This window comes from Ranitomeya variabilis, chromosome 4 (genome assembly GCF_051348905.1).
Source record: "Ranitomeya variabilis isolate aRanVar5 chromosome 4, aRanVar5.hap1, whole genome shotgun sequence".
Classification (NCBI taxonomy): Eukaryota; Metazoa; Chordata; class Amphibia; order Anura; family Dendrobatidae; genus Ranitomeya; species Ranitomeya variabilis.
In genome coordinates, this window is record NC_135235.1 from 671,237,228 (window position 1) to 671,381,406 (window position 144,179).

Genomic DNA, 144,179 nt, shown 5'->3' on the forward strand with positions numbered 1-144,179 from the left:
CAATTTTCTATAACATTAGTACCGATAGTCATCATATGATTACATTCTCGGCGGTCAATGTCAACAATTACAATCCCTTGGGCTTTCAATTCCACCCGCCCCACCTTGATGGTGGCCTCTTTATACCCCACCTGTGGCAACGGTTGACCATTACTGGCTATTATGGTGAAATCGTCATCAGGGCCACGAGTAATATCGGCGTCCTCCCAATACCGTTTATAGAGCACGTAAGGCATAGTTGTCACCTGAGAACCGGTGTCCAGCAAAGCATTCAGGGGGATACCGTCAACCACTACAGGGAGAACTGGTCGCCCTCCAATGTATTTGGCTCTCCAATGCTGCGGGCCTGATCGTCCTACTCCTGGGGGTTGGCCCTTTGCCCCAGGGGTTGCTCGTTTAAAGGACAGTACCTTGCAAGGTGGCCCACCTGGTGACAGCAGCGGCAGATGGGTCGTCCGTCCTGATGGAAGCGATCGTGGTCCCGGCCTCTGGTCGGTGGGGTCCTCCTCTGTCGCATCCACGGGACGTCCTCTGGTCTGGAGGCCAGCTGGATCTTCTCCTTGGGGGCCTCCTGTAGGGACTGCACCGTCCGGGTCAGGGCAGCAATGCTCTTGGTCAGCTCCTGCATCTGGAGGCGGAGTCCTGCAGGGGAGTCGTCCTCTAGGCTCTGGGCATCGGCTTCGGCGGCGACTGGGGTATCCGACGTCACCTCTTGGAGGTATGTGAGAGCGGGGCGCCTGGGGGGCGCTGCACGGATGGGCTGTCGCTCCTGCAACGCCTGGATAGCTTTATCCTTGAATTGCGCAAAAGTCAAGTCTGGATTTTGCATGGCCAGGAAATGCAATTGGCCCCGTTGGTGACTACACAGGAGCCCCTCGATGAACCGCTCTTTCAGGAGTTTATCCTCATCCTGCATGCTGTCAGGGTCACTCTGCTTAATGGCCCGCATCGCCTCCTGGAGATTAAGGGCATAGTCCCGTAAGCTATCCTGCGGTCTCTGTTTGCATCCATAGAAAGTCAATTTAATTTCTGTAGCTGTACGGGTATCGAAGGTGGCTTTAAGCTTTGCAAAAACCTGCTGTGCCGTTCCCTTATCCGCGGCGGGCCAGGACTTCATTTCTCTCAGAGCCGCCCCAAAGAGTTGGCCGGTTATCATATGAACCTTCTGAGGTTCTGTCAGGGGATAGAACTTGAGCAGGCTGCAGAGCCCTTCTTTAAAGTCAGTGAAGGTATGCGACTCCCCGGAATATCGCGGGAGCCAGGCCGCTCCGGGCAGGTATGGCATAGAGAAGGGCATTATGGCCTTTGCAGTAGCGGCAGTGTCCGACTGGCCGATGGGGGCAGCGGGCTCCGGGGCCGCCAGTGGTGGTATTAGGGCCGCGGCTTCGCCCGCTGCGGGGACCGGAGGTGTCCCTGCGTCCACGGCTGCGACCGCCACCTCCTCTCCTCCCGACTCGGACATGGCCGTCCCTTTCTCCCACTAACCTGCTGGAGGTCGGAGTTCCTCTTCCGGGATTGGCACTTTATCGCGCTTTCTCGTTCCGCCCACGAAGCTAAGGCTCCTCCCTCCGTGCGCGGCAATGGCGAATCGTGGCGGGAACTCTTGGCGGCAATTGGCAACACATAGTCTTTGCGATAAGTCACAGTCCAATCACAATAAATCACAATTCCAAGGCACACATGACCTGATTCTTCAGGCTTAAGTAGATCCTGTTCGTGACGCCAAGTTTGTAGCGCCCCCACTGCCGCAGGGCTGAGGGGTACCCGGTACCGGGCCTCTGAGTCTCTGTTCTGAGGTTGTCACGGTGGCTAGACCCGGTCCGTGACCCTGCTGAGGGGCGTACAATGAAAGGTGGTGGTATGGTGCGGTGAAGTGCCGGTCGCAGTAAATAATAAGGACACCAGGTTGCAGTCTCTTTACCTCTTTACTGAAGGTTTCAAGGGGTCCAATCCAGGGCACTGTTAACCGGGCGGTCCGAGACCGGCCGGTCCGAAAGCACATCCGGAATTCCCTTTCCAGGTGGGGATCAGTGTCTACCTTCCAGCGCCTGTGTGTTGTAGGCCTTCCCTGCTGAGCAACCCGGGATAGTCCTCACAACTGCTGTGTCTGTCTCTGATGTTCGTTCTCTCCGTCCCCCAGATAATATGACGAGGACGCACCCGTATGACGGGGTAGGCCTGGAGTTCTTCCGGGACCCTAGATTTGCCCCTCTCCCACAGCTGCCTCCGTTGTCTGCTTAGGTGTTTTAGTGAGACAGCCAACCTATAATTGGCTGTCCGGCCGTGGTTTGAAGTAATGCTTGTAGTCTCTTACTTGCTCGGCGTTCCGGCCACCGACTGTTTGCTCCTCAGAAGGATGTTGCCTCGATCTTACAGCACGACTCCTTCTGGTTCTATCACCCCTTTGCTGTATCCCCGTTGCTCACTGGTTTGTGCTATTCTTAGGAGTCTGCCAGGATCCCATCCCTGACAGGTCCTCTCACTAGCTCTTCCCAGTTACTTCTCACTGTCTTCCTGTCCAACCCCCAGTTTTACCAGAGTGTGAGGAGTGGCCTAGTAGATAGAACCACCCCCCCTGGTGGCCGGAGTGTGAAGTGTAGTGTCAGTGTTACCTGGTCAGGCGAACTCCTTTAATGCAGTCAGACGTAACATCACTCCCCTTAGTGGCAGAGCGACATTACTGCAACTACCAGGACTCTGGGGCGCTGCATATATATCCCACAGACCACGTATCCTCTCTATATGGTGTTAACTTATACTCTGAGCTATATACACTGTGTTCCAAATTATTATGCAAATTACATTTTTATCAGATTTTCCCAAATGGTCGGTGCAAATGACAGTCAGTCTAATAAAAGTCATCATCCGTTAGATTATACATCGAATTTTATTGAAGAAAGCTTCCAATGATAACAGTATAATCTCCAAAATGAATAAAAACTCAAAATGCACTGTTCCAAATTATTATGCACAGTAGAATTTCTAAACATTTGATATGTTTTAAAGAACTGAAAATGCTCATTTGTGGAATTTGCAGCATTAGGAGGTCACATTCACTGAACAAAAAAGCTATTTAACGCCAAAACATCCCAACAGGCCAAGTTACATGTTAACATAGGACCCTTCTTTGATGTCACCTTCACAATTCTTGCATCCATTGAACTTGTGAGTTTTTGGAGAGTTTCTGCTTGTATTTCTTTGCATGAAGTTGGAATAGCCTCCCAGAGCTGCTGTTTGGATGTGAACTGCCTCCCACCCTCATAGATCTTTTGCTTGATGATCCTCCTAAAGGTTCTCTATAGGTTTGAGGTCAGGGGAAGATGGTGGCCACACCATGAGTTTATCTCCTTTTATGCCCATAGCAGCCAATGACTCAGAGGTATTCTTTGCAGCATGAGATGGGGCATTGCCAGCATGAAGATGATTTTGCTCCTGAAGGCACGTTTCTGCTTTTTAGACCATAGAAGAAAGTTGTCAGTCAGAAACTCTATATACTTTGCAGAGGTCATTTTCACACCTTCAGGAACCTTAAAGGGCCTTACCAGCTGTTTCCCATGATTCTGGCCCAAAACATGACTCCTCCACCTCCTCGCTGACGTTGCAGCCTTGTTGGAACATGGTGGCCATCCACCAACCATCCACTACTCCATCCATCTGGACCATCCAGGGTTGCTCAACACTTATCAGTAAACAAGACTGTTTGGAAATTAGTCTTCATGTATGTGTGGGCCCAATACAACCATTTCTGCTTGTGAACACTTTTTAAGGGTGGCCGAATAGTAGGTTTATGCACCACAGCAAGCCTTTGAAGGAGCCAACACCTTGAGGTTCGAGGGACTCCAGAGGCACCAGCAGCTTCAAATATCTGTTTGCTGCTTTGTAATGGCTTTTTAGCAGCTGCTCTCTTAATCCGATGAACTTGCCTGGCAGAAATCTTCCTCATTATGCCTTTATCAGCATAAACACATTTGTGCTCAGATACAGCCACAAATCTCTTAACAGTACGATGATCACGCTTATGTTTTTGGAAAATTTCTAATGTTTTCATCCCTTCACCAAGGCATTGCACTATTTGATGCTTTTCAGCAGCAGAGAGATCCCTTTTCTTTCCCATATTACTTGAAAACTGTGACCTGCTTAATAATGTGGAAAATCATTTTTAAGTAGTTTTCCTTTAATTAGAATCACCTGGAAAACCAATTATCACATGTGTTTAAGATTGATTTCAGTGATCCATTGAGCCCTGAGACACAATACCATCCACGAGTTTATTTGAAAAACAAAACAATTAAATCTTTATGACACTTAAATCCAATTTGCATAATAATTTGGAACACAGTGTATACATAAATAGCTTTTGTAATGTCAGTGAGAGGCAATGTGTTCAGTACAGAATTGAGAATAAGAATAATTCAATTAATAATTAATATTTAACACCTGCTCAGGAGCCATGACAAGAAGCAAGGAAGATGAAGACATGCATGAAGATGGGAGGCGCCGGACCGGGACCTGCGATTCCCATCGGACCGGACCGCCCCCGGGTGAGTACAATATAACTTGTTTTTCTTCTCTTTCAGGCTCGAACGGGGCTTATCTACAGCACTCTAGAATGCTGTAGATAAGCCCCGAAAGGCAATGGCCGCAGCTCATAGCTCAAAAATGAGGTGACAGATTCCCTTTAATGGACAATTTACTAGTGCTTTAAAGGACTTTACCTTAATTGTGTTTCTAACTTGATGGTGAGCAACGTGTTACCTTTGCTATTTTGTCTAGCTACCACCCTCCAAGATTCGCCGAGGATGGCTTATCTTAAGAGGGAGAGTTTGTAGTGTCCCAGTCCTATCTGTTGCAAAATATATGTCTTGATCCATTTTTGGATTTGTGGCAGCTTCTTTAACTTAAAACTTTTTTCCTTTCAGGCCATCTGGGGTTAATGTCAGTTTTTCCCGCAGGCCTGCAGGGTTAGTTGTTGTGGGTAGTGACCACTCCCACCTTCCTTCAAGAGGTCACCTGTTGCATCAGCTGACTGTCAGTGTTAGGGCAATCTACAGTGACCTAGCTGAAGAAAGGAGCTTTCTGGGTGCAGTGGTGCTTCAGCTGAATATGTTGATCTGGTGTCTTCATCCTGCTGTGTGGTGCTTTGCAGCAGAAAGCTAAGTGTTGCATTTTTGTTACCTCGTCCATTCGGTGTCTGTCCCTTCCCTGTGTTTCTTACCTGCAGTGGTGCGGCTAGTGCCGTCACAGGCCAATGCACTAGCTAGGGCAGTTATAAGTGACATTTAGGGATGAGGTATCCTTATGTCGACAGGGGGGAGGACCTGCAAAGGGTGTTAGGTGAGATCAGGGACAGGCTCAGGTCTGAGCTCAGGAGGTGACAGTCTCTGATTCCCTATTGTCAGGGCCTCTCTCTCCCCTATTCCATCAGCGTTGTGTTGTTGTGCCATTTGTTGACCGACCAACCATTGGGTTGTGTAAGTGCAGCGCCCCAGAGTCCTGGTCGTTGCAGTACTGTGGCTGTTGTGGATTCTGTTTGTGGGCTCCCTCTGGTGGTTACTGCTGGTACTGGGTGACTTTGGTGGGTTGCGGCCTTTGGTTTCCACCTGTCCATCAGAGGCTGGGTGTTTCCTATTTTACCTGGCCTTTCTGTCATTCCCTTGCCGGCTATCAATGTATTCAGATGTGCTCTGTTTGGTTCCTGCCTACTTGCTCCCAGATCTTTCAGGATAAGCTAAGTGCTGATTTTCAGTTGTTGGTTTTTTTTGTCCAGCTTGCTTATTATGTCTCTATGCTAGCTGGTAGCTCTAGTGGACTGAGGTTCTCCCCATGTGCCATGAGTTGGCACATGGGTTCTTGTAATCTCAGGATGGTTTTTTGATTAGGGTTTTTTGCTGACCGCTCAGACCCCTTTTGTATCGTTCTGCTTTCTAGTTTACAGCGGGCCTCAATTTGCTGAACCTATATATATCATCTCTATGTGTGTGCCTTCCTCTCATTTCACCGTCAATACATGTGGGGGGCAACTATACCTTTTGGGGTTCATTCCTCTGGAGGCAAGTGAGGTCTTTATTTTCTCTGCATTACTAGTTAGCTCTTAGGCTGGTGCGTGGCGTCTAGAACCAACGTAGGCACGCTCCCTGGCTATCTCTAGTTGCGTTTGTCAGGCGTAGGGCAGCGGTCAGCCCAGGTTCCATCACCCTAGAGCTCGTCCGATATTTTGTATTACTTTGCTTGTCCCTTGCTATCCCTAGCCATTGGGATTCATGACAGTATAGCCGGCCCACAAAGTGTTAATTGTTTGGGCTGAAGCAGGAGAAAAAGAAGTGTTTAAGGGAAATTTATTTTATTTTTATTTTTTTTTCCTTCAGAGTTTTGCTGCCTAGCCCTTAATTGCTGTCTAGCTGCTTCTTACCTCCTCTTAACCCTTGAATGGCTCTGATATTAGCTGTTTAACATGGATGTCCAGAGTTTGGCTTCCAGCCTGAGTAATCTCGCGGCAAAAGTTCAAAACATACAGGATTTTGTTGTTCACACTCCCATGTCTGAACCTAGAATTCCTATTCCAAAGTTCTTTTCTGGAGATAGATCTACCTTCCTGAATTTCAGGAACAATTGTAAATTGTTTCTTTCTTTAAAATCTCGCTCCTCTGGAGACCCTGCTCAACAGGTCAAGATTGTAATATCTTTCCTGCGAGGCGACCCTCAGAATTGGGCATTTGCATTGGCACCAGGGGATCCTGCATTGCTCAATGTGGATGCGTTTTTTCTGGCATTGGGATTGCTCTATGAGGAACCCAACCTGGAGATTCAGGCTGAAAAGGCTTTATTAGCCCTCTCTCAGGGGTATGATGAAGCGGAAATATATTGTCAAAAATTTCGGAAATGGTCGGTGCTTACTCAGTGGAATGAGTGCGCCCTGGCTGCAAACTTCAGAAATGGTCTTTCCGAGGCCATTAAGGATATTATGGTGGGGTTCCCTACGCCTACAGGTCTGAATGAGTCGATGGCTATGGCCATTCAGATTGATCGGCGTTTACGGGAGCGCAAACCCGTGCACCAGTTGGCGGTGTCTTTTGAACAGGCACCTGAGAATATGCAATGTGATAGAATTCAGTCCAGAAGTGAACGGCAAAATTATAGGCGGAAAAATGGATTGTGTTTTTATTGTGGTGACTCAGCTCATGTTATATCAGCATGCTCTAAACGCACAAAAAGGGTTGATAAATCTTTTGCCATTGGTACTCTGCAGCCTAAGTTCCTTTTGTCTGTGACTCTGATTTTTTCACTGTCTTCCATTTCCGTCGATGCCTATGTGGATTCGGGCGCTGCCCTGAGTCTTATGGATTGGTCATTTGCTAAACGCTGCGGTTTTAGTCTGGAACCTCTGGAAGTTCCTATTCCTCTGAAGGGAATTGACTCTACACCATTGGCTATGAATAAACCGCAGTATTGGACACAAGTGACCATGCGCATGACTCCCGTTCATCAGGAGGTGATTCGCTTCCTTGTACTGTATAATTTACATGATGTACTAGTGCTTGGTCTGCCATGGTTACAAACTCATAATCCTGTCCTGGACTGGAAAACAATGTCTGTGTTAAGCTGGGGATGTCAGGGGGTTCATGATTATGCACCTCCGATTTAAATCGCTTCATCTACTCCTTCTGAGATCCCTGCGTTTTTGTCTGACTATAGGGATGTTTTTGAGGAGCCTAAGCTCAATTCGCTCCCTCCGCATAGAGATTGTGACTGTGCTATAGAATTGATTCCTGGCAGTAAGTTCCCTAAGGGTCGTTTATTTAATCTGTCACTGCCAGAGCATACTGCTATGCGGAATTATATTAAGGAGTCCTTGGAAAAGGGACATATTCGTCCATCTTCGTCCCCTCTGGGAGCAGGTTTTTTTTTTCGTGGCAAAAAAAGATGGTTCCCTGAGGCCTTGTATAGATTATCGCCTTCTGAATAAGATTACAGTCAAGTATCAGTATCCATTGCCATTATTGACTGATTTGTTTGCTCGCATTAAGGGGGCTAGGTGGTTCACTAAGATAGATCTTCGCGGTGCGTATAATCTGGTGCGGATAAAACAGGGTGATGAGTGGAAAACCGCATTTAATACGCCTGAGGGCCATTTTGAGTATTTGGTAATGCCTTTTGGACTCTCCAATGCTCCGTCAGTCTTTCAGTCCTTTATGCACAATATTTTCCGTGAATATCTGGATAAGTTTATGATTGTGTATTTGGATGATATTTTGGTGTTTTCTGATGACTGGGAGTCTCATGTTCTACAGGTCAGGAAGGTGTTTCAGGTTCTGCGGGCCAATTCTCTGTTTGTGAAGGGCTCAAAGTGTCTCTTCGGAGTCCAGAAGATTTCTTTTTTGGGGTACATTTTTTCTCCTTCTACTATTGAGATGGATCCCGTCAAGGTTCAGGCGATTTGTGACTGGACACAACCTACATCTGTTAAGAGCCTTCAGAAGTTCTTGGGGTTTGCTGATTTTTATCGTCGGTTCATTGCTAATTTTTCCAGTATTGTTAAACCTTTGACTGATTTGACTAAAAAGGGTGCTGATGTTGCTGATTGGTCTCCTGCGGCCGTGGAGGCCTTTCAGGAACTTAAGCGCCGGTTTTCTTCTGCTCCTGTGTTGTGTCAACCAGATGTTTCACTTCCTTTTCAGGTTGAGGTTGATGCTTCCGAGATTGGAGCGGGGGCGGTTTTGTCACAGAGAAGTTCTAATGGCTCGGTGATGAAGCCATGTGCATTCTTCTCTAGAAAATTCTCGCCCGCCGAGCGCAATTATGATGTGGGTAATCGGGAGCTTTTGGCCATGAAGTGGGCATTTGAGGAGTGGCGTCATTGGCTTGAGGGTGCTAAACATCGTGTGGTGGTCTTGACTGATCACAAGAATCTCATTTACCTTGAGTCTGCCAGGCGTTTGAATCCTAGACAGGCTCGTTGGTCGTTGTTTTTTTCTCGTTTCAATTTCGTGGTTTCATACCTGCCAGGTTCAAAGAATGTGAAGGCAGATGCTCTTTCCAGGAGTTTTGTGCCTGACTCTCCTGGAGACTCTGGGCCTACTGGTATCCTTAGGGATGGGGTAATATTGTCCGCCGTATCCCCAGACTTGCGACGTGCATTGCAGGAGTTTCAGGTGGATAAACCGGATCGTTGTCCACCAGAAAGACTGTTTGTTCCGGATGATTGGACCAGTAGAGTCATCTCCGAGGTCCATTCTTCTGTGTTGGCTGGTCATCCTGGAATATTTGGTACTAGAGACTTGGTGGCCAGGTCTTTTTGGTGGCCTTCCTTGTCTAGGGATGTGCGTACCTTTGTGCAGTCTTGTGAAGTGTGTGCTCGAGCTAAGCCTTGCTGTTCTCGGGCCAGTGGGTTGTTGTTATCCTTGCCCATCCCGAAGAGGCCTTGGACGCACATTTCCATGGATTTTATTTCTGATCTCCCGGTTTCACAGAAAATGTCCGTTATCTGGGTTGTGTGTGACCGCTTTTCTAAGATGGTTCATTTGGTGCCCTTGCCTAAGTTGCCTTCCTCCTCTGAGTTGGTCCCTTTATTTTTTCAGAACGTGGTTCGTTTGCATGGGATTCCGGAGAATATCGTTTCTGACAGGGGATCCCAGTTTGTGTCTAGATTTTGGCGGACGTTTTGTGCCAAGATGGGCATTGATTTGTCTTTCTCGTCTGCATTCCATCCTCAGACGAATGGCCAGACAGGGCGAACTAATCAGACCTTGGAAACTTATTTGAGGTGTTTTGTTTCTGCTGATCAAGATGACTGGGTTGCTTTTTTGCCACTGGCCGAATTTGCTCTTAATAATCGGGCTAGTTCTGCCACGTTGGTCTCTCCTTTTTTTTGTAATTCGGGGTTTCATCCTCGGTTTTCCTCTGGTCAGGTGGAGTCTTCGGATTGTCCTGGAGTGGACGTGGTGGTGGACATGCTGCATCAGATTTGGAACCAGGTGGTGGACAATTTGAAGTTATCTCAGGAGAAGACTCAGCAGTTTGCTAATCGCCGTCGCCGCGTGGGTCCCCGACTTCTTGTTGGGGATTTGGTGTGGTTGTCTTCTCGTTTTGTCCCTATGAAGGTCTCTTCTCCTAAGTTCAAGCCTCGGTTCATCGGTCCTTATAGGATCTCGGAGATTCTTAACCCTGTATCTTTTCGTTTGGATCTCCCAGCATCGTTTGCTATTCATAATGTGTTCCATCGGTCGTTGTTGCGGAGGTATGAGGTGCCCGTTGTTCCTTCGGTTGAGCCTCTTGCTCCGGTGCTGGTGGAGGGAGAATTGGAGTATGTTGTTGAGAAGATCTTGGATTCTCGTGTTTCCAGACGCAAACTCCAGTATTTGGTTAAGTGGAAGGGTTATGGTCAGGAGGATAATTCCTGGGTGGTCGCCTCCGATGTTCATGCGACTGATTTGGTCCGCGCCTTCCATAGAGCTCACCCTGATCGCCCTGGGGGTTCTCGTGAGGGTTCGGTGACCCCTCCTCAAGGGGGGGGTACTGTTGTGGATTCTGTTTGTGGGCTCCCTCTGGTGGTTACTGCTGGTACTGGGTGACTTTGGTGGGTTGCGGCCTTTGGTTTCCACCTGTCCATCAGAGGCTGGGTGTTTCCTATTTTACCTGGCCTTTCTGTCATTCCCTTGCCGGCTATCAATGTATTCAGATGTGCTCTGTTTGGTTCCTGCCTACCTGCTCCCAGATCTTTCAGGATAAGCTAAGTGCTGATTTTCAGTTGTTGTTTTTTTTTGTCCAGCTTGCTTATTATGTCTCTATGCTAGCTGGTAGCTCTAGTGGACTGAGGTTCTCCCCATGTGCCATGAGTTGGCACATGGGTTCTTGTAATCTCAGGATGGTTTTTTGATTAGGGTTTTTTGCTGACCGCTCAGACCCCTTTTGTATCGTTCTGCTTTCTAGTTTACAGCGGGCCTCAATTTGCTGAACCTATATATATCATCTCTATGTGTGTGCCTTCCTCTCATTTCACCGTCAATACATGTGGGGGGCAACTATACCTTTTGGGGTTCATTCCTCTGGAGGCAAGTGAGGTCTTTATTTTCTCTGCAGTACTAGTTAGCTCTTAGGCTGGTGCGTGGCGTCTAGAACCAACGTAGGCACGCTCCCTGGCTATCTCTAGTTGCGTTTGTCAGGCGTAGGGCAGCGGTCAGCCCAGGTTCCATCACCCTAGAGCTCGTCCGATATTTTGTATTACTTTGCTTGTCCCTTGCTATCCCTAGCCATTGGGATTCATGACATGTGGCTCCGCCACTAAGGGGGGCTATGGTACGTCTGATGGCACTGAAGGAGTTCATCTGACCAGGTATCACAGACACCAATACATTTCACAGTCTGGCCTCCAGGGGGAGCTAAGGGTTCTATTTATTAGGCCACTCCTCACAGTCTGGTAAAACTGGGGGTTAGGCAGGAAGTTAGAGAGACAGCTGACTGGGTTGGAACCAGGCAACACCTTGTGGCAGAGGGTGTTGCAGGGGAAGATTCAGAGGGGTCCCTGTCAGGGGTGGGATCCTGACAGAGGCCTAGCAACTAGAGAGAACGTTACGGGACCGCGCCTGCACTCTATAGCGGCGGTACCCCAAGAAAGGACAAGAAGCGAGATTTATTGTGCTGAGTGAGAAATGAGATCAAAGCAGAAGGAGAATACCAGTAGGAGTCGTGCTGTAAGACGAAGCAACATCCTACTGAGGCGCATAACCGGTGGCCGGAACGCCGAGGAAGTATAGAACTCCAGGCCAAACTTCAAACCTACGGCAGGACAGTCAGTTAGAGGCGGGCTGTCCCAGAGAAAGAGCCCAGGTCGACACAGGGGGGGTAACAACAGGAGTGGGGCGACGCTTGAGTCCCAGGAAGAACCTCCGAGCCTCCCCCGTCTTACGGGCGCGTCCTTACCATAGCATCTGGGGGGACGTGGAAGAACATCAGAACCGAGTTGTGAGGGAACACGAGAAACAGACACAACAGTTGTGGGGTACTATCCCGTGGTGCTCAGCAGGGAAGGACCACAACACACAAGCGCAGGAAGGTAGGCACAGATTTCCACCTGCAAAGGGAACTCTGGAGGTGCCATCGGACCGGCCGGACTTGCGCAGCCCTGTTAACCGTATTCCGGACTGAGGACCCTGAAGCCTACAGTAAAGAGGTAAAGAGACTGCAACCTGGTGTCCTCATTATTTACTGAGACCGTCACTTCACTGCACCATACCACCACATTTCATTGTACGCCCCTCAGCAGGGTCACGGACCGGGTCTAGCCACCGTGACAACTCCAGAACAGAGACTCAGAGGCCCGGTACCGGGTACCCCTCGACCCTGCGGCAGTGGGGGCACTACATAACACTGGGTCAGTCACTCCGTGACATTAACACCGGCCGCACATTCTTTCTGGTGAGCCATGGCTCAAATGCAGGCCTTTGCCCAACTGCTCCAGACCCTCACCAATATGCTTAAGGAGCTGCGTGGTGAGGTGATGCAGCAGCTGCAGCAGTTGTTGGGGTTCTGGGCCTCGGCTCAGATGCAGTCTCAACCAGAACCCAAAGTATCTCTCTCTGACAGGTTTTCTGGAGGGATAGATACATTTTTGGTGTTTCAGGAAGCCTGCAAGTTATACTTCAGGATCTACCCTCGTTCATCAGGAAGTGAGGAACAACGGTTGGGAATCACAATATCCCTTCTTAAGGGTGATCCCAAATCCTGGGCATTCTCCCTGCCGACCGAATCACCATCTCTACGGTCAGTGGAAGAGTTTTTGGCAGATGTGGCGCTTGTGTATGGAGATCCTGATGGCGTCTCCCTTTCAGAATCCCGTCTCTGTAAAATCAAGCAGGGGGGCCACCCGGCTAAGGAGTACTGCTCAGAGTTCAGGAGGTGGGCCACTGACACACAGTGGAATAACCCTGCCCTTGGGAGCCATTTTAATCAGGGTCTGTCCCCAAGGTTGCAGAATACTCTTGTGCAGTACGCCACCCCCAGATCATTGGAGGCTGCCGTGTCCCTTGCCATTTGAGTGGATAGATGCTTGAGGGAGAGGCATAAATCAAATGTGCCCCTTGTTGTTCTTGTTAGTGAGAGAGGCACACCTGAGCAGGTGGACGAACCCATGCAGGTGGGAGGAGTTGGTTCCCAAACGGGGTTGCCTGTGGTTCGCCATGGTGTGGTGGGATGTTTTTTCTGTGGGCAGACTGGTCATTTTATCAGGGTCTGCCCACCTCAAGCCAAAGTAGCTACACCATCTAAAAAGCCGTGTCCCCTGGTCGCATGGAGGGAGGCCAACAAGGTGTGCATATTTCCTCCATATTGTCTTCTCAGTGTACCTTACGTGCAGAAGTGGTGGTTGGCGGGGTGACTGAGAATATTCTGATGCTTGTGGACAGTGCAGCGGGAGTCAATCTGGTGGATGCTCACTTTGTCCAGACCCATAGCCTTAGGAGTAGGATGCTAGCCAGACCCCTGAGCGTTCAGGCCATTGACTCAGTCCCACTCAGCCATGGGAGGGTGACCCAAGTGGTAGATGATATACACCTGTGTATACAGACTCATCAGGAAGAATCCCTGTCGTGCTACATCTTGGAGGGTATGCCAAATCCCATCGTTTTAGGCCTCCCTTGGTTGAAAAAACACAACCCGGTCATTGATTGGCAGTCCAGGGAAGTAGTCAGCTGAGATCAGTCGTGTGAGGGCCGCTGCCCAAAAGCTACTGTCTCTGCCATCTTCCTACAACCTACTCCTTGTTCTCCGGTGGGGGCAGCAGAGATGCTGCCAGGGAGTAGGGGCAAGACTCAACTCTTGCCACATGCTAACCCTGAGTGTCAGAGTCCTCTTAGGAGGAGGGGTCAGGGGAGGGTGGTGGTTCCTTCTGTGCATAGTGGGGGTGTGAGTGTTCTGATACAAGGGGACACCTCTGTTGTTGGTTCCTCAAAGAGTACACCATCTAGTGGCAAACGTATGCGTGGCAATAAACATTTAGGTCCGGACCTGTGTGTGGATGAGTATGTGTGGGTGTCCACCAAAAACATCAGGTGGAAGGGTGCTACTGAGGCCTGGAGTTCTAGGGTGATCGGGCCATATTGGGTGTCGGCCATTCTTGGCCTGGGGACTTTCCAGCTGGAGTTACCCCCAGTAATGCACGTACACAACTCATTCCCCAGGTCAGCGCTCTGGAGATTTGTTGTGCCTCCGGAGCTTAGGTTGTTGTCACTTCCATCTGGCTGCATTTGCCATAAACCTGAGGTGACTGACGAGGTGAACTCTGGTGGATCGAGGCATCCTCACCGTATGTCTTTTTCTGGTGAGGTCCAGTGTTGAGGGTCCATAGGCTCCTAATTTAAAGAGGGTACTGTCATGATCCATTTTTGGATTTGTGGCAGATCTGGTTCCTTTAATTTAAAACTTTTCGTTTCAGGCCATCGGGGGTTAATGTCAGTTTTCCCCCGTTGGCCTGCTGGTATAATTGCATTGCTGCTGGGTCAGTTGTTGTGGGTGGTGACCATTCCCACCTTCCTTCAAGAGGTCACCTGATGCATCAGCTGACTGTCGGTGTTAGAGCAATCTGCAGTGACCTAGCTGGAGAAAGGTGCAGTGGTGCTTCAGCTGAATACGTTGATCTGATGTCTTTATCCTGCTGTGTGGTGCTTTGCAGCAGAAAGCTACGTGTTATATTTTTGTTACTTCATCCCTTCGGTGTCTGTCCCTTCCCTGTGTTTCTTACCTGCAGTGGTGCGGCTAGTGCCGTCACCGGCCAGTGCACTAGCTAGGGCAGTTATAGGTGACATTTAGGGATGAGGTATCCTGATGTCGGCAGGGGGAAGGACCTCCAAAGGGTGTTAGGTGAGATCAGGGACAGGCTCAGGTCTGAGCTCAGGAGGTGACTGTCCCTGATTCCCTATTGTCAGGGCCTCCCTCTGCCCTATTCCGTCGGCGTTGTGCATGATCCAACCAAATCATGTTTTTCCTATGGCAGGCCAAGGTTGCCAAGCGAGTGCTTGATGACTAATTAAGAAGAAGTCAATTCAGCTATAAGATTTGTGGCGATTAAAATAAAAAGTATAATCTCTACCTTACGGATTCATGATACGCCAAATGTCTGTTAATTGCATGTGGTGTAACCTTTCTTTCAAAGCTGATCTTTGTCTGGAGGGAACGGCACTCCGTTCTGTCGTGGTATCCAAGGCAGGGTCTAGGGACATATTGAAATCACCACCAATTATCACTACACCCTCTGCTACATCGGAGAGTACCCCATGAAAAGAACAACAAGCATTAGTTTGATCTTGGTTGGGTGCGTACTATCCCGCAATAGTATACATAGTGGCAAATATTCTGAGCTTGAGTATGGCAAGTGTCTACCACTGAATATATCAAATATTTAACTGCGACTCTGTGTTGACGCTATGGAACCATTTTGTGTAATACCAATCTCTTATATTAGGAACGTGTCCCTCTTTAAAATGGGTTTCCTGTAAAAGTAGTAATTGTACTTTTTGCTTATGCATTACGTATGATATCTGAGATCTTTTTTGAGGAACATGGAACTCCTTGGTATTTAACGATCAAAATTTTATAGGAGGCATATTTGAATCAGATTACTAGGGCGATGCTGACCACATGTTGGGTAGCCCCTATTAATAGGAAGTGAGAGAAGGGAGGAGGAGTAGGGGGTAACAAAAAAAAGGGGAGGTCCATAAAGAAGTGGGTAGAGAGTGAGGGGAGAAGGGAGATACAACACAAGGTTAGATAAGAAAAACAGAAAAGTGTAGACAGATATAGGAATGTGAGAGAATAGAATGCAGATGTTAGAGTGAAATTAAGAACAGGGTATAATATCGGAACTCATTAGAGAACGGTGAGCCCAACCCAATGTTTGATGTGGTGGGGTGAAAGGAAAAATACTATACCACATCCTGCGAAGTATATAGCCCCCTTATGGGTAGCGGGCTTTCCACACATAGAGCCTCCCCCTAAACCAAGTTAACACCATCCAATAAGCCATTATATAAAAACAAGTATATATGATACAAAACAACAAGTTTAACCCCTTAACGACCGCCGATACGCCTTTTAATGGCGGTAGTTAAGGGTACTTAAACCACAGCGCCGTTAATTAACAGCACTGTGGAAAAAGTGTATAGCGCTCCCCCCACTGAGTCAGATTTTCTCTGGGGTCTCGGAAGCTGGGGGTAACTGAGACCCCAGACAACATGATTCGGTCGTTTTTTACCAACCCCCGGTTGCGATCACCTTTATTAACCGTGTAATTGCGACCGCAAAAAAAAAAATTGCGGTTTGCCATTTAATTTCTCTGTCCTCCGATGTGATCGCACATCAAAGGTCAGAGAAATAGGGTCTCCGATCGCCCCCCGATACCAGCGTTTCCCGGTGTCCTTGGGTCCTCCTGCTTCCCCCCATGGCCGGTTGGCATCTTCCGGTAAGAAAATGGCGGGCGCATGCGCAGTGCGCCCGCCGAGATCTGTTGGCCGGCGCCTGGCAACAATAGGAAGATTTTTCCTATTGGTTCATTTTGGTCACTGTGATAGGGTCTATCACAGTGATCAAAATAAAAAAATAGTAAATGAACCCCTCCTTTATCACCCCCTTAGTTAAGGAAAAATAATAAAATAAAGAAAATATATTTATTTCCATTTTCCCATTTAGGGTTAGAGTTGGGCTAAAGTGGGTTAGAGTTGAGATTAGAGTTAGTATTAAGGTTAGGGTTGGGATTAGGGTTTGGATTAGGGTTAGGGATTGGATTAGTGTTAAGGGTGTGTTGGAATTAGGGTGGGGGTTAGGGCGAGGGTTGGGATTAGGATTAGGGTTGGGATTAGGGTTTGGATTAGGGTTAGGGTTGGGATTAGGGTTAGGGGTGTGTTGGGATTAGGGTTTGGATTAGGGTTAGGGGTGTGTTGGGATTAGGGTTAGGATTAGTGTTAGGGGTGTGTTGGGGTTAGGGTTGTGATTAGGATTATGGTTAGTGTTGGGATTAGGGCTAGGGGTGTGTTGGGGTTAGGTGTAGGAGTTAGAATTGTGGGGTTTCCACTGTTTAGGTACAACAGGGGGTCTCCAATCACGACATGGCGCCACCATTGATTCCACCCAATTTTGCGTTCAAGTAGTCAAATGGTGCTCCCTCCTTCTGAGCTCTGCCGTGCACCCAAAGAGTGGTTTACCCCCAGATATGGTCATCAGTATACTCAGGACAAATTGGACAACAACTTTTGGGGTCCAATTTCTACTGTTACCCTTGGGAAAATAAAAAATTGCAGGCTGAAATATAATTTTTGTGGAAAAAAAAGATTTATTTTTTTTCAGGGCTTAGCGTTATAAACTTTAGTGAAGCACTTGGGTGTTCAAACTTCACACAGCACATCTAGATAAGTTTCATTGGGGGTCTTTTTTTCCAAAATGGGGTCAGTTGTGGGGGGTTTCTACTGTTTAGGCACATCAGGGGCTCTGCAAGCGCAACATGATGCCCGCTGACCATTCTATCAAAGTCTGCATTCCAAAACGACGCTCCTTCCTTTCCGAGCTCTGCCATGCGCCCAAACAGTGGTCCTTCCCCCACATAAGGGATATCAGAGTACTCAAAACAAATTGCACAACAACTTTTATGGTCTAATTTCTCCTGTTACCCTTTTGAAAGTAAAAATTTGGGGGTGAAAAGATAATTTTTGAGGAAAAAATGATTTTTTTAATTTTCACGGCTCTACCTTAAAAACTTCTGTGAAGCACTTGGAGGTTCATAGTGCTCACCACACATCTAGATAAGCTCCTTGGGGGTCTAGTTTCCAAAATGGGGTCACTTGTGGGGGGTTTCTACTATTTAGGTACATCAGGGGCTCTGCAAACACAAAATGACCCCCCGCACACCATTCCATCAAAGTCTGCATTTTAAAATGTCACTAGTTTCCTTCCGAGCCCCGATGTGTGCCCAAACAGTGGTTCCCCCACATATGGGGTATCAGCGTACTCAGGACAAACTGGAAAACTTTTGTGGTCCAATTTCTCTTGTTACCCTTGTGGAAATAAAAAATTGCGGGCTAAAAAAATAATTTTTGAGGAAAAAAAAGATTTTTTATTTTCACGGCTATGCGCTATAAACTTCTGTGAAGCACTTGGGGGTTCAAAGTGCTCATCACACAGCTAGATACATGACTTAAGGGGTCTAGTTTACAAAATGGTGTCATTTGTGGGGGTTTACACTGTTTAGGCACATCAGGGGCTCTCCAGATGCGACATGGCGTCCGATCTCAATTCCAGCCAATTCTGCATTGAAAAAGTCAAACGGCGCTCCATCCCTTCCGAGCTCTGCCATGCGCTCTAATAGTGGTTTACCCCCCACATATGGGTTAGTGGCATACTCAGGACAAATTGCACAACAACTTTGGGGGTCTAATTTCTCCTGTTACCCTTGTGAAAATAAAAATTTGAGGGAGAAAAGATCATTTTTGTGGAAAAACTAAAATGTTATATTTTTATGACTCTAAGTTATAAACTTCTGTGATGCACTTGGGGGTTCAAAGTGCTCACTACACATCTAGATAAGTTCCTTAAGGGGTCTAGTTTCCAAAATGGTGTCACTTGTGGGGGGTTTACACTATTTAGGCACATCAGGGGCACTCCAAACACGACATGGTGTTGATCTCAATTCCAGCCAATTTTGCATTCACACCTTCTCTTCCTAGCTCTGCCGTGCGCCCAAACAGTAGTTTATCCGCACATATAGGGTATCAGCGTATTCAGGACAAATAGCACAATAAATTATGTGGTTCAGTTTCTCTTTTTACTCTTGTGAAAATAAAAAAAATTGGTTCTTAAGTAAAATGTATGCAAAACAGTTAAATATTAATTTTTTCCTTCCACATTGCTTCAGTTCCTGTGAAGCACGTACATCTAATGGTCCATATCCTCATCTTGCGCGATGTCGGGATCAACTTGCTTTATGGCCCGCAGCACCTCCTGAAGATTAAGGACATAGTCCCATATACTGTCCTGCACCCTTTGTTTACACCCAAAGAATCTCAGTGCTTCTCTTCGCGCTCTTTCTTGAGCTCCACCCACGACAACGCACCCATTCAGCTTCTCGCACGCCACGCGATGTAATAATGGCAGCTACCATACAGTTCATTAAAGTCTATGGCACACAGGACCCAGTGGCACCGGGTTACGAAATCTTGTTCCTGACGCCAAAATAGAGCGCCCGCTAGGACCATGGGATACTCGGGCCGGGTCCGACAGTTCTTCAGGGGGTTGTCATGACAACAGTGACCCGGTCCATATTCCTGGGCGTTATTGCACATAGAATCCCCTTAAAACTTAGCTTTTAATAATATCAGAATAAAACCCTGACCCAAAACAAACCTTGGTTCAATAACCAACAATAAAATACCACCAATAGGTAACCTGTTGAGGTGCTACAATAAAACCTACTGCTCACCACTGCCTAGCTGTGGAGGTTGGCACCCTAAGAATCGATTGTTTGGCGCCCCCACTCAGACGTAGGCTCTCCCTAACTTCCCTATCGAATCCCTAGCAATATAGGTGGGAAAACAAAATAGTGGAGGGCAGTGGTGAAAAAAAAGTGGAACAAACGACCCCAACATAAATTAGCAAACACCCCCACTAAGGATATTGATAATCAGTAAATAATACAGCACCTCGCTCAATAGCGACCCATGTCACCGCAAACAACTAGGTCCAACCATCACCATCTCAGTCCCCTGTCTGTCCTGGATAAAAATTGATAGCATATACAGACACAATAGGGACCGGAATAGCAGACCAAGATATGATGCTAAATAATGAGAGGAGATCACTTAGCGTGTGCTGACGTCACCCCGACGCGTTTCCCCGTTTGCACGGTTCATCAGGAGGAGATAGTGTGGTGACCGATGTTGCCTCATGCCATGGAGATGAATAGCATAAGCCGGCGGTGGTAATCAGCGGGTATAAATAGATAACATCAAATCCGCGCGCCTTCAAAGGTCCCACCCCCAAGAAGATACAGCGGGATAACATCCGGGTCATGATGGCGTTCAAAATCCCAATTTAACATCAAAAATAGATGCCACAAACATTATTTGCATTCTAAGGTTATACCAAATTAAAGAAAAAGATACAAATAAAGATTCTCCAAGCCATAAGCTGTTAGTTACCTGCCCGATGTCATCACTTCCGGGTCCTAGAGACGCTGCGGTGCGTACACCTCTCCCTATCTGGATAATGCGCACCAATCAGTCCACCCTGGCCTGGAACGCAAGCAGAAGAATATCTGCGCCCCAAAGGGAGCTTGCGTAGTAATGAAGGGGAGGAGTAACAGGAGGAGGGAGAGAAAAGGGGCGTGCCCCATTGTCGGTGGAGCGATAACCTCATCGGTATATGTCATCCAGCGTACAAAGAGCCATATTAAATTCAAGGACATTATGAAATAGTAGCTAACAGCTAATAATCGAATATGAAGATAGACTTAGAGTATTAATAAACAATGTGATATAAATAAATCTGGCACAGACCAATGAACACGCCGGCAAAAGAAATGTATTGACTATAGTTCTGAACATACAGAACATTGGGATAATTAAACGCCCAAAGGTAAATTGGGTAGCAATAAATGTTAGTATGAATAATAATATTAGATAAATAATTAATTCCCTACAATCGGAAGCATGCTAAAGCATATCAGGATAGGGGATTATTACGGTACATGTCACAATCTTCCATTGTAGTTTCATGCGTGACAGGCAGTCAAATCAAAGGTATCCACCATGATATTTAGATAAAACAGGTATAGGACAAACACTCATTCAGCCCCTTCGGGGACATTGATTGCATCCTATATATCCACTCAGTCTCTCTCCTTAATAGAAGTTTGTCAAGATCGCCTCCCCTAATTTGAGGTCTCACCAGTTCGATCATACTGAAAGAGATTTGCCGAATATTACCACCATGGGAGTCATTCATATGACGAGCAACTGGGGTATCCCGTTTGTGCCTGATATCCCCCAGGTGCTCGCCAACCCTGACTCTCAATTCCCTCAGAGTCTTCCCTATATAATCCAAGGGACATGTACAGGTAGCTTTGTAAATCACACCGGTGGATTTGCAATTTCCGAAGTCCCTCAAGGAAAATATTCTATCATTAGATGCACTCCGGAAAACCTTCCCTTGAGACATGACTTCACATTTAGTACAGTTTCCACACCTAAAGAAACCCAAAGGTTTTCTGTCCAGCCATGTCCCTGGTTTTGGTGGTCTCTGGTATAAACTGTGCACCAGGCGATCCCCTATTGATCTGCCCTTCCTATATGTCACACTCGGTTTCAGTGGTAGGTATTTCCTTAGAGCTGGATCCGCCAGTAGGATCCCCCAGTGTTTTTTGAGAACCTGGTAAACCCTCTCTGACTGCCCGTCAAAGGTTCCAATGAGCCTAACCGTCTCCTCCTTCACTCGACTGGCGTTATCTTTAGGCCTCAACAGGGACTGCCTATCCATCCTCAAAGTCTCGTTGAAGGGGCCATCCAAAACCTCACGGGGATAATCTCTTGCCCTAAAACGTTGGTATAGATCTTTGGCCTGTCTCTTGTATGTTATCTCATCCGTGCAGTTTCTTCTAATTCTCATGAATTGCCCCTTTGGTATCCCCCTCTTAAGGGGAACCGGATGGTGGCTAGTCCATCTCAACAAACTGTTCGTAGAAGTCGGTTTACGGTAGGTGCAAGTGCTGATGCTACCATCTAGTTCCTTCAAAATGGTCAAATCAAGGAAGTTAATACTCCTGTCGTGGTGTTCGTAGGTAAAATGGAGACCAATATTGTTCACATTAATTGTCTCCACAAATCTCTGGAGCTCAACCTCTGGGCCAGACCACAGCACAAGAATATCATCTATGTATCTGGCCCAGAGGCTAATGTATGGGCTCCACCACACTTCCCCTTCTCCAAAAATGACGGTTTCCTCCCACCAGCCCAGGAAGATATTAGCATACGAGGGGGCACAAGGGCTCCCCATCGCAGTACCCCTGAGCTGGTGGAAGTACTTACCGTCAAAGAGGAAGTAATTACGGGTAAGACAAAATTGCAAGAGTTCCTCTATGAACAAATTATGTTCACGACATTCAATCGCTCTTGTTTGTAGATAGTAGGTTATGGCCTCCATCCCACAGGCGTGGGGGATGCTGCTATAGAGAGCCTCCACATCTATTGATACAAGCCGAGTACCAGATTCAACCGTGATACCTTCCAGCTGGCTCAATAGATGCGACGTGTCGCGGACATAGGAAGGTAAGGATATAACGAAGGGTCTTAGGATCTTATCTAAATAGATCCCACTGTTCTGTGTAGCTGAGTCAATACCGGATACAATTGGGCACCCTTTTAAAGGGGACAGACCCTTGTGCACCTTCGGTAGGGCGTAGAAAGTAGGCCTCACTGGGTTGTTCGGTGTCAAAAATTTCCATTCATTAAGGGATAACAAATTCTCCTCTTTAGCCCTGTCCAAAATATCCATTAGTTCATGGCTATAGCTCATGGTAGGGTCATGATCCAGAACCTCGTAGGTATCTGCATCATCTAGCAGCTGATGACACATATTCAAATAAATATATTGGTCCATAAGCACCAGGTTACCACCCTTGTCAGACGCCTTGATAACAACATCTCTGTTCTTTTCCAAATTTTCTAGAGCTCTGCTCTCTTCCTCAGAGAGATTTGCACATCCATGCTGATTAATGCGTGGTATTTTACATAAATCATTTTCAACAAGTTGAATAAAGATGTCTACACTCGTGGTGTCATTTAAGGGTGGCATCCTGGTGCTTTTATTTTTTAGATCTGTAAAAGGACCCTTCCCTCTTTCCTGTTCATTCTCTCTTAAGAGGTCAGTCAATGTTCGTATACCCTCCATATCTTCCTCTGATAGTCCCAATTTCTTACACTGTTCAGAGTCATATTTCTGGAAGAACAATTTCCATTTCAGGTTTCTACCAAATAAATTAACATCTTTAACCCATTGGAAACAATTGAACGCCCCAGTCGGTACAAAGTTTAGGCCCTTCTGTAGGACAGAATACTCATCACCAGATAGAGCATATGATGATAAATTTATAATCTGTCCCTGACTCACAGGTGCCTTTTCCGTAGGTCGTATCCTGTTGTCAGCAGGCCTCGTTCCAAAAAAGATTGTGAGGATGAGGATGATTGTGGCCCAGTCATACTTAATTCTGAATGGCTCCCTCTTCCAGTGCCCCTCTGTCTGTGATAGTTTTTTGATGTCCGCCATTTACCTTTCGTATACTTCCCTCTCCCACGATAGCCTGAAAAACCCTCTGTACGTTCCGTATCCGAGGTGTCAATATCTGATGACGACCCCTCAGAATTCACCCTTGGCTGATAGTCGTATGCCCGGTTCTCTTTAAACTCAGTAAGATCCCGTAAGAACTGATTATGCTTACGCTCCTTTAGATTTGTTTGAAATTTCTCTACAGATGTTTGTAGTGTATTTTCTCGTTTTACAAATTCCGGGTCAGATTTGAATTTTTGTACCTTCTCAATAAGATTATTGAGTTTCTTTGTGGAGTCCTCGAAAAGCCTCTGTTCCTCTTTTAATAAGAGTTGCATGAAGCGAATAGAGGACTCCACGGATTCTTTTGTCCACGCTGTCAGCAGTAGGGGATTAGCTGTACGTGGTGAGGGCTGAATGTTAATGCGTAGTCCCTTAGGGACAATTTGGTTTTTTATGTAGTTTTCCAAACCTTTTACCTCCCACCACGATTTAATATTCTCCTTGTATCCCCAATATAGTTCTTTAAAGAGTGTTTTTAATGAGGGGTTCTCTGGGCTTTCAGAGGGTAAAGTATTGGTGGAAAAAACCTGATTGGCGTCCTGTACCCACAAATCAGTGTTGATTGGTACCGAAAGAAAACTCGCCATATCCTTGGAAATAATTCAGAAAAGTCAAAACAATTGTGACGGGGATTATTGAAGACCAGTATTGCACATAGAATCCCCTTAAAACTTAGCTTTTAATAATATCAGAATAAAACCCTGACCCAAAACAAACCTTGGTTCAATAACCAACAATAAAATACCACCAATAGGTAACCTGTTGAGGTGCTACAATAAAACCTACTGCTCACCACTGCCTAGCTGTGGAGGTTGGCACCCTAAGAATCGATTGTTTGGCGCCCCCACTCAGACGTAGGCTATCCCTAACTTCCCTATCGAATCCCTAGCAATATAGGTGGGAAAACAAAATAGTGGAGAGCAGTGGTGAAAAAAAAGTGGAACAAACGACCCCAACATAAATTAGCAAACACCCCCACTAAGGATATTGATAATCAGTAAATAATACAGCACCTCGCTCAATAGCGACCCATGTCACCGCAAACAACTAGGTCCAACCATCACCATCTCAGTCCCCTGTCTGTCCTGGATAAAAATTGATAGCATATACAGACACAATAGGGACCGGAATAGCAGACCAAGATATGATGCTAAATAATGAGAGGAGATCACTTAGCGTGTGCTGACGTCACCCCGACGCGTTTCCCCGTTTGCACGGTTCATCAGGAGGAGATAGTGTGGTGACCGATGTTGCCTCATGCCATGGAGATGAATAGCATAAGCCGGCGGTGGTAATCAGCGGGTATAAATAGATAACATCAAATCCGCGCGCCTTCAAAGGCCCCGCCCCCAAGAAGATACAGCGGGATAACATCCGGGTCATGATGGCGTTCAAAATCCCAATTTAACATCAAAAATAGATGCCACAAACATTATTTGCATTCTAAGGTTATACCAAATTAAAGAAAAAGATACAAATAAAGATTCTCCAAGCCATAAGCTGTTAGTTACCTGCCCGATGTCATCACTTCCGGGTCCTAGAGACGCTGCGGCGCGTACACCTCTCCCTATCTGGATAATGCGCACCAATCAGTCCACCCTGGCCTGGAACGCAAGCAGAAGAATATCTGCGCCCCAAAGGGAGCTTGCGTAGTAATGAAGGGGAGGAGTAACAGGAGGAAGGAGAGAAAAGGGGCGTGCCCCATTGTCAGTGGAGCGATAACCTCATCGGTATATGTCATCCAGCGTACAAAGAGCCATATTAAATTCAAGGACATTATGAAATAGTAGCTAACAGCTAATAATCGAATATGAAGATAGACTTAGAGTATTAATAAACAATGTGATATAAATAAATCTGGCACAGACCAATGAACACGCCGGCAAAAGAAATGTATTGACTATAGTTCTGAACATACAGAACATTGGGATAATTAAACGCCCAAAGGTAAATTGGGTAGCAATAAATGTTAGTATGAATAATAATATTAGATAAATAATTAATTCCCTACAATCGGAAGCATGCTAAAGCATATCAGGATAGGGGATTATTACGGTACATGTCACAATCTTCCATTGTAGTTTCATGCGTGACAGGCAGTCAAATCAAAGGTATCCACCATGATATTTAGATAAAACAGGTATAGGACAAACACTCATTCAGCCCCTTCGGGGACATTGATTGCATCCTATATATCCACTCAGTCTCTCTCCTTAATAGAAGTTTGTCAAGATCGCCTCCCCTAATTTGAGGTCTCCCCAGTTCGATCATACTGAAAGAGATTTGCCGAATATTACCACCATGGGAGTCATTCATATGACGAGCAACTGGGGTATCCCGTTTGTGCCTGATATCCCCCAGGTGCTCGCCAACCCTGACTCTCAATTCCCTCAGAGTCTTCCCTATATAATCCAAGGGACATGTACAGGTAGCTTTGTAAATCACACCGGTGGATTTGCAATTTCCGAAGTCCCTCAAGGAAAATATTCTATCATTAGATGCACTCCGGAAAACCTTCCCTTGAGACATGACTTCACATTTAGTACAGTTTCCACACCTAAAGAAACCCAAAGGTTTTCTGTCCAGCCATGTCCCTGGTTTTGGTGGTCTCTGGTATAAACTGTGCACCAGGCGATCCCCTATTGATCTGCCCTTCCTATATGTCACACTCGGTTTCAGTGGTAGGTATTTCCTTAGAGCTGGATCCGCCAGTAGGATCCCCCAGTGTTTTTTGAGAACCTGGTAAACCCTCTCTGACTGCCCGTCAAAGGTTCCAATGAGCCTAACCGTCTCCTCCTTCACTCGACTGGCGTTATCTTTAGGCCTCAACAGGGACTGCCTATCCATCCTCAAAGTCTCGTTGAAGGGGCCATCCAAAACCTCACGGGGATAATCTCTTGCCCTAAAACGTTGGTATAGATCTTTGGCCTGTCTCTTGTATGTTATCTCATCCGTGCAGTTTCTTCTAATTCTCATGAATTGCCCCTTTGGTATCCCCCTCTTAAGGGGAACCGGATGGTGGCTAGTCCATCTCAACAAACTGTTCGTAGAAGTCGGTTTACGGTAGGTGCAAGTGCTGATGCTACCATCTAGTTCCTTCGAAATGGTCAAATCAAGGAAGTTAATACTCCTGTCGTGGTGTTCGTAGGTAAAATGGAGACCAATATTGTTCACATTAATTGTCTCCACAAATCTCTGGAGCTCAACCTCTGGGCCAGACCACAGCACAAGAATATCATCTATGTATCTGGCCCAGAGGCTAATGTACGGGCTCCACCACACTTCCCCTTCTCCAAAAATGACGGTTTCCTCCCACCAGCCCAGGAAGATATTAGCATACGAGGGGGCACAAGGGCTCCCCATCGCAGTACCCCTGAGCTGGTGGAAGTACTTACCGTCAAAGAGGAAGTAATTACGGGTAAGACAAAATTGCAAGAGTTCCTCTATGAACAAATTATGTTCACGACATTCAATCGCTCTTGTTTGTAGATAGTAGGTTATGGCCTCCATCCCACAGGCGTGGGGGATGCTGCTATAGAGAGCCTCCACATCTATTGATACAAGCCGAGTACCAGATTCAACCGTGATACCTTCCAGCTGGCTCAATAGATGCGACGTGTCGCGGACATAGGAAGGTAAGGATATAACGAAGGGTCTTAGGATCTTATCTAAATAGATCCCACTGTTCTGTGTAGCTGAGTCAATACCGGATACAATTGGGCGCCCTTTTAAAGGGGACAGACCCTTGTGCACCTTCGGTAGGGCGTAGAAAGTAGGCCTCACTGGGTTGTTCGGTGTCAAAAATTTCCATTCATTAAGGGATAACAAATTCTCCTCTTTAGCCCTGTCCAAAATATCCATTAGTTCATGGCTATAGCTCATGGTAGGGTCATGATCCAGAACCTCATAGGTATCTGCATCATCTAGCAGCTGATGACACATATAATTTATGTTGGGGTCGTTTGTTCCACTTTTTTTTCACCACTGCTCTCCACTATTTTGTTTTCCCACCTATATTGCTAGGGATTCGATAGGGAATTTAGGGAGAGCCTACGTCTGAGTGGGGGCGCCAAACAATCGATTCTTAGGGTGCCAACCTCCACAGCTAGGCAGTGGTGAGCAGTAGGTTTTATTGTAGCACCTCAACAGGTTACCTATTGGTGGTATTTTATTGTTGGTTATTGAACCAAGGTTTGTTTTGGGTCAGGGTTTTATTCTGATATTATTAAAAGCTAAGTTTTAAGGGGATTCTATGTGCAATACTGGTCTTCAATAATCCCCGTCACAATTGTTTTGACTTTCCATATTCCTGGGCGTCCAATAAAATTCATGAAATGTAGGGGAAATAAAGTCTATTGGGAGTTAGTTCGTGACGCCACCTGTGGTGTTCAGCAATGGATGGCCGACGCTGCTTAAGGGTACCGCTGGGGCCGATTGTGATGCAGCTGGGATGGTTCTGCTCCCCACAGGTGGAGCGGGGCTCCAGGGCAACCGGTACAGTTGGTAAGGGATTGAAGACGATGGGGTGCAGGACTGAGAGTGCGGGAAATGACTGGAGGACATAAGGATTGCAGTTTGCTTTACTTGTTAATTGCAGGTGCAGTCCAGGGCACAGGTAACAGGTGATGATGGGGTCTGGGCAGCCTGGAAGCAACTTTGGATCCACCAAGCCAGGTGGGTTCAGAGGCCTTCCTTCTGCGCTATTCGCTTAGGTCCTTGCTGCCTGAAGCTCTGCGCAAGTTCTTCTCACTGTCTGTCAGTTTGTGTAAAAGGTTACCCACATGGCAGGCCACTTGAGCCAATTCCAGGTGTCTCTCCTTGGTGGCAGCTCCTGGCTCAGATATGCTGCTGTGCCGCTGGGTGTTAGCTGGGCCAGGAGACCTGGAGTCTCCTTCCCTCTGGATTTAGCTGCCGGGACTTCCGTACCCGAGCAACTATGGACTCCGGTGTCTGGTTTCTAGGCGCTCAGCTCTGGGGTGAGCTTAGCCACAGCTCAACTCCCCAGGCTCTCCTCGACTTCTCTCCTCTCTCCTTCTCAGACTAACTAAACCCACCTCCAGGCCAGAACTTATAGGGAAGCTCCCCTGAAACCGGGTGTTAAGAGCTCCCCCTTCTGGTCTGGAGTAGGAAAAGTGTTGGATGCTGGTATTACCTGATTAGGGGACCCCTCCTTGCTTCCAGGCATGACATCACCCCCCTGTAAGGGAGGACTCCTGGGGTGCCACAAATATACAATACATTTTATGTAGCTTAACCCCTTAAGGATCAAGCCACTTTGTATGTTAACGACTAAGTTTGTTTTCCAAATCTGACCAGTGTCGCTTTATGAGCTAAGAACTCTGGAACGCTTTTATATGCCAGTGATTCTGAGATCGTTTTTTCTTGACATCTTACTTTATGTTGGTGGTATACGTTGATCAATATGATATGCATTTTATTTATGAAAATATCGAAAATTTGACAAAAAATGTAAAAAGTTAGCAATTTTAATTTTTATGCCCTTAAATCAGATAGCTATACCACGAAAAAATTGTTAATATATAACATTTCCCATATGTCTACTTAACATCTGCATCATTTTTTTAAAAAAACATTTTCTTTTGTTAAAAGTGTATCAGCAATTTCTAATATTTCTAACAAAATTTACAAAACCATTTTGTAGGGACAAGATCAAATTTGGCTTATATGATTGAAAATTCCCAAAAGCGACACCATTATAAAAACTGCACCCCTCAAAACCACATTCAAGAAGTTCATTAACCCTTCAGGTTCTTCACAGGAGCTTAAACAATGTGAAAGGAACTACATTTTAGTTTTTCTTTTCCCCACAAAAAAATATTACTTTAGCCCTAATTTTTTTTATTTTCCCCGGGGTAAAACAAGAAAGTACACTGATCCCCCATATGTTGTGGAAAATTTTGGGTACACGACAGGGCTCAGAAGGGAAGCAGCACTGACTTTTTGAGCACAAAAATGGCTGGAACCGAGTGTGAACGCAAAGTCGCTTTTAGAGAGCCCCAAATGTGACTAAACATATTTATTTTAGTCACTTATATAGCTCCATTAATTCCACAGCACTTTACAGACATTATCTGCACTGTCACCATTCGGACTCACAATCTAAACTCCCTATCAGTATGTCTTTGGAATGTGGGAGGAAACCGGAGTGCCCAGAGGAAACCCACGCAAACATGAGGAGAACATACAAACTCCTTGCAGATGTTGTCCTTGGTGGGATTTGAACCAAGGACCCCACTGCTGCAATGATGCAGTGCTAACCACTGAGCCACCGTGCTGCCCTAAACAATGTAAACCCTCCCACAAGTGACCACATTTTGGAAACTAGACCCCTCAAAGAACCTATCTAGATTTGTAGTGAGCACCCTGAACCCACAGGTGCTTCATAGAAGTTTTATAACATTGAGCTGTGAAAATGAAAAAAAAAAAAAAAAAAAAACGGTAATTAGACCTACCGGTAATTGTATTTCCAGGAATCCATCTTGACAGCACCATTGGAGGACGTCCTTCTTACCTTCAGTGGGACAGGAACAACAAGCGGTTAAAAGGACCCTCCCCTTACCACCCACAAGTGATTTTCCAAAGTACCACATCTGGATGGATGCAAAAAAAAGAGCGTTTATTAACAATTCTTACACGAATGTTACATCACATCAGTCTACAGCAAATCTTGCAGTGGGGAGGGAACTAGTAGTGCTGTCAGCATGGCTTCCTGGAAATACAATTTCCGGTAGGTCTAATTACCGTTTTCCAGTTCACCACCTGACAGCACCTTTGGAGAAGTACCAAAGAATGGTAATCTTAGGGTGGGACTACTGCACGTAATACTTTTCTGCCAAAGGCTAATATTTCTGAAACAACGTCTAGCAAAAGTACTAAGACTGGTCCAGGTTGCGGCCCTACAGATTTGTTCTGTTGAGGCCTCTCCCCTTTCTGCCTATGACGTAGCCATAGCTCGGGTTGAATGGGCTCAAAGAATGTTTGGGGGATCCTTCCCTTGGGCTCTATACGCTAAGTCTATTGTAGATTTTATCCACCTTGCGATAGTTGCTTTTGCTGATTTACAGCCCCTGTTTGGCCTCCATATTGTATAAATAGATTTTTGTCTCGTCTCCAACTCTCAGTTGCCTTTAGATATTTTATAACTGTCTCCCTAACGTCTAAATTATAATAGACCCCTTCTTTACCTGGTTGATCCTGCTCATCCTCGACCTCGCCCCGCACGGCGTGACTGTGCTTTGAAAAGTCTCTCCATGAGGTCGGCGCCGCCGCTGAGAACTGACAACCAGGCAGACTGGGACCCAGAGACAACACGGCCTGAAGTGACACGGACGGAAATGACGCGGTCGTTCCATCGCGCTCAGCAGCATGGCGCCATAAGATGCTCCATAGAAAATGTGCCCCATATAATGCTGCATAAAGGTTGATTATGGCCCCATAAGATGCTCCATAGAATACTCACCTCTTGTCCTGAGCAGGCGGGGACACCGGCACTTGCGATACTGACCTGTCCTCCTTCCTCCGCTACGCGCCGCTGTGCCTTCTGGGTCTCTGCAGTTACTGTTCAGACAGAGGGCAGCGCGCACACTAAAGCTTTTTGATCGTGTTCTGCGTTGTCGATTCACATAGGCGACCGCCGTGGTGTTGTCTGACAGAACTCTTACAAGTGAACCTAGAAGCTGTGGAAGAAAATGATGCAGCACATGACTGACTGCGTTCCGCTCTTTCAAGTTTGATGAGTCATGCATCTCCTCTATGTTCCACTGTCCCTGAGCCAGGCTGTCCCCCATATGGGCGTCCCATCTTTCAGGACTAGCATCAGTGATGATTATACTGGGTGGTCTTATTACCCATGGGACACTGTTGTGAATTCCGTTCTCGGGCTCCCTCCTGTGGTCGTGAATGGTACTTTGGTGAGTTCGGTCCTTGGACACCCTCTGGTGGCTTTGAGTGGAACTGCTGATCTTTGAGGTTGGCTTTCTCAGCTGCCCTCGCTTATTGCTTCTGCTGGCTTTCCTATTTAACTCTGCTTAGATCGTTAGTTCATGCCAGCTGTCAATGTCTCAGTATTGGTTCAGATCTCTCTTGGATTTCTCTGATGACCTGTCTACTCCAGCAGAAGCTAAGTCCCTGCTAGTTCATTTGTTGTTCATTGGTTTTTGAATATATTTCTCAGTACATGCTATGTTTCTAGTCCAGCTTGCTATTATGATATTTCCTTGCTAGCTGGAAGCTCTGGGGGTGTAGAGTTGCACCTCCACACCGTGAGTCAGTGTGAAGGTCTTTTTGCACACTCTGCGTGGTTTTTGTAGTTTTTAATACTGACCGCATAGTTCCCTTTCCTATCCTCTGTCTTTCTAGTGAAGATTCGGCCTCCTTTGCTAAAATCTGTTTCATTCCTGTGTTTGTCACTTCCCTCTTAACTCACAGTCAATATTTGTGGGGGGCTACCTTTACTTTGGGGAATTTCTCTAAGGCAAGGTAGGCTCCTATTTCTATCTTTAGGGGTAGTTAGCTCTTCGGCTGTGAAGAGGCGTCTAGGGAGAGTTAGGTACGCTCCACGGCTATTTCTAGTGTGTGTGATAGGATTAGGGATTGCGGTCAGTAGAGTTACCACCTCCTCAGAGCTTGTCCCAGGTTTCTCGTTTTAACCATCAGGTCATTCCGGGTGCTCCTAACCACCAGGTCCACAACAGTACAGCTGGCCCACAAAGTGTTAATGCATCTCAAAAGAGGGATAAGAGAAGTTCTGAGTCAATTTTTTTTTCTTTGCAGCTTGTTTTGTCTTTCTTTTCCCCTTAACCTCTGGGTGGTTCAGGACTCAGGTGTAGATATGGATATTCAAGGTTTGTCCTCTTGTGTGGATCAACTCACTGCAAGGGTACAAAGTATTCAAAATTATGTAGTTCAGAATCCGATGTTAGAGCCTAGAATTCCAATTCCTGATTTGTTTTATGGGGATAGATCTAAATTTCTGAATTTCAAAAATAATTGCAGACTGTTTCTTGCTCTGAAACCCCGCTCCGCTGGTGACCCCATTCAGCAAGTAAAGATTATTATTTCTTTGTTGCGTGGCGACCCGCAAGACTGGGCATTCTCCTTGGAGCCAGGAAATCCTGCATTGCTTAATGTAGATGCATTTTTCCTAGTGCTTGGATTGCTTTATGACGAACCAAATTCTGTGGATCAGGCGGAAAAGATCTTGCTGGCTCTATGTCAGGGTCAGGATGAAGCAGAAGTATATTGCCAGAAGTTTAGAAAGTGGTCTGTGCTTACACAATGGAATGAGTGTGCCCTGGCAGCAATTTTCAGAAAGGGTCTTTCTGAAGCCCTTAAAGATGTTATGGTGGGGTTCCTCACGCCTGCTGGTCTGAATGAATCAATGTCTTTGGCCATTCAGATTGATCGGCGTTTGCGCGAGCGCAAAGTTGTGCACCATTTGGCGGTGTCCTCTGAGCAGAGGCCTGAGCCTATGCAATGTGATAGGACTTTGACCAGAGCTGAACGGCAAGAACACAGACGTCAGAATGGGCTGTGCTTTTACTGTGGTGACTCCACTCATTATTTCTGATTGTCCTAAGTGCACTGGGAGGTTCGCTGGGTCTGTCACCGTTAGTACTGTACAGCCTAAATTTCTCTTGTCTGTTACTCTGATTTGCTCATTGTCGTCCTACTCTGTTATGGCATTTGTGGATTCGGGCGCTGCCTTGAACTTGATGGACTTGGAGTTTGCCAGGCGCTGTGGTTTTTCCTTGGAGCCTTTGCAGAGTCCTATTCCCTTAAGGGGGATTGATGTTACGCCATTGGCCAAGAATAAACCTCAGTACTGGACTCAGCTGACCATGTGCATGGCTCCCGCACATCAGGAAAATATTTGCTTTTTGGTGTTGCATAATTTGCATGATGTTGTCGTGTTGGGTTTGCTGTTATGATCCTTAGTGGCTGAGGATCACAAATAGACCAGCAAGTGATTAAACTAAGGACAAGCTCTAGGGGGATGGTAACTGGACTGATCGCAAATCTGAACCTATCCAACACAACTAGAGGTAGCCGGTGAACGTGCCTAAAAAATTCCTAGACGTCTCGAGCCAGCCTGAGGAACTAGCTACCCCTAAAGAGAAAAGAAAGACCTCGCTTGCCTCCAGAGAAGTAATCCCCAAAGATATAGAAGCCCCCAACAAATATTAACGGTGAAGTAAGAGGAAGGCACATACATAGGGATGAAATCAGATTCAGCAAACAGAGGCCCACTAGTACTAGAAAGCAGAAAATAGAGCAGGGGTCTATGCGATCAATAAAAAACCCTTACAAAATATCCATCCTGAGATTTCAAGAACCCACGCACCAACTAACGGTGTGTGGGGAGAAACTCAGTCCCCTAGAGCAACCAGCAAGCGAGGGAATCACATTTTAGCAAGCTGGACAAGAAAACATGATAAACACTGCTGATCAAAAAATGAACAAACAAAACTTAGCTTGTCTTGGATGGACTGGGAACAAGGTAGTCAGAAGGAATCTGAGTAGCACTGATTACATTGACAGCCGGCAACAAGTAGAAGTGAAACAGAGTTATATAGGCACCTCCCAGAGGATAACGAACCAGCTGATGGCCAGAGACCAGCAGGATAACAAACAAAGCCACCAGGGGGAGCCCAAAGCAAAAGTCATACTATACCACCAGTGACTACAAGAGTCAGCCTGAAAACAGAGTTCACAACAGTTTGCCATGGTTACAGGTTCATAATCCAGTACTGGATTGAAAATCAATGTCTGTGTCTAGTTGGGGTTGTCAAGGGATACATAGTGATGTTCCTTTGTGTTATGGTTACCCCAATGACCATGGGAAAAAAATACAAAAACGGACTAGCTCTCGGGTGATGGAAACTAAGGTCGACCGTGACCTGAACCTGACCCAACACTTACAGTAGCCGGGGGATGTACCTACGATGCCCTAGACACCACGCGCCAGCCGGAGATCTAACTACCCCTATAAGAGGAATATACAGGCCTGCCTTACCTCCAGTGAGGAACCCCAAAAGATGATAGTAGGCCCCCACAGATATTGACGGTGAGTTCAGAGGAAATGACATACGTAGGATGAACAGCAGATTTAGCACAGTGAGGTCCGCTTACTAGATAGCAGAAGGACAGGAAAGAGTTACTTCACGGTCGACCTAAAAATCACTATTCAAAAACACCATCCAGAAATTACTTTAAACTCCAGTGACAACTCATGCCACTGGAGTAGTAATTTTCTGTCCACAAGAGCTTCCAGCACTGAAGAGTCACATTGCAGATAGCTGGACAAAAATAGCAAAACAAGAAACAAAATTCAACTTAGCTGAACTGGAACTTGAGGCAGGTGAATACAACAGAATGCTACTAGCACATTGTTGGCCGGCATGTGACTAACAGCCAAGCAGCCTTAAATAGGAAACTCCCCAAGAGGGTGGCGACAGGTAATCAGAGATGGAGGAAGGCACATAAGAGACACTACCATAACAGACCACCGGGGGAGCCCACAAACCGAATTCACAACAGTACCCCCCCCTTAAGGAGGGGGCACCGAACCCTCACCAGAACCACCAGGGCGACCTGGATGAGCACTATGAAATGCACGAACCAAATCGGGAGCATGAACATCGGATGCTGTCACCCAAGAATTATCCTCCTGGCCATAACCTTTCCACTTAACCAGATACTGAAGTTTCCGTCTGGAAACACGGGAGTCCAAGATCTTTTCCACCACATACTCCAATTCACCCTCAACCAACACAGGAGCAGGTGGATCAGCAGAAGGAACAACCGGTACCTCATACCTCCGCAATAATGACCGATGGAAAACATTATGGATATTAAAAGATGCTGGGAGGTCCAAACGAAAGGACACAGGATTAAGAACCTCCAGAATCCTATAAGGGCCGATAAACCGAGGCTTAAACTTAGGAGACGAGACCTTCATAGGAACAAATCGAGAAGACAGCCACACCAGGTCCCCAACACAAAGACGAGGACCAATACGCCGATGACGATTAGTGAACTGTTGAGTCTTCTCCTGGGACAACTTCAGATTGTCCACAACCTGTCCCCAAATCTGATGCATCCTATCAACCACAGCATCCACTCCAGGACAGTCCGAAGACTCCAATTGACCGGACGAAAACCGAGGGTGAAACCCTGAATTACAAAAAAATGGAGAAACCAAAGTGGCAGAACTAGCCCGATTGTTAAGGGCAAACTCTGCCAATGGCAAAAAGTCAAGCCAATCATCCTGATCAGCGGACACAAAACACCTCAAGTAAGTCTCCAAGGTCTGATTAGTACGCTCAGTCTGGCCATTAGTCTGAGGATGGAATGCAGACGAAAAAGACAAATCGATACCCATCCTGGCACAGAACGTCCGCCAAAATCTAGACACAAACTGAGTACCCCTGTCAGACACTATATTCTCAGGAATACCATGCAAACGCACCACATTCTGAAAAAATAGAGGAACCAACTCAGAGGAGGAGGGCAATTTGGGTAAAGGTACCAAATGAACCATCTTGGAAAAACGGTCACAAATCACCCAGATGACAGACATCCTACGAGAAACCGGAAGGTCAGAAATAAAGTCCATAGAGATGTGCGTCCAAGGCCTCTTAGGAATAGGCAAGGGCAACAACAACCCACTGGCCCTAGAACAGCAGGGCTTGGCCCGAGCACAAACATCACAAGACTGCACAAACATGCGCACATCTCGAGACAAAGAAGGCCACCAGAAGGACCTAGACACCAAATCCCTGGTGCCAAAAATTCCAGGATGACCTGTCAACGCGGAAGAATGAACCTCCGAGATAACTCTACTGGTCCAATCATCAGGGACAAACAGTCTACCAGGCGGACAGCGATCAGGCCTATCCACCTGAAACTCCTGCAAAGAACGCCGCAGGTCTGGGGAGACAGCTGACAATATCACCCCATCCTTCAGGATGCCGGTAGGTTCGGAATCACCAGGCGAGTCAGGCTCAAAACTCCTAGAGAGGGCATCCGCCTTCACATTCTTGGACCCAGGCAGATATGACACCACAAAGTTAAATCGGGAGAAAAACAACGACCAGCGCGCCTGTCTAGGATTCAGACGCCTGGCCGACTCAAGATAAATTAGATTCTTGTGGTCAGTGAGGACCACCACCTGGTGTCTAGCACCCTCAAGCCAATGACGCCACTCCTCAAACGCCCACTTCATGGCCAGAAGTTCCCGATTTCCCACATCATAATTTCGCTCAGCGGGCGAAAACTTTCGGGAGAAAAACGCACATGGTCTCATTACTGAGCAGTCAGGATCTTTCTGCGACAAAACTGCACCTGCTCCGATCTCCGAAGCATCCACCTCAACCTGGAACGGAAGTAACACATCAGGTTGGCGCAACACAGGAGCGGAAAAAAAGCGGCGCTTAAGCTCTTGAAAGGCCTCCACAGCCGCAGAGGACCAATTAGCAACATCAGCACCCTTTTTGGTCAAATCAGTCAAAGGTTTAGCAATGGCAGAAAAACCCGCTATAAATCGGCGATAGAAATTAGCAAAACCCAAGAACTTTTGCAGACTCTTCAAAGAAGTAGGTTGCATCCAATCACAAATAGCCTGGACCTTGACAGGGTCCATCTCCATAGATGAAGGGGAAAAAATATATCCCAAAAAGGAAATTCTCTGAACTCCAAAACTACACTTTGAGCCCTTTACAAAAAGAGAATTAGCTCGCAAAACCTGAAAAACTCTCCTGACCTGTTGAACGTGAGATTCCCAGTCCTCCGAAAAAACAAGAATATCATCCAAATACACAATCATAAACTTATCCAGATATTCACGGAAAATATCGTGCATAAAGGACTGAAAAACGGAAGGGGCATTTGCGAGACCGAAAGGCATTACCAAATACTCAAAATGGCCTTCAGGCGTATTAAATGCGGTCTTCCACTCATCCCCCTGCTTAATCCGCACCAAATTATACGCACCACGTAGATCGATCTTAGTGAACCACTTAGCCCCCTTTATACGAGCAAACAGATCAGTCAGTAAAGGTAACGGGTACTGGTATTTAACTGTAATCTTATTCAAAAGTCGATAGTCGATACAAGGTCTCAATGAACCATCCTTTTTACCTACAAAGAAAAATCCTGCCCCTAGTGGAGACAACGAGGGGCGAATATGACCCTTTTCCAAGGATTCTCTGATATACTCCCGCATAGCAGTATGTTCAGGTACAGACAAATTAAACAAGCGACCCTTAGGAAACTTACTACCGGGGATCAATTCAATAGCGCAGTCACACTCTCTGTGGGGAGGGAGAGAATCAACTTTAGGCTCTTGAAAGACATCATAAAAATCTGACAGAAATGCTGGGATCTCAGAGGGAGTAGATGAAGAAATAGGAACCAAAGGTGCATCCCCATGAATACCCCGACATCCCCAGCTCAACACAGACATAGATTTCCAGTCCAAGACGGGATTATGAATCTGTAACCATGGTAATCCAAGCACTAAGACATCATGTAGGTTATATAATACAAGGAAACGAATAATCTCCTGATGGTCTGGGGTAAGACGCATAGTCACTTGTGTCCAATATTGTGGTTTATTGCTAGCCAAAGGTGTAGAATCAATACCCTTCAGGGGAATAGAAACTTCCAACGGCTCCAAATCAAACCCACAACGCTTGGCAAAGGACCAATCCATGAGACTCAGAGCGGCGCCAGAATCCACATAAGCATTCACAGTCACAGATGATAAGGTACAAATCAATGTCACGGACAAAAGAAATTTTGACTGCAAGGTACCTGTAGAAAAAGATTTATCAACCTTTTTATCAACCTTATTTATACGTTTAGAGCATGCTGATATAACATGAGCTGGATCTCCACAGTAGAAGCACAATCCATTTTTGCGCCTGTAATTTTGACGTTCGCCTCTAGACAAAACACGATCGCATTGCATATGCTCTAATGCCTTTTCAGAGGTCACCGCCAAATGGTGCACAGGTCTTTGCTCAGAAGACACCGCCATATGGTGCACAGGTTTTTGCTCAGAAGATACCGCCATATGGTGCACAGATTCTTCCTCAGAAGACCCCGCCATATGGTGCACAGATTTGCGCTCCCGCAAACGCCGATCAATCTGGATAGCCAATTTCATGGCATCATTCAGACCTGTAGGCACAGGGAACCCCACCATGACATCCTTCACGGCATCAGAGAGACCTTCTCTGAAATTAGCTGCTAAAGCGCACTCATTCCATTTAGTAAGCACCGACCATTTACGGAATTTCTGGCAGTATATCTCAGCTTCATCTTGCCCTTGGGAAAGAGCTATCAAGGCTTTCTCAGCCAAAATCTCCAAATTAGGTTCTTCATAAAGCAACCCCAAAGCCTGAAAAAACGCATCTACATTTAACAACGCAGGATCCCCTGGCGATAATGCAAATGCCCAACTTTGTGGGTCGCCGCGCAGTAGAGAGATAACAATTTTAACTTGTTGAGTCTGATCACCAGCAGAGTGAGATCTCAGAGACAAAAACAATTTGCAATTTTCTCTGAAACTCAAAAACCGGGATCTGTCTCCGGTAAAGTATTCAGGCAGAGGAATCTTAGGTTCAGACATTGGAGCACGTATAACAAAATCTTGTAGGTTCTGTACTTTTGTCGCAAGGTTATTCAAACCCGCAACTAAACTCTGTGGATCCATGTTTCAAATGGGTGTAACCCAAGCATTCAGAGGTTAAGAGGAGAGGAGAAAAAAAAAGGCTGAAGACTGCAGTTTAAGCAAGGAATACAAATGATCAAACTAAGGTGCACTTTCAAACACAGAAAAAAAAAACCTTTTCTTCTCCTTCCTACTTTAGTGCATATTTTAACACATAGATTTTTTATGGCCGGCCAAACTGTTATGGTTACCCCAATGACCATGGGAAAAAAATACAAAAACGGACTAGCTCTCGGGTGATGGAAACTAAGGTCGACCGTGACCTGAACCTGACCCAACACTTACAGTAGCCGGGGGATGTACCTACGATGCCCTAGACACCACGCGCCAGCCGGAGATCTAACTACCCCTATAAGAGGAATATACAGGCCTGCCTTACCTCCAGTGAGGAACCCCAAAAGATGATAGTAGGCCCCCACAGATATTGACGGTGAGTTCAGAGGAAATGACATACGTAGGATGAACAGCAGATTTAGCACAGTGAGGTCCGCTTACTAGATAGCAGAAGGACAGGAAAGAGTTACTTCACGGTCGACCTAAAAATCACTATTCAAAAACACCATCCAGAAATTACTTTAAACTCCAGTGACAACTCATGCCACTGGAGTAGTAATTTTCTGTCCACAAGAGCTTCCAGCACTGAAGAGTCACATTGCAGATAGCTGGACAAAAATAGCAAAACAAGAAACAAAATTCAACTTAGCTGAACTGGAACTTGAGGCAGGTGAATACAACAGAATGCTACTAGCACATTGTTGGCCGGCATGTGACTAACAGCCAAGCAGCCTTAAATAGGAAACTCCCCAAGAGGGTGGCGACAGGTAATCAGAGATGGAGGAAGGCACATAAGAGACACTACCATAACAGACCACCGGGGGAGCTGTCATGATCTCTGCAGGCAGAGATCATAGCAAGCCTATAGAGGGACAAGCTCTCGGAAGATGGAACTATACTGACCATGAACTAAGCCTGCCGCGCAACTAGAAATAGCCAGGTAGCATTTCCTATTTATCGCTAGATGCCCAGCTCTGGCCTAAGACCTAAATAGCTAGCAGAGGGAAATATAAGACCTGGCTCACCTCTAGAGAAATATTCCAAAGAAGACAGTAGCCCCCCACATATAATGACGGTGAGTTCAGATGAAACAACAAACGCAGCAGGAAAATAGTCTTAGCAAATTTGAGGTCCGCTTACTAGATAGCAGAAGACAGATAGTATACTTTCATGGTCAGCAGAAAAACACTAACAAAACACCATCCAGAGATTACCTTAAACTCTGGCATTAACTCATAACGCCAGAGTAGCAATCCCTGATCAACGAGAGCTTTCCAGACACAGTAACAAAACTTCAGCTGTGAACTGGAACAAATAGGCAAAACGAAACATGGACAAAAGTCCAACTTATCTAGTAGTAGTCTAGAAGCAGGAACAAGCACTGAGAGGCATCAGATAACATTGTTGACCGGCAAGAAACCACCAGAGAAATGAGCTTAAATAGCGACACCCACTACTGATGGAACCAGGTGAAACAGGAAAGAGGATGACAAGTCCAATTCCACAAGCGGCCACCGGGGGAGCCCAGAATCCAAATTCACAACAGTACCCCCCCCTCAAGGAGGGGGCACCGAACCCTCACCAGATCCACCAGGGCGACCAGGATGAGCCCTATGGAAGGCACGAACAAGATCAGAAGCATGAACATCAGATGCATTGACCCAAGAATTATCCTCCTGGCCGTAACCCTTCCAGTTGACCAGATACTGGAGTCTCCGTCTGGAAACACGAGAGTCCAAAATTTTCTCCACAACGTACTCCAACTCACCCTCAACCAACACCGGAGCAGGAGGCTCAACTGAAGGTACAACAGGTACCTCATACCTGCGCAATAACGACCGATGAAAAACGTTATGAATGGAAAAGGACGCAGGGAGGTCCAAACGGAAAGAAACAGGATTAAGAATCTCCAATATTCTATAAGGGCCGATGAACCGAGGTTTAAACTTAGGAGAAGAGACCCTCATAGGGACAAAACGAGAAGACAACCACACCAAATCTCCAACACAAAGCCGAGAACCAACACGACGATGACGGTTGGCAAAACGCTGAGTCTTCTCCTGGGACAACTTCAAATTGTCCATAACCTGCCCCCAGATGTGATGTAATCTCTCCACCACCGCATCCACTCCAGGACAATCCGAGGATTCCACCTGACCGGAGGAAAATCGAGGGTGAAACCCCGAATTACAGAAAAACGGGGACACCAAGGTGGAAGAGCTGGCCCGATTATTGAGGGCGAACTCTGCCAATGGCAAAAAAGCAACCCAATCATCCTGGTCAGCAGAGACAAAACACCTCAGATATGTCTCCAGGGTCTGATTAGTCCGCTCGGTCTGGCCATTAGTCTGAGGGTGAAAAGCAGATGAAAAAGACAAATCTATGCCCATCCTAGCACAGAATGCCCGCCAAAATCTAGACACAAATTGGGTACCTCTGTCAGAAACAATATTCTCAGGAATACCGTGCAATCGGACAACATTCTGAAAAAACAGAGGAACCAACTCAGAAGAAGAAGGCAACTTGGGCAGAGGAACCAAATGGACCATTTTAGAGAAACGGTCACAGACCACCCAGATGACAGACATCTTCTGGGAAACAGGCAGATCTGAAATAAAATCCATCGAGATGTGTGTCCAAGGCCTCTTAGGAATAGGCAAGGGCAACAGCAGTCCGCTAGCCCGAGAACTACAAGACTTGGCCCGAGCACAAACGTCACATGACTGCACAAAGACTCGCACATCTCGTGACAGGGAAGGCCACCAGAAGGATCTTGCCACCAAATTCCTGGTACCAAAAATTCCGGGATGACCTGCCAATGCAGAAGAATGTACCTCAGAGATGACTCTGCTGGTCCAATCATCCGGAACAAACAGTCTATCAGGCGGACAACGATCCGGTCTATCCGCCTGAAACTCTTGCAAGGACCGCCGCAGATCAGGAGAAACGGCCGACAAAATTACTCCCTCCCTAAGGATACCTGTGGGTTCAGAATTACCAGGAGAGTCCGGGTCAAAACTCCTAGAAAGGGCATCTGCCTTAACATTCTTAGAACCCGGTAGGTATGACACCACAAAATTAAAGCGAGAAAAAAATAAAGACCAGCGCGCCTGTCTAGGATTCAGGCGTCTGGCAGTCTCAAGATAAATCAAATTTTTGTGGTCAGTCAATACCACCACCTGATGCCTAGCCCCCTCGAGCCAATGGCGCCACTCCTCAAACGCCCACTTCATGGCCAAAAGCTCCCGATTCCCAACATCATAATTCCGCTCTGCGGGCGAAAATTTGCGAGAAAAGAAGGCACAAGGCCTAATGACGGAGCAGTCGGAACCTTTCTGCGACAACACTGCCCCAGCTCCGATCTCCGAAGCGTCAACCTCAACCTGAAAAGGCAGATTCACATCAGGCTGACGCAACACAGGGGCAGAGGCAAAACGGCGCTTAAGCTCCTGAAAGGCCTCTACAGCATGAGGGGACCAATTAGCAACATCAGCGCCTTGTCTGGTCAAATCAGTCAGTGGTTTAACGACATCCGAAAAACCAGCAATAAATCGGCGGTAAAAGTTGGCAAAGCCCAAAAATCTCTGAAGACCCTTAAGAGAGGAGGGCTGAGTCCAGTCACAAATAGCTTGCACCTTGACGGGATCCATCTCAATGGAAGAGGGAGAAAAAATATACCCCAAAAAGGAAATTTTCTGGACCCCAAAAACGCACTTAGACCCCTTCACACATAAAGAATTAGACCGCAGAACCTGAAAAACTCTCCTGACCTGCTGGACATGAGAGTCCCAGTCATCAGAAAAAATCAGAATATCATCCAGATATATTATCATAAATTTATCCAGAAAATCGCGGAAAATATCATGCATAAAAGACTGGAAAACTGAAGGGGCATTAGAAAGACCAAAAGGCATGACCAAATACTCAAAGTGGCCCTCGGGCGTATTAAATGCGGTCTTCCACTCATCCCCCTGCCTGATCCGCACCAAATTATACGCCCCACGAAGATCAATTTTAGAGAACCACTTAGCACCCTCTATACGAGCAAACAAATCAGTAAGCAATGGCAATGGGTATTGATACTTAACAGTGATCTTATTCAGAAGCCGATAATCAATACATGGTCTCAAAGAGCCGTCTTTTTTTGAGACAAAGAAAAACCCAGCTCCCAAGGGAGAAGAAGATGGACGAATATGTCCCTTTTCCAAAGACTCCTTTATATATTCCCGCATAGCAGCATGTTCCGGCACAGACAGATTAAACAAACGACCCTTTGGATATTTACAACCCGGTATCAAATCTATGGCACAATCGCACTCACGGTGCGGAGGTAACGACCCAAGCTTGGGTTCGTCAAAGACGTCTTGATAATCAGAGAGGAACTCAGGGACTTCAGAGGGAATGGACGACGAAATAGAAACCAAAGGTAAGTCCCCATGAATACCCTTACATCCCCAGCTCAACACAGACATTGCTCTCCAGTCCAAGACTGGGTTGTGAGACTGCAACCATGGCAATCCCAGTACCAAATCGTCATGTAAATTATACAGCACCAGGAAACGAATAATCTCCTGGTGATCCGGATTGATACGCATGGTTACTTGTGTCCAGTATTGTGGTTTATTATTAGCCAATGGGGTGGAGTCAATCCCCTTCAGAGGAATAAGAGTCTCCAAAGGCTCTAAATCAAAACCACAACGATTGGCAAAGGACCAATCCATAAGACTCAGAGCGGCGCCAGAGTCAACATAGGCGTCCGTGGCAATGGATGACAAAGAGCAAATCAGGGTTACAGACAAAATAAACTTAGACTGAATGGTGCCAATGGAAACAGACTTATCAAGCTTCTTTGTACGCCTAGAGCATGCTGATATAACATGAGTAGAATCCCCACAATAGAAACACAATCCATTCTTCCGTCTAAAATTCTGTCGCTCGCTCCTGGACAGAATTCTATCACACTGCATACTTTCTGGCGTCTTTTCCATAGACACCGCCAGATGGTGCACCGGTTTGCGCTCCCGCAGACGCCTATCAATCTGAATAGCCATTGTCATGGACTCATTCAGACCTGCAGGCACAGGGAACCCCACCATAACATCCTTAACGGCATCAGAGAGACCTTCTCTGAAAGTTGCCGCCAAGGCGCACTCATTCCACTGAGTAAGCACAGACCATTTACGGAATTTTTGGCAGAAAACTTCAGCTTCGTCTTGCCCCTGAGATAGTGCCATCAAAGTTTTTTCTGCCTGAAGTTCCAAATGAGGTTCCTCATAAAGCAAGCCCAAGGCCAGAAAAAACGCATCCACATCGCGTAACGCAGGATCCCCTGCTGGCAATGAGAAGGCCCAATCTTGAGGGTCACCCCTGAGCAAGGAAATCACAATCCTAACCTGCTGAGCAGGGTCTCCAGCTGAACGAGACTTCAGGGACAAATAAAGCTTACAATTATTTCGGAAATTCTGGAAGCTAGCTCTATTCCCTGTGAAGAACTCCGGCAAAGGAATTCTCGGGTCAGATACCGGAGCATGTACCACAAAATCTTGTAAATTTTGTACTTTCGTGATGAGATTATTCAAACCCGCAGTTACACTCTGGAGATCCATTATTGTCAGGTGCACACAGAGCCATACAGAGATTAGGAGGAGAGAGAGAAAAAAGACTGCAGCAAGGCAGACTGGAAGGAAAAAAAAAAAAAAAAAAAAAAAAATTTCCAGCAGACTTCTTATAACTCTCCTTTCTCAACCTGGGTCTTTAACACTTTATTGGCCGGTCAAACTGTCATGATCTCTGCAGGCAGAGATCATAGCAAGCCTATAGAGGGACAAGCTCTCGGAAGATGGAACTATACTGACCATGAACTAAGCCTGCCGCGCAACTAGAAATAGCCAGGTAGCATTTCCTATTTATCGCTAGATGCCCAGCTCTGGCCTAAGACCTAAATAGCTAGCAGAGGGAAATATAAGACCTGGCTCACCTCTAGAGAAATATTCCAAAGAAGACAGTAGCCCCCCACATATAATGACGGTGAGTTCAGATGAAACAACAAACGCAGCAGGAAAATAGTCTTAGCAAATTTGAGGTCCGCTTACTAGATAGCAGAAGACAGATAGTATACTTTCATGGTCAGCAGAAAAACACTAACAAAACACCATCCAGAGATTACCTTAAACTCTGGCATTAACTCATAACGCCAGAGTAGCAATCCCTGATCAACGAGAGCTTTCCAGACACAGTAACAAAACTTCAGCTGTGAACTGGAACAAATAGGCAAAACGAAACATGGACAAAAGTCCAACTTATCTAGTAGTAGTCTAGAAGCAGGAACAAGCACTGAGAGGCATCAGATAACATTGTTGACCGGCAAGAAACCACCAGAGAAATGAGCTTAAATAGCGACACCCACTACTGATGGAACCAGGTGAAACAGGAAAGAGGATGACAAGTCCAATTCCACAAGCGGCCACCGGGGGAGCCCAGAATCCAAATTCACAACAGGGAGCCCACAAACCGAATTCACAACACCTTTGATGTCAATTTCTTCTTCCACTCCTTCTGAAGTCCCTGAGTTTTTGTCGGATTACCAGGATGTATTTGATGAGCCCAAGTCCAGTGCCCTACCTCCTCATAGGGACTGTGATTGCGCTATTAATTTGATTCCTGGTAGTAAGTTCCCTAAGGGCCGACTTTTCAATTTATCTGTGCCAGAACATGCCGCTATGCGGAGTTATGTAAAGGAGTCCTTGGAGAAAGGGCATATTCGCCCGTCTTCGTCACCGTTGGGAGCAGGGTTCTTTTTTGTGGCCAAGAAGGATGGCTCTCTGAGACCCTGTATAGATTACCGCCTTCTCAATAAAATCACGGTCAAATTTCAGTACCCTTTGCCTCTGCTGTCTGATTTGTTTGCTCGGATTAAGGGGGCTAGTTGGTTTACCAAGATTGACCTTCGAGGGGCGTATAATCTTGTGCGTATTAAACAGGGCGATGAATGGAAAACAGCATTTAATACGCCCGAGGGCCATTTTGAGTACCTGGTGATGCCATTCGCGCTTTCTAATGCTCCATCTGTGTTTCAGTCCTTTATGCACGACATCTTCCGGAAGTATCTGGATAGATTCATGATTGTATATTTGGATGATATTTTGGTCTTTTCGTATGATTGGGAGTCTCATGTGAGGCAGGTCAGGGTGGTATTTCAGGTCCTTCATGCTAATGCGTTGTTTGTGAAGGGGTCTAAATGCCTCTTTGGAGTTCAGAAGGTTTCCTTTTTGGGCTTCATTTTTTCCCCTTCTACTATCGAGATGGACCCTGTTAAAGTTCAGGCCATTTATGACTGGACTCAACCTACATCTGTGAAGAGTCTTCAGAAGTTTCTGGGCTTTGCTAATTTTTACCGTCGCTTCATCGCTAATTTTTCTAGTGTGGTTAAGCCTTTGACTGATTTGACGAAGAAAGGCGCTGATGTGGTGAATTGCCCCCCCCCCCCCGGCCGTTGAGGCTTTTCAGGAGCTTAAACGTCGCTTTACTTCGGCCCCTGTGTTGCGTCAGCCAGATGTTTCGCTCCCGTTTCAGGTCGAGGTTGATGCTTCTGAGATTGGGGCAGGGGCTGTTTTGTCTCAGAGAAGTTCTGATGGCTCTTTGATGAAGCCATGTGCTTTCTTTTCTAGAAAGCTTTCGCCTGCTGAGCGTAATTATGATGTCGGCAATTGGGAGTTGTTGGCTATGAAGTGGGCATTCGAGGAGTGGCGACATTGGCTTGAGGGAGCCAAACATCGCGTGGTGGTCTTGACTGATCACAAGAATCTGACTTACCTCGAGTCTGCTAAGCGGTTGAATCCTAGACAGGCTCGATGGTCGCTGTTTTTCTCCCGTTTCGATTTTGTGGTCTCATACCTTCCGGGATCTAAGAATGTGAAGGCTGATGCCCTTTCTAGGAGTTTTTTGCCTGATTCTCCGGGAGTCCCTGAGCCGGCTGGTATTCTCAAAGAGGGGGTGATTCTGTCTGCCATCTCCCCTGATTTGCGGCGGGTGCTGCAGGAGTTTCAGGCTGATAGACCTGACCGCTGTCCAGTGGAGAAACTGTTTGTCCCTGATAGATGGACTAGTAAAGTTATTTCTGAGGTTCATTGTTCAGTGTTGGCTGGTCATCCTGGGATTTTTGGTACAAGAGATTTGGTTGCTAGGTCCTTTTGGTGGCCTTCCTTGTCACTGGATGTGCGTTTTTTTGTGCAGTCCTGTGGGACTTGTGCTCGGGCCAAGCCTTGCTGTTCTCGTGCCAGTGGGTTGCTTTTGCCTTTGCCTGTCCCAAAGAGGCCCTGGACGCATATTTCCATGGATTTTATTTCTGATCTTCCTGTCTCCCAAAGGATGTCCGTCATCTGGGTGGTTTGTGATCGGTTTTCTAAGATGGTCCATTTGGTACCCTTGCCTAAATTGCCTTCCTCCTCTGATTTGGTTCCATTATTTTTTCAGCATGTGGTTCGTTTGCATGGCATTCCGGAGAACATTGTGTCTGACAGAGGTTCTCAGTTTGTTTCTAGGTTTTGGCGGTCCTTTTGTGCTAAGATGGGCATTGATTTGTCTTTTTCTTCAGCGTTCCATCCTCAGACAAATGGCCAAACCGAACGAACCAATCAGACCTTGGAAACCTATCTGAGATACTTTGTTTCTGCTGATCAGGATGATTGGGTGACCTTCTTGCCATTGGCCGAGTTCGCCCTTAATAATCGGGCTAGTTCGGCCACTTTGGTTTCGCCTTTTTTTTGTAATTCTGTTTTTCATCCTCGTTTTTCTTCAGGGCAGGTTGAGCCGTCTGACTGTCCTGGTGTGGATTCTGTGGTGGACAGGTTGCAGCAAATTTGGACTCACGTGGTGGACAATTTGACGTTGTCTCAGGAGAAGGCGCAACGTTTTGCTAACCGCCGTCGCTGTGTTGGTCCCCGACTTCGTGTTGGGGATTTGGTTTGGTTGTCTTCTCGTTATGTTCCTATGAAGGTTTCTTCTCCTAAGTTCAAGCCTCATTTCATTGGTCCTTATAAGATTTCTGAAATTATCAATCCTGTGTCGTTTCGTTTGGCCCTTCCAGCGTCTTTTGCCATCCATAATGTGTTCCATAGGTCGTTGTTGCGGAGATATGTGGCGCCTATGGTTCCTTCTGTTGATCCTCCTGCTCCGGTGTTGGTTGAGGGGGAGCTTGAGTATGTGGTGGAGAAGATTTTCGATTCTCGTATTTCGAGACGGAAGCTTCAGTACCTGGTTAAATGGAAGGGTTATGGTCAGGAGGATAATTCCTGGGTTGTTGCCTCCGATGTCCATGCTGCCGATTTGGTTCGTGCCTTTCATTTGGCTCGTCCTGAACGGGGGGGGGGGTACTGTTGTGAATTCCATTCTCGGGCTCCCTCCTGTGGTCGTGAATGGTACTTTGGTGAGTTCGGTCCTTGGACACCCTCTGGTGGCTTTGAGTGGAACTGCTGATCTTTGAGGTTGGCTTTCTCAGCTGCCCTCGCTTATTGCTTCTGCTGGCTTTCCTATTTAACTCTGCTTAGATCGTTAGTTCATGCCAGCTGTCAATGTCTCAGTATTGGTTCAGATCTCTCTTGGATTTCTCTGATGACCTGTCTAGTCCAGCAGAAGCTAAGTCCCTGCTAGTTCATTTGTTGTTCATTGGTTTTTGAATATATTTCTCAGTACATGCTATGTTTCTAGTCCAGCTTGCTATTATGATATTTCCTTGCTAGCTGGAAGCTCTGGGGGTGCAGAGTTGCACCTCCACACCGTGAGTCGGTGTGGAGGTCTTTTTGCACACTCTGCGTGGTTTTTGTAGTTTTTAATACTGACCGCATAGTTCCCTTTCCTATCCTCTGTCTTTCTAGTGAAGATTCGGCCTCCTTTGCTAAAATCTGTTTCATTCCTGTGTTTGTCACTTCCCTCTTAACTCACAGTCAATATTTGTGGGGGGCTACCTTTACTTTGGGGAATTTCTCTGAGGCAAGGTAGGCTCCTATTTCTATCTTTAGGGGTAGTTAGCTCTTCGGCTGTGAAGAGGCATCTAGGGAGAGTTAGGTACGCTCCACGGCTATTTCTAGTGTGTGTGATAGGATTAGGGATTGCGGTCAGTAGAGTTACCACCTCCTCAGAGCTTGTCCCAGGTTTCTCGTTTTAACCATCAGGTCATTCCGGGTGCTCCTAACCACCAGGTCCACAACAGGACACCTCTAGAAAGATGGGTATCATCTAACCACCATGTCAGGGAGGTTAACATTTCTGCAGGCAAGGTTATTACTCCCTCCAAATGACCCCGCAAGCATTCTTCCTTGCAGAGGACCTCATGCTGCAACCCTCGGGTATGGAAATGTGCCCATTGGACCGCCGAAATGCAGGAAGTAAGGGATCCTAGAAGGGACATAGCCTGTCTTGAGGACATCCGCAGTCTGTCCATCGCTGTCCTAACTTTCATCATTATGTTTGACTTCTTTACATCTGGAAGCAGATGTCTTTGACTTTTCGAATCCAGATGAAGACCCAGGAAAGACTGAAGGGTCTGTGGCACCAGCCTGGACTTCTCGAAATTCCATCCCAACGCCTGTTGAGATGAAATTGTGTCAGCAAGGAGGTTATTACATTGGGAGGTTGAGTTTCCTGCTACAAGAAAATCATTTAAATATGGTATGATCAGCGTATCCCGCTGCCGTAAAATGGCCATCACCTCCAACATTACTTTTGTGAATACTCAGGGTGCCATGGAGAGACCGAAGGGCATCGCTGCGAACTGGAAATGGCAGACTTTCCCTGCCAAGATCATTGCCACCCTGAGATACTGCTGGTATTTGGCATATATGGGAAGATGATAATATGTATCTTTTAAATCCAATCAGGCCATCATATATCTCTGAAATAAAAGTTTGATAGTGGATATAATTGACTCCATCTTGAATTTACGATTGTAAAGAAAGGTGCTTAACTTTTTAAAATTTATAATGGTCCTATATGACCTGTCCGGTTTAGAGACCAGGAACAAAGGGGAATAAAATCTCCTATCTTTCTGACCCACTTTAACTTCCACTAGGATATTTTTGGACAATAAGTTCCGAATTTCTGATTCAAGAGCTATTTGCTGTTCCGGTGACTTAAGTGATGTTACAATAAATGATTTATGGGGAATTCAACAGAATTCCAATTCCAATACAAACTTCACTAGGTTCAGGACCCAGGTACTTGCTGTTATTTCCTTCCATTTTTGGTGGAAAAATTTCAGTCTGCCTCCTACCGGAGGATCTGGGCTATTGGAACCTACTACCTTTCTGGGAAGAAAACCCTTTAAATATGGCGCCGCTTTGTTTGGCCTCCTTTGTAGCCAAACGGTCTTGGCTTCCCGACATCTTCCTCTTGTTGAACGGACGTCTTTTAAATGCTCTCCTATATAAAGGAAGAGATTGATTAGGGAAACCCTTTCTTCTTTCCCTCGCTTTGGTGAGTATGTCATCCAGTACACTTCCGAAGAGGAAATCACCCTGGCACGGGATTGTGCAGAGTTTTGTTTTTGTCTGCGTATCTCCCTTCCAACTGTTAAGCCACAGAGTGGGTCGGGCGGCATTAACTAGACCAGTTGATCTAGCCACTAAATGTAATGAATCCACTGATGCATCCGCTAGGACCGCCACCGCTCCCCTGATTAATGGAATGGTGGATAACAATTTGTCCCTGGGGACTTTTTGCTTGATTTGTTGCTCTAGCTGGTCTATTCATACCAGCATCGACCTTGCCGTGCACTTGCTGGATATGGCTGGCTTAAATGTTCCAGTAGAGGCCTCCCACGCCCTCTTAAGTGATGTCACTGCACTGCGATCAAGCTGGTAGGATAACATACCCACTTTAGGGACTTTGGCCCAGTTTAACAATTCCTGTCACTGAATGGATATTTTCTCTTGGAAGCTGAGGGAAGGAAGCCAGGATAACAAGGAAGGCTTTCCTCTTCCTCTGAGCAAACCCTGCAAACATTATGTCCTGTTTTGTTAAGGCTTCTTTTGTATCCGTGCACCCCATAGTGTTCCTGACAGACTTGACTAAATTGTCTATACTATCTACAGAAAAGTACAAATGTCCCTCTACTTCAGATGAAAGGGATGACGAAGACTTTTGCGAGGAGTCGGAAGCCTTCCCTTGGTAACTATCAGAGTCCGAACTGGAGATTCAGTGTTTTGGTCTGGCCTAAGGCCTGCAGCTCCCCTCTTATCATACGAATGTACGTTGATGTTACCGGAGCCTCCCCCTGTAATGTTTCACTAATGCAACCCTGACAAAGTCTCTTGGGATAAGAGTCAGGAAGGGGCTGTTTGCATAGTGCACACTCTTTATGTTGAGATTTTTTTGTTTTCTTGGTCTGAAAGAGGGAGGTATACAGAAAGAATGGAAGATAGGTTAATAGGTAGAGACCCACATACTCACCCAGTGAAGCTCATACGGCACCGGTTCTGGAGGTCGAGATACAGTCTGAGCCCTGTGTGGGTTCAATGTTCCACCTCTCCGACTCCTGTCTGTGGAGCCTCCTTCCCTGGAGCATCCACTGTCTTTGCCCATGCTATGTGCCTGCAGGTTCACCGCTGGTGGGTGCACCTCATGTCCACCTGGGGATAAAATGTTTAGCACACCGGCGGTTCTGTAACCATTGCTATTTATAGTTACCCAGGATATATATTTTTTTGTTGTTGCGCATGCGCGGTTGAATCCCGGCTCGTGCTGACTGTACCTCCTCCTAAGGCTATTGTCTCAAATTTTCTCTTCTCTGTGGGCATGTGGTAGTTCTTATTGGTGTCCATCCAAGTCACTTCCGGGGCAAGGAGCGCTTACCGACCTACTGCAAATGTGTGGGCCGGCTTTCTCTACACTGGCACCGCCACGCAGAAATTGGCCTCACAGACGAGTCTGGCGGCCGGTGCCTGAACCTTCGCTCCCGCGTGAGCCAGGGCGGCCTCGCTCGGACCCTGACCTCACACTATCCGCAACCGTGCTTCCGGCGGCCCCTAGACCCGGTCCAGATTGGATCCAGACAAGGAGGGATGGACAGAGCTCCCCCGACTCTGGAGCCGCAGCCCCTGCCGTTCTCAACAGATACTGCACAGGCGGCATGCACTGGCCCAGGTAATCTTTTCTCTGTAGGTCCTTCGGTTCCCATAGGAACAGGAAACCAACTGAGGAGGAGAGGCGGACCGCCCCTTTTATTTCTGTAGGTTTCCTGTTCCTATGGATGGAAATTGTTTGGAGCATATCTTCTTTGTAATTCAGGCCTCATCCACACTCAAACAATTCTTTCTTCTGTGACTAATGTGACTCAGCACGCCATATTTTACCTTGTCATTTAATGCCACTGAAATTCAGCTGTTTAAAAAGCTGGTGCAGAGTTTAAAATCTAATTTTTGGATATGTATCTTGAATGAAGATATTCAAAATGGACGCTTACAGATAAAATGGACCCTTTGCTGAATATGTATAAGAATCACACATACAAATTAATGTGTATACGTGCTCTAAGTCATACCTGTCAGCAGGTTATACAACACTCAAGTGGACTCTGATATGACGTGTCCACTAGCTAATTAAGAATGAAGTAATAGTTGAGAGAAATACAGAATCATAAAAGCTAATGAATATTAATTAAAGCCCTCCCAAAGGAAGGAGGACTTGGGGGTTTAACCACAGATTTACATTGAATTGATAACCTATAAAAGAATGTTCCTTCCGATCAATAAACGGATTTGCTGCTAGTGACTGTGTCATCAATCACAAGTGGTTTTTCTCCATGCACGTAAACTATCTCTCAGAGATACAATTTGGCCACAAAAAAGTAAGAAGATCACACCCTAGTGTGACTCTTCAACACAAACACACACACACAACTCTGCTACATACACTTTGTACACACGGCGCTGTTACATACGCTTTGTACACACATGGCTCCCCTCTATACACCTCGTACACACGGCTCCGCTCCGTACACCTCGTACACACACAGCTCTGCTCCGTACACCTCGTACACACGCGGCTCTGCTCCGTACACCCCTTACACACACGGCTCTGCTCCGTACACCTCGTACACACACAGCTCTGCTACATCCACACTGTAAACCCCTCCTGACCCCACACATAAACTTCCCCTCATCCAGCACCATGACAACCAGCACAGCAAAGTCCTGCATACACTGAGGCCCCTGATCATGTGACCCCTGACTCCTCCCCTCCTGTGACCTCATCACAGGTCCTGTGCGCACAGAGCAGCCATATATGTGGAGTGCGGCTCTGCAGGTGGAGGTAGGTGCTGGAGCCCCGTTATTCTCTATCAGGATTAGCCGCTGGTCACACTCGGCCATTTTTCCTCCCCATATAATAAATGGCCTTTACCATCTCTGTGCTGTTCCGTTTTCCATGTTTGCCCCTGAATACACAAGTTCACCCCCCCACCCTGTTGCTGATCTCTGGGGTCTGACCTGTGACTTATATGTCGCTGCTCCCCCCACTACAGAACGCTGCAACTAATGACTACATGGACGCCATTATTGCTGTAAACGTTAGTACATACCTCCCAACTTTTAAAGATGGGAAAGAGGGACAAAGCTTGTGGCGTGCGAAGCGCGCCGCTGCAAATTTTAGGCCACGCCTCTGACCACACCCATTCATAACTAGCCACACCCATATCCACGTCCCAACCACACCCATTTAGCACTGCTGATCACACTTTCATAAAGAATAATTATAAACAAAAAACTATGGCCACACAGTGCTCCATACTGTATAATGGCCCCACATGATGCTCCATACTATATAATGGCCCCACATGATGCTCCATACTGTATAATGGCCACACAGTGCTCCATACTGTATAATGGCCCCACATGATGCTCCATACTATATAATGGCCCCACATGATGCTCCATACTGTATAATGGCCACACAGTGCTCCATACTGTATAATAGCCCCACATGATGCTCATACTGTATAATGGCCACAGATGACGCTCCATACTGTATAATGGCCACACATGATGCTCCATACTGTATAATAGCCCCACATGATGCTCATACTGTATATTGGCCACACATGACGCTCCATACTGTATAATGACCGCACATGATGCTCCATACTGTATAATGACTGCACATGATGCTCCATACTGTATAATGACTGCACATGATGCTCCATACTGTATAATGGCCACACATGACACTTTGCACCGTATAATGGCCACACATAGCTACTCCTACACACGCGGCTGCGCTCCGTACACACACGCTCTACTCCATACACCTCGTACACAGGCGGCTCCGCTTCGTACACCTCGTACACATTTAGCTCCGCTCCATACACCTCATACACACGACTCCGCTCCGTACACCTCATACACACGGCTCCGCTCTGTACATCTCATACTCACGGCTCCGCTCACCTCATACACACGGCTCCGCTCACCTCTTACACTCAGCTCCGCTCCGTACACCTTGTACACATTCAGCCCTGCTCTGTACACCTCGTACACATTCAGCTCCGCTCCGTACACCTCATACACACACGACTCCACTCCGTACACCTCATACACATGACTCCGCTCCGTACAACTCGTACACACTCCGCTCCGTACACATTCAGCTCCGCTCCATACACCTCGTACACACACACGGCTCCGCTCCGTACACCTCGTACACACACGGCTCCGCTCCATGCACCTCGTACACACACAGCTCCGCTCCATACACCTCGTACACACACGGCTCCGCTCCGTACACCTCGTACACACACGGCTCCGCTCCGTACAACTCGTACACACTCAGCTCCGCTCTGTACACATTCAGCTCCGCTCCGTACACCTCGTACACACATGGCTCCTCTCCATACACCTCGTACACACACGGCTCTGCTCCGTACACCTCGTACACACACGGCTCTGCTCCGTACAACTCATACACACTCAACTTCGCTCCGTACACATTCAGCTCCGCTCCGTACACCTCGTACACACACGGCTCCACTCCGTACAACTCGTACACACTCAGCTCCGCACACATTCAGCTCCGCTCCGTACACCTCGTACACACACGGCTCCGCTCCGTACACCTCGTACACACACGGCTCCGCTCCGTACACCTCGTACACACACGGCTCCGCTCCATACACCTCGTACACACACGGCTCCGCTCCATACACTTCATACACACATGGCTCGGCTACATCCACACTGTAAACACCTCCTGACCCCACACATAACAGGCAGCACATCACCAGGGCACGTGCTTCTCACCAGAGAAGGGGCTGTGTGAGCCCTGTGCCAGTGCTGCATGGCCCTCACCAGGGCATGTGTTGCTTCCCTGGCAGTGATGGACGGGCAGCGACAGCACAAAGCCTCATTAGGTGCAGATCAGTAAATCTGGACACATTTCTCTGCACGGTGAGAACTAGTTTCCTTACAAGCAGAGCAACAAGCAGCCTGCTGCAGCACATGGCTACTGAGTACGCCCACTCCAGCTCATTATCCTGCTGGCACCTACCTGGCACCGCACACAGGGGCAGGAGGGTCGGTGTGCCTGCTCCTCCTGCACAACATCCAGCAGAGCTCCTCGTCTTCCTCCTCCTGCAGATCATGACCCCTTGCCCAGCGCTGGCAGCGCCTCCTTCATGCCACAGGCAGGAAGCCCTAAGAGTAAGACTCAGGAACATGGGGAAGGGGCGTGGCCTAACGCAAGGGGGCGTGACGGCAGCTTCTCCTGTGTTGTATGCGGGATCAGCGCGTCCTGCGCTGGACAGCAGGACAAAGCATCAAATCCGGGGCAATCCCGCAGAATGAGGGACGGTTGGGAGCTATGCGTTAGTAACGTTCGGTCCTCAGTCTCTTTCCCACACAAGGTCTCCTTGTCTCTCCCCATTCAGATGTTCGGCACATGGAGAGGTCATTAGTGATCAGCATCGGCCACATTAAAGGTCACCGTGACGTGGTTGGATGGATTTACACTCCTTCATCAAAAAAATACTAGCAGCACCTTTATGTTTTACCTTTTGTAGTAATATTGGAGTTCATGTGTTTATTTATTGCAGTGTGCGGACTGTTATGGTTCTCAATGGCAAGAGAACATAGCCCAGCAAACATGAGTACTAGCTCTTGGAAGGATGGAAACTAAACTGACCATGAACTAAACCTGCCGCACAACTAACAGTAGCCGGGTAGCGTTGCCTACGTTTTTATCCCTAGACGCCCAGCGCCGGCCGGAGGACTAACTAATCCTGGCAGAGGAAAATATAGTCCTGGCTCACCTCTAGAGAAATTTCCCCGATAGGCTGACAGAGGCCCCCACATATATTGGCGGTGATTTTAGATGAAATGACAAACGTAATATGAAAATAGGTTTAGCAAAATTGAGGTCCGCTTACTAGATAGCAGGAAGACAGAAAGGGCACTTTCATGGTCAGCTGAAAACCCTATCAAAATACCATCCTGAAATTACTTTAAGACTCTAGTATTAACTCATAACATCAGAGTGGCAATTTCAGATCACAAGAGCTTTCCAGACACAGAAACGAAACTACAGCTGTGAACTGGAACAAAATGCAAAAACAAACGAGGACAAAAGTCCAACTTAGCTGGGAGTTGTCTAGTAGCAGGAACATGCACAGAAAGGCTTCTGATTACAATGTTGACCGGCATGGAAGTGACAGAGGAGCAAGGTTAAATAGCGACTCCCACATCCTGATGGAAACAGGTGAACAGAGAGGATGATGCACACCAGTTCAATTCCACCAGTGGCCACCGGGGGAGCCCAAAATCCAATTTCACAACAGTACCCCCCCTCAAGGAGGGGGCACCGAACCCTCACCAGAACCACCAGGGCGATCAGGATGAGCCCTATGAAAGGCACGGACCAGATCGGAGGCATGAACATCAGAGGCAGTCACCCAAGAATTATCCTCCTGACCGTATCCCTTCCATTTGACCAGATACTGGAGTTTCCGTCTGGAAACACGGGAGTCCAAGATTTTTTCCACAACGTACTCCAACTCGCCCTCAACCAACACCGGAGCAGGAGGCTCAACGGAAGGCACAACCGGTACCTCATACCTGCGCAACAATGACCGATGAAAAACATTATGAATAGAAAAAGATGCAGGGAGGTCCAAACGGAAGGACACAGGGTTAAGAATCTCCAATATCTTGTACGGGCCGATGAACCGAGGCTTAAACTTAGGAGAAGAAACCCTCATAGGGACAAAACGAGAAGACAACCACACCAAGTCCCCAACACAAAGCCGAGGACCAACCCGACGCCGGCGGTTGGCAAAAAGCTGAGTCTTCTCCTGGGACAACTTCAAATTGTCCACTACCTGCCCCCAAATCTGATGCAACCTCTCCACCACAGCATCCACTCCAGGACAATCCGAAGATTCCACCTGACCAGAAGAAAATCGAGGATGAAACCCCGAATTACAGAAAAAAGGAGACACCAAGGTGGCAGAGCTGGCCCGATTATTGAGGGCAAACTCCGCTAAAGGCAAAAAAGCAACCCAATCATCCTGATCTGCAGACACAAAACACCTCAAATATGTCTCCAAGGTCTGATTCGTCCGCTCGGTCTGGCCATTTGTCTGAGGATGGAAAGCAGACGAGAAAGACAAATCTATGCCCATCCTAGCACAGAATGCTCGCCAAAATCTAGACACGAATTGGGTTCCTCTGTCAGAAACGATATTCTCCGGAATACCATGCAAACGGACCACATTTTGAAAAAACAGAGGAACCAACTCGGAAGAAGAAGGCAACTTAGGCAGGGGAACCAAATGGACCATCCAAATGGACCACCCAGATGACAGACATCTTCTGAGAAACAGGAAGATCCGAAATAAAATCCATCGAGATGTGCGTCCAGGGCCTCTTCGGGATAGGCAAGGGCAACAACAATCCACTAGCCCGAGAACAACAAGGCTTGGCCCGAGCACAAACGTCACAAGACTGCACAAAGCCTCGCACATCTCGAGACAGGGAAGGCCACCAGAAGGACCTTGCCACCAAATCCCTGGTACCAAAGATTCCAGGATGACCTGTCAACGCAGAAGAATGAACCTCAGAAATGACTTTACTGGTCCAATCATCAGGAACAAACAGTCTACCAGGTGGGCAACGATCAGGTCTATCCGCCTGAAACTCCTGCAAGGCCCGCCGCAGGTCTGGAGAAACGGCAGACAATATCACTCCATCCTTAAGGATACCTGTAGGTTCAGAGTTACCAGGGGAGTCAGGCTCAAAACTCCTAGAAAGGGCATCCGCCTTAACATTCTTAGAACCCGGCAGGTAGGACACCACAAAATTAAACCGAGAGAAAAACAACGACCAGCGCGCCTGTCTAGGATTCAGGCGTCTGGCGGACTCAAGATAAATTAGATTTTTGTGGTCAGTCAATACCACCACCTGATGTCTAGCCCCCTCAAGCCAATGACGCCACTCCTCAAAAGCCCACTTCATGGCCAAAAGCTCCCGATTCCCAACATCATAATTTCGCTCGGCGGGCGAAAATTTACGCGAGAAAAAGGCACAAGGTCTCATCACGGAACAATCGGAACTTCTCTGCGACAAAACTGCCCCAGCTCCGATTTCAGAAGCGTCGACCTCAACCTGAAAAGGAAGAGCAACATCAGGCTGACGCAACACAGGGGCGGAAGAAAAGCAGCGCTTAAGCTCCCGAAAGGCCTCCACAGCAGCAGGGGACCAATCAGCAACATCAGCACCCTTCTTAGTCAAATCAGTCAATGGTTTAACAACATCAGAAAAACCAGCAATAAATCGACGATAAAAGTTAGCAAAGCCCAAAAATTTCTGAAGACTCTTAAGAGAAGAGGGTTGCGTCCAATCACAAATAGCCTGAACCTTGACAGGATCCATCTCGATGGAAGAGGGGGAAAAAATATATCCCAAAAAGGAAATCTTTTGAACCCCAAAAACGCACTTAGAACCCTTCACACACAAGGAATTAGACCGCAAAACCTGAAAAACCCTCCTGACCTGCTGGACATGAGAGTCCCAGTCATCCGAAAAAATCAAAATATCATCCAGATACACAATCATAAATTTATCCAAATAATCACGGGAAAATGTCATGCATAAAGGACTGAAAGACTGAAGGGGCATTTGAAAGACCAAAAGGCATCACCAAATACTCAAAGTGGCCCTCGGGCGTATTAAATGCGGTCTTCCACTCATCCCCCTGCTTAATTCGCACCAAATTATACGCCCCACGGAGATCTATCTTAGAGAACCACTTGGCCCCCTTTATGCGAGCAAACAAATCAGTCAGCAGTGGCAACGGATATTGATATTTAACCGTGATTTTATTCAAAAGCCGATAATCAATACACGGTCTCAAAGAGCCATCTTTCTTAGCCACAAAGAAAAAACCGGCTCCTAAGGGAGATGACGAAGGACGAATATGTCCCTTTTCCAGGGACTCCTTTATATATTCTCGCATAGCAGCATGTTCAGGCACAGACAGATTAAATAAACGACCCTTAGGGTATTTACTACCCGGAATCAAATCTATGGCACAATCGCACTCCCGGTGCGGAGGTAATGAACCAAGCTTAGGTTCTTCAAAAACGTCACGATATTCAGTCAAGAATTCAGGAATCTCAGAGGAAATAGATGATGAAATGGAAACCACAGGTACGTCCCCATGCGTCCCCTTACATCCCCAGCTTAACACAGACATAGCTTTCCAGTCAAGGACTGGGTTATGAGATTGCAGCCATGGCAATCCAAGCACCAACACATCATGTAGGTTATACAGCACAAGAAAGCGAATAATCTCCTGATGATCCGGATTAATCCGCATAGTTACTTGTGTCCAGTATTGTGGTTTATTACTAGCCAATGGGGTGGAGTCAATCCCCTTCAGGGGTATAGGAGTTTCAAGAGGCTCCAAATCATACCCACAGCGTTTGGCAAAGGACCAATCCATAAGACTCAAAGCGGCGCCAGAGTCGACATAGGCATCCGCGGTAATAGATGATAAAGAACAAATCAGGGTCACAGATAGAATAAACTTAGACTGTAAAGTGCCAATTGAAACAGACTTATCAAGCTTCTTAGTACGCTTAGAGCATGCTGATATAACATGAGTTGAATCACCGCAATAGAAGCACAACCCATTTTTTCGTCTTAAATTCTGCCGTTCACTTCTGGACAGAATTCTATCACATTGCATATTCTCTGGCGTCTTCTCAGTAGACACCGCCAAATGGTGCACAGGTTTGCGCTCCCGCAGACGCCTATCGATCTGGATAGCCATTGTCATGGACTCATTCAGACCCGCAGGCACAGGGAACCCCACCGTAACATCCTTAATGGCATCAGAGAGACCCTCTCTGAAATTCGCCGCCAGGGCGCACTCATTCCACTGAGTAAGCACAGCCCATTTACGGAATTTCTGGCAGTATATTTCAGCTTCGTCTTGCCCCTGAGATAGGGACATCAAGGCCTTTTCCGCCTGAAGCTCTAACTGAGGTTCCTCATAAAGCAACCCCAAGGCCAGAAAAAACGCATCCACATTGAGCAACGCAGGATCCCCTGGAGCCAATGCAAAAGCCCAATCCTGAGGGTCGCCCCGGAGCAAGGAAATCACAATCCTGACCTGCTGAGCAGGATCTCCAGCAGAGCGAGATTTCAGGGACAAAAACAACTTGCAATTATTTTTGAAATTTTGAAAGCAAGATCTATTCCCCGAGAAAAATTCAGGCAAAGGAATTCTAGGTTCAGATATAGGAACATGAACAACAAAATCTTGTAAATTTTGAACTTTCGTGGTGAGATTATTCAAACCTGCAGCTAAACTCTGAATATCCATTTTAAACAGGTGAACACAGAGCCATTCCAGGATTAGAAGGAGAGAGAGAGAGAGAAAGGCTGCAATATAGGCAGACTTGCAAGAGATTCAATTACAAGCACACTCAGAACTAAAGGGAAGGGAAAAAAAAAAATAAATCTTCAGCAGACTTCTCTTTTCTCTCCTTTCTCTGTCAATTAATTTAACCCTTTTTGGCCGGTCAAACTGTTATGGTTCTCAATGGCAAGAGAACATAGCCCAGCAAACATGAGTACTAGCTCTTGGAAGGATGGAAACTAAACTGACCATGAACTAAACCTGCCGCACAACTAACAGTAGCCGGGTAGCGTTGCCTACGTTTTTATCCCTAGACGCCCAGCGCCGGCCGGAGGACTAACTAATCCTGGCAGAGGAAAATATAGTCCTGGCTCACCTCTAGAGAAATTTCCCCGATAGGCTGACAGAGGCCCCCACATATATTGGCGGTGATTTTAGATGAAATGACAAACGTAGTATGAAAATAGGTTTAGCAAAATTGAGGTCCGCTTACTAGATAGCAGGAAGACAGAAAGGGCACTTTCATGGTCAGCTGAAAACCCTATCAAAATACCATCCTGAAATTACTTTAAGACTCTAGTATTAACTCATAACATCAGAGTGGCAATTTCAGATCACAAGAGCTTTCCAGACACAGAAACGAAACTACAGCTGTGAACTGGAACAAAATGCAAAAACAAACGAGGACAAAAGTCCAACTTAGCTGGGAGTTGTCTAGTAGCAGGAACATGCACAGAAAGGCTTCTGATTACAATGTTGACCGGCATGGAAGTGACAGAGGAGCAAGGTTAAATAGCGACTCCCACATCCTGATGGAAACAGGTGAACAGAGGGGATGATGCACACCAGTTCAATTCCACCAGTGGCCACCGGGGGAGCCCAAAATCCAATTTCACAACAGCGGACACAACATATATGTATATGTTCTGATAACAATGATAAGTCTCCAAGTACAGATAATGTAGTGGATGTCACCTGCAGTCCTAGGTAACTCCACAGATAGCACAATGATAACTATGATTACAGATAATGTAGTGGATGTCACCTGCAGTCCTATGTAACTCCACAGTTAGCACAATGATAACTATGATTACAGATAATGTAGTGGATTTTACCTGCAGTCCTATGTAACACAACAGATAATAATAATAATAATAATTTTTATTTATATAGCGTCAACATATTCCGCAGTGCTTTACAAATTATAGAGGGGACTTGTACAGACAATAGACATTACAGCATAACAGAAATCACAGTTCAAAATAGATACCAGTAGGAATGAGGGCCCTGCTCGCAAGCTTACAAACTATGAGGAAAAGGGGAGACACGAGAGGTGGATGGTAACAATTGCTTTAGTTATTTGGACCAGCCATAGTGTAAGGGTCGGGTGTTCATGTAAAGCTGCCTAAGTATGTAGCAGTACAGACACAGAGGGCTATTAACTGCATAAAGTGTATGAGAACATGATGCGAGGAACCTGATTATGTTTTGTTTTTGTTTGTTTTTTAATAGGCCACACAGGGATAGTTAGGTTAATGCGTTGAGGCGGTAGGCCAATCTGAACAAATGAGTTTTTAGGGCACGCTTAAAACTGTGGGGATTGGGGATTAATCGTATTAACCTGGGTAGTGCATTCCAAAGAATCGGCTCAGCACGTGTAAAGTCTTGGAGACGGGAGTGGGAGGTTCTGATTATTGAGGATGCTAACCTGAGGTCATTAGCGGAGCAGAGGGCACGGGTAGGGTGGTAGACTGAGACCAGAGAGGAGATGTAGGGTGGTGCTGAGCCATGGAGTGCTTTGTGGATGAGGGTAGTAGTTTTGTACTGGATTCTGGAGTGGATGGGTAGCCAGTGTAATGACTGGCACAAGGTAGAGGCATCGGTGTATCGGTTGGTGAGGAATATGATCCTGGCAGCAGCATTCAGGACAGATTGGAGCGGGGAGAGTTTGGTAAGAGGGAGGCCGATTAGTTGAGAGTTACAATAGTCCAGACGAGAATGAATAAGTGAAACAGTAAGAGTTTTTGCAGAGTCGAAAGTAAGAAAAGGGCGAATTCTAGAAATGTTTTTTGAGATGCAGATAAGAAGAGCGAGCCAGTGATCGGATGTGGGGGGTGAATGAAAGCTCTGAATCAAGGATGACCCCAAGGCAGCGGGCTTGTTGCTTTGGAGTAATGGTGGAACCGCACACGGAGATGGCAATGTCAGGCAAAGGTAGGTTAGTAGAGGGAGAGAACACGAGGAGTTCAGTTTTTGACAGGTTCAGTTTCAGCTAGAGGGAGGACGTGATGTTAGAGACAGCGGTAAGACAATCACTGGTGTTTTCTAAGAAGGTCGGCGTGATAACAGGAGAAGAGGTGTATAATTGGGTGTCATCAGCATAGAGATGGTACTGGAAACCAAATCTACTGTTTGTCCAATAGGGGCAGTATACAAAGAGAAGAGGAGGGGGCCCAGGACTGATCCTTGAGGAACCCCAACAGTAAGGAGAAGGTGAGAGGAGCAGGAACCAGCAAAACATACAGTGAAGGATCGGTCAGAGAGATAGGAGGAGAACCAGGAGAGAACTGTGTCCTTGAGGCCGATGGAGTGGAGCATAGTGAGGAGGAGCTGATGATCCACAGTATCGAATGCTACGGAGAGATCCAAGAGAATTAGCATGGAGTAATGACCATTAGATTTAGCTGTTAGTAGGTCATTAGAGACGTAATGTAAAGAGCGGAAGCCAGATTGAAGAGGGTCGAGAAGAGAGTTATCTGAGAGATAGCGGGTAAGACGGGAGTGGACCAGGCGTTCCAGGAGTTTGGAGATGAAGGGAAGGTTAGAGACAGGTCTATAATTAGCGGCACAGTTTTGGTCGAGGGAGGGTTTTTTAAGTAATGGATGTATGATGGCATGCTTAAATGAGGAGGGAAAAATACCGGCAGTGAGAGAAAGGTTGAATATTTTTGTTAGGTGAGAGGTGACAGCCGGGGAAAGGGACTGGAGGAGGTGTGACGGAATGCGGTCACTGGTGCAAGTGGTCAGGCGAGAAGATGCGAGGAGCCTGATTACTTCTTCTTCTGTAACTGGTTCAAGGGCAGATAGTGAACTAGATGCAGTGGGGGAGGGAGGACAGTGCATGGTATGAAGAGATTGGGAGATGATTTCCTGTCGAATGTGGTCAATTTTTTCTTTGAAGTAATTGGCCAGATCGTCAGCACGGAGATCTGTTGTTGGGGCCTGCTCTCTTAGGTTGAGTAGGGACTGAAAAGTGTCAAAGAGATGTTTAGGGTTATATAACAGTGAGGTGATGAGGGTGTTGAAATAGGTTTGTTTGGAGAGGTGAAGGGCAGAGTTGTATGTTTTAAGAATGAACTTATAATGGATGAAATCTTAGGGTAGATTAGATTTTCTCCACAGACGTTCGGCGCACCTGGAGCACCGCTGCAGGAAACGTGTTTGCAGAGTGTGCCACGGTTGTCGCCGTCTGTGCTCAGTTGTTCTATGTATAGGAGGTGCAGCTTCATCCAGGGCACTTTGCAGGGTTTCATTGTAATGCTTCAGAGCAGAATCAGGACATGAGATGGAGGAGATTGGGGCCAATGAGGACTGCAAGTTCTTCATAAGTTTCTGGGTGTTAATGGCCTGTATGTTTCTATAAGTGTGGAAAGTTGGGGTGACCTGAGCGGGATGGCAGTTCTTGATAGAGAATGAAAGAAGGTTGTGGTCAGAGAGCGGGAGAGGGGAGTTTGTGAAATCGTCCACTGAGCAAAGCCGGGAGAAGACCAAGTCAAGGGAGTTTCCATCTTCATGCGTTGGAGAGTTAGTATGCTGCGAGAGGCGGAAAGAGGAGGTTAGAGATAAAAGGTGAGAAACAGATGGGGAGAGGGGAGAAGCAATGGGGATGTTGAAATCACCCATGATAAGGGTGGGGGTGTCATAGGAGAGAAAGTGTGGAAGCCAGGTGGCAAAGTAATCCAGGAACTGATGAGAGGGGCCGGGAGGACGATACACCACCTCTACTCGCATGGAGAAGGGGACGTAGAGTCTGACAGCATGGACCTCAAAGGAAGGGAATACAAGTGAGGGTACTTGGGGGATAACTTGGAAGGTACATTTGGGTGAAAGGAGCAGACCAACGCCTCCACCTGCTCTGATCTTGGGGTATGGGAAAAGTGTAGTCCACCATATGAAAGAGCAGCAGCAGCGGTGGTGTCTGACTGCTGCATCCAGGTTTCAGTAAGAGCCAGGAGATTAAGAGAGTTAGAAATGAAAAAGTCATGACTGAAGGAGAGTTTATTACACACAGAGCGAGAATTCCAAAGGGCACAATTGAAAGAGACAGAAAGGATGCATGGAATATTAATAAGGTTAGAGGGGTTTCTGGGTGTAGCAATTGGGAGGTTTGACTGGTTATCACATGGGGGGCCGAGGTTTGGAGAGATGTCTCCAGCAACTAGGAGAAGGAGGATAGAAAGAGTGAGCAGATGGTTAAGTGATTTGTGAGAGCGTCTCTTGTGTTGGATGGTTTGACTGAATGGATCTGTACTGTTAAGCAATGTGAACAGAGCATGAGTGCTATACATAGGAGAGGCAAGAACAGAGGGGCAGATATGGATGGAGTGTAAAGAGTTTATGCAAGGGCGGTGAATGTGAGTGAATGCAGCAGCCAGGATATAGATTATACAAAGACATATGGTGAGTATTTGTTCTGTTCCAAATGAATAGTAAATAGATTTAGATTGTCTTACCTGTCTCCTGCCCTGTCTAACTGCCATGTTATAACTGCCGAGTACTTAGAAAAAAGTACTTTGAAAAAATGTACACGAATAATAGTGCACGAATGCTCCCCTGCACGAACGCATCCCCAAAGTATGTCTACATTTATAGAAGGATAGCTCTTAGATCTCTCTTTTTTTTTCCCCCTCTCGTTTCCAATCAATCTAACTCAGTTGAGACAGCAGGACACAATAAATGTAGTGATCAGATAAACAAATGTCCAGATCTACATGGATCATAAACCGCTTTGAAACAGTTATGTGATCTCTGCATGAGGACAAGCAGAAGTGAGTTAAATATCTATAAACACAAACAATTGCATAATAAGATGGCTAACATATATAGATATATGCAGGATTCAATGCCGAAGATAGAATGACTCGGATACCATTCAGGCTGCTTGCTGTCAGTGAGTGGAGCAATAGACATGCAGGATATTTCAGTTTAGAGAATGAATGATTAGTTTACTATTCAGGCTGCTTGCTGTCAGTGAGTGGAGCAATAGACATGCAGGATATTTCAGTTCAGAGAATGAATGATAAGTTTACCATTCAGGCTGCTTGCTGTACAGATAATGTAGTGGATTTTACCTGCAGTCCTATGTAACACAACAGATAATGTACTATATGTCACTTGCAGTCCTATGTAATACCAAAGATAACATGGTGATACCTCTTAGAGTACAGATAACGCACTGAGGGCCCTGTATGTAGGAACAGTATTGATAGGTCACGGTACGGTGAGGCACTTCCTAGCTGGGGCACAGTAGATGGGTAAGTCTCAGGCTTGGGCATTATTCAAGGTCTATTATTCAAGGTCTATGGGACTGTAGGAATTATATGAGCGCTATGCTCTGCTTTCCCTGCCAGTCCCATATACAGTGACTTATAAGGAGATTGGTGTGATAACACAGAGGATGATGATAAGGTGGTAGATCCCAGTTGGCATGAACACAAAGGCATGAAGCTGAGTAGGTCATTTGAGGAGGTGGAGGAAGACGAGGAGGTTACGTTGCTCCTTACGGCGCAGACACATAGTGATGCAGCCATGATGAGCAATGCTAAGCCTCCCCAACATGTTTCACCCGATTAACTGGTGTCATCAGGGGTTTGTCGCTATAATGAGCAAGCACGTGGGATACATGGTTTGGTTGTGATGTTATGATATCATTCAGGATGAACATATCAGATTAAACCAACTATCTAAATCAAATAGAAAAAAAGTCGAGTAATAGACAACCGATACCAGTAAAAAGAACTACCCCTATCACAATACTCTTTATTAATTTATCAAACACGGATAATACAAAAAAATATTTATAAAAAAACATCCCAAAGTAAGAGAAATATCAGCCCTGGAATCTGGGCAGCGGCCGCAGCTCTACATGGAAATGAGTGCGCATGTCAGAGAATCCAGGTCTCGTGTCTGAGCAGGAGACGTGAACTGTAGCAACCTACCGTACACGTTACTACTCCTTCCCATGAATGATCCCAGTCTCCAAGCATGATGATAACATGACACGAGAATCCCACTGCATGTATTAATACACTTTTTATATATTAGAGAACCTGTCTTCATAATTCAATAACTATACATATCTGGGGGAAGTAGAGGGTAAAAATTGATATTGATAAACGATTCAATCATATCTTCAGTAGGTACGGAAAGTATTCAGACCCCTTTAAATTTGTCACTCTTGGTTTCATTGCAGCCATTTGGTAAATTCAAAACCGTTCATTTTTTTTCACATTAATGTACACTCTGCACCCCATCTCGACTGAAAAAAAAAACACAAATGTAGAAATTTTTGCAAATTTAATAAAAAATAAAAATTGAAATATCACATGGTCATTATAGTAATTATAATGGAGGAATCTGGAGTCTTTTTACGTTGAGCAAGACACTACAGAACACAGTTTGTAGGTCAAAAAGTCTATATTATAAACACACGGTGCAGAGAAAACTCAAGTCCATAACACTGAGGCCGGCGTCACACTCAGCGTAGGGAAATACGGTCCGTATTTTACGGCCGTAATACGCAGTAATTTTCCCAAAACATTGTTCCGTAGTCAATACAAGGATGCGATTTTTACGGAATATATGACAGTGAGACACACACACACACATATATATATATATATATATATATATATATATATATATATATATATATATATATTTAATTCAGGGCAAGATAGCATAAAAGCCGGTAATTCAATTGCCGGCTTTTGCTCTTCTTCACAAACCCGACAGGATATGAGACATGGTTTACATACAGTAAACCATCTCATATCCCTTTTTTTTATTACATATTCCTCTTTACTAATGTAACAAGTGTTTGTGTGTAAAATTTTGACGCTCTAGCTATTAAATTAAAGGGTTAAATTCTGGAAAAAATTGGCGTGGGCTCCCGCGTAATTTTCTCCGCCAGAGTGGAAAAGCCAGTGACTGAGGGCAGATATTAATAGCCTAGAGAGGGACCATGTCCTGTCGGGTTTGTGAAGGAGAGAGCAAAAGCCGGCAATTGAATTACCGGCTTTTATGCTATCTTGCGCTGAATTAAATATAAATATATATATGTGTGTCTCACTGACATATATATATATATATATATATATATATATATATATATATATATATATATATATACCTATTCTATGTGTACACATTTTTTCTACCTATTCTATTCTGTCAGTGTGATTTTACTGTACACCGCACTGAATTGCCGGCTTTTCTAGAGAACACCGCTGCATATTTCTCGCAAGTCCTCACCTACTGTATTCTCACCCATCCCTTGTAGATTGTGAGCCTTCGCGGGCAGGGTCCTCTCTCCTCCTGTACCAGTTATGACTTGTATTGTTCAAGACTATTGTACTTGTTTTTATTATGTATACCCCTCCTCACTTGTAAAGCGCCATGGAATAAATGGCGCTATAACAATAAATAATAATAATAATAATAATAATAATAATGGTCCGTGTGTAATCCGTAATTTTCTTACCCCCATAGACTTTCATTGGCGGATTTTTTGCGCAATACGCTGACAAGCGCAGCATGCTGCAATTTTCTACGGCCGTACAAGACGGATCAGTAAAATATGGCAGATAGGAGCAGGGCCATAGAGAATCATGGTACCGTATGCAATCCGTATTTTCTGCGCCTCTCATACGTCCGTAAAACACGCCAGTGTGACGCCGGCCTTAGAATAACTACTTAACTAGTCAGTGGGAAACCTCAGAGAGAAATGCAATCAGCAAAACAGTCTGTAAAGCGTAGTTTGCACTTGAGAATGCTGGAAACAAGTACGTCCATGTCTGGTCCATGCACGGATATGCAAGTTCAAACAAAGTGTTAGATTATCCAGGAAGGCCTGGGTAGGAAGTCTCAGATTATGGAGAGCAGTCCCGAGCTTTGCAGTAAATTAAACAAAGGCAGAACCAGAGCAACAGCCAGCTTACATATTGCGGATGAAGGTCATTGGCACCAAGAAAGCAGCACGAGTAGTCAGGAGCAAGAGGACCACTGGCACAGGTGAATACAGCAGAACTCAGAGAGCGAGGAGCAGGATATTCACACAGGTTTGCAGGAGCAGCTGGAAAGCCAGGAAACCTAAAGTATGGGGTGGAGTTATGAGGCAGGAAGACAAAGAGCGCATGCAACAAAAGATGCCATCTTGAAAAAGGGCAGGCATGCCCAAAAGGTAACCAAAAATATTCAGAGTCCTGACAGTCATAAGTATTCAGACCCTTTGCTCAGTCACTTATATTTAAGTCACATGCTGTCCATTTTTCTTGTGATCCTCCTTGAGATGGTTCTACTCCTTCACTGGAGTCCAGCTGTGTTAAATTAAACTGATAGGCGACATATCCCCCAATCCTGGCCCTCCCCCACCTCATACATCCCACTAATCCTCACTCCTATCCTTCTCACACTAAGAGAAACTTCCGCAATCCCTCACACTTAAAATCTGTGCCACTGACCCCCACCCCTCTGCTTCCTCTCTCTGGGGCACTTTGAAATGCCCGCTCTGTCTGCAACAAGCTCCACGTGATCCATGATCTCTTTACTTTCTGCACCCTTTCCTTCCTGGCCCTCACTGAGACCTGGCTGACGCCCGATTACACGGCCTCCCCTGCTGCAATGAGTTACCGTGACCTCCAATTTACCCACACTTCTCGCTCTGGCAACAGACATGGCGGAGGAGTGGGTTTCCTTCTTTCTAAAAACTGCTCCTTCAACCCTATCCAACCCCCACCCTCCCTTATCCTCCCTTCTTTCGAGGTTCACTCTGTCCGTATCTACTCTCCCTATAATCTCCAAATGGCTGTCATATACCGACCACCGGGCTCAGCCACTGCCTTCATTAACCAATTCTCCACCTGGTTTATTCACTTTCTCTCTGCTGACATCCCCACCATCATAATGGGTGACTTTAATATCCCTACTGATACCCGCCAGCTAGCAGCCTCCAAGTTCCTAGACCTTACTTCATCCTTTGGGCTTACACAGTGGTCCTCCAGAGCCACCCACACAGACGGACATACACTAGACCTCATCTTCACCCGCCTCTGTTCCTTATCTAATCTCACAACCTCTCCCTTCCCCCTATCTGACCACCATCTACTCACCTTCTCATCCTTGTCCTCCTCACCCGCCCTCCATGTCCAGCCACTACCACATCCTCGCAGAAACCTCGCACACCTAGACATTCACAGACTCTCTTCTACACCTGTCCTTCATATCTTCACTCCATGACACGGATAGCGCCACCGCTTTCTATAACTTCACCCTCACATCAGCCATAGACTCAGTCACCCCTCTCATGCATGGCAAAGTGCGACAAATCAATAGGCAACCCTGGCATAACAATCTCACCAAAAAACTTCGACAAGCATCCAGGGTCACGGCATTGGAAGAAAACACGCCTGCCAGACGACTTCACTGCCTTCAAACAAGCTACACTTGCCTTCAAGTCAGCCCTCACCTCTGCTAAACAGACCTATTTCACAAACCTTGCATCTTCATTATCCTACAACCCAAAACAACTGTTCAGCACATTCAACTCTCTCCTCCGCCCACAACTGCCACCTCCAACTCCCCTCATCTCTTCCGAGGACTTCCGAGGACTGCCACCTACTTTAAAAACAAGATCGACCAAACAAGGCAAACCTTTACTGTTCCACCACCCCAACCACTCCCTATACCAGACCTCTGCCCTTCCCTAATAGCCTCCCTCTCCAACATCACTGAAGGAGAGCTCACTCACCTTTCCAAATCACACCTCACCACCTGTGCACTTGACCCCATCCCTTCCCACCTGCTCCCCAACCTCACTAACATGCTTATTCCAGGCCTAACCCATCTCTTCAACCTATCCCTATCTTATGGTACCTTCCCCTCTGCCTTCAAACATGCCACCATCACACCCATCCTCAAAAAAAATATGGACCCAACTGCTATGCCCAGCTATCGCCCTATATCACTGCTCCCTTTGCTTCAAAACTCCTTGAACAGCATGTCCATGGTCAACTTTCCTCCCACCTCTCATCTAACTCCTTGAAAACCTCCAGTCTGGCGTCCACCCCCACCACTCCACCGAAACTGCTCTGATCAAAATTACTAATGACTTACAGCCAAAACTAACAGACAGTTCTCCATCCTCCTCCTTCTCGACCTGTCCTCTATCTTCGACACAGTCGACCACGGCCTACTGCTACAGATTCTTTCTTCCGTTGGCATCAAAGACCTTGCCCTGACCTGGATTGCCTCATACCTTTCCGACCGCACATTTAGCGTTTCCCACTCCCACACTACCTCCTCATCCCGCCCTCTCTCTGTTGGAGTCCCTCAAGGCTCTGTCCTAGGGCCCCCACTTTTTTCCATCTATACCCTTGTGTTATGACCCCAGTGGCGAGGGTCTCAGAGATATCAGCAAGTCTGCGAAGTACAAAAATCCAGCTCATAGGGCAGTGGTAACTGGGTTGACCATATATCTACTCCTAACGCCAACACTAGAAGTAGCCGGGGAACATGCCTACGTTGGTCGCTAGATGTCTCGCGCCAGCCGGAGGACTAACTACCCCTAGAAGAGGAAAACAAAGACCTCTCTTGCCTCCAGAGAATAGACCCCAAAAGTTGGATACAAGCCCCCCACAAATAATAACGGTGAGGTAAGAGGAAATGACAAACACAGAGATGAACTAGGTTTAGCAAAGAGAGGCCCACTCACTAATAGCAGAATGTAGTAAGATAACTTATATGGTCAACTAAAACCCTAACAAAAATCCACACTGGAGATTCAAGAACCCCCGAACCGTCTAACGGCCCGGGGGGAGAACTCCAGCCTCCCTAGAGCTTCCAGCAAGGATAGGATACAGATTATGTACAAGCTGGACAAAAATGCAAAACAAAAACAATAGCAAAAAGCAAGAAAGCAGACTTAGCTTAATCAAGCAGGAACCAGGATCAGTAGACAAGAGCACTACAGATTAGCTCTGATATCAACGTTGCCAGGCATTGAACTGAAGGTCCAGGGAGCTAATATAGCAACACCCCTGACCTAATGACCCAGGTGAGCATACAAGGGATGAAAGACATACCCAGAGTAAAAACACTAGTAGCCACCAGAGGGAGCCAAAAGGTAAATTCACAACAGTACCCCCCCCTTAGTGAGGGGTCACTGAACCCTCACCAAGACCACCAGGGCGATCAGGATGAGCAGCGTGAAAGGCGCGAACTAAATCGGCCGCATGCACATCAGAGGCGACCACCCAGGAATTATCCTCCTGACCATAGCCCTTCCACTTGACCAGGTACTGAAGCCTCCGCCTGGAGAGACGAGAATCTAAGATCTTCTCCACCACGTACTCCAACTCGCCCTCAACCAACACCGGAGCAGGAGGCTCAGCAGAAGGAACCACAGGCACAACGTACCGCCGCAACAAGGACCTATGAAATACGTTGTGAATGGCAAACGACACCGGAAGATCCAGGCGAAAGGATACAGGATTAAGGATCTCCAATATCTTGTAAGGACCAATGAATCGAGGCTTAAATTTGGGAGAGGAGACCTTCATAGGAACAAATCGAGAAGACAGCCATACCAAATCCCCAACACGAAGTCGGGGACCCACACCGCGGCGGCGATTGGCAAAACGCTGAGCCTTCTCCTGTGACAACTTCAAGTTGTCCACCACATGATTCCAGATCCGCTGCAACCTATCCACCACAGAATCCACTCCAGGACAGTCAGAAGGCTCCACATGTCCCGAGGAAAAACGAGGATGGAAACCGGAGTTGCAGAAAAATGGCGAAACCAAGGTGGCAGAACTAGCCCGATTATTAAGGGCAAATTCAGCCAACGGCAAGAAGGTCACCCAATCATCCTGATCAGAAGAGACAAAACACCTCAAATACGCCTCCAGAGTCTGATTAGTTCGTTCCGTTTGTCCGTTAGTCTGTGGATGAAAAGCGGACGAAAACGACAAATCAATGCCCATCCTACCACAAAAGGATCGCCAGAACCTGGAAACAAACTGAGATCCTCTGTCCGACACAATATTCTCAGGAATGCCGTGCAAATGAACCACGTTCTGGAAGAACACAGGAACCAGATCAGCAGAGGAAGGCAGCTTAGGCAAAGGAACCAGATGAACCATCTTGGAGAAACGATCACATATCACCCAGATGACAGACATGCCTTTAGACACCGGGAGATCCGAAATGAAATCCATAGAGATGTGTGTCCAAGGTCTCTTCGGAACAGGCAAGGGCAAGAGCAACCCGCTGGCACGAGAACAGCAAGGCTTAGCTCGAGCACAAGTACCGCAGGACTGCACAAATGACCGCACATCCCTTGACAAGGAAGGCCACCAAAAGGACCTGGCCACCAGATCTCTGGTGCCAAAAATTCCCGGGTGCCCTGCCAACACTGAGGAATGAACCTCGGAAATGACTCTGCTGGTCCATTTAGCAGGCACAAACAATCTGTCAGGTGGACAAGAGTCAGGCCTACCAGCCTGAAATCTCTGCAACACACGTCGCAGATCTGGAGAAATCGCTGACAAGATAACTCCTTCCTTAAGAATACCCTCAGGTTCAGCGACTCCAGGAGCATAAGGCACAAAGCTCCTAGACAGAGCATCGGCCTTCACATTCTTAGAACCTGGTAAATACGAGACCACAAAGTCAAAACGGGAGAAAAACAATGACCAGCGGGCCTGTCTAGGATTCAGGCGTTTAGCAGACTCGAGATACATCAGATTTTTGTGATCAGTCAAGACCACCACCCGATGCTTAGCACCCTCGAGCCAATGACGCCACTCCTCAAATGCCCACTTCATGGCCAATAACTCCCGATTGCCCACATCATAATTTCGCTCTGCCGGCGAAAACTTCCTAGAGAAAAAGGCACAAGGTCTCATAGTAGAGCAACCAGGGCCTCTCTGTGACAAAACGGCCCCTGCCCCAATCTCCGAAGCATCCACCTCAACCTGAAAGGGAAGTGAGACGTCAGGCTGGCACAAAACAGGCGCCGAAGTAAACCGGCGTTTCAATTCCTGGAAAGCCTCCACGGCAGCAGGAGCCCAGTTAGCTACATCAGAGCCTTTCTTGGTCATATCCGTCAGCGGTTTAACAACGCTAGAGAAATTTGCGATAAAACGATGGTAGAAGTTAGCAAAACCCAAGAACTTCTGAAGACTCTTAACTGACGAGGGTTGAGTCCAATCATGAATAGCTCGGACCTTGACTGGATCCATCTCCACAGCAGAAGGGGAAAAAATGAACCCCAAAAAGGGAACCTTCTGTACACCAAAGAGACACTTTGAGCCTTTTACAAACAAAGAATTTTCACGCAAAATCTCAAAAACCATCCTGACCTGCTCCACATGCGAGTCCCAATCATCAGAAAAAACCAGAATATCATCCAGATAAACAATCAAAAATTTATCCAGATACTTCCGGAAAATGTCATGCATGAAGGACTGAAAAACTGAAGGTGCATTAGAGAGCCCAAATGGCATCACCAAGTACTCAAAATGACCTTCGGGCGTATTGAATGCGGTTTTCCATTCATCGCCCTGCCTAATGCGCACAAGGTTGTACGCACCACGAAGGTCTATCTTGGTGAACCACTTGGCACCTTTAATCCGGGCAAACAAATCTGACAACAACGGCAAAGGATACTGAAATTTGACAGTGATCTTATTTAAAAGCCGATAGTCAATACAAGGCCTCAAAGATCCGTCCTTTTTGGCCACAAAAAAGAATCCCGCACCAAGAGGGGAAGAAGAAGGACGGATATGCCCCTTCTCAAGAGACTCCTTGATATATGAACGCATCGTGGTATGTTCAGGTACCGACAGATTAAACAGTCTCCCCTTAGGAAACTTACTGCCAGGGATCAAATCTATTGCACAGTCACATTCCCTATGAGGAGGCAGTGCACTGGACTTAGACTCGCTGAAGACATCCTGATAATCAGACAAATACGCCGGAACTTCCGAAGGCGTAGAAGAAGCAATAGACAAGGGCAGGGAATCTCCATGAATTCCATGGCAGCCCCAACTTGACACTGACATAGCCTTCCAGTCCAAGACTGGATTATGGGTCTGTAACCAAGGCAAACCCAAAACAACCAAATCATGCATTTTATGCAGAACAAGAAAACGTATTACCTCCCGATGTTCGGGAGTCATGCACATGGTAACCTGTGTCCAAAACTGCGGTTTATTTTTTGCCAATGGCGTAGAATCAATACCCCTAAGAGGGATAGGATTTTCCAATGGCTCAAGAAAAAATCTGCAGCGCTTGGCAAATGACAGATCCATAAGGCTCAGGGCAGCACCTGAGTCCACAAACGCCATGACAGGATACGATGACAGTGAGCAAATCAAAGTTACAGATAGAATAAATTTAGGTTGCAAATTACCAATGACGACCGGACTAACAACCTTAGTAAGACGTTTAGAGCATGCTGAGATAACATGTGTAGAATCACCACAGTAGTAACACAAGCCATTCTGGCGTCTATGAATTTTCCGCTCATTTCTAGTCAGGATTCTATCACATTGCATTAATTCAGGTGCCTGTTCAGACAACACCATGAGGGAATTTGCGGTTTTGCGCTCCCGCAACCGCCGGTCGATTTGAATAGCCAGGGCCATAGAATCATTCAGACCTGTGGGAATGGGAAAACCCACCATCACATTCTTAATGGCTTCAGAAAGACCATTTCTAAAATTTGCAGCCAATGCACACTCGTTCCACTGGGTCAGCACGGACCATTTCCGAAATTTTTGGCAATACACTTCAGCCTCGTCCTGGCCCTGAGACATAGCCAGCAAGGCTTTTTCTGCCTGAATCTCAAGATTGGGTTCCTCATAAAGCAAACCGAGCGCCAGAAAAAACGCATCAATATCAGCCAATGCCGGATCTCCTGGCGCCAGCGAGAAAGCCCAATCCTGAGGGTCGCCCCGTAAAAAAGAAATAACAATTTTCACTTGCTGAGCGGAGTCTCCAGAGGAACAGGGTCTCAGGGACAAAAACAATTTACAATTATTCCTGAAATTTCTAAACTTAAATCGGTCTCCGGAAAACAGTTCAGGAATCGGTATCTTAGGTTCTGACATAGGATTTCTGGTAACATAATCTTGTATGCCCTGCACACGAGCAGCAAGCTGGTCCACACTTGTAATCAAGGTCTGGACATTCATGTCTGCAGCAATCACAAGCCACTCAGAGGTAAAGGGGAAAAGAAAAAAAAATGAGAGAGAGAAAAAAAAAACTCAGAACTTTCTTTCTTATAATCCCGCTTCTGCAATGCATTTAACATTTAATACTGGCCTGGCAAACTATGACCCCAGTGGCGAGGGTCTCAGAGATATCAGCAAGTCTGCGAAGTACAAAAATCCAGCTCATAGCGCAGTGGTAACTGGGTTGACCATATATCTACTCCTAACGCCAACACTAGAAGTAGCCGGGGAACATGCCTACGTTGGTCGCTAGATGTCTCGCGCCAGCCGGAGGACTAACTACCCCTAGAAGAGGAAAACAAAGACCTCTCTTGCCTCCAGAGAATAGACCCCAAAAGTTGGATACAAGCCCCCCACAAATAATAACGGTGAGGTAAGAGGAAATGACAAACACAGAGATGAACTAGGTTTAGCAAAGAGAGGCCCACTCACTAATAGCAGAATGTAGTAAGATAACTTATATGGTCAACTAAAACCCTAACAAAAATCCACACTGGAGATTCAAGAACCCCCGAACCGTCTAACGGCCCGGGGGGAGAACTCCAGCCTCCCTAGAGCTTCCAGCAAGGATAAGATACAGATTATGTACAAGCTGGACAAAAATGCAAAACAAAAACAATAGCAAAAAGCAAGAAAGCAGACTTAGCTTAATCAAGCAGGAACCAGGATCAGTAGACAAGAGCACTACAGATTAGCTCTGATATCAACGTTGCCAGGCATTGAACTGAAGGTCCAGGGAGCTAATATAGCAACACCCCTGACCTAACGACCCAGGTGAGCATACAAGGGATGAAAGACATACCCAGAGTAAAAACACTAGTAGCCACCAGAGGGAGCCAAAAGGTAAATTCACAACACCCTTGGCCTAGGACAACTCATAAAGTCCCATGGCTTCCAGTACCACCTGTATGCGGACGGCTCTCAGATCTACCTCTCTGGCCCAGATGTCACCTCTCTGCTGTCCAGAATCCCGGAATGTCTATCAGCCATATCCTCCTTCCTCACCTCTCGCTTCCTAAAACTCAATGTAGACAAAACCGAACTCATCATCTTTCCTCCATCTCTTGTATCCTCCCTACCTGATCTGTCTATTATGGTAAACGGCATCACGCTCTCTCCTGCACCTGAAATCCGCTGCCTTGGGGTAACTCTTGATTCTGCCCAGTCCTTTAAACCGCACGTCCAAACTCTTGCCACCTCCTGTCACCTCCAACTCAAAAATATTCCCAGAATCCATCCCTTCCTCAGCTCACAATCTACTAAAACTCTTGTGCATGCCCTCATCATTTCCCGCCTCGATTACTGCAACACCCTCCTCTGTGGCCTCCCCGCTAACTGTCTTGCACCCCTCCAGTCTGTCCTCAACTCCTTACTACTCCCCTGTTTCTACCCTCTGCAAATCCCTCCACTGGCTCCCAATTCCCCAACAAATCCAGTTCAAACTACTAACACTGATCTACAAAGCCATCCACAACCTGTCCCCTCCCTATATCTCTGAACTAATCTCCCAATATCTTCCCTCACGTAATCTTTGATCCTCCCAAGACCTCCTACTCTCCTCTACGCTTATTCGTTCCTCACACAACCTCCTCCAAGATTTCTCCCGAATATCCCCTGTCCTCTGGAATTCCATTCCTCAACATGTCCTATTATCCACCATCCTCAGATCCTTCAGATGGAACCTGACAACCCATCTCTTCACGAAAGTCTACAGCCTGCAATAACCATTCTGCCGCCTCACCACCACCCGAGCTGCTGCCTCACCACCACCTGAGCTGCTGCCTCACCACCACCCAAGCTGCTGCCTCACCACCACCCGAGCTGCTGCCTCCCCACCACCCGAACTGCCACCTCACCACCACTAGAGCTGTCGACTGAACACCACCAGAGCTGCCACCTCCCCACCACCAGAGCTGCCACACCCCTGTCCTTCTGTCTCTTCACCATTACCCCGTAGAATGTAAATACGCAAGGACAGGGTCCTCTCCCCTCTGTACCAGTCTGTCATTGTAAATGATATCTGTAACACTGTACTTAACCCCTTTCTCATGTACAGCACCATGGAAATAATAGTGCTATATAAATAAATAATAATAATAGGACTTGATTTGGAAAGACACACCTGTCTATGTAATACCTTATAGGCCAAGGAGCTCAGAGACAGAATTGTGGCAAGGCACAGATCTGCCCAAGGTTGCAAAACTATTTCTGCAGTACTCAAGGTTCCTTAGAGCACAATGGCCTCCATAATCCTTAAATGGAAGAAGTTTGGGACCACCAGAAGTCTTCCTAGACCTGGCCATCCAGCCAAACTGAGCAATCATGGGAGAAGAGCCTTGGTGAGAGAGGTAAAAATGAACCCCAAGATCACTGTGGCTGAGCTCCAGAGAAGCAGTAGGGAGATGGGAGAAAATTCCACAAAGTCCACTATCACTGCAGCCCTCCATCAGTCAGGCCTTTATGGCAGAGTGGCCCGATGGAAGCCTCTCCTCAGTGCAAGACATATGAAAGCCCGCATAGAGTTTGCTAAAAAACACATGAAGGACTCCCAGACTAAAATAAATAAGATTCTCTGGTCTGATGAGATGAAGATAGACCTTTTTGGTGATAATTCTAAGGTATGTGTGGAGAAAACCAGGCACTTCTCATCACCTGCCCAATACAATCCCAACAGTGAAACATGGTTGTAGCAGTATCATGGTATGGGGTGTTTTTCAGCTGCAGGGACAGGACGACTGGTTGTCATTGAAGGAAACATGAAGGCGGACAAGTACAGAGATATCCTGTATGAAAACCTCTTCCAGAGTGCTCTGGACCTCAGGTTCACCTTAAAACAAGACAATGACCCTAATCACACAGCTAAAATAACAAATGAGTGGCTTCAGAACAACTCTGTGACCATTCTTGACTGGCCTGAAAATGTCTGTCCACCAACGTTCACCATCCAACCTGACCGAACCGGAGAGGATCTGCAAGAAAGAATGGCAGAGGATCCACAAATCCAGGTGTGAATAACTTGTTGCATCATTTCCAAGAAGACTCATGGCTGTACTAGCTCAAAAGGGTGTTGCTACTCAATACTGAGCAAAGGGTCTGAATTACAATTACAATGACCATGTGATATTTCAGTTTTTCTTTTTAAATAAATTTGCAAAAATTTCTACATTTCTGTTTTTTTTCAGTCAAGATGGGGTGCAGAGTGTACAATAATGATAAAAAAGATGAACTTTTTTTGAATATACCAAATGGCTGCAACGAAACAAAGAGTGAAACATTTAACGTGGTCTGAATACTTTCCGTACCCACTATATACTACAGGTAATTGCCTCATAGTGAAAGATCATAATATGTTCTTAACTAACTAAGTTAGGGAATAAGGCATTAATAAGGAGGGAATATACACTTAAAGGGAACCTGTCAGCAGGATTTTGCTAAGTAAACTACAGGCACTGTCAGATTGGCGCCGTTATGCTGATTAAAATGATATTCTGGTTGATGAAATCCATCTTGCAGTTGTTTATTCTTTATTTCTAGTTTTCAGTTAATGAGATTCTCGTGCTCTGGGGTGGCCTGTGGGCAGGGCTTTATGTGCTTCTCTGCTTACATATTAATCTGTATCCCTTAAGGTACCTTCACACTAACCGATTTTGTAACGATAACGATAGCGATCCGTGACGTTGCAGCGTCCTGGATAGTGATATCGTTGTGTTTGACACGCAGTAGCGATCTGGATCCTGCTGTGATATCGCTGGTCGTTGCTGAAAGTTCAGAACTTTATTTGGTCGTCAGATCGGCATGTATCGTCGTGTTTGACAGCCAAAGCAACGATGCCAGCGCTGTTTTACAGTGGTAACCATGGTAAACATCGGGTTACTAAGCGCAGGACCGCGCTTAGTAACCCGATGTTTACCCTGGTTACCAGCGTAAATGTAAAAAAAACAAACAGTACATACTCACCTTCTGCTGTCTGTCACACGTCCCTCGCCGTCTCCTTCTCACACTGACTGTGAGTGCCGGCAGTACAGAGCACAGCGGTGACGTCACCGCTGTGCTCTGCTTTTACTTTACGGCCGGCAATCACAGTCAGTGCGGGAAGGAGACGGCGAGGGATGTGTGACAGACAGCAGAAGGTGAGTATGTACTGTTTGTTTTTTTTACATTTATGCTGGTAACCAGGGTAAACATCGGGTTACTAAGCGCGGCCCTGCGCTTACTAACCTGATGTTTACCCTGGTTACCAGGGGACTTCGGCATCGTTGGTCGCTGGAGAGCCGTCTGTGTGACAGCTCTCCAGCGACCACACAGCGACTAAACAGCGACGCTGCAGCGATCGGCATCGTTGTCTGTATCGCTGCAGCGTCGCTTAGTGTGAAGGTACCTTTAGTGACCTGCCTTCTATTCTACACAATGAATGTAAATTGTTGGCTTGGAAAAAAAATGTACATCCAGCAAAACGATGCCGCTGGTGGCATTTTGCTACAGCCAAATGTTTTACTCCAGCAAAATTGCAGCGGCAGCTCATGTGTAGTAGCACCTATCGCTTGCCGATAGGTGCTACTGCGCAAGCGCCACCGCCATTTTGCTGGAGGAAATAAATTATAATTTAGTAGATGTTACATGCAGTCCTATGTGACACCACAGATAATGTAGTAAATGTAACATGTTGATAACTAAGTGCAGATAATGTAAATGTTATGTGAAGTCCTATGTAACACCACAGATAACACATTGATATCTTTTACAATGCACAATGCACTCAGGGTACTGTATGTGGAAACAGGATTGATAGGTTGAAGTATGTTGAGGAATAGTAGATGAGTAAGACTCTGGCTTGGGCATTCATTGTCTATGGGACTACAGGAATTATATGAGCACTCTGAGCTCATATACTTTGAGTTGGTATCACATAAAATCCCAATAAAATCCACTTAAAACAAACATGGCAGCAGGATTTTACTAAGTAAACTACAGATACTGTCAGGTTGGCAGTGTTAACTTATTAAAATGATACCTGGGGTGAAGAAATCCATCTCATACTTGTTAAATCAGTGTTAGAAGTTTTCAGTTAATTAGATGCCCGTGCTCTGGGGCAGGACTGTAGGCAGAGTCTTATTTTCCTCCTCTAAGGCTTCTTTCACACTAGCGTCGGGCTCGGCCCGTTGCCGTGCGTCGGGCCGAGGTCCCCGACGCTAGCGTTGTCCCCGCCGCACAACGGGGGCAGCGGATGCATTTTTCCAGCGCATCCGCTGCCCCATTGTGAGGTGCGGGGAAGTGCGGGGAGGTGGGGGCGGAGTTCCGGCGGAGTTCCGGCCGCGCATGCGCGGTCGGAAAAAGCGGACCGTCGGGAGCAAAAAACGTTACATGTAACGTTATTTGCTTCCGACGGTCCGCCACAGCACGGCGCAACCGTCGCAGGACGGTTGCGACGTGTGTCATTGCGTCTCAAATGCGTCGCTAATGTTAGTCAATGCAGAAAAAACGCATCCTGCAAGCACTTTTGCAGGATGCGTTTTTTCGGCAAAACGACGCATTGCGACGTAATGCAGTTAACGCTAGTGTGAAAGTAGCCTTAGAAGCAGAAACCAAGGAAAGACCTGCCCATAGGCCTGCCTTGAAGCACAAACAGTCTTTCTCTATGATGAGTAACATGTTTGTCCTTGGGGGAGGCCTGTGAGAAGGTATTTCCTTGGTTTCTCTGACTAAAGGTACCGTCACATTAAGCGACGCTGCAGCGATATAGACAACGATGCCGATCGCTGCAGCGTCGCTGTTTCGTCGTTGTGTGGTCGCTGGAGAGCTGTCACACAGACAGCTCTCCAGCGACCAACGATGCCGAAGTCCCCAGGTAACCAGGGTAAACATCGGGTTACTAAGCGCAGGGCCGCGCTTAGTAACCCGATGTTTACCCTGGTTACCAGTGTAAATGTAAAAAAACCAAGCACTACATACTTACATTCCGGTGTCTGTCGCGTCCCCCGGCGTCCGCTTCCCTGCACTGTGTAAGCGCCGGCCCTAAAGCAGAGCGGTGACGTCACCGCTGTGCTCTGCTTTACGGCCGGCCGGCGCTGACACAGTGCAGGGAAGCGGACGCCGGGGGCGCGACAGACACCGGAATGTAAGTATGTAGTGTTTGGGGTTTTTTTACATTTACAATGGTAACCAGGGTAAATATCGGGTTACTAAGCGTGGCCCTGCGCTTGGTAACCCGATGTTTACCCTGGTTACCAGTGAAGACATCGCTGAATCCGCGTCACACACGCCGATTCAGCGATGTCAGCGGGTGATCCAGCGACGAAATAAGGTGCTGGCCTTCTAGCTCCGACCAACGATGTCACAGCAGGATCCTGATCGCTGCTGCGTGTCAAACACAACGATATCACTATCCAGGACGCTGCAACGTCATGGATCGCTATCGTTATCGTTGTTAAGTTGTTCAGTGTGAAGGTACCTTTAGAGCAGGAAGATAAGACTCTGCCTACAGTCCCGCCCTGGAGCATGGGCATATCATTAACTGAAAATCTATAACACTGATTACACAAGAACCACAAGACAGATTTCTTTACCTCAGGTATCGTTTTAATCCGTTTAGCACTGCCAACCTGACAGTGTCTGTAGTTTATTTAGCAAAATCCTTCTGACAGGATCACTTTAAGTTTGTGGGTGTAACTTGAGAAAATGTGAAAAATGTCATGGGGTACAAATGTTTTTCCAAGGCCCTGTATGTCCTGCTGTCTTATATATTGCCAAGGGGATAAAAACACAGAGGTTTTTTTGAGGTTTCCCATGCAATGCATACATTTTTTATCTCACATTCATTCATTTGAATGGCCTGAGTTTGGTCTATAAACTGGCCCAGAGTAGAAGATGTATTACCGTATATACTCGTGTATAAGCTGAGATTTTCAGCACATTTTTTAGTGCTGAAAACGCCCCCTTTGGCTTATATACGAGTCATTGTCCAGAAAGCTGGTGGGGGAGGGTGAGCAGCGGAGCAGTGGCAGGAGCCGGCTTCAAGAATACATCATACTCCCCCTCCTCGCGCCATCGCTGCATCTCCGCCCCGGCGCCAGCAGCTCTTCCCCATTGCTGAGTGGTCGCATGGTACCGCTCATTAAGGTAATGAATATGCACGTTTCTCCACTCCCATAGGTGTGGAGCACATATTCATTACCTTAATGAGCGGTACCACGTGACGACTCGGCACAGAAGAGCTGCTGTTTCCAGGACAACGGAGATGTAGTGACGGCGCGAGGAGGGTGAGTAGGACGGGGGGGTGTGAGCCATGCGGGACCGGGGGAGCTGAGCCATGCGGGAACGGGGGAGCCGAGCCATGCAGGACTGGGTGAGCTGAGTAATGCGGGACTGGGGGAGCCATGCGGTATCGGGGAGCCATGGGGGATCAGGGAGCCATGCATACAACAGGGGAAGCCACACATAGCAGGACAGGATGGGGGAGCCACACATAGCAGCACAGGACGGGGGGAGCCACATATAGCAGGACAGGACAGGGGAGCCACACATAGCACGACAGGACGGGGGGGAGCCGCACATAGAAGGACGAGGGGAGCCACATTTAGCAGGACAGGATGGTGGGAGCCACACATAGCAGGACAGGATGGTGGGAGCCACACATAGCACGACAGGACTGGGGGAGCCACACATAGCAGGACAGGATGGTGGGAGCCACACATAGCAGGACAGTACTGGGGGAGCCACACATAGCAGGACAGGAAGGGGGGAGCCACACATAGCAGGACTGGATGGGGGGGAGCCACACATAGCAGGACAGGATGGGGGGCACCACACATAGCAGGACAGGACGGGGGGAGCCGCACATAGAAGGACAGGACGGGAGAAGCCACACTTAGCAGGACAGGATGGTGGGAGCCACACATACTAGGACAGGAAGGGGGGAGCCACATATAGCAGGACAGGGATAAGGGAACAATGTATACCCCGCTTATACTCGAGTCAATAAGCTTACCCAGTTTTCCGTGGCAAAATTAGGCTTATACTCGGGTCGGCTTATACGCGAATATATACGGTACTTTTTTTAGTGAACAGGCATAACTAGATTGCTTTGGGCCTCAGGGTAACTTTTGGACTTGGGTGCCATGCATGTCAGCATCATTTCTGCCACCAGTGATTGGATAAGGTCTCCTATAATTGTGTTATTACCTGAGAATCTTTATGCTGTAACTTAGCAGCTCATCTTCTTTTCATACAGGTCTCTACCATATTGAATTCTCTCAGTGGAGATCTTCTATATAATCATTGACCCATCAAGGATGGACAGAGACAAGATGGCGGAGAGGATATTACAACTCACCCTAGAGATCCTTTTCCGGCTTACTGGAGAGGTGAGAGATTCTTAAGACCTCACATTATATCATTCTTATCTATGGGAATAACAGATGGACAGAACTGGAGAGGTGAGGACTCTGGAAATGTCTGTAGTGAGATTAGTTAATTGGTCTCTCCAAAACCAGGATTACAAAGTAGTGAAGAAGACCTCTAGTGAGTTCTGTCAGGCTCCTGTGTCTGAGGGATGGGAAAGACCCCTGAGCCCAATCACAAGGCCTCCACCTCACCCCCTGATACATGAAGACATCAATGACCAGAAGATCCTAGAACTCACCTACAAGATGATTGAGCTCCTGACTGGAGAGGTGACACTGCTGGGAATGCTGGGACATTATACAGTAATGCTATGAAGGGATCGGGAGGATGATGGTATCATTGTATTTGTCAGGTTCAAATAAGGTGTCAGGATGTCTCCATCTATTTCTCCATGGAGGAGTGGGTGTATTTAGAAGGACATAAAGATCTGTACAAGGACGTTATGGTGGAGGTTCCTCAGCCCCTCACATCACCAGGTAATAGACAGGACTAAATAATTATCTATAACTATAATTATCTGTATATAAAGAATGAATTCAGTCCTTGTACGTATTTCTTCCAGTTCTATCCAGTCAGAGGACAACACCAGAGAGATGTCTCTATCCTCTTCTTCCACAGGACTGTAAACAAGAAGATCCCAATGTTCCTCAGGATCATCAGGTAGATGGAGAGAAAGTGTCATGAGATCTACCTTATGATGTGTAGACGGCTGTGAAGGTCTTGTGCTCAGTCTTGTTTTATCCACTGGTATTATATGTTTAATACTTTTGTAGTGAGAGCGGTGGAGATGGCAGGATTAGAGCTGATCATAGATGTGACTTCTCCATCTGTCTGTGACTTTTACAATATTTGTTTCAGAGTGAAGATCTGACCCATACAAATACTACAGAGACATTTGTGATGGATGATGAGTGGTGTAAAGACAAGATTCTTTCAGATAACAGGGCAGGTGAGTAGTAGCCTGAATATTTTTCTTATGCACTGGTTGGTACAAATATGTGTTTGATTCTATTGAATTTGTACTTTGTTCTGCCCCACTATGTATACCAAATGAAAAGCAATGCCTTATTTTAGCTATGAGAAACTAACATTTTGGAGGCATCTGTTTAAAGGGAATCTGTCACCCCATTTTTGGTCTATAAGCTGCGGCCACCGCCATCAGGGGCTTATCTACAGCATTCTGTAATGCTGTAGATGAACCCCCGATGTAACCCAAAGATAAGAAAAACAAGTTATATTATACTCGCCCAGGGGCGGTCTCGGTGCGGTCCGGTCCAATGGCTTCGCGTTCCGGGTCAGCGCCTTTCATCTTCATGCGATGATGTCCTCTTCTTTGCTTCCTGTCGCGGCTCCTGCGCAGGCGTACTTTATCTGCCCTGTTGAGGGCAGAGCAAAGTACTGCAGTGCACAGGCACCTGGCCACTCTGACCTTTCGCGCCGCCTGCGCACTGCAATACTTTGCTGATAAAGATAAAGTACACCTGCGCAGGAGTCGCGACAGGAATCAAAGAAGAGGACATCATCGCATGAAGATGGGAGGCGCTGGACCCGGAACGCGAAGCCCATCGGACCGGACCGCACCGGGACCGCCCCTGCGTGATTATAATCTAACTTGTTTTTCTTAGCTTTCAGGTTACATCGGGGGCTTATCTACAGAATTACAGAATGCTGTAGATAAGCCCCTGATGGCGGTGACCGCAGCTTATAGGCCAAAAATGGGGTGACAGATTCCCTTTAATGTCTTGCTAAATTTTAATTATATGCTGAGTAGGCATCCTTTCTAAGTGAATAAAATTGGGAGCTTTGAAAAAGCAATGATACCTTTTAAGTGTCCAAAAATTATCCCTTTTTATGAGTTTTTTGTTAGATGTACCCTGTGCAGGGGAGGGTTCCATCTCAGGGGGCGGTATAAAACATAATAGACAGGCAAACGATTTCTGGCTGCTTAAGGGCATTATCAGCAACAGTAGAACAGTTTGAAATATAATAGGCAGCAGGAGATGTCTTTAGCACTGGCTGCGTATTCATTACAGTTTGGGTCATGATTAACAGGCAGGTAGTGGCATTTTTGACTTGTTGATAAGTCAGTCATCCCTGTCCCCAGTGGTAGATCTAATAATTGGAGAAGGCTGTGTTTATCATGTGCCTTAGCCATGCTTGGTTACCTTCCCATTGCTGTGCAGTGTGTAGTATTAGGACTTGCAAGTTAATGAGGACCCTTGACGTTGGGTTGCGAGCTTATCCATTTTGGCCAAAATAGTAACCAATACCTCATTTAATGTATTTATTATATGCGTTAATTTTTTCATCTTTTTATTGCACTTTTTGCGGGATGCAGCTAGGCCCCTTTATGTTGGCTTGGTGTTTCTGTGTGGTGCATGTATATTGTGCTGGGCCGCCCACCTGCTAATACTATGGGTGTGTTCAGTAGGCTGTTATCCAGACACTGTGCATCACACTTACCTGTGTGAATAGCGTCCTATGCAAGCCCTATCTGCGTGCATTTTTTCTACTAGCAGCCAACCCCTCCATTATTTAGGTGAGTGGGTGGTTGTTCTCATCAGCAGTGTGCACCTGTGCTGCTCCAGCCTTTATCAATGGGGGCCTGCTGCACCATGCTTGACAAGATTTTGTTGAATCTACTTTTTATGATGTGTTTTTTTATGTGGTTGTACAGTAGCTGCACAGCGAGAGTCAGGAAGGAAGGAGCAGTGTTTAACTCATGGAGAACAGAATCCCCCCCTCAAGTGACCCCATTTTGTAAATTGCACCCCTCTGGGAATTTATCTACAGGTGTAGTGATGATCTTGATTCAATTAGTGTTTTCCAGAAATTAACAGCAATGGAGTTTGCTAAGTGAAAATGTGAATATGCCATTGTAGTGCCAAGCTCATGCTTCTGGAGACCTGCACCTCGTAAATGAAGTGGGCTCTCCTCGCTATAGAAATGCCAAACATGTGGATGCTAACTGTGGATTAGGCACACTATGGGGCTCAAGCGGAGGGGGACATTTGTACACTGTGTTCCAAATTATTATGCACAAAGAGTTTAGGAGTGATAAGGTTAGAATTTTTTTGTTTGTCATTTAAACTCATTGATGGTGATGTGTGTCAGGGCTCTTTATATCACTGAAAGCAATTGCAGATACCTGTGCAAATTAGTTTGGCAGGTGTGTCCAAATAAAGGCAAGACTACTTAAGAAGGCTGTTCCACATTATTAAGCAGCCTACATTTTTTGCCAAAATGGGAAAGAAAAAGGATGTGTCGGCTGCTGAGAAGCAACAAATTGTGGAGTATTTAGGTCAAGGCATGACTACAATCAACATTGCCAAGACACTTCATCGTGATCATCGCACAATCAAGAAGTATGTAGCCAGGGCCGGACTGGCCATAGGGCACTTCTGGCAAATGCCAGAAGGGCCGGTGCCAGTGGTGGGCCGCTCAATCCGCCGCCCCCGCCGTCGCATTCAACTATACCGGCGTATAGACGCCGGTACAGTTGAATGCAATGATGGAGGAGAGAGCGTCTACAGACGCTCCTCTCCCATCATTCCCCGCTCTGCCTCTGACACTGCGGGTGCGCAATGATGTCATATCATCGCGCACCTGCTGTGTCCCGGGCAGACTGCAGCTGCTGAGACAGGAGCAGGAACCAGGAAGCAACGCTGGGCACGAGGAGAGGTGAGGAGAGTTTTTTTTTTTTCTGGACTGTGGGGCCATTCTCGGAGGAGGTGAGGGGAGGAAGAGAAGAGATGTGGGCTGTATATAGTTCTCTGTGGGCTGTGCTCTGTGCTGTATACTGCTGTGGGCTGTATATAGTTCTCTGTGGGCTGTGCTCTGTGCTGTATACTGCTGTGGGCTGTATATAGTTCTCTGTGGGCTGTGCTCTGTGCTGTATACTACTGTGGGCTGTATATAGTACTCTGTGGGCTGTGCTCTGTGCTGTATACTGCTGTGGGCTGTATATAGTTCTCTGTGGGCTGTGCTCTGTGCTGTATACTGCTGTGGGCTGTATATAGTTCTCTGTGGGCTGTGCTCTGTGCTGTATACTACTGTGGGCTGTATATAGTTCTCTGTGGGCTGTGCTCTGTGCTGTATACTGCTGTGGGCTGTATATAGCTCTCTGTGGGCTGTGCTCTGTGCTGTATACTACTGTGTGCTCTGTGCTACATATAGTTCTCTGTGGGCTGTGCTCTGTGCTGTATACTGCTGTGGGCTGTATATAGTTCTCTGTGGGCTGTGCTCTGTGCTGTATACTGCTGTGGGCTGTATATAGTTCTCTGTGGGCTGTGCTCTGTGCTGTATACTGCTGTGGGCTGTATATAGCTCTCTGTGGGCTGTGCTCTGTGCTGTATACTACTGTGTGCTCTGTGCTATATATAGTTCTCTGTGGGCTGTGCTCTGTGCTGTATACTGCTGTGGGCTGTATATAGTTCTCTGTGGGCTGTGCTCTGTGCTGTATACTGCTGTGGGCTGTATATAGCTCTCTGTGGGCTGTGCTCTGTGCTGTATACTACTTTGTGCTCTGTGCTATATATAGTTCTCTGTGGGCTGTGCTCTGTGCTGTATACTACTGTGTGCTGTATATAGTTCTCTGTGGGCTGTGCTGTATATAGTACTCTGTGGGCTGTGCTGTATATAGTACTCTGTGGGCTGTGCTGTATATAGTACTCTGTGGGCTGTGCTGTATATAGTACTCTGTGGGCTGTGCTGTGTATAGTACTCTGTGGGCTGTGCTGTATATAGTACTCTCTGGGCTGTGCTGTATATAGTACTCTCTGGGCTGTGCTGTATATAGTACTCTCTGGGCTGTGCTTTATATAGTACTCTGGGCTGTGCTGTATATAGTACTCTGGGCTGTGCTTTATATAGTTCTCTGTGGGCTGTGCTGTATATAGTTCTCTGTGGGCTGTGCTCTGTGCTGTATACTGCTGTGGGCTGTATATAGTTCTCTGTGGGCTGTGCTCTGTGCTGTATACTGCTGTGGGCTGTATATAGTTCTCTGTGGGCTGTGCTCTGTGCTGTGTACTGCTGTGGGCTGTATATAGTTCTCTGTGGGCTGTGCTCTGTGCTGTATACTGCTGTGGGCTGTATATAGTTCTCTGTGGGCTGTGCTCTGTGCTGTATACTGCTGTGGGCTGTATATAGTTCTCTGTGGGCTGTGCTCTGTGCTGTATACTACTGTGGGCTGTATATAGTTCTCTGTGGGCTGTGCTCTGTGCTGTATACTGCTGTGGGCTGTATATAGTTCTCTGTGGGCTGTGCTCTGTGCTGTATACTACTGTGGGCTGTATATAGTTCTCTGTGGGCTGTGCTCTGTGCTGTATACTGCTGTGGGCTGTATATAGCTCTCTGTGGGCTGTGCTCTGTGCTGTATACTACTGTGGGCTGTATATAGTTCTCTGTGGGCTGTGCTCTGTGCTGTATACTGCTGTGGGCTGTATATAGCTCTCTGTGGGCTGTGCTCTGTGCTGTATACTGCTGTGGGCTGTATATTGTTCTCTGTGGGCTGTGCTCTGTGCTGTATACTGCTGTGGGCTGTATATAGCTCTCTGTGGGCTGTGCTCTGTGCTGTATACTACTGTGTGCTCTGTGCTATATATAGTTCTCTGTGGGCTGTGCTCTGTGCTGTATACTGCTGTGGGCTGTATATAGTTCTCTGTGGGCTGTGCTCTGTGCTGTATACTACTGTGGGCTGTATATAGTTCTCTGTGGGCTGTGCTCTGTGCTGTATACTGCTGTGGGCTGTATATAGTTCTCTGTGGGCTGTGCTCTGTGCTGTATACTACTGTGGGCTGTATATAGTTCTCTGTGGGCTGTGCTCTGTGCTGTGTACTGCTGTGGGCTGTATATAGTTCTCTGTGGGCTGTGCTCTGTGCTGTATACTACTGTGGGCTGTATATAGTTCTCTGTGGGCTGTGCTCTGTGCTGTATACTGCTGTGGGCTGTATATAGTTCTCTGTGGGCTGTGCTCTGTGCTGTATACTGCTGTGGGCTGTATATAGTTCTCTGTGGGCTGTGCTCTGTGCTGTATACTACTGTGGGCTGTATATAGTTCTCTGTGGGCTGTGCTCTGTGCTGTATACTGCTGTGGGCTGTATATAGTTCTCTGTGGGCTGTGCTCTGTGCTGTATACTACTGTGGGCTGTATATAGTTCTCTGTGGGCTGTGCTCTGTGCTGTATACTGCTGTGGGCTGTATATAGCTCTCTGTGGGCTGTGCTCTGTGCTGTATACTACTGTGGGCTGTATATAGTTCTCTGTGGGCTGTGCTCTGTGCTGTATACTGCTGTGGGCTGTATATAGCTCTCTGTGGGCTGTGCTCTGTGCTGTATACTGCTGTGGGCTGTATATTGTTCTCTGTGGGCTGTGCTCTGTGCTGTATACTGCTGTGGGCTGTATATAGCTCTCTGTGGGCTGTGCTCTGTGCTGTATACTACTGTGTGCTCTGTGCTATATATAGTTCTCTGTGGGCTGTGCTCTGTGCTGTATACTGCTGTGGGCTGTATATAGTTCTCTGTGGGCTGTGCTCTGTGCTGTATACTGCTGTGGGCTGTATATAGTTCTCTGGGCTGTGCTCTGTGCTGTATGCTACTGTGGGCTGTATATAGTTCTCTGTGGGCTGTGCTCTGTGCTGTATACTGCTGTGGGCTGTATATAGCTCTCTGTGGGCTGTGCTCTGTGCTGTATACTACTGTGTGCTCTGTGCTATATATAGTTCTCTGTGGGCTGTGCTCTGTGCTGTATACTGCTGTGGGCTGTATATAGTTCTCTGTGGGCTGTGCTCTGTGCTGTATACTGCTGTGGGCTGTATATAGTTCTCTGTGGGCTGTGCTCTGTGCTGTATACTGCTGTGGACTGTATATAGTTCTCTGTGGGCTGTGCTCTGTGCTGTATACTACTGTGGGCTGTATATAGTTCTCTGTGGGCTGTGCTCTGTGCTGTATACTGCTGTGGGCTGTATATAGCTCTCTGTGGGCTGTGCTCTGTGCTGTATACTACTGTGGGCTGTATATAGTTCTCTGTGGGCTGTGCTCTGTGCTGTATACTGCTGTGGGCTGTATATAGCTCTCTGTGGGCTGTGCTCTGTGCTGTATACTACTGTGTGCTCTGTGCTATATATAGTTCTCTGTGGGCTGTGCTCTGTGCTGTATACTGCTGTGGGCTGTATATAGTTCTCTGTGGGCTGTGCTCTGTGCTGTATACTACTGTGTGCTGTATATAGTTCTCTGTGGGCTGTGCTGTATATAGTACTCTGTGGGCTGTGCTGTATATAGTACTCTGTGGCCTGTGCTGTATATAGTACTCTGTGGGCTGTGCTGTATATAGTACTCTGTGGGCTGTGCTGTGTATAGTACTCTGTGGGCTGTGCTGTATATAGTACTCTGTGGGCTGTGCTGTATATAGTACTCTGTGGGCTGTGCTGTATATAGTACTCTCTGGGCTGTGCTGTATATAGTACTCTCTGGGCTGTGCTTTATATAGTACTCTGGGCTGTGCTGTATATAGTACTCTGGGCTGTGCTTTATATAGTTCTCTGTGGGCTGTGCTGTATATAGTTCTCTGTGGGCTGTGCTGTATATAGTTCTCTGTGGGCTGTGCTGTATATATTACTTTGTGGGCTGTGCTGTATATATTACTTTGTGGGCTGTGCTGTATATATTACTCTGTGGGCTGTGCTGTATACTACTGTGTGGACTGTGCTGTATACTTCTACGTGGGCTGTGCTGTATACTACTGTGTGGTCTGTGCTGTATACTACTGTGTGGTCTGTGCTGAATACTGCTGTGTGGGCTGTGTTATCTACTACGCGAGCTGTGCTATAGTATGCAGGCTGTGCTGTATACTATGCGGTTTGTGCTATATAATATGCGGGCTTTGCTATATACTATGGGGAGTATATTATATTCTATGGGGGAGGCCATGTTATGTACTATGTGGCTGTGTTATATACTATTGTGGGGGTATATTATATTCTATGGGGGAGGCTGCGTTATATTCTATGGGGGGCTACATTATATATTATGGGGAGGTGGGCTGTATTATATTCTATGGGGGTTACATACTCTGTGGGGTGGCTGCATTATACTCTGGGGTGGCTGCATTATACTCTGGGGTGGCTGCATTATACTCTGGGGTGGCTGCATTATACTCTGGGGTGGCTGCATTATACTATATGTGGGCTGCATTATACTGTATCGAGGACTATGGGGAATACGTTATACTATATGAAGAACTATGGGGTGCATTATACTATGGGAAGTGAATTGTACTACATGGATGACTGTGGCGGTGCATTATACTATATGGAGCACTATGAGGATTGTATTATGCTATATGGAGGACTATGAGGATTGTATTATGCTATATGGAGGACTATGAGGAGTGTATTATACTATGTGGAGGACTGAGCAGTGTATTTTAATATATGGAGGACTATAGGGAGTGTATTATACTATATGGAGGACTATGGAGCACATTATAATATATGGAGGACTATGGGGTGTATTTTACTAAACAAGTAAAATGCTGCATATTCGGATTGTTTTTGCTGGAACAAAAAGCCTTGTTGTCAGCAGCACATTGCCAGTGTAAACTGTAGATGTGCTGCTGAAAACATGATACTGTATGGTGATCTATTAGTGATCGTTCTGTCTCATCATTATTCCTCAGCTGGTGGAAAGAGGCCGGGAAACAAGCGTTGAACAACTTCAGTATTGTCGATCAAACTCATTTAGCGGCCTGAACTCAGCGCACGTAAATACAACAGAAAGGCTTCTGTGTGATGTGCAATATGTTAGCATTTGGGGACCCATTTTAAACTTTGCCTAGGGCCCCACTTTGCCTAAAACCAGCCCTGCCTACAAGTGTACAAAGATATTATACAGTCACCATGTGACAAGTGGGCCTGTGTAACTTCAAATGCCAGGGCTGAATTTTAGTCCCAGTCCGGCCCTGTATGTAGCTGATTCCCAGCACACACGTGTGCGTGCTGATAAGGAAAAATTGAGGACTCTTTCCAACAGGCAATTGCGTAAGGTTAAAAGAGCAGCTGCAAAAATTCCTTGTCAAAGCAGCAGACAAGTTTTTGAAGCTGCTGGTGCCTCCAACGTCCCCAACAAGATGCAGGGTCCTTCAGAGGTTTGCAGCTGTGCGTAAGCCATCCTGTCGACCACCTCTATCCACTGCACACAAGCAGAAACGGCTCCAGTGGGCCAAACGATACATGAAGACTGACTTCCAAACTGTTTTGTTCACCGATGAGTGCCGTGCAACGCTCGATGGTCCAGATGGATGGAGTGGAGGATGGCTGGTTGATGGACACCCCATGAAAACACGGCTAAGGCACCAACAAGGAGGAGGTGGAGTAATGTTTTGGGCTGGAATCATGGGGAGAGAGATTGTCGGCCCTGTGCTGTTCAGTTTATTCTGATAGACTTTCAGCCATACATGGACATTTATGTAATAGTAATATACCTAGTTCTATCGTTTATTGTATTTGTTATACTTTGCTGCCATCTACTGGCCATTGCTGTATCACACTGTAATATTCCTTAAGGAACTTTCCCACAATGCCTTTCTGTCTTTAGTTCCTCCTATCTTCTTCCTTCTTTTCCTGTTTTGTACTCTGTGCCATCTTAGATCTCACATGTGCTGCAGAGCTGGAGAAAGGATTCTCTTGTTACCTCTAACCTGGAGCTTCTACTATCTCTATCTGGTGATCCTGTAATACCTCTAACCTACAGTCCTCATCTCACCAAGGTACTGTAAATAAAACCTGTTGAATGTATCACTGCATCATCCTTCCGGATCACCACGCACAGCTGATAAGGACTAGAAGCACAGTTAGTGAGTAACGCTGTCCGCCATTGTTTATATAGCGATTTGTGATCACATCCCTCAGACACATCTCATCCACGTATATCGGTGGCAGAATAGTAACAAGAGACCTAAGTCTACAGTGTCTGTGTGCATATGCATTGTCTGCTAGCAAGTCTTAACCGTCCACCATCTTAGCTAAAACATGTCCACAAAGGGCACCGTGGACCCATCTGCAAGTGAAGCACATCAGGTTCCCCACACCATAGATGCTGCAGGAGCAGATTCCACACTTACTACAGAGCAGGACATACGACCCAGACGTGTAACCAAGCTGACACAAAAGGCCAGAGAGAACTTTGAGACTACTAGAGACGAGTTCCATGATAACCTAGAACATTTATGGGGCAGAGTTGATCACTATTTAGCAGCTCTTCCACGCTATCACAGTGACGCCGCAGGTTTAAACGCCACATTGAAGAGTTTATCTGCCGCCTATGATCGCTACCAGAGACTGTCTGTAAAGTACATCACATTCCTGAGTAACTGTGACATGGAAGATGCCCCAGCAGAACTAACTGAAAGGGAAACTCTTCTCCAAGAAAAGACCTCATTAGTCCGAGATGCTCAGGATAAAGCAGAACTCAGCATCGCTCACCTCCAAGAGGTTAGGTCACATCGCACAACATCGACCAAAATCACAGCTCGGTCTTCCAGATCATCTCACTCCAGGAAGTCAACATTGTCCAACAAGCTACTGGAGATCCGTGCGGCTGCAGAAGAAGCTAGAGTAAAAAGCTCCTTTGCTAAGAGGGAGGCTGAAGTGGAAGTAGAAGCTCAAAGGAAATTAAAAATACTCCAAGCAGAAAGGGAAGAAGCAACAGCCCTTGCTAAACTGAAGGTCCTTGAACAAGCACTGGGACAAGATGATAATTCGGACTGTCTTATTCCAGAAGAAATGGAGGATGCAGCTGATCGCACCACTGACTACGTGCTAAGACATTCAACATCTGCACCAGCGCCACCTCCAGTTTCTAACACGGATGTGCACGCAAGTCAAGAAATGTCGCCACCTACTGCCGACAAGGTAACTTCCAGCACTAACCCACAATTTAGGCAACAGCCAACAGAACCTTTAGAGACTAAACCGCAGTTTAACCCTTATGCCGCATCATTTCGTCCTGATTTGTCGCAGTCATATAAGCCAGAGAACTTACCTTCCCTACGGATACCACAAGTTCATCCTGCAACAATGATCGGACATGTCTGACTTCGCCAGATACATGATTCGCCGGGAGTTAATAAACATTAGTCTCTCAAAGTTTGATGATCGTGCTGAGAATTATAGAGCCTGGAAATCCACCTTTCAAGCAGTGATCCAAGACCTTAATCTCACCGGCAAGGAACAACTGGATTTGCTTGTTAACTGGTTAGGTCCTGAATCAGCAGAGCGCATAAAGACAATAAGGGCAGTTCATGTGGACTATTCAGATGCAGGTCTTATTGCAGCCTGGGAGAGACTGGAACAAACCTACGGCAGCTCAGAAGCAATAGAAGGTGCCTTATTTAAAAGACTGCAAACCTTCCCAAAGATAACTAAGAAGGACAATAGAAAACTTCAAGATTTGAGCGACCTGCTAAAGGAAATAGAATTGGCAAAATTAGACCCACGTCTTTCAGGACTGAGCTACCTAGATACTGCTCATGGCGTTAATCCAATAGTGTCCAAGTTGCCACACGGCATGCAGGATAAATGGGCAGACCACGGCTCACGGTATAAAAGGCAGTATGATGTGTCCTTTCCCCCCTTTTCACTTTTTTCCAGGTTCATCAGTGACCAAGCTCGGAAGAAGAATGATCCCAGCTTCGACTTCACTGAGCCTACTTCACCAGCATCATCATCATCTACAAGGTATGATAACATTGCCAAACGTAGAGATTCAAGGAACACAGTATCTGTGAGAAAGACTGACGTTCCACTTACTTCACCTGCCTTCACTAAAACAAATAATGTTGCTCCTAAAGTCATGGACAATAACCGTATGTGCCCTATCCACAAAAGGCCTCACCCACTTAAAGAATGCCGTGGATTCCGAGCAAGAACTCTGCAGGAGCGTAAAGACACCCTCAAGGAGCTAGGGATATGTTATAAGTGTTGTACCTCCTCAGACCACCTCGCTAAGGACTGTAAGGCCGTCATTAAGTGCACTGAATGCAGCAGTGATAAACACGTCACAGCCATGCATCCCACGCCAGCTCCACACAACTCACAACCTTCTGCAGCATCCGACCCTGCTCAAAAGCATGGCGGGGAGCCACAAGTCCCTGACCCAACTGCAACTGCTGTTTCCTCCTCATGTACTGAGGTATGTGGAGAAGGGATCATTCCTAAATGCTGTGCCAAGGTATGTCTGGTTAAGGTCTATCCAGAAGGACAACCCGACAAGGCCTCTAAAATGTATGCCATAATAGATGAGCAAAGTAACCGATCTCTAGCAAGGCCCAAATTCTTTGAGATCTTCAACATAAAGGGACCAACGACTCCATACACCCTCAACACCTGCTCTGGTCGTATTGAGACTTCTGGCAGGAGAGCCTCTGGGTACATAGTCTCTTCAATCAAGGGAAACGTGCATATACCCTTGCCAACCATAATTGAATGTGACCAGATACCTGATAACAGGGAGGAGATCCCCACTCCGGAAGCCGCACTTCATCATCGCCACTTGAGGCACCTGACTAATGAAATTCCTCCTCTGGACATGAATGCTGATATTCTAATCCTACTCGGAAGGGACATTCTGAAGGTCCACAAGGTACGCCAATGCAACGGCCCAGATGATGCTCCATACGCCCAAAGACTCGACCTAGGCTGGGTAATCGTGGGCGATGTATGTCTGGATAGGAGTCATAAGGCATCTGAAGTCAACGCCTGTAAAACGTATGTGCTCCAAAATGGTCGCGCAACTCACTTTAAGCCATGCCTTCATCACTACGAAGTGAAAGAAAGGTTCTCTGATTGCATCCAGGAGCCTGACATCATCCCCACTCCCTACGGTGATGACTTAGGGAGAACAGTGTTTCACACGACAAAAGATGATAACAAAGTCGCCTTATCCATAGAAGACAAGGAGTTTCTTAAAATCATGGACAGTGGATTCTTCAAAAATGAATCTGACCGCTGTGTTGCTCCCTTACCCTTCAAGGCTTCAGGGACCAGGCTTCCTAACAACAGAGAACAGGCCTTATCCAGATTCATCTCACTGCAGAGAACATTAAAGAACAAGCCTGAAATGAAGGAACATTTCATAGCTTTTATGGACAAGATATTTCGCAATGATCACGCAGAGCCAGCTCCACCATTGCAAGCTGATGAAGAATGCTGGTATCTACCTTCCTTTGGAGTGTATCATCCAAGAAAGCCGAAACAAATCAGAGTGGTGTTCGATTCTAGCGCCAAACATGACGGCGTATCTCTGAATGACGTTCTCCTCACTGGTCCGAACCTGACTAATAACCTGGTGGGAGTGCTCATGAGATTCAGAAAGGAACCTGTCGCCATTACCGCTGACATCGAACATGTATATGTTCCATTGTTTCATCGTGCAACAAGATCACAGAAATTATCTCCGTTTTCTATGGCACCGAGACAACGACACCAACAAGGAAATGATTGAATACCGCATGAAGGTGCACGTTTTCGGAAACAGTCCCTCTCCTGCAGTCGCTACATATGGCCTACGTAGGACCGCCTCCGATGGCGCCGCAGAGTTCGGGAAGGATGCCCAACAGTTCGTTGAAAAGGACTTCTACGTGGACGACGGCCTTAAATCCCTGCCTACAGCGGAGGCAGCCATAGATCTGCTCAAACGGACACAAGGTATGCTTTCTAAAGCTCATTTAAGATTGCATAAAATTGCCTCCAATAGTGCTGTTGTCATGAAGGCCTTTCACCCTAATGATCATGCCGAAGAATTTAGGGACTTGAACCTAGGCTCAGACAATCCACCAGTACAGAGAAGCCTAGGCCTGAGGTGGAATTTGCTAAAGGACTCCTTCAGCTTTCAGGTTAATGGTGCAGAAAAACCATTTACTAAGCGTGGGGTTCTGTCAGTGGTGAACAGTCTATATGATCCACTTGGGTTTGTCGCACCCCTGACTATACAAGGCAAGCTCCTGCTGAGACAACTCTCAGAGTGCATTAAGGACTGGGATATACCACTCCCTGCGGACAAACAACTAAGGTGGAAGTCGTGGAGAGAATCTCTTTGCGCCTTGGATAAGATCCACATACCACGTTGTTACACTCCGGCATCCCTAACTACGAGTCAAAGGAAAGAGATTCATGTATTCGCTGATGCCTCCACTGAAGCTATTGCCGCTGTCGCTTACTTGAAGGTTGTAGACTCTAATAATGAAGCCCATGTTGGATTTCTGTTTGGAAAGGCTAAACTGGCTCCTAAACCCGAGCACACCATACCCAGACTTGAGCTCTGCGGGGCTGTACTAGCCATAGAGATTGCAGACTTCATACAGAGTGAACTAGCTATTCACGTGGATGACACAAAATTCTACACAGACAGTAAGGTAGTTCTGGGCTACATATACAACCAGACGAAACGCTTCTACGTCTATGTCAGTAACCGAGTGGAAAGAATCAGGAAATCCTCCAAACCCCAGCAATGGCAGCACGTCCCATCCCATCTTAACCCTGCGGACCTTGCTACTAGACCAGTGTCTATTGGTGCCTTCGCAAGCTCTTCTTGGTTGACAGGACCAGAGTTCCTTCACGAACAGTGCGAAGAGACTGCCGTTGAAGACAGCTTCAGCCTTCAGGATCCAGATGTCGACCCAGAGATCCGTCCTGATGTCAGCACCTTCATCACCAAATCCAAGGAGAAGGTTGGCTTGGACTGTCGGCGTTTTGATCGCTTCTCAAGATGGACGAGACTGGTTCGTGCCATTGCAAGGTTAGTACACGTTGTACAATGCTATCGCAATAAGGACAGTAACACTGATTGTCACGGTTGGCATATCTGCCATAAGCCTCTCTCTGCAGAAGACATTGCTCTGAGTGAACTCATTGTGATACGCAATGTGCAGCAGAATGTTTTTCACAAGGAACTGGATTGTATACGTAAAAAACAAGACATTCCTAAAAACAGCCCCATTGTCAACCTAAACCCAGTAATAGACGAGAGGTGTTTATTGAGAGTTGGTGGTCGTTTAAACAAAGCTAAATTAGATGAGAAAGAAAAGAATCCTCTAATTGTTCCTGGTCATCATCATATCAACACTCTACTAATACGACATTACCATGAAAAAATCAAACATCAAGGCAGACACTTCACTGAAGGAGCCTTAAGAGCTGCAGGCTTCTGGATTGTGGGAGCAAAGAGACCAGTTTCCCATTTAATTCATAATTGTGTTCCGTGTCGTAAGACAAGAGGAAAACTGCAACAACAACAGATGTCTGATTTGCCTGCTGATAGGACAAGCACAGAGCCTCCATTTACCTATGTTGGCTTGGACGTTTTTGGCACATGGGCAGTCGCTGCACGTCGGACCAGAGGCGGGCATGCAGAAAGTAAACGTTGGGCAGTGTTGTTCACGTGCATGAGTATACGAGCAATACACATAGAAGTGATAGAGTCCATGGATTCCTCCAGTTTCATTAATGCCCTAAGACGATTCTTCTCCATCAGAGGACCAGTAAAACAACTAAGATCTGATTGTGGAACAAACTTTGTAGGTGCCTGTCGAGAACTACAACTGAATTCAACACCAGTCCAGAACTTCTTGACAACCAATGGCTGTTCCTGGGTCTTCAATCCTCCTCATGCTTCCCATATGGGCGGATCATGGGAAAGAATGATAGGCATTACTCGTCGGATACTGGAATCTATGCTGAATGACTCAAATCTTTCAAGACTCACTCACGAGACCTTGACCACTTTCTTAGCAGAAGTCTCTGCTATAGTAAACTCAAGACCTCTTGTACCCATATCAACGGATCCAGAATCTCCTACAATTCTCACTCCGGCAACTCTCCTCACCCAGAAACTTGGAACTGTTCCTAACCCGCCTGAAGACTGTGTCCGGTAACAAATATCAGAGACGGTGGAAATATGTGCAACATCTGGCTGATTGTTTCTGGAATAGATGGAAGAGGGAGTACCTGACACTTCTCCAAAAACGAAGAAAATGGCAACAAGTAAAGCCAAATTTACAAGTAGGAGATATTATCCTCATGAAAGACCAGAAGGAGGAAAGAAACGCATGGCCTATGGGACTTATATCTAAAACCTTTCCAAGTGATGATGGCAAGGTACGTAAGGTAGAAGTGACAGTTACTAAGCAAGGTGACCCCAAATCTTTCATTAGGCCTATATCAGAGATTATCTTACTCATACCAGTTGAGGATTGATTATCCATCCAGTCAGTAAGAACTCTTTTAAGGAACTTCAACCTTTGGATTACAAATGGGTTGGGGACAGTTTGACCTAGCGCGGCTTCTCCAATCCGAAGATGGGTTATCCGTTGGATTACTTCAGGAACTCGTTATAGACATTTGTCTATCTTGTTATACAATATGTTATTGTTGCATTGCATGCATTGTTTTCTTACAGGTTGAGGTATCCCTCCATGCACTTCTGGTTAACACTCCCAATTCGAGACTTATGGTATAGTGAAATCCAAGGATTTCAGACGGGGAGTGTGCTGTTCAGTTTATTCTGATAGACTTTCAGCCATACATGGACATTTATGTAATAGTAATATACCTAGTTCTTTCCCACAATGCCTTTCTGTCTTTAGTTCCTCCTATCTTCTTCCTTCTTTTCCTGTTTTGTACTCTGTGCCATCTTAGATCTCACATGTGCTGCAGAGCTGGAGAAAGGATTCTCTTGTTACCTCTAACCTGGTGCTTCTACTATCTCTATCCACGTATATCGGTGGCAGAATAGGCCCCTTTATGATCCCTGAAGGGGTAAAGATGAACTCCATAATCTATGTGAAGTTTCTAAAACAACACTTCCTGCCATGATTCAAGAGGAAGAACCGTGCTTTCCGCAGCAAGATCATTTTCATGCAAGATGATGCACCGTCTCATGCTGCAAAAAACACATCTGCATCTCTGGCTGCTATGGGCATAAAAGAGGACAAACTTATGGTGTGGCCACCATCTTCCCCTGACCTCAACCCCATTGAGAACCTCTGGAGCATCATCAAAAGGAGTGTGTATGATGGCGGGAGGCAGTTCACATCTAAGCAACAGCTCTGGGAGGGTATTCTGTCCACATGCAAAACAATTGAAGCAGAAACCATCCAAAAACTGACAAATTCAATGGACGAGAGAGTTCAGAAGCTTCTTTCGAACAAGGGGTCCTATGTGAAAATGTAACATCACCTAGAATAAAGTTTTCACTTGAAAACTGTTTGATTTCATTTTGTAATAAGCTGATAATGCTTATAACTTCACAATTGACCATTTTTTTGTTCAAAATAAAAAAAACTTTGAAAACTCTGCTGTGCATAATAATTTGGAACATGCATTTTGAGTGTTTTTTTTTTTTTTTAAAGATACTGTTTTCATAGGCAGTTTGTTCCAAAACATTGCAATTATACTAGAATAGTAGATTACTGGAAAATAACAATGACTGCAATTCAGATAGGTAATTTAGAGAAAATATGAAGAAATATTATTTGCATAATAATTTGGAACACAGTGTATATGGGAGAGCAGATTTCTCTGGATTTCGTTTGGTGGCAGCCGTCACTTTTCCAGAGCCTTTGTGCTACCAGGAATGTGGAAGTCCCCTATATTTCTGTTAACGGATGACGAACCTGAGTGGAGACTTGTTTTTTAAGCCAAGCACTTACTCTGGGATTTCCATCTAAATCTTACAAAATATGTTATTTGGATGAAACCCCACAAGGGATCCTTTCACTATAATGAGGCAGCAGAGTTACACTGGACTCCATCTGGCCTCTGTTCAGCTGTGTCCTTTTCAGCGGTGCGCAAAACTGTTGCCAGCCGCACTTTTATGTTCAATTTGTTTTTATTAATCAATTTTGAAAATACAAAAAAGTAACATATGACCAAATATATTATGATCAAATAAGTCACGCAGAACTTAACAAAACTTGTAATGATAATAATATTCATGCGGAAATATAAACAGGTCGCTCAACATTGCAGCTACAAAGAAGAATACCTAAATTTTAATATCAGCAAATGAAAAATTATTCTGAAAATTCCAACATAGAAGTTAGAAGGAGAAAGAGGGAAAGAATAAAATAAATAAATACAATTTTTTGGGGAGGGTGGGAGGATTATAAGGGAGAAGAGGGATGAAAGAAGGGGGGTAACAGGGAGAAGGAGTATGGAAAAAGGGAGTGAGGGAACAATGAGGGAAATGAGGCGACAATCTTGAAGTAAGCACCAGAGCAACAACCCAGAAACACTTCACAAGAGAACGACCCATCTATTGGAATAGCTTATAAAAATCCACTGAGTCCTGAAACAGGATGAGGTCGCTCCACAATTTCCTAAATCCATCACCACGTCCAGAGCTTTCAGCTGTGAGTTCTTCCATCCTACAAATATTAACCATCTTGGCAAACCATTCCGACATTAGAGTAGTATCGGTTGTTTTCCAGTGTCTTGGAATCACTGACTGTGTTGCAGTTAAGGAAAATTGGAGACTATCTTACTTTTGAGAACCAATTGAGGAGGAAAAAATAGAAAGAAGAGCAATCTTAGGGCTGAACTCCAAACATCTATCCATATCCAAAGAGTAATTTGAATAACCCTTTTCCCAGAATGGCTTAATTCTACTGCAATCCCACGATATGTGTATCATATTACCTCTGTCTCTTCCACATCTCCAACATGTGTCAAGAGCAGATGGAAAAATAGCATGCAATTGTGAGGGATAATGATACCATCTTGTAGTAATTTTCTAGTTTATTTCCAGGACAGGACAAGCGATTGATATGATTTCTATTTACACATAAACTTTCTCCCACTTCGACTGAGATAAAGATTCCCCAAGTTCCTGTTCCCATGCCACCTGATAGCCTATTTTCCCCCGCATCCCTCTCTGATTAGGTAGTTATATATAACCGAAATCACATGTTTAGGCGGAGATTCCTGTAAAAAAATAATTTTTCAAAGGCGGAAGGTGTGAAGTTGCATGAGTGGTCTAGACTCTTAGAAGATATGAGATTGCAAATATGCATATTCAAACCAAGAAAGGACTTTGGACGGGTACTGGGCCCACAGAGAATTGAATGCGGGCAACTTACCATCAATAAGAACGTGATGTATACGGGTGTCCCCCACGGCCTTTCAACCGAGAAAAGTCTCTCTCAAATAACCCAGGAAAAATGACGGAGTAAAACAAGTGATTTAAGAGGACTGATACTCCCATGTTTTGAGTGTTTCTACTGTTAAATTATGTAACCCCTTCCTGACATGCGCCGTACTAGTACAGCTCTGCGGGAACTGCATCTCCGCAAACTGTAGTACTAGTACGGCGGACGATCGCGCAGCCTCACGGTGAGCACCTTGGCGATCGCGTGCGGGTATCAGCTGTATGTGACAGCTGACACCCCGCAGCAATGCCCACGATCGGCGCTAGCGCCAATCGTGGCCATTTAACCCCTCTGATGCCACTGTCAGTAGTGATAGCGGCACAGAGAACAATCGCGCAGGGAGGGGGCTCCCTGCACGCTCCCACCGGAACAACGCAATGTGATCGCCTTGTTCCAGTGTTCCCCATAGAGACCCCGGCTCCAAAATGGCCTTCCGGGTCCTTCACTGAAGAGGCTTGGCGGCGCCTGCTGAGATCAGGCGCCGGCAAGCCTCCTACAGTGTCTGTCAGATCGCTGATCCATTCATTTCTGTAAATAAAAAAAACAATAAAGGTACACATATTTGGTATTGCCGCGTCTGTAATGACCCGCTCTATAAAACTATCCCACTAGTTAACCCCTTCAGTGAATACCATGAAAAAAAAAAGAGACATAAAACAATGCTTTATCATCATACTGCCGAACGAAAAGTGCAATAAAACGTGATAAAAAAGATGAATATAAATAAACATGGTACCGCTGAAAACATCATCTTGTCCCGCAAAAAAAAAGCCGCCACACATCGCCATCAGCAGAAAAATAAAAAAGTTATAGCTCTCAGAATAAAGCTATGCAAAAACGATTATTTTTTATATAAAATAGTTTTTATTGTGTAAAAGCACCAAAACATAAAAAAAGACATAAATGAGATATCGCTGTAATCGTACTGACCCAAAGAATATAACTGCTTTATCAATTTTACCACACGCGAAATGGTATAAACCCCCTCCCCAAAAAAAAGATATTCAGGAATTGCTGGTTTCTGTTCATTCTGCCTCCCAAAAATCGGAATAAAAAGCGATCAGAAAATGTCATGTGCCCAAAAATGGTACCAACAGAAACGTCAACTCGTCCTGCAAAAAACAAGACCTCACATGACTCTGTCGGCCAAAATATGGATAAATTATAGCTCTCAAAATGTGGTGATGCAAAAACTATTTTTTGCAATAAAAAGCATCTTTTAGCTTGAGACCGTTGCCAAACAAAAATCCGCTATAAAAACCCACTATAAATAGTAAATCAAACCCCCTTTTATCACCCCTTAGTTAGGGAAAAATAATAAAATAAAAAAATGTATTTATTTTTATTTTTCCATTAGGGTTAGGGTTGGGGCTAAAGTTTGGGTTAGGGTTGGGGCTAAAATTAGTGTTAGGGTTGGGGCTAAAGTTGGAGTTAGGGTTTGGATTATGTTTACGGTCGGGGTTAGGGTTGGGATTAGGGTTAGGGGTGTGTTGGGGTTATGGGTGTGGTTAGGGTTATGGTTGGGTATGGGATTAGGGTTAGGGGTGTGTTTGGGTTAAGGGTGTGGTTAGGGGTATGGTTAGGGTTGGGATTAGGGTTAGGGGTGTGTTGGGGTTTGGGGTGTGTTGGGGTTAAGGGTGTGGTTAGGGTTGGGATTAGGGTTGGAGTTAGAATTGGGGGGTTTCCACTGTTTAGGCACATCAGGGACTCTGCAAACGCGACATGGCGTCCGATCTCAATTACAGCCAATTCTGCGTTGAAAAAGTAAAACGGTGCTCCTTCCCTTCCGAGCTCTGCCGTGCGCCCAAACAGTGGTTTACCCCCACATATGGGGTATCAGCATACTCAGGACAAATTGTACAACAAATTTTGGGGTCAAATTTCTCCTGCTACCCTTGGGAAAATAAAACAAATTGGATCTGAAGTAAAATTTTTGTGAAAAAAAGTTAAATGTTCAATTTATTTTAAACATTACAAAAACTCCTGTGAAGCACCTGAAGGGTTAATCAACTTCTTGAATGTGGTTTTGAGTACCTTGGTGCAGTTTTTAGAATGGTTTCACTTTTGGGCATTTTCTGTCATATAGGCCCATCAAAGTCACTTCAAGTGTGTGGTGGTCCCAAAAAAAAATGGTTTTGCAAATTTTGTTGTAAAAATGAGAAATCGCTGGTCAACGTTTAACCTTTATAACTTCCTAACAAAAAAAAATTATGTTTCCAAAATTGTGCTAATGTAAAGCAGACATGTAGGAAATGTTATTTATTAACTATATTGCGCGATATGACTTTCTAATTTAAGGGCATAAAAACTAAAAGTTTGAAAATTGCAAAATTTTCAAAATTTTTGCCACATTTCAATTTTTTTCACAAATAAATGCAAGTCATATTGAAGAACTTTTACCACTATTGTTAAGTACAATATGTCACGAGAAAACAGTCTCAGAATCACCAGGATCCGTTGAAGCGTTTCAGAGTTATAACCACATAAAGTGACAGTGGTCAGAATTGAAAAAAATGGCCTGGTCAGGAAGTTGAAAATAGGCTTCGGGGTGAAGGGGTTGAGCAACCCGGCCTGGAAACCTCTGTCCATAGTATCCACGGCAAGTGCTTTAAAGGTATCTTGCCTCCTTCTTGCTCAATCTCAACCCATTGCTTCTTACCAGGGGAAAAATGCCAATCTATAAACCGAGCTATGGTAGAGCCTTGGAAGTATGTTTTAAAGTTAGGAAGCCCTGCACCGCCCAATGCTTTAGAGCATGTTAAAGTTTGCATACTAATTCTAGGCCTAGATGTCCACTACATAAATCTTATCATAGGAGAGCTAATCTTATCAAAGATACTGTGGGGAGGACATACAGATGTGGTCTGAAAAATATCTAGAAATCGAGGTAGTATATCCATTTTAATAGCATTCATCTTTCAAAACCATGAAAATCTCAGTTTGCTATATGATCTGAAGTCCTTAAAGGGAACCTGTCAGCAGGATTGTGCACAGTAACCTACACGCACTGTGGGGCCGATGCCGTTATACTGAATAAAATGATACCTTGGTTGATGAAATCCGTCTTGTGGTTGTTCTTTAATCTTTATTTTCAGTTTTGTGTTAATGAGATTCTCGTGCCCTAAGGAAGGGCTGGGGTATGTGTTGCTCTGATTAGCTATTCATAATGCAGACTGCTGACAGGTCACTGCTCCCTCACTGACCTGCCCCCTAGTTTGCATAATGAATACCTAACATACCGAAGAAAGAGACAAAAATCGCTTCTGCAGGCAGGTGCCGGCCGTGGCACCTGCTCTTTAGCAAAATTGCATGTTTTGTGTGCCAAAAATAAATTTTTTCAGATTATTTTTTTCAGTCTAAAAGTTTTTGATAGTTAAGAGAGAAAAGTTTGGATGGGTCACAAGGAATGAGGACTCCCAAATATTTTATGGCACCTGCATGCCATTTGAAAAGGAAAGTTTTATGTTACTAAGTAAACCTCCTCATTAGAAAGTGAAATATTCAACGCTTCAGACTTTGAATAATTCACTTTGAAGTTGCTCAGGAAACTAATTCTATCAAACTTTTTCATTACAGAGGGTAAAGAGATTTTGGGCTGTGATACGTACAAAAGGAGATCATCTGCATATAATGCTGTTTTGTAATTCTTTCCTGAGCCTATACTTATCTTATGTATGTTAGGATTGTTCCTAATTGCATAAGCAAGATGTTCCATCACTAATATATAGAGCAGAGGGGACAGGGTGACCCCTGTCTGGTTCCATTTTGAATCACAAAGGGAGAAGATAATGTTCCGTTTACCCTAACTCGTGCAGTAGGACCTTTATACACTGCTCAAAAAAATAAAGAGAACACTAATATCCCACATCCTAGATATGACTGAAAGAAATATTCCAGTTGTAAATCTTTATTCATTACATAGTGGAGTATGGTGAGAACAATAAAACCTAAAAATGGTCAACGTAAATCACAACTAATATCCCACGGAGGTCTGGAGTTGGAATGATGCTCAAAATCAAAGTGGAAAATGAAGTTACAGGCCGATCCAACTTAAGTTTACTATTGCTGGTAGAAAAAGTGCCAACCTATCCGCCAATATCTACGATAGTATTTTGATGTCCACATTTATTAGTGATATTGGTCTTTAGTTGGCTGTAACTCAGGGATCTTTCCCAGGCTTGGGGATCACACTTATATGTGCCTCTAGTGATTGGGGGACCAAGCATTTACCTTCATCTAGGGAATTGAAAGTTTTGGCCATAACCAGAGCTAGTTGGTCTCTAAAGAATTTGTGTAATGCCCGGGTAAAGCCATCCAGTCCAGGACATTTACCTGAGGGTGTGGATTTAATTACTGTATTCACTTCAGTTTCTGTTATATCTTCATCCAGTGCGTCCATGACACGATGGTCCATGGTATGGTAGGTAAAGCTATTTCTTTGATATATTTCTGGATTCACTCAGACAGATCCAATGGGGAAAGGTCTGCAAGCTGCCCTTTAATATTGTACAGCTTCTCATAATATAACCTAAAAGTATCCAAAATCTGCTTAGTATTATGAGTCTTTCCCACCGTGTCTCATGTCTCATACATGCAGTGTTTAAATTTTTCTCTTTGTCAGTAATATTTCTAATCTAACAACAGTCTGAGAGAGGTTCTTTTCTTGGATAATTCCCCTAGAATAGAAGATGAAAGCATTTGTTTATGTAGGGTCTCCAGTGAATGAATCTGTTTTAAGACATTATCTACCTCAATATATCTCTCCTTTTTAAGTCTGGAGCCGTGATTGAAGCCGCTGTCATGCTGCAGCCATGCTGGAAGATACAAGCTCCACTAGATGGCAGTAGAGTGGAGAGAGGACAGCAAGTCTGTCAGAACAGACCTGAAGTGCTGCAGCGAGGCTACCACCAGGTGGCAGCGGAATAGTCGAACAAGTTGGGTCAAAACCTAGAGAGTAATGTAGTAGAAAAAGGAAAACACCAAACACAGAGCTAGTGGGGTGCCAGGGGGTCAATACCAGTCAAACGCTGCAGTATCTGAAGCAAGAGACGAAGTCAGGTCAGGATCAAAGCCGAGTCGAACACCGGGAAATCCAAATACTAAGGGAAATCCAAGTACTAAGGGAAACACTAAGTCAGGACGGGGAGAGAGGAAGGAACAGACACGAGCAAGGTCAGCTAACGCAGCAGGACAAATCAGGGTAACAACAGAGTCAGATGCTCACGCCGAAGGCAGAAAATATAACTGACACCACCTGCAGGATGCAGCGGAGATAAATAGCAAACCTGAACCCAGAATTAGGCAGAGCAAGGTTAACCCCTGACATGAACAGCCAGGGAAAGGGGTAGACAGGATTCAAAACCAAGTCTGGATCATGACAATCGCACTTTTATGCACGCCTAAAAAGACAGACACTTCTGGATCATAGGCCAGACAGCATCCACAGTGACTCCATATGCTTCATTATAGGGAATCTACTAATGGAGGGGTCCATCTAAATCTCAAATTTTAGAGATTTACACGGAAACCCTGGTGTAAGTGCTCAGAACTGGATAAATGTGAGCCAAGCATTACTGTGATCATCTGCAGGTGAATAATTTGTTTAATTTATATTTTAAACCATTTCTAGTGCGGTATAAGTGATTGGACTACTTTATTCTTTGGGTCGATGTGATTACAGATATACCAGATTTTTATAGTATTTTTTTACATTTGGCTACTATCACACTAAAAGACATTCTGTTTTGCAAAATAAATTGGAACAGTTTTATAGGTTAGGTTGTTCCAGACATGGCGATACAAAATGTGTATACTTTTATTGCTTATTTTTACATCATGCTTTACAATTCATGAGACCTGTGTGATTACACAGGCAGATCTTCTGTTACAACTATTCTGTGGCTAGGAGTAAGGCTATGAGCACACGTTGCGGATTTGTTGCGGAACCGCAGCATTTTTTCTGTGTGGATTTGCACCAAATCCACAAATGGTTGCTCAAGCAAGGTTAATCAATGGGAATCCAGAATTGGTGTGCACATGCTGCGGAAAATTCTGTCCTGATTCGCAGCGTTCTATTTTCTGCCGCATGTCAATTCTTTTTGCGGATCTGCAGCGTTTCTGCACCCATTGACTTACATTGAGTGAGTCAAATCCACAGCCAAACCACAGCTGTAAAAAGGTTTGCATATTTGCTGCTAAAAAGGCTGCAGAAAGGAAATTATGTCAGAACTCCTTCTGTGTGTGTGTGCGCAGAGAATATGTGTGAGCGGAGAATATGTGCGTGTCTGCAGGTGTCTGTGTCTGTCTGCGGTAGTCTGCCGGTGTCTGTATCTGTCTGCGGGTGTCTGTGTGTGTGTGTACCCAGGCGTCGTTGATGGGACTACTACTCCCATCCGGCTATGCCTGCTGTCTCATATAAGAGTGATAGCATGAGCCGATGATGGGAGAGTAGTCCCATCATCCAGCGCCTGTGTTTAAATTGTTAAAACTTTTTAAATAATTACATAATTACATACATATTTACTCACCGAACATCTAATCCCCGATACCCACGTCTCCTGCAAGCAATCAAAAATAATAAACCAACATATACTCCCTGTCCGCCGTAGTTCATTTAATACAGAGTGTCCCACAACTATCTCACGTGTAGAACAGTCACATCCGGCAATATATACAGTGCCTTGAGAAAGTATTCGGCCCCCTTGGAACTTTTCGACCTTTTCACACATATCATGCTTCAAACATAAAGATACCAAATGTACATTTTTGGTGAAGAATCAACAAGTGGAACACAATTGTGAAGTAGAACAAATTTTATTGGTTCTTTTAAATTTTTGTGGAAATTCAAAAACTGAAAAGTGGGGCATGCAATATTATTCGGCCCCTTTAACTTAATACTTTGTTGCACCACCTTTTGATGCGATTATAGCTGCATGCTGCTTGGGGTATGTTTCTATTAGTTTTGTACATCGAGAGACTGAAATTCTTGCCCATTCTTCCTTGGCAAACAGCTCAAGCTCATTGACGTTAAATGAAGATCGTTTGTGAACAGCAGTTTTCAGCTCTTTCCACAAATTCTCGATTGGATTCAGATCTGGACTTTGACTTGGCTATTCTAACACCTGGATAAGTTTATTTGTGAACCATTCCGTTGTAGATTTTGCTTTATGTTTGGGATCATTGTCTTGTTGGAAGACAAATCTCCGTCCCAATCTCAGGTCTTTTGCAGACTCCAACAGGTTTTCTTCAAGAATGGTCCTGTATTTGGCTCCATCCATCTTCCCATCAATTTTAACCACCTTCCCTGTCCCTGCTGAATAACAGCAGGCCCATACCATGATGCTGCCACCACCATGTTTGACAGTGGGGATGGTATTTCAGGGTGATGAGCTGTGTGGCCTTTACGCCAAACACATCGTTTGGCATTGTTGCCAAAAAGTTCAATTTTGGTTTCATCTGACCAGAGCACCTTCTTCCACATGTTTGGTGTGTCTCCCAGGGGGCTTGTTGCAAACTTTAAATGACACTTTTTATAGATATCTTTGAGAAATAGCTTTCTTTTTGCAACTCTTCCATAAAGGCCAGATTTGTGCAGTGTACGACTGATTGTTGTCCTATGGACAGACTGTCCCACATCAGCTGTAGATCTCTGCAGTGGCTGCATCTCTGATCAGTCTTCTCCTTGTTTGAGATGAAGGTTTAGAGGGACGGCTGGGACTTGGTAGATTTGCAGTGGTATGATACTCCTTCCATTTCAATATGATCGCTTGCACAGTGTTCCTTTGAATTTTTAAAGTTTTGGAAATGATTTTGTATCCAAATCCGGCTTTAAACTTCTCCACAACAGTATTATGGATCTGCCTGTTGTGTTCCTTGATTTTCATGATGCTCTCTGTGCTTCAAACAGAACCCTGAGACTATCACAGAGCAGGTGCATTTATACGGAGACTTGATTACACACAGTTGGATTATATTTATCATCATTAGGCATTTAGGACAATATTGGATCATTCAGAGATCCACAATGAACCTCTGGAGTGAGTTTGCTGCACTGAAAGTAAAGGGGCCAAATAATATTGTACGCCCCAGTTTTCAGTTTTTGAATTTTCACAAAAATTTAAAATAACCAATAAATTTCGTTCAACTTCACAATTGTGTTCCACTTGTTGTTGAGTCTTCACCAAAATTTACATTTGGTATCTTTATGTTTGAAGCATGATATGTGGGGAAAAGGTTGAAAAGTTCCAGGGGCCGAATACTTTCACAAGGCACTGTATATATTATATCTACAGATAGATATATTTCCTTGGAAAATGATGTTTAAGTGACAGCCTAAAAAGCTGTATACGATAACCTGGAAGACCATCATTGCACAAAAAAACTAAGAAGAGAAAAAGAAGTCCTCCAATCAAAGGTATATAGGGAAGAACATTTTATTGAAGCAGAACGGATGGTTAAAACAGAAGCATAGCTAGGGTTTTTGTTTCAGGGGGGCTAAACTTCTGAGTGGGCCCCTAACCAGGTAACCTTGATTACAACTAGGTGACGCACCCTAATAGTGGATGTAGGAGAATCTCAGCAGATGATTGCGCTGTTGCTGAAAATAATTTCTGTATAAAGACCAACATTGATATTACTGCCATAAGGTCAGTGGTAGTTACCAGTTCTATGGAACATATAACAGATCACAGTACAGTTATTGATGGGGACTTACAGAGGATGTTCTTTCTGATGGAATCATTCACTTTTTACATCTTTTCCATCTGGCTCAGACCGACATGACAACTTCTTCAAGCCAGGACTCGTCTGCAGAGAATACAACAAAGACACATTTCATGTCTCATATTTTCAGCACTGTCACTAATGGGACTATTCCCAACCTGCACAAGCTCCTCATCCTGATACCCCAAGACTGAGCCGCTGCTGCCGTATGTGACCCTATTACTACACCTACTGTGTGACTTCTAAATTCTAAAGCACCCCTCTAGAATATACATAGTAATGCCATGTGCAAGTGCCCTAGAAAACAGTGTCCACATTTTGTCCCCTAGATAGTAGTAATGCCCTCTGTGTGCCCCTTTGACAGTCACAGTAAACTGAGTAACCCTATAACAATAAGTGCCCACTTTACATTTAATAATGTCCCGAATCTCCCCCTATACAGCTCCCTTACACACAGTATGATGTTCTCTTATACACAGTATAATGCCTCCTCACTGTGTATATACTGACCCCTTAGTATCCGCCAAACTGTTTGATGGCACCAACACTGTATGATGGCCCCGTCACTGTAATCTCAACACTGTATTATGGCCCCTTGATAGCCTACATTTAGTATAATGCACCAGATAGTCCTCAGTATAGTGTAATGCACTCCCCATAGGCCTCCTTATAGTATATTGTACTCTCCATAGGCCTCCATATAGTATAATGCACTCCCCATAGGCAGACTCTATAGTGTAATGCAGCCCCATAGGCAGAATCTATAGTATAAAGCACCCCCCATAAGCAGACTTTATAGTATAATGCACCCCCCCATAGGCAAACTTTATATTATATAATGCACTTCCCATAGGCAGATGCTATAGTATAATGCACCACCATAGGCAAACTCTATATTTTTAATGCACTTCCCATAGGCAGATGCTATAGTATAATGCAGCCCCAATAGGCAGACTCTATACTATAATGCAGCCCCCCATAGGCAGATTCTCTATAATATAAAGCAACCCCGGAAACAACAAATACATTACTCACCTCTCCTACTCGTTCCTTGTCTGCCCCGACTGCCCGCACATCTCCCGACAGCGGGTGTCCTGTCTGTCTGCATCAGGGACGTTAGACGCTGAGAGGGGGATGATGAGAGAGGTAGCATACCGCTCAGGGTCCCTATAGTGGCCGGGTGGCAGTACAGGGAGATCGATTCTCCCTCTCTGCCACAGAATGTAACTGTATCGGCAGCTACAGTACTGTAGCTCCGGGTGGGCCCCCTCAGAGCACGGGGCCCCGTCTGCCTCCCCGGTAGCTACGCTACTGGGTTAAAAGCTTTAAAAATTTAGCGATGTTAGTGGATCATACAGGAAATGAAAAAAAAAAACAACACTGAGAAAATATAGTTAGCATTTAAGTTGTCAGAAATTGCATACTCTGCAAATCTTGCAAGTCAAGCCTGAATAAAAAAAAATAGATAAATGCATGATGTTGAAATATTATCTAGATAAGTTCATCATTAATAAAGTAAAAGTGACAAAATCATGGAAGGTGCAAACAGAAATATTGAAAGGTGCTGGGGTTTGTCTCTGGTAACACTTATGAAAAAGCGTGTACTTAGTAAAAATGATAAATAATGCCATTGGCAGAGAGTAAGAACTTCATAGGAGAGTCCAGAGACAACATGAAAGAATACAGCATTAGGTCAGGTAAGTATTTGTAAATAGAATCCTAGATAAATATCCCTTAAGGCAGTGGTCCCCAACCTTTCTGACCTTGAGAGCCACATTCACCTCTGTAAGAGGGTCGCGAGCCACATCCAGCTACTGCCCCCTGACAGTAGTGGCAACCAAAGCCCCCATTACGGGTATAGTGATAACCAAAGCTTTTCCACATAAATCACCCTGAAGCAGTAAACCAAGATCCAGGGGTTCCCACTACACCCCACCACATTCAATATTCTCCAATCACGCACTCCCAACACAGTCACATCCATCTTCAAGCACCTTTTCTGACCGGTAGCATCATCCTATCTCCAACGTATCATACTTAAATTATCTCTAATCCCCCAAGACCAGTAGATGTGTACCCAAATCTGCTCTTCTCTGCAGGGCCACTCCCAAAGTTCACCATTTTGAGATGTGCTTTTTATACCAGTTTTCTAAATCTGAAGTTAATGCACCAAGCTGGCAGACAGCCGCGAGCCACAATTCATGGGACCGTGAGCCACATGTGGCTCCCAAGCTACAGGTTGGGGACTCCTGCCTTAAGGGGCTACACTGGAGCCTCCTGGACCCTGGGTATTTATATCTTGGTGCTGATCAGAATGTATGAACTACATAGCTAGGATTTAGCAATATATTTCTCTCCAAATTTTTAAAGCTTTTAATCTGTTTTGCTCATTGCTCAATTGTTCATTTTATACCTTTGTTTGGAGGACTTCTTTTTCTCTTAGTAGGTTTTTTATGTTTAAATGACATTGAGAATTACTCTATGTAAAAGCTCATGCTGAAATTGCATTGCAATCGGATCACATTCGTAAATCGGGATGTCATTCAGATGATAGGTGATAAAAATTGAATTGTACTCGCATGAAAATCGCATGACACTGGTAAGACCTTTCTAGACAAATATCGTAGCGTTTTGTTTTTTTTATATAGTGATGGGTATGAGCCCTAAAAGCCATTGTTTCACTTGCCTGTTATTTCTCTTTGCTTCTTAACTTTGCTAATGAAAATACATACAAAAATGCACAAACTACTGCAACCTTACACCTGCTCTAAAGTCATGGCTTCTTTGAACATGTCCATCCTGTTCCTCTCCTTTGCCTTGTTCTATGTTATAGTTCATTTAGATGTCAGGGAGTGTATGAGACAGACACCACCTAATAGAACTGACTTACAGACCTCTTTATGATTCTCCACTGAACATTTCATTAAAAACATTTGGTGGCAAGCAGAGTGAAACATAAAGCTATAAAAGAAGAAAAACTAAAAATTGTACAACCTCTTGGCTTTATATTATAATCTATTAGTCCTTGCATTGAAGTCTACAATTTTTACCTGTTTACGTTAGCTTGTAATTGAATTTTAATACAATGTGTTTCCAAAGGCAGCATTTCTGAAGAAATAAATATTTTTTTCTTGGCAGATGACTGTTCGTCAGAGGGACATCTGACAGTTACTGATTTTGAAGCAGCTGATGATAGTATCACACCATATATATATGAAGAGCATGGCATTATTCCAGATAAACTGCCAGCCCTTCACTGCAAAAATGAATCTATTCCTTATCAACAGCTTCCATCTTCTGATTCATTACAGACTGTTAAGCAAAACAAAAATAACAAAAGCGATGCTGAACATCAAAAAGCTAATACAGGGAAGAAACCATTTTCATGTCAGGAATGTGGGAAATGTTTTACTCGCAAAGGACATCTCTGCATGCATAAAAGCACTCACACAGGGGAGAAGCCATTTTCATGTTCTGAATGTGGGAAATGTTTTGCCCAGAAAGCTACTCTTAATGTACATCAGAGAATTCACACAGGGGAGAAACCATTTTCATGTCAAGAATGTGGAAAATGTTTTACCCAGAAAGCAACTCTTAATGTACATCAGAGAAGTCATACAGGGGAGAAGCCATTTTCATGTCAAGAATGTGAGAAATGTTTTGCTTCCAAAAGGGATCTCACTAAACATAAAAGCACTCACACAGAGGAGAAGCCATTTTCATGTTCAGAATGTGGCGAATGGTTTTCCCTGAAAGCAAATTTTATTGTACATCAGAGAATTCACACAGGGGAAAAGCCATTTTTATGTCAAGAATGTAGAGAATGTTTTTCTTCCAAAGGAGATCTCGTTAGACATGAGGGAACTCACACAGGGGCGACACCATTTTCATGTTCAGAATGTGGGAAAGGTTGTAATAGCAAATCAAGTCTTGCTATACATCAGAGAATTCACACAGGGGAGAAGCCATTTTCATGTGCAGAATGTGGGACATTTTTTGCCCAAAAATCAAATCTTGCTACACATAAGAAAATTCACACAGGGAAGAAGCCATTTTCATGTCAAGAATGTGGGAAATGTTTTACTTTCAAAGGGGATCTCACTAAACATAAAAGAACTCACACAGGGGAGAAGCCATTTTCATGTCAAGAATGTAGGAAATGTTTTACTTTCAAAGGGGTTCTCACTAAACATAAAAGAACACACACAGAGGAGAAGCCATTTTCATGTTCAGAATGTGGCAAATCATTTTCTCAGAAAACACATTGTATTCTACATCAGAGAATTCACACAGGGGAAAAGCCATTTTTATGTCAAGAATGTGGCAAATGTTTTTCTTCCAAAGGAGATCTCATTAGACATGAGAGAACTCATACAGGGTAGAAGCCATTTTCATGTTCAGAATGTGGGAATTGTTGTTCTTATGAATCCACTCTTTTTATGAATCAAAGAATACACACAGAGGAGAAACCATTTTCATATTGAGAATTGGAAAATGTTTAACAAATAAATATTTTTTCTACATATCAGAGAAATTATACAGAGAAGTAGGCATTTCATATTTTCTTTAATAAGTTTTTATTGATGAATTACACAAGAAAACTTGCAGTTAAAGTTAAGTCACACGTCCTCTCTCCTCCTGTTCCAGTCACTGACTTATTTTGTTCAAGATAATTGTACTTGTTTCTTTACTATGTATGTACCTTTTCACATGTAAAGCATCATTGAATAAATAGCGCTATAATAATAAAGTCTAAAAGGGAAAGCAGTTTAGACTACTAAATGATAATGATTAGGAAATGTACTGTATGTAATGACCAATAAACATCAAGTAGAATGCATAGAATACAAAGAATGCATATAACCCATAGTGCAACATACCAATGAGTCAGACTGAAGGACCACGTGTGGGAACCTCCTCACGTGGTTCTTCAGTCTGACTCAGTGGTATGTTTCCCTAAGGGTTACATGCATTTTTTTGCTATGTGGACTTGCCTTGCACCAATGTAATACTACTATATTGCACTTTGCACTTTAACCCCTTCCTGACCTGTGACGCAACGTAGGCGTCATGAAAGTCGGTGCCAATCCGACCTGTGATGCCTATGTGGCGTCATGGAGGGATCGCATCCCTGCAGATCGGGTGAAAGGGTTAACTCCAATTTCACCCGATTTGCAGGGACAGGGAGAGTGGTACTTCAGCCCATGGGGGTGACTTTGCCCCCACGTGGCTACGATCGCTCTGATTGGCTGTTGAAAGTGCAACAGCCAATCAGAGCAATTTGTAATATTTCACCTATGAAAAGTGGTGAAATATTACAATCCAGCCATGCAATATCATCGGCCATGGCTGGAAACCCTGTTCTGCCCCACCGCCACCGCCACTGATCTCCTCCCCAGTCCTCCGTTCTGTGGTCCGCTCTCCTCTGTCCTCCTGTCCACTCCCCCATCCTCCTGTCCGCTCCCCCGTGCTCCGATCCCACCCCCGTGCTCCGATCCCCACCCTGTGCTCCGATCCCTCTCATACTTACCGAGCCTCCCGATGTCCGTCCGTCTGTTTGTTCCATGGGTGCCACCATCTTCCAAAATGGTGGGTGCATGCGCAGTGCACCTGCCGAATATGCCGGCCGGCAGATTAGTTCCATGTACATTTTGATCACTGTGATAAAACCTATCACAGTGATCAAAAAAAAAAAAATAGTAAATGAACCCCCCACTTTATCACCCCCATAGGAAGGGACAATAATAAAATAAATAAAATATATTTACTTTTTTAGGGCTAGGGTTAGGGCTAGGGTTAGAATTAGGGTTAGGGTAAGGCTATGTGCACACGTATTCTGGTCCTCTGCGGATTTTTCCACAGCGGATTTGATAAATCCGCAGTGCAAAACCAATGCGGATTTATCGCGGATTTACCACGGTTTTTCTGCGGATTTCACTGCGGTTTTACAACTGCAGTTTTCTATAGGAGCAACTGTAAAACCGCTGCGGAATCCGCAGAAAGAAGTGACATGCTGTGAAATGTAAACCGCTGCGTTTCTGCGCAGTTTTTTCCGCAGCATGTGCACAGCATTTTTTGTTTCCCATAGGTTTACATTGAACTGTAAACTCATAGGAAACTGCTGCGGACCCGCAGCTGTGGAAACGCGGTGGATGCGCAGCGTTTTCCGCAGCGTGTGCACATACCCTTAGAATTAGGCTATGTGCACACGGTGTGGATTTGGCTGTGGATCCGCAGCGGATTGGCCGCTGCGGATTCGTAGCAGTTTTTCATCAGGTTTACAGTACCATGTAAACCTATGGAAAACCAAATCTGCTGTGCCCATGGTGCGGAAAATACCGCGCGGAAACGCTGCATTGTATTTTCTGCAGCATGTCATGTTTTACACCTGTTCCTCAATAGGAATCCGCAGGTGGAATCTGCACAAAAAACACTGGAAATCCGCTGTAAATCCGCAGGTAAAACGCAGTGCCTTTTCCCTGCGGATTTTTCAAAAATGGTGCGGAAAAATCTCACACGAATCCGCAACGTGGCCACATAGCCTTAGGGTTAGGGTTGGAATTAGAGTTAGGGTTGGAATTATTGCTAGGGTTGGAAATAGGGTTAAGATTAGGCTTGTGGTTAGGGTTATGGTTAGGGGTGTGTTGAGGTTAGGGTTGGGTTAGGGTTGGGATTAGGGTTAGGGGTGTGTTGAGGTTAGGGTTTTGGTTAGAGGTGTGTTGGGGTTAGGGTTGTGATTAGGGTTATGGCAAGAGTTGGGATTTGGGTTAGGGGTGTGTTGGGGTTAGTGTTGGAGATAGAATTGAGGGGTTTACACTGTTTAGGCCAGTGATGGCGAACCTATGACACGCGTGTCAGTGCTGACACGCGTAGTCATTTTCAGTGACACGCCGGCCGCGGCCCCATAGAAATTTTAAAATGCGCGCTTGTCCTGCCTCCCGTGACGTCCCGGCTTGTGATTGGTCGCGTCGCCCATGTGACCGCGACGCGACCAATCACAAGCCAGAACGTGATTTTAAAATCCTGAAGGACCTAAAATTACGTCACGGCTTGCTGTGATTGGTCGCGTCGCGGCCACATGGGCGGCACGCGACCAATCACAAGCCGGGACTTCACGTAAGGAAGGAAAACCGCGATTTTTAAGCAAACAACGCTGCCGGTTCCCTCGGTGAGGTCTAGGCTGCGTCGGAGAGGTGAGTATAGCAATATTTTTTATTTTAATTCTTTATTTTACACATTAATGTTGTTTCGATACCGATACCCGATACCACAAAAGTATCGGATCTCGGTATCGGAATTCCGATACAGCAAATATCGGCCGATACCCGATACTTGCGGTATCGGAATGCTAAACAATGGCATCCGATCCGATTTTTTATCGGATCGGATGCCATGCAGGAGGTCTGTGGGTCCAAACAACAGAGCTCCGGTGCAGAGCGTCTAGGCCTGGGACTTCCGGTAGGCCAGGCGCAGCTCCCGGAAGTCCCAGGCCTCTGCGTCGGATCTGTGTTGTTTGGGCGACATTGCGCTGCTCCCTGCTGCGCCGACCAGAAGTCCCAGGCTGCACTTCTGAGGCCTGAGGAGATAGCTGTCCGGAGGCCCTGTGATTGCTGTCTGCAGGCAGCAACCATCATCCAGTGAACTGTGGGGTGTCATTGGCCAATTAACTAAGATAAGTGAGGGGGAGGCTGGAAGAGGCCTGTGCTATGGGTGCCGTTTCCCGCCATTAGGAACGCCATCTTGCAGTACAGACTCAATTTCACCACCATTACTGTTTGTGGTGCATCCTTATTAACCCCTATTTCTGCTAATTGCAGGGCTAACTATAAATATTCTCTCATGGAGAAGCCACAAAATAAGAAACCAAAGTTGAGTAAAGGGAGTGGTAGTAGCAGTAGCCGACCCTTTCAAGAGTCATGGACTGAGATGTACGGCATTATAGAAAAAAATGGCAGATCATTTTGCGTTCTATGTAGTGAAACGGTAGTAAGCAGAACGTGGAATGTAAATAGACATTTTGAAACTAATCATTCCCAGCTCTTGAAAAAAAGTGAGGATGAAAGGAAGGAATACATTTCCAGGCAGCTACACCTTCATAAGAGCCAATCTAATTCCATCCTTAAATTTGTAAAAAGCTCTACAAATTTAACATCTGCAAGTCTGAGCATTGCTCACTCCATAGCTCAGCATGGAAAAGCACTCAGTGAGGGAGAATTTATTAAAGAAACTCTCTTAAGATGTGCACCAGTTCTGTTTCATGATATGCAGAATAAAGATGCAATTATTAAGAGAATATCTGAGTTACCACTGAGTAGAAATATCATAAAAGACCGAATAATGAGACTGAACACAAACGTACAACATCAATTAAAGAGAGACATAAGTAATTGTAAATATTTTTCGATCTCTCTTGATGAAACTACTGATGTCACATCACATGCTCAGTTGGCCATTATTGGTCGATATTCTGATGGTCTCACAATGAGAGAAGAGTTGATACAGTTAGTATCAGTGCCAACAAGTACATCAGGAAGTGAAATATGTAAGGTTGTTATGCAAACATTCTGTGACCTAAGCATTGATATTTCTAAAGTTGTGTCAGTAACGACAGATGGGGCACCAAACATGGTGGGGAAAAAAGTCGGATTTGTTAAATTGTTTACGGAAGGTATTGGACATCCGATTGTGCCTTTTCATTGTATTATCCATCAGGAGGCTTTATGTGCCAAAGCAGGATTCACTGACTTAAACGACTTAATGTCAGTTGTTACAAAAATAGTTAATTTAATAGCTGCTCGCCCCCTTCGCAAGCGAGAATTTTCTGCACTTTTACTGGAGGTTGATTCCACCTACAGTGGACTGCTGATGTACAATAATGTAAGATGGCTGAGCCGAGGCAAAGTTCTTGAGCGCTTTGTGGAGTGTTTTGAAGAAATTAAGGTATTTCTTGAGGATAAGGATCTGGGAAACTTTCCTCAGCTCTATGATTCTACGTGGGTCAACAACCTGATGTTTTTTACAGATCTCTCTGTTCATATTAATGAACTGAACTTAAAGCTACAAGGTTTTGGCAAAAGTATTGACATTATGTTTGGATACATAAAAGCTTTTGAAAGTAAACTTAAAATTTTCAAGCGAGATGTAGAAACTAAAACTTATAAGTATTTTCCTCGAGTAACAAAGTATTTTGAGAAGGCCAGTGCAGCTGTACAAAATGAAATGGAACCCTTGCATATACAGTACCAGCATGTTTTAGACTCGTTACTTGACCAGTTCAGTGATAGATTTCATCAATTTAGAAGCCTAGAACAGACCATGAAAATAATTAAGTATCCTGATGTAGTAGTCTACAGTAGTTTGGAATTAAATGGTTTCCAGTGGATACAAATTGATGATTTGGAGATGCAACTTGCAGAATTTCAGGACAGCATCTGGGCTCAGGTGTTTGTTGACTTGAGGTCAAAGCTTGAGAATCTAGAAAGGTGCCCCTTGGAGAATCAAGAGGAGTGCCACTATGAACAGGAAATTTGGAGTGCCTGGAATAGGTTACCAGACACTTTTAGCACCCTGAAAAATATAGCAATGGCTTTACTCACTATTTTTCCCTCTACCTACTTTTGTGAGACCTTATTCTCAGCATTAAATAATATCAAAACCAACAAAAGAAACAGATTGACAGATGAACTTAGTAGCGCTTGCTTGGGCTTGAAGTGTACAAAATACCAACCTTCAATTGAACATTTAGCTAGTGAAATTCAGCAACAAAAAAGTCACTAAATTTAGTGATGGCGAACCTGTGGCAGTCCAGCTGTTGCAAAACTACAATTCCCATCATGCCTGGCCATTCCAAGCAAAAGCTTTGGCTGTGAAGACATGATGGGAATTGTAGTTTTGCAACAGCTGGAATGCCACAGGTTCGCCATCGCAAGAATTCCCCCTCCCCCTCACTTATCTTAGTTCACGGCACCCCACACAAGTTAAATAATAGCAAGAACAAGACCAACAAAAGAAAACAACTGACAGATGAACAAAGAAGTCACTAAGCAGGTAAGTTAAATAATTATAATTATACATATTTGTTATTTAAACTATACATGTCGCAAAATTATGTTTTTTTATCAAGGTGACACACCACCCAAGTTATGCTCGGTTTTTTGGCGAATTTTGACACACCAAGCTCAAAAGGTTGCCCATCACTGGTTTAGGCACATCAGGGGTCTCCAAACACAACATGGCGCCACCATTGATTCCAGACACTCTTGCGTTCAAAAAGTCAAATGGTGCTCCCTCCCTTCCAAGCCCCGACGTGCGCCCAAACAGTGGTTTACCTCCACATGTGGAGTACCAGCATACTCAGGACAAACTGGGCAACAACTATTGGGTCCCAATTTCTCCTTTTACCCTTGTGAAAATAAAAAATTGCTTGCTAAAACATCATTTTTGAGGAAAGAAAAATGATTTTTTATTTTCACGGCTCTGCGTTGTAAACTTCTGTGAAGCACTTGGGGGTTCAGAGTGCTCACCACATTTCTAGATAAGTTCCTTGGGGGGGTCTAGTTTCCAAAATGGGGTCACTTGTGGGGGTTTCTTCTGTTTAGGCACATCAGGGGCTCTGAAAATGTAACATGATGCCCGCAGACCATCCTATCAAAGTCTGCATTTCAAAACGTCACTACTTCCCTTCCGAGCCCCGACGTGTGCCCAAACAGTGGTTTACCCCAAGATATGTGGTACCAGCATACTCAGGACAAACTGGGCAACAACTATTGGGTCCCTATTTCTCCTTTTACCCTTGTGTAAATAAAAAATTGCTTGCTAAAACATCATTTTTGAGGAAAGAAAAATTATTTTTTATTTTCACGGCTCTGCGTTGTAAACTTCTGTGAAGCACTTGGGGGTTCAGAGTGCTCACCACATATCTACATAAGTTCCTTGGGGGGTCTAGTTTCCAAAATGGGGTCACTTGTGGGGGTTTCTTCTGTTTAGGCACATCAGGGGCTCTGAAAACGTAACATGATGCCCGCAGACCATTCCATCAAAGTCTGCATTCCAGAATGTCACTACTTCCCTTTCGAGCCCCGATGTGTGCCCAAACAGTGGTTCCCCCCCACATATGGGGTATCAGCGTACTCAGGACAAACTTGACAACAACTTTTGGTGTCCAATTTCTCCTGTTACTCTTGTGGAAAAAAAAAAATTTGCAGGCTAAAAAATAATTTTTGAGGAAAGAAAAATGATTTTTTATTTTCACGGCTCTGCGTTATAAACTTCTGTGAAGCACTTGGGGGTTTAAAGTGGTCACCGCACATCTAGATTAGTTCCACGGGAGGTCTAGTTTCCAAAATAGGGTCACATGTGGGGGAGCTCCAATGTTAACGCACACAGGGGCTCTCCAAACGCGACATGGTGTCCGCTAGCGATTGGAGCGAATTTTTCATTCAAAAAGTCAAATGGCGCTCCTTCCCTTCCGAGCCCTGCCGTGTGCCCAAACAGTGGTTTACCCCCCACATGTGAGGTATCGGTGTACTCAGGAGAAATTGTCCAATAAATTTTAGGATCCATTTTATCCTGTTGCTTATGTGGAAATGAACAAATTGAGGCTAAAAGAATTTTTTTGTGAAAAAAAAGTACTGTTTCATTTTTACAGATCAATTTGTGAAGCACCTGGGGGTTCAAAGTGCTCACTATGCATCTAGATAAGTTCCTTGGGGGGTCTAGTTTCCAAAATGGGGTCACATGTGGGTAAGCTCCAATGTTTAGGCACACAGGGGCACTCCAAACGCGACATGGTATCTGATAACGATTGTAGCTAATTTTTCATTCAAAAATCAAATGGCGCTCCTTCCCTTCCGAGCCCTGTCATGTGCACAAACAGTGGTTTACCCCCACATGTGAGGTATCGGTGTACTCAGGAGAAATTGCCCAACTTCTTGAATGTGGTTTTGAGCACCTTGAGGGGTGCAGTTTTTAGAATGGTGTCCCTTTTGGGTATTTTCAGCCATATGGACCCCTCAAACTGACTTCAAATGTGATGTGGTCCCTAAAAAAATGGTTTTGTAAATTTTGTTGTAAAAATGAGAAATCGCTGGTCAAATTTTAACCCTTATAACTTCCTAGCAAAAAAAAATTTTATTTCCAAAATTGTGCTGATATAAAGTAGACATGTGGGTAATGTTATTTATTAACTATTTTGTGTCACATAACTCTCTCGTTTAACAGAATAAAAACTCAAAATTTGAAAATTGCAAAATTTTCAAAATTTTAGCCAAATTTCCATTTTTTTCACAAATAAACACAAAAATTATCGACCTAAATTTACCACTAACGTGAAGCCCAATATGTCACGAAAAAACAGTCTCAGAACCGCTAGGATCCGTTCAAGCGTTCCTGAGTTATTACCTCATAAAGGGACACTGGTCAGGATTGCAAAAAAACAGCCAGGTCATTAAGGTCAAAATAGGCTGGGTCATTAAGGGGTTAAACAACTTTCCTCTTTGTTTATGTACTTTTCAGTGATTATGATCTAGATTTTAAGGAGATACAGTGGGGCAAAAAAGTATTTAGTCAGTCAGCAATAGTGCAAGTTCCACCACTTAAAAAGATGAGAGGCGTCTGTAATTTACATCATAGGTAGACCTCAACTATGGGAGACAAACTGAGAGAAAAAAAATCCAGAAATTCACATTGTCTGTTTTTTTTACCATTTTATTTGCATTTTATGGTGGAAAATAAGTATTTGGTCAGAAACAAACAATCAAGATTTCTGGCTCTCACAGACCTGTAACTTCTTCTTTAAGAGGCTCCTCTTTCCTCCACTCATTACCTGTAGTAATGGCACCTGTTTAAACTTGTTATCAGTATAAAAAGACACCTGTGCACACCCTCAAACAGTCTGACTCCAAACTCCACTATGGTGAAGACCAAAGAGCTGTCAAAGGACACCAGTAACAAAATTGTAGCCCTGCACCAGGCTGGGAAGACTGAATCTGCAATAGCCAACCAGCTTGGAGTGAAGAAATCAACAGTGGGAGCAATAATTAGAAAATGGAAGACATACAAGACCACTGATAATCTCCCTCAATCTGGGGCTCCACGCAAAATCCCACCCCGTGGGGTCAGAATGATCACAAGAACGGTGAGAAAAAATCCCAGAACCACGCGGGGGGACCTAGTGAATGAACTGCAGAGAGCTGGGACCAATGTAACAAGGCCTACCATAAGTAACACACTACGCCACCATGGACTCAGATCCTGCAGTGCCAGACGTGTCCCACTGCTTAAGCCAGTACATGTCCGGGCCCATCTGAAGTTTGCTAGAGAGCATTTGGATGATCCAGAGGAGTTTTGGGAGAATGTCCTATGGTCTGATGAAACCAAACTGGAACTGTTTGGTAGAAACACAACTTGTCGTGTTTGGAGGAAAAGAATACTGAGTTGCATCCATCAAACACCATACCTACTGTAAAGCATGGTGGTGGAAACATCATGCTTTGGGGCTGTTTCTCAGCAAAGGGGCCAGGACGACTGATCCGGGTACATGAAAGAATGAATGGGGCCATGTATCGTGAGATTTTGAGTGCAAACCTCCTTCCATCAGCAAGGGCATTGAAGATGAAACGTGGCTGGGTCTTTCAACATGACAATGATCCAAAGCACACCGCCAGGGCAACGAAGGAGTGGCTTCGTAAGAAGCATTTCAAGGTCCTGGAGTGGCCTAGCCAGTCTCCAGATCTCAACCCTATAGAAAACCTTTGGAGGGAGTTGAAAGTCCGTGTTGCCAAGCGAAAAGCCAAAAACATCACTGCTCTAGAGGAGATCTGCATGGAGGAATGGGCCAACATACCAACAACAGTGTGTGGCAACCTTGTGAAGACTTACAGAAAACGTTTGACCTCTGTCATTGCCAATAAAGGATAGGAAGTATTGAGATTAAATTTTGTTTCTGACCAAATACTTATTTTCCACCATAAAATGCAAATAAAATGATAAAAAAACAGACAATGTGATTTTCTGGATTTTTTTTTCTCAGTTTGTCTCCCATAGTTGAGGTCTACCTATGATGTAAATTACAGACGCCTCTCATCTTTTTAAGTGGTGGAACTTGCACTATTGCTGACTGACTAAATACTTTTTTGCCCCACTGTATACAGTACAGACAGGGCCAGACTGGGACTAAAATTCAGCCCTGGCATTTGAAGTTACACAGGCCCACTTGTCACATGGTGACTGTATAATATCTTTGTACACTTGTAGGTTACAAGAAGTGAGGGGAGTGTAACGCGACTATATAACATATAATTACAGCTGTATCCAGCATTACAGCTCAGTCTTATTTATTGCTTTTATTTGCAGTACCAAGAAAAGCCGCTACTTTACCTACATAACTGGATCTCGTAGACAATGAAGGGATGAGACAACCAAAGGATATGGAACCTCATTCTGATGCTCCATAAACTTTGCCTACAGCCACTTTTGGTTCCGCTGCGCAGCACGAGACCCCGTGACTCTGAAAAGCGGTGACATCAGTAACGTTCTTCACCACTCTTCAGATATTCCGGGTCTTGCGCTGAGCTCGGCGACTGTGAAGAGCGGTACTGTTACTACCGTCACCGCTCTTTAGAGTCGCTGGGTCTCGCCAGGTCTGGGCTATTACTGGGGGTGTCTGATAGACACCTCTCCATTACATACACCAGGGATTGATAGCAGCTGACTTTACGCAGCTGACATCAACCCTAAAAATCATTGCACATACCAGAATTAAATGCTTTGGTGGCTGGGAAAAGCAGTAGAGTTAGCCCTATTCCCAGGCGCCAGGTGCTATCTACAGCTGTCATCATCCTTGCCTGTTCTCCCTGTGAAGCATTTTTGCTGTATTTACATGCGCTGATCTCAGGCTGCTAAATGAGTGTGATCGACAATACTGAAGTCGTTCGCTTGTTTCCCGGCCTCTTTACACCAACTAAGAAAGAATTATGGGGACAGAACAATCACAATTAGATCAATTTGTCCCCATACAGTATCATGTTATCAGCAGCATAACTACAGTTTACACCGGAGATGTACTGCTGAGAACAAGGATTTCTGTTCCCACATAAACAATCCAATCACTCGATGAATAGGCAGCATTTTGCTTGTTTAGTATAATACACCCCATTGTCCTCCATATATTATAATGTGCACCTCAGTCCTCCATATAGTATAATACACTCCTCAGTCCTCCATATAGTGTAATACACTCCTCAGTTCTCCATATAGTATAATACACTCCTCAGTCCTCCATATAGTATAATACACTCCTCATAGTCCTCCATATATTAAAATACACTGCTCAGTCCTCCATATAGTATAATACACTCTTCAGTCCTCCATATAGTATAATGTACTGCCACAGTCCTCCAAATAGTATAATACATTCCTCAGTGCTCCATATAGTATAATGCACCGCCATAGTCTTCCATGTAGTACAATTCACTTCCCATTGTATAATGCACCCCATAGTTCTTCATATAGTATAATGTATTCCCCATAGTCCTCGATACAGTATAATGCAGCCCACATATAGTATAATGATGCCACTCCAGAGAATAATGCAGCCACCCCACAGAATATATTGTAGCCCCGAGTATAATGTAACCCCCAGAGAATATAATGCAGCCCCCTCATATAGTATAATGCAGCCCCTGCATATATATGGTAGCCCCCTCCTACAGCATAATGCAGCCCCCCATAGAATATAATGTAGCCCCTCCATAGAATACAATGCAGCCCTCCTCATATAATATAATGCAGCTCTCCATAGAATATAATGTAGCCCCCTCATAGAGTATGATGCAATCACCCCTCATAGAATATAATACAGCCCCCCATAGAATATAATGTAGCCCCCAGAAAATGTAATACGGCCCCCAATAGAATATAATACAGCCCCCATAGAATATAATACAGCACCCCATAGAATGTAATACAGCCCACCTCCCCACAGAATATAATACAACCCCCCATGGAATATAATGTAGCCCCCATAGATTGTAATACAGACCCCCATAGAATGTAATGCAGCCAGCCCCATAGAATGTAATGCAGCCAGCCCCATAGAATGTAATGCACCCAGCCCCCGTAGAATGTAATGCAGCCAGCCCCAATAGAATGTAATGCAGCCAGCCCCAATAGAATGTAATACAGCACAGCTCCCATAGAATGTAATACAGCACAGCCCCCATAGAATGTAATGCAGCCAGCCCTCATAGAATGTAATGCAGCCAGCCCCCATAGAATGTAATAAAGCTCCCCAATAGAATGTAATACAGGAATGTAATGCAGCCAGCCCCATAGAATGTAATGCAGCAAGCCCCATAGAATGTAATGCAGCCAGCCCCCATAGAATGTAATAAAGCCCCTCCAATAGAATGTAATGCAGCCAGCCCCCATAGAATGTAATGCAGCCAGCCCCATAGAATGTAATGCAGCCAGCCACCATAGAATGTAATACAGCACATGCCCCATAGAATGTAATGCAGCCAGCCCCATAGAATGCAATACAGCCCCCCAATAGAATGTAATACAGCAATGTAATGCAGCCAGCCCCCATAGAATGTAATGCAGCCAGCCCCCATAGAATGTAATGCAGCCAGCCCCCATAGAATGTAATACAGCCCTTCCCCATAGAATGTAATACAGCACAGCCCCCATAGAATGTAATACAGCCCCTCCATAGAATGTAATGCAGCCAGCCCCCATAGAATGTAATGCAGCCAGCCCCCATAGAATGTAATAAAGCCCCCCCCATAGAATGTAATACAGCACAGCCCCCATAGAATGTAATGTAGCTTCCCCCACAATTGCCCCACAATCCAGTTATCACTCATTGATATATTAAAAAAAAAAAACTCCACCTCTCCTCATGCCCCGCGCTGCTCCCGACTCTGGTCTCAGCAGCTGCAGTCTGCCCGGCCACAAAGCAGGTGCGTGATGATATGATGTCACCGCGCTCCCGCAGTGTCAAAGCGAGGCAGAGCGGGGAATGATGGGAGAGCTTTAAAGCTTCTCATTTAAAGATTTTTCTGTATTTTCATGACTGAAAATTGCAAATTCATACTGAAGGCATCAAAACTATGAATTAACACATGTGGAATTATATACTTAACAAAAAAGTGTGAAACAACTGAAAATATTTCTTATATTCTATGTTCTTCAAAGTAGCCACCTTTTGCTTTGATGACTGCTTTGCTTCAAGAGGTAGTCACCGGAAATGGCTTTCACTTCACAGGTGTGCACCATCAGGTTTAATAAGTAATAATTTCTTGCCTTATAAATGGGATTGGGACCATCAGTTGTGTTGAGCAGAAGTCTGGTGGATACACAGCTGATAGTCCTACTGAATAGTCTGTTAGAATTTGTATTATGGCAAGAAAAAAGCAGCTAAGTAAAGAAAAACGAGTGGCCATCATTACTTTAAGAAATGAAGGTCAGTCAGTCCGAAAAATTAGGAAAACTTTGAAAGTGTCCCAAAGTGCAGTTGCAAAAACCATCAAGTGCTATAAAGAAACTGGCTCACATGAGGACCGCCCCAGGAAAAGAAGACCAAGAGTCACCTCTGCTTCTGAGGATAAGTTTATCCGAGTCACCAGCCTCAGAAATCGCAGGTTAACAGCAGCTCAGATTAGAGACCAGGTCAATGCCACACAGAGTTCTTGCAGCAGACACATCTCTACAACAACTGTTAAGACTTTGTGCAGTCGGCCTTCATGGTAAAATAGCTGCTAGGAATCCACTGCTAAGGACAGGCAACAAGCAGAGGAGACTTGTTTGGGCTAAAAAAACACAAGGAATGGACATTAGACCAGTGGAAATCTGTGCTTTGGTCTGAGTCCAAATTTGAGATCTTTGGTTCCAACCACCGTGTCTTTGTTTGACGCAGAAGAGGTGAACAGATGGACTCTACATGCCTGGTTCCCACCTTGAAGCATGGAGGAGGAGGTGTGATGTGTGGTGGTGCTTTGCTGGTGACACTGTTGAGGATTTATTCAAAATTGGAGGCATACTGAACCAGCATGGCTACCACAGCATCTTGCAGCGGCATGCTATTCCATCCAGTTTGCGTTTAGTTGGACCATCATTTATTTTTCAACAGGACAATGACCCCAAACACACCTCCGGGCTGTGTAAGGGCTATTTGACCAAGAAGGAGAGTGACGGGGTGCTATGCCAGATGACCTGGCCTCCACAGTCACCAGACCTGGACCCAATCGAGATGGTTTGGGGTGAGCTGGACCACAGAGTGAAGGCAAAAGGGCCAACAAGTGCTAAGCATCTCTGGGAACTCCTTCAAGATTGTTGGAAGACCATTCCCGGTGACTACCTCTTGAAGCTCATCAAGAGAATTCCAAGAGTGTGCAAAGCAAAGGGTGGCTACTTTGAAGAACCTAGAATATAAGACATATTTTCAGTTGTTTCACACTTTTTTGTTAAGTATACACTATGTTCCAAATTATTATGCAAATGACATTTTTCTCTGATTGTCTTAAATGGTCGGTGCAAATGACAGTCAGTCTAATAAAAGTCATCACCCCTTAGCGTATACATTGAATTTTATTGAAGAAACCTCCCAATGATAACAGTATAATCTCTAAAATGAATAAAAACTCAAAATGCACTGTTCCAAATTATTAGGCACAGTAGAATTTCTAAACATTTAATATGTTTTAAAGAACTGAAAATGCTCATTTGAAGAATTTGCAGCATTAGGAGGTCACATTCACAGAAAAAAAAGCTATTTAACTCCAAAACATCCTAACAGGCCAAGTTACATGTTAACATAGGAACCCGTCTTTGATATCACCCACACAATTCTTGCATCCATTGAACTTGTGAGTTTTTGGAGAGTTTCTGCTTGTATTTCTTTGCATGAAGTCAGAATAGCCTCCCAGAGCTGCTGTTTTGATGTGAACTGCCTCCCACCCTCATAGATCTTTTGCTTGATGATAATCCAAAGGTTCTCTATAGGGTTGAGGTCAGGGGAAGATGGTGGCCACACCATAAGTTTATCTCCTTTTATGCCTATAGCAGCCAATGACTCAGATGTATTCTTTGCAGCATGACAGCATGAGATGGTGCATTGTCATGCATGAAGATGCTTCTGCTCCTGAAGGCACGTTTCTGCTTTTTATACCATGGAAGAAAGTTGTCAGTCAGAAACTCTATACACTTTGCAGAAGTCATTTTCACACCTTCAGGAACCTTAAAGGGCCCTACCAGCTGTTCTGGACCAAAACATGACTCCTCAACCTCCTTGCTGACTTCGCAGCCTTGTTGGGACATGGTGGCCATCCACCAACCATCCACTACTCCATCCATCTGGACCATCCAGGGTTGCTCGACACTCATCAGTAAACAAGACTGCTTGAAAAATAGTCTTCATGTATGTCTGGGCCCACTGCAACCATTTCTGCTTGTGATCACTGTTTAGGGGTGGCCGAATAGTAGGTTTATGCACCAAATCAAGCCTTTGAAGGATCCTACACCTTGAGGTTTGAGGGACTCCAGAGGCACCAGCAACTTCAAATAACTTTTTGCTGCTTTGTAATGGTATTTTGGCAGCTGCTCACTTAATTCAATGAATTTGTCTGGCAGAAACCTTCCTCAATATGCCTTTATCTGCATGAACTCTGTTTCAGTCATAAATCTCTTCATAGTATGATGATCACTCCTAAGTTTTCGTGAAATATCTAATGTTTTCATACCTTGTCCAAGGCATTGCACTATTTAACACTTTTCAGCAGCAGAGAGATCCTTTTTATTTCCCATATTGCTTGAAACCTGTGGCCTGCTTAATAATGTGGAACATCATTTTTAAGTAGTTTTCCTTTAATTAGAATCACCTGGAAAACTAATTATCACATGTATTTAAGATTGATTTCAGTGATCCATTGAGCCCTGAGACACAATACCATCCATGAGTTTATTTGAAAAACAAAACGATTAAATCTTTATGACACTTAAATCCAATTTGCATAATAATTTGGAACACAGTGTATAATTCCACATGTGTTAATTCATAGTTTTGATGCCTTGAGCGTGAATTTACAATTTTCATAGTTATGAAAATACAGAAAAATCTTTAACCCCTTAGTGACAGAGCCAATTTGGTACTTAATGACTGGGCCAATTTTTACAATTCTGACCACTGTCACTTTATGAGGTTATAACTCTGGAACGCTTTAACGGATCCCGCTGATTCTGAGATTGTTTTTTTGTGACATATTGTACTTCATATTAGTGGTAACATTTCTTCGATATTACTTGCGATTATTTATGAAAAAAATGGAAATATGGCGAAAATTTTTAAAATTTTGCAATTTTCAAACTTTGAATTTTTATGCCCTTAAATCAGAGAGATATGTCACACAAAATAGTTAATAAATAACATTTCCCACATGTCTACTTTACATCAGCACAATTTTGGAAACACATTTTTTTTTTTGTTAGGGAGTTAAAAGGGTTAAAAGTTGACCAGCAATTTCTCATTTTTACAACACCATTTTTTTTAGGGACCACATCACATTTGAAGTCATTTTGAGGGGTCTATATGATAGAAAATAACCAAGTGTGACACCATTCTAAAAACTGCACCCCTCAAGGTGCTCAAAACCACATTCAAAAAGTTTATTAACCCTTTACGTGCTTCACAGGAACTGAAACAATGTGGAAGGAAAAAATGAACATTTAACGTTTTTTGCAAACATTTTAATTCAGATCCATATTTTTTTATTTTCACAAGTGTAAAAACAGAAATTTAACCATAAATCTTGTTGTGCAATTTCTCCTGAATACGCCGATACCCCATATGTGGGGATAAACCACTGTTTGGGCGCACCGCAGAGCTTGGAAGAGAAGGAGCGCCGTTTGACTTTTTCAATGCAGAATTGGCTGGAATTGAGATCGGATGCCATGTCACGTTTGGAGAGCCCCTGATGTGCCTAAACAGTGGAAACGCTCCACAAGTGACACCATTTTGGAAACTAGATCCCTTAAGGAACTTAACTAGATGTGTGGTGAGCACTTTAAACCCCCAAGTGCTTCACAGAAGTTTTATAAAGTGGAGCTGTTCTGTCCATTGTAGGGATTTCTCTCACTCAGGTGCGACGGCTGACAATCAGGAGGCACGTTCCTTTAAAGTTCACAGGGTTTATTACATCATAAACCACATGGAAAAATAACAGCAAACAAATAGCCTTTAGTTCAGGAAAAGAAAAACAAAGTGTCCAGTCCACCAGGCTTAGTCCTGTAACCTTAACACACTCAGGAGGGTTTCACCTCCACATATATCCCCCTGTGTTAAGCATTAGCCTGTCTTATATAGAGTTAACCAAACCCAGTAACCCATCACATGATTAGCCATGTGGTCTGACATCACCACAGGTCCTGGAACACATATATACATGGTTATATACAACAAAGAAATACTCCAGGCTACATTACAGCAACAAGGCACTTATGTGGCACATACCTCCCGTTGACTACACACCCTTTAGGCATGCTACACCATCTACAAGGACAGTATGGTTCCTATTATCCATTAAAAAGTTTCACTACTATAGTTTTGGTTTTGCTGTGTTATAGCACCACCCAGTGGTGGATAAATTTATTACCTGTGTTTTTCTTAGTAATTATTAGAGTGTTGCATTATGGGATTGCACCAAAGCATCATGGGATAGGGGAATCCCCCATTTTCTCTCTGTGTATTTTCCTGTACACTCGTGTTAATCTGCTGTGTTGGAACTACTTCACTTACTTGCCACCCTGGTTAAGTTTATCCGGTAAGATTGTTATCCCTGTTCTTGCAATATAGTGTTCTACTGAATGTGATTATTGCATAGCAGCTAGTACTTAGGAAATCTATTACCAGTCACTTGCTGTATGTAGTTATATGTAGAAGTTGCATCATCCTGTATACTTTTTTATTAGTTGTAAAGTATCAGCTGTATTGTTATTTGGCTCAATACTTATACGTATCATTTATATTCTTATAGTTTTACCGCATTTCAATACCTGTTACCAAGACTACAGAGAACAGTCTGCTTATTTTGGAAGACAGAAGTAGTTTATGCTGTATGTTGGATCACACACCGTATCAACGTGTATGAAGACAGAACAGTAAAACGGAGGCTAAATACCAGCAGAGGCCAGTAAAACGGATGCTTGACGCCGGTGATGACACTAAAGGAGGCTAGATGCCAGCGATAGCAAATACCTCTTACGCAGCCGCTTGTACCACACCGCACTGCCTGCAGATACCGCAGCGGCCGCCATACAGTCACAAGTACCGAGAGTGCAGCCCACCAAACACCACACATCTCAGTCCATGCTGAAGTCATCCCTACCCGCTCTGAGACGTCCTACAGCCTGCAAACGGACATAAAATGTCTGCAAGTCGAGCATCTTCACTCAGGACGAGGTCCCAAACAAGCCGCTCTAGCAAGTCTTCCTCGAAAAGGTCTGTCACCCTTGCCCGAGCAGAAGCTGAGGCGGCGAAAGTAAGATCCTCCTTCGCTGCACAAGAGATGCAGTTAAAGTTAAGACAAGCAGAGCAAGAAGCAGAAAGAGCTCGCCTGCAAGCAGATAGAGAAGCAGAAAGAGCCTGCCAAGAAGCAGAAAGAGCCCGCCTGCAAGCAGAGCAAGAAGCAGAAAGAGCCCGCCAAGAAGCAGAAAGAGCCCGCCAAGAAGCGGAAAGAGCCCACCTGCAAGCAGAGCAAGAAGCAGAAAGAGCTCGCCTGCAAGCCGATAGAGATGCAGATACAGCACGCCTGCGAGCGACCTTAGAAAGGCTTTCCGCTGAAAAAGAAGCAGCAGCAGCAATAGCCAAAGCTGAGTTCTTAGAAGCCGTGGAGTTTCCTGAATCCGAGCGAGACAGCGACGTACGTGGACCAGACCTTGATCGACAGGACCCAGCCCAACGCGTCTCAGAATATAAAGAAAATGCACACGGCACTCAAGGTTCCTATGTGGTGCTCAAGTCGGGTTTCCAGCCCTTCAATCCAATACTCAAAAATCACTTGGCACTCAGAAGAATATTTTTGCAAGATGATTATTCCATTTATTTGTGCATCCAGTTAAAGAATAAACGTTTTCGGTCCATACATCAGACCTTCATCAGAAATTCCTTTTTATCAAACTGAAATACAGGCAGATAATAAAATAAAATGAATAACAATATACATGGTGCACAACATAAAGAACAACGGAATTGTAGTGATATATTTCCAGACCAAATCCATCATGTGACGAACAGAGTGTACGCAACCGTGGCGGCTGGAGCAAATCCGGGTTGGTGATCCGTGAGCTGTGAGTACTTCCAATTATCAAGAGCTAAATATCAAGAGCTGAAAAACTGTGCAGCTGTGTCGATAAGGAAAAGAACAAATGGCACAAAAGCAGAGGGTTATGGCATAAAACGGTGAGTCCTGTGAGAGGACTCCACTTGTGGTAGAGGTCAATACTACCTCAAAGGATACTAGGTGGAGGGTTAATCCGGGTGCTTGAGAGAGGTGCTGTGCACTACAACGAACTAGTGATAGCCTATAAAGCAAGTGTGACAACATGTTAATTACTACAATTGATGGTGTCCGTATAGGTATCCGGCTGTAAGGAACATTTATCATTAAATGACTAATGTGCGTGACCCGGTATTATAGGTACTGAGATGGTGGTATAAGGCAAGACTGACAAAAAAGGAGTTAAAAAGGACAAAGGAAAGGAAATAGAAAACAGTATATATGTTTTTTGGGGGCCAAATGGCAACCACACGAACAAAATCAATTAAATAATGCTGAGCCGTGGACTGAAGGAGTGTGACGGGGCCCTGAGATCAATAATAGAGCATAAAAAGTAACGTTACCTGGAAAAATAATGCACATGGGTGTATCAAGGCCAGACAGGCCAACGCTGGGTAACCCGGGACAAAGGCAGAGAGGCAGAAAGCCTGTGACGTATAAGGGAAAAGTATGTATATTAACCCTAATATAGGTCCAAAGTACTATGCAGATAATGATAATAGGTATACGCCAGGTTACCTAAATGTGCCTGAAGAGGTTGTGCTGGGTGAAGGCGCAGATCCGCCGCTATGGATGGCGCTGGAGGAAGGTACATAAAAGAAAATTGCCTAAGTACCATGTAAAATTGTCAGCAGCGGTGAGCGCTCTATCATGGGGGCCAGTAGTTACCTTAAGGCGCCAGCTGTGTTGTCACACAGCTGGCGCCTTAAGGTAACTACTGGCCCACGTGATAGAGCGCTCACCGCTGCTGACAATTTTACATGGTACTTAGGCAATTTTCTTTTATGTACCTTCCTCCAGCGCCATCCATAGCGGCGGATCTGCGCCTTCACCCAGCACAACCTCTTCAGGCACATAGAGGTAACCTGGCGTATACCTATTATCATTATCTGCATAGTACTTTGGACCTATATTAGGGTTAATATACATACTTTTCCCTTATACGTCACAGGCTTTCTGCCTCTCTGCCTTTGTCCCGGGTTACCCAGCCTTGGCCTGTCTGGCCTTGATACACCCATGTGCATTATTTTTCCAGGTAACGTTACTTTTTATGCTCTATTATTGATCTCAGGGCCCCATCACACTCCTTCAGTCCACGGCTCAGCATTATTTAATTGATTTTGTTTGTGTGGTTGCCAATTGGCCCCCAAAAAACCTATATACTGTTTTCTATTTCCTTTCCTTTGTCCTTTTTACCTCCTTTTTTGTCAGTCTTGCCTTATACCACCATCTCAGTACCTATAATACCGGGTGACGCACATTAGTCATTTAATGATAAATGTTCCTTACAGCCGGATACCTATACGGACACCATCAATTGTAATAATTAACATATGTTGTCACACTTGCTTTATAGGCTATCACTAGTTCGTTGTAGTGCACAGCACCTCTCTCAAGCACCCAGATTAACCCTCCACCTAGTATCCTTTGAGGTAGTATTGACCTCTACCACAAGTGGAGTCCTCTCACAGGACTCACCGTTTTATGCCATAACCCTCTGCTTTTGTGCCATTTGTTCTTTTCCTTATCGACACTTACAGCTGCACAGTTTTTCAGCTCTTGATATTTAGCTCTTGATAATTGGAAGTACTCACAGCTCACGGATCACCAACCCGGATTTGCTCCAGCCGCCACGGTTGCGTACACTCTGTTCGTCACATGATGGATTTGGTCTGGAAATATATCACTACAATTCCGTTGTTCTTTATGTTGTGCACCATGTATATTGTTATTCATTTTATTTTATTATCTGCCTGTATTTCAGTTTGATAAAAAGGAATTTCTGATGAAGATCTGATATATGGACCGAAAACGTTTATTCTTTAACTGGATGCACAAATAAATGGAATAATCATCTTGCAAAAATATTCTTCTGAGTGCCAAGTGATTTTTGAGTATGCGTCTCAGAATATGTCCACCAACATCCTAAAATTGACGATAACTCTGATCTGTTACACCAACCAGCCTATACAGATTACCAGAGATCCTTCCTCCAAACACCGTACTGGAAGCAGGAAGGTACACCGCGGAACGACGTCGACCACCACTACAGTCTTACAGAACAGAAGGTACGGCCTCCTCCCAAACTGACAGGGACACCCTTCGCCACTGAACGGTTTTATACAGACTTTCCTAAGCCAGAAGCTCCTACCAGGTATGAGGATGCACCACACACACCGCATGACAACAGCACACCAGCTCACGTTGGCACTGACTCAGCCACTATGAACTTTGCAAGTTTCTTTACCCGCTAGGAGCTGGTAACCAAGGGACTTGTAAAGTTCACTGATCGAGCTGAAAGCTACAGAGCATGGCAAGCCTCTTTCCAGAATGCCATCAGAGACTTGCATCTTTCCAGTAGTGAAGAGTTAGATATCCTGGTTAAGTGGCTTGGGAGCGAGTCAGCTGAACACGCCAAAAGAATCAGGAACATTAACATAAAGTACCCACACACAGGACTTCGCATGGTGTGGGAGAGACTCGAAGAATCTTATGAGTCAATTGAAGCTATAGAAAACGCTTTGTATAAAAGAATTGATGATTTCCCCAAGATAGCAAATAAGGATTATCAAAAGCTCAGGGAACTGAGCGACTTGTTAATGGAGGTACATGCTGCTCAGGCAGAAGGTGACCTACCAGGGTTAGCATTCCTGGACACTTCCAGAGGTGTCAACCCGATTGTCCAAAAGCTCCCTTACAACTTACAAGAAAAGTGGGTCAGTCACGGGTCGCGTTACAAACAGGCTCATAAGGTACCATTTCCTCCTTTCAGGGTGTTTGTAGACTTTGTTGCTCAGCAGGCTAAAGTTAGAAATGACCGCAGTTTCGATTTCACTATGTCATGTACCACTGCCTCTGGTGTAAAACCCAGTAAAACACCAGTGGCAGTCCACAAAACTAATGTTACCTCCACAGGTTTTCCTTACAGGGCAAGTAAGTCCTCTCCAGAAGAGGACAAACCCCAAGATCTCAGCAAACACTGCCCCATACACAAGAAACCTCATACTCTACTAAAATGTAGAGCCTTCAGGGAGAAGTCTCTAGAAGACCGTAAGAGTTTCCTAAAGGAAAACAAGATATGCTTCAGATGCTGCGCGACGACCTCACACTTCGCCAAGAACTGTGAAACCAGTGTGAAATGCACAGAATGTAGTAGTGTGGAGCACAACACGGCCTTACATCCTGGACCACCCTCAAGGGTATCGTCGCGAGTAGAAGAGTCTGCCGAAAAACAGATGGACACTGACATGGACACCCCAGTGGTCACTTCTCAGTGTACAGAGATCTGCAAGGAACTCGTAGCAGGAAGATCCTGCTCAAAGATCTGTCTTGTCAGAGTATTCCCAGTGAGCCAACGGGATAAGGCAATCAAGGTATATGCAATTTTGGACGATCAGAGCAACAGGTCTCTAGCTAAGTCCTTTTTCTTCGACATCTTCAACATTGCTGGTCCCAGCTCTCCGTACTCCTTGAAGACATGTGCAGGTACTGTCGAGACGGCGGAGAGGAAAGTGACTGGATTCAAAGTAGAGTCTATGGACGGTCAAACCTGCTTATCCTTGCCATCAATACTGGAGTGCAACCAGATTCCCGACAACAGGTCTGAGATACCTACACCTGAGGTAGCAGCTCATCACACCCACTTGAGATGTATAGCTCACCTGATACCGGAGCTTGACCAAGGAGCTCCTATCATCTTACTCCTCGGAAGAGACATACTACGGGTCCACAAGGCTAGAGGACAGATTAACGGCCCACAAAATGCCCCATATGCTGAGAGAATTGACCTAGGATGGGTCATTGTGGGAGATGTCTGTTTGGGTGGAGCACACAGGCCGACTTCAGTCAACAGCATGCTCACCAATACCCTCGAGAATGGACGTCCATCTCTCTTCCAGCCATGAGAGAGCAGTTTCCTGATTAAAGAATTGCCACACCACACCTCTCCACCTTGTCCATTAGCTGATCCTTCCTGTGAAGACCATGCATGCGATGGTGAGCAAGATCATATAGGGTGCACAGTTTTCCACAGGACAAGAGAAGACAACCAGGTAGCAATGTCCATAGAGGACAGACTGTTCTTGGACATCATGGAGCGAGAGATAGTAAGACATGAATCAAAGAGTTGGGTCGCACCTTTACCATTCAAACCACAGAGACAACGCTTACCCAACAACAGAGAACTTGTCTACAGTCGATTTGTCTCCCTTACACGCAAACTGCAGAAGGCACCAGAAACAAAAGAACACTTCTTTACCTTCATGAAGAGAATATTCCAGAGTGGCCACGCGGAAATTGCACCTGTACTTCAAGATTCCGAGGAATGTTGGTACTTACCTATTTTTGGCGTGTATCATCCGAAGAAACCAGGTCAGATAAGAGTGGTATTTGACTCAAGTGCCAGATACGAAGGTGTTTCTTTAAACGACGTCTTCCTGTCTTGTCCAGACCTCAACAACAGACTTCTGGGAGTACGCTATCTATGGCCTTAGACATTCAGCCAGAGAGGGTGAAGCAAAGTATGGATCGGATGTAAGATCGTTTGTGGAAAGGGATTTCTACGTAGATGACTGCCTGAAATCCACACCCACAGATGAGACGGCAGTCAGTCTCCTGAAAAGGGCACAAGAAATGCTCGCTTCATCCAATTTGAGGTTGCACAAAATTGCTTCCAACAGCCAAAAACTAATGGCAGCCTTTCCCTCTCAAGATTACTCAACCGATTTAAAAGACTTGGATTTAAGCACGGACTCCCTTCCCATGCAGCGGAGCCTGGGTTTACTCTGGGATTTGAAAAAGGATGCATTCACCTTCCAGATCAGTGAAGAAGAGAAACCCTTCACGCGTAGAGGCGTCCTGTCCTTTGTAAACAGCTTGTACGATCCTCTGGGATTTGTAACCCCTGTAACTATCCAAGGTAAAATGATGTTGAGAGACTTCACCCAAGAGACATCCGGTTGGGATGATCCGCTTCCCAGCGAGAAAAGAGACTTGTGGGTAAGATGGAAGAACTCTTTAGAAGCCTTGTCAAGTCTCTACGTGGCACGACCATATGTTTCTGTGCCATCAACAGAAATCAAGATGCACAGGATTTGTATCTTCTGCGATGCATCAACCAAAGCAATTGCAGCAGTGGCGTATTTGAAAACTACTGACATCAACGAACAGTGCCATGTAAGGCTTGTTATGAGCCGGACAAAACTGGCCCCACTCCGTGAACACACAGTACCCAGACTGGAACTCTGTGCAGCTGTGCTAGCAGTAGAGTTAGCTGAGCTTCTCTCGACAGAGATGGACCTGGAGGTCAAGGAAGTCGAGTTCTACACAGACAGCAAGGTAGTGTTGGGGTACATTGGCAATTAAACTCGTCGCTTTTATGTCTATGTCAGCAATCTGGTGCTAAGGATCAGGAGATCCACCGACCCTAAACAGTGGCACGATGTGTCCACGCACCACAATCCGGCGGACCACGCAACCAGATCCGTTGAAGCAAGACACCTTAAGGACACAACCTGGTTTACTGGCCCTACTGTTGTGAATTCCATTTCTCGGACTCCCTCCTGTGGTCATGAATGGTACTTTGGTTAGTTCTGCTCTTGGACTCCCTCTGGTGGCTTTGAGCGGAACTGCTGGTCTCTGAGGTTGGCTTTCTCAGCTGCCCTCGTTTATTGCTATGCTGGCTTCACTATTTAACTCTACTCAGATCGTTACTTCATGCCAGCTGTCAATGTCTCAGTATTGGTTCAGATCTCTCTTGGACTTCTCTGAGGACCTGTCTACTCCAGCAGAAGCTAAGTCCCTGCTAGTTCATTTGTTGTTACTGCTGCCTGAATATATTTCTTAGTACTGCTAATTCTTGTCCAGCTTGCTATCATGATATTCCCTTGCTAGCTGGAAGCTCTGGGGGTGCAGTGTTGCACCTCCACACCGTGAGTCGGTGTGGGGGTCTTTTTGCATACTCTGCGTGGTTTTGTAGTTTTTTGTGCTGACCGCATAGTTCCCTTTTCTATCCTCTGACTATTTAGTGAAGTCTGGCCTCCTTTGCTAAAACCTGTTTCATTCCTGTGTTTGTGACTTTCCTCTTAACTCACAGTCAATATATGTTGGGGGCTGCCTTTACCTTTGGGGAATTTCTCTGAGGCAAGGTAAGGCTTCTATTTCTATCTTTAGGGGTAGTTAGCTCTTAGGCTGTGAAGAGGCGTCTAGGGAGAGTTAGGTACGCTCCACGGCTATTTCTAGTGTGTGTGATAGGAGTAGGGTTTGCGGTCAGCAGAGTTCCCACTCCCCAGAGCTTGTCCCGATTACTAGTTTACTCATCAGGTCATTCTGGGTGCTCCTAACCACCAGGTCCATAACAGTACAGCTGGCCCACAAAGTGTGAATGCATCTCAAAAGAGGGATAAGAGAAGTTCTGAACCCATTTTTTTTTCTTTGCAGTGTGTTTTGTCTCTCTTTTCCCCTTAATCTCTGGGTGGTTCAGGACTCAGGTGTAGATATGGATATTCAAGGTCTGTCCTCTTGTGTGGATCAACTCGCAAGGGTACAAAGCATTCAAGATTATGTAGTTCAAAATCCGATGTTAGAGCCTAAAATTCCAATTCCTGATTTGTTTTCTGGGGATAGATCTAAGTTTCTGAATTTCAAAAATAATTGTAGACTGTTTCTTGCTTTGAAACCCCACTCCTCTGGTGACCCCATTCAGCAAGTAAAAATTATTATTTCTTTGTTACGTGGCGTGTTATGATCCTTAGTGGCTGAGGATCACAGAACTGACCAGCTAAGTAACTGAACCTAGGACGAGCTCTAGGGAGGTGGTAACTGGACTGACTGCAATACTGATCCTAACCGCACACACTAAAGGTAGCCGGTGAACGTGCCTAGAATTCCTAGACGTCTCGACACAGCCTGAGAAACTAGCTACCCCTAGAGAGAAAGCAAAGACCTCACTTGCCTCAGAGAAATAACCCCAAAGATATAGAAAGCCCCCCACAAATAATAACGGTGAGGTAAGGGGAAAATACAAACGTAGAAATTAAACAGATTTAGCAAATGAGGCCCGCTAATCACTAGATAGCAGAAGATAGATAGGAAGCTGTGCGGTCAGTAGAAAACCCTATACAAAATATCCACGCTGAGAGTTCAAGAACCCCCACACCAACTAACGGTGTGAGGGGAGAAACTCAGCCCCCTAGAGCTACCAGCAAGCGAGGCAATCACATATTAGCAAGCTGGACAAAAACTCATCATAAACAAAGAAACATATTGAACACTGATGATCAAAAAATGAACAAACAGAAACTTAGCTTCTCTTGGAGAGACTGATAACCAAGGTAGTCAGGAGAGATCAAAATAGCACTGAATACATCGACAGCAGGCAACAACTGAAAGTCCAGGTGAGCTAAATAGGAAACCAACTAGCAGATAACGAGACAGCCGATCCCAGCCACAGACCCGCAGAATGACAAAAAGAGCCACCAGAGGGAGCCCAAAGATAGCACTCACACAGTACCACTTGTGACCACAAGAGGGAGCCCAAGAACAGAGTTCACAACAGTACCCCCCCTTGAGGAGGGGTCACCGAACCCTCATCAAAACCCCCAGGGCGATCAGGATGAGCCACATGGAAGGCATGAACCAAATCGGCCGCATGAACATCAGAGGCGACAACCCAGGAATTATCCTCCTGACCATAGCCCTTCCACTTAACCAAATACTGAAGCCTCCGTCT

At 45.3% G+C, this 144,179-nt stretch overlaps 1 protein-coding gene across 3 annotated transcripts; it reads left to right on the forward strand.

Moving 5' to 3' along the window:
- The first annotated feature begins 53,426 nt into the window (after positions 1-53,426).
- On the forward strand, positions 53,427-117,667 carry LOC143766287 (uncharacterized). 3 transcript variants are annotated; one of them, XM_077253847.1, is made up of 7 exons: positions 53,427-53,470; positions 84,812-84,944; positions 85,074-85,253; positions 85,337-85,460; positions 85,547-85,644; positions 85,843-85,933; positions 116,040-117,667. In XM_077253847.1, exons 2-7 carry the CDS (start codon positions 84,873-84,875, stop codon positions 117,281-117,283), a joined length of 1,809 nt encoding a protein of 602 aa, XP_077109962.1. In that variant the 5' UTR covers positions 53,427-53,470; positions 84,812-84,872; the 3' UTR covers positions 117,284-117,667. The 3 variants fall into 3 exon arrangements, with proteins under 3 accessions (XP_077109962.1, XP_077109961.1, XP_077109960.1); XM_077253846.1 differs by lacking the exon at positions 53,427-53,470 and adding an exon at positions 79,765-79,902; XM_077253845.1 differs by lacking the exon at positions 53,427-53,470 and having other exon boundaries at positions 84,816-85,253; positions 116,040-117,656.
- The last annotated feature ends 26,512 nt before the right edge of the window (positions 117,668-144,179 follow it).

Bases quoted from the DNA above. Each gene is read 5' to 3' on its own strand.
- LOC143766287 (XM_077253845.1), top strand. From the start codon at position 84,999: ATGGACAGAACTGGAGAGGTGAGGACTCTGGAAATGTCTGTAGTGAGA. The intron at 85,461-85,546 runs GTAATAGACAGG...TATTTCTTCCAG, and splicing joins TCAGCCCCTCACATCACCAG to TTCTATCCAGTCAGAGGACA. The intron at 85,934-116,039 runs GTGAGTAGTAGC...TTTTCTTGGCAG, and splicing joins TCTTTCAGATAACAGGGCAG to ATGACTGTTCGTCAGAGGGA.